The sequence below is a fragment of the Mirounga angustirostris genome, unplaced genomic scaffold (assembly GCF_029215605.1).
Source record: "Mirounga angustirostris isolate CCGP_5_RB_7025 unplaced genomic scaffold, mMirAng1.0.hap1 SCAF_6, whole genome shotgun sequence".
NCBI classification, from domain to species: domain Eukaryota; kingdom Metazoa; phylum Chordata; class Mammalia; order Carnivora; family Phocidae; genus Mirounga; species Mirounga angustirostris.
In genome coordinates this window covers 124769174-124884532 of record NW_026991714.1, presented here as the reverse complement: position 1 = coordinate 124884532, position 115359 = coordinate 124769174, and the positions used below count along the sequence as shown (strand labels likewise).

Below are 115359 nucleotides of genomic sequence, written 5' to 3'. Positions count from 1 at the left end.
AACAGACCCGCACCAGCCAGGACGCCCAGCGCAGCTGAATCAGGCCCAGCCAGCGGCAGGAGGCCTGGAGAGAGCTCACGCCTATGGGGCCACTGTGGAGTATGGGAACGCCCTGTGGGTAGGGCCCCGGGCCCAGCCCCAGCCCTAACCACACTTGCCCTCTCATCTGTTTTATCTGCCGCGTTCCCACAAGCCACATCATTTGAAAACAGGATCGCCTTACTTTAAAAACACCAATGGTGAAAAGCACTGATTTATGAGTGCTTCTCAACAGGGTCTCTCTCAGCCTTTGGGACAGGACAACTCTTGGTCATGCAGGGCTGAGCTGGACACTGCAGGAGTTAGGCATCCCCAGCCCCTGCCGATAAATGCCAGTATCAGCCCCAGTCTCTGTGATGACCAAACCCAGGCAGGGCGGGGCGGGCTATCTGTGCGCTGAGAAGTACTTCTAGCCCAATGCTCCCCAGCTTTATAGGTGAAACAATTGAGACCCGAGAAGTCAAGCAACCAGCCCAAGGCCACAGCGCAGCAGGCGAGTGGAGAACAGGAAAGCCACAAATAGTGGGTTGAGCCTCAGACCAACCTCACCAGGGCTTCGGTTTCCCAGATGTGGGCAGGAGGCAAGTAGGCGCCCCTTTTCAGAGAGTCTTGTACAAGCACCGACTCCCTGACCCGCCAGCTGGTAGAACAAGGACCAGGTAGCCCCTACCGGGACCTGAACCCTCAGCATTGAGCACAGAAGAGCCATTCTGAACCCAGGCAAAGAGGCTGGGACCACCTCCGAGGCCCTCAGGGCAAGTGCCCAGCAGTTCCCAGGCCCAGGCCCCAGCTCCCTCCCAGCGGAGGACAATCGCTCCATTGGCTATGGCAGGGGATTGGAGATTCACTGGCCCTGCTGGGCTCCTCCCCATCAGCACCCTCTCCTTAATAAGGCCATTGTTCGCCTAGGGTTCCCCAACAGCTGGCCCCCACCCCTACCACTCCTGCCCTGGGTTTCCCCTCTGCAGTCCTGCCCTCCAGCACCTCCTGGGGGCTTCCTGACTTCCTCCCCTAGACCCTGAGCACAAAGGCCCCTGGGGCCTCTCTGACCTACAGTTCCCCTTGCCAGGCCACTCACTTCCCTCGGCCAGCCTCTGTTTTTTAAATTAATCAAAGATGCAGGGACTGCCAATCTACTCCTATTCAGCATGAGAGGAGTTCCATCCTGAGAGCATGTAATTGCAGCCAAAAGCAAAGAAATCTGTTGTTTTATTTACAGGCAAATGAACCGTTCTGTGTTGATTTGGGGAAACATAGAGAATAGTTTATGAACCTTTACTGGTGCCTACACACACCAGTGTGTGGTCAGGAACCACCCAAACAGCAAATAGCTTTCAACAGAAACATCTTATAAATCTGGGGTCCTGAGGGCCCATATAGGCAGGGATAGCTGGGGCTGGGAGAGTGGAGGCCGTGCGCAGGCTGCCCCCCATGACTGCACAAAACTCTGAACACTTACGCTGCAGCGCTTTTAAGCATCTTCGGGTATTTCTCATTTAATGTTACCCACAAGTCTGCAGTAGAAAGTGCCTGTTTTGCACATGGGGAAACTAAAGTACAAGAAGCTATATCTGACCCGAGTTCCCACAGCCACAAGTGGCAGAGGCAAAGCCTAATACTAGGTGCCTCTGACTCTGTGTCCAGTACTCATTCTCCTTTCCACAAAGATGAGGCTTTGGGGCACCTCTCTACCTCCCAACCAGAAAGTCACTCTAGTGTCCGTGTATTTGTGCATTGCATAACTGCCCCTCTAGATCTTGAGCTCCCTAAGGGCAGTGGCCTGGCCAACCAGGGTCAAACCTGCTGGCAGCCTCAGTCACCTAAGTCCCACGGAAGTCTCTGGCCCTAGGGCCCTCCTCTTCTGCAGGACAGGTGGGGTCAGGGCTCAACAGGATGGAACCCCTAGCCACTTCTCACGTGCAGGCAGGAATCCACAAGCCACAGAAGGAAGTCCTGGCTTCAAGTTCTGGCTCTGGTTCCTGCCTGTGTGATTGTGGGTAAACTACTGAACCTCTCTGGGTCTCAGTTTTCTCATGTTAAATGGGGGTAATCATACCTACCGCACAGTGTTATTGGGATCATTCAAGGAAAGCACAGAGCATAATGCCAAGCACCTAGGATGCCCTAAATATGTGCTGGAGAGAGGAGAGGGAAAGAGGGAGGGAGGGAAGTCAACATGAGCACAGGGGGCTTGTCCATACCCCCAATCCCTCAGCAAGCACGAAACATTCTTCAGCTGGACTCCACTTGGTCCCCATCTCTCCTCACAGCACCCTAGAGCCCTCCTGATCTTCCTTGGGCCTCCCAAGAATTCCAACAGAGACGCAAAAAGGTTAGAGGAAGCTGGCTCCAGCCTGAGCCTGGCTGGATCCAAAGACTCCTTTCTTCTGACACTTCCTCCCACCAAGTAGTCGTCCGTCCACTCAGTCACTCATTCATACAATATTTATTTGAGCACCTACTATGTGCCTGGCAGTGTGCTAGGAGCAAGAAAAACGGAGCTCTTGCCCTTGTGGAACTCTCTGTCTACAGGGATGCCAGAAATTGAGACAATAAACCCAGCGCTATGATGACCAGTATGAGGAGGCCGTAAAGGGGAGTTCATGTTCTATGAGCAAGCCCAGCGAGGAGGCCTAGCCTTCCGGAGTCTTGGGAAGAACCTGAGGCTAAAAGCAATCAGAGCAACTGAGGGTCCCGAGCTGAAGGGAGAGGCTAGCAGGTCAGCAGTGTGAAGTGACCAGTTCCCTCCTGCAGAGTGGAAAACAAGGAGACCAGAGAGCAGCCCTGAGCAGTAAGGAAGGACAAGTGGGGAGGAGGGAGAGCACAGGTGGATTTAAGAGAAATTTAGGAGCAAGGAGCCACAGAATTTGGTGACAGTCTCTAAAGACCATTGTCAGGCCAGTGTTATTAACTAGCAACTGTATAGACAGCTCTTCCTGTCCGCACTGCTGTAAGCAATTGTTAAATGAACTCTAATCCTCTAAATAATCCCAAAAGGAATTATCGTTATTATCCTCATTTTACAGATAAGAAAGCTGAAGCACAGAGAGGTTCAATAACCTGCCCAAGGTCAAGTAGCATTGCTGAAATTAGAATTCAGTCTCACTTCAGAGCTCTTGGTCTTAGCCAAAATATTTGGCTGTCTCTCTGATGTGCTTCTAGCCAGGGTCACCTACCAGCCAGACCCTGGGGGCCCCCGGTGTGCTAGGGACCCAGGGCGAAAAGCCTTCTCTCCATCCCCAGCCCTGGCCAGAGAATACCAGCAGTGCCCACCCACACCCTTCCTGTTGCACTTGAGACAGGCATCCTTAGAGCTAGACATGCCCCAGTCCAAGACAAGCTTGGCCTCTGCTTTGGTTCCCGTGAGATCCAGGACAACCAGTGTGCCTGCCAGTGTCCAGGGTCATAGAAGGGAGGACTGCAACTTGCCTCCCTGGCCACTGGATTCAGTGACAGTGAGCCCAGCTCCAGCCCCTCTACGAGCAGGACCCCACAGCTACCAGGGCACCCAGAGATCCTAAGCAGGCCCCCCTGAACTGCTTCCCAGAGCACAGGCTGTGCAGCAGGAAGGCTCTGCAGAGCTGGGGACCTCCGGGACAGACGCTGACTTTACAATCAACAAAGCTAAATGATGGAAAGCGAAACAATGCTATAGGAGTGTCAGTAAGAGGACTGGACTGAGAGTCAGGAAGGCCAAGTTCAGTTTCCTCTCACAGATAATGTTTGGGGATGGAGGATGCTGGTGGACAACAGCAACGGGGCCTGTTAGCTCTAAGAGTTCTCTTAATTACACAGGCCACTCAGGCTGGGCTTTTTGCCGAGCACTCAGGAACCACTGCTATGAAGGCTGGTATCTCAGCGGGGAACACTGAGATCGTAAAAGGCAAATAATTCCCGAAGACTCTGAAATAAGGACAAGATTCTGTTTCATCACCTTGGGCACCCTAGCCCTCCTGGGAGGCAGGCAAGCCTGTGCTCGCAGACCTTGCTCACAGGCTGGGACAAACAAAGTCAGCCTCACCTCCATCATCATCTCAACCTCCTTCTTCTTCCTTATTTCATTTGATCCTCAAGATGGCCCCATGGAGAACATGAGGCAAAGGTGGTCCTCCCCATCTCACAGATGAGGAAACTGACACTCAGGGTGTGGGGGGGATTTGCTATTAAGTTGGAAACACACAACTGAGATCTTCTGAGTCCAAGCTTGGTACACTTGGTTCCTGCCATGCACTGCCTCTCCCAGGGGGCAGGGATGTGGGGGTCCTTGAGAGGAGGCATGAATGGGGCAGATCTCCCACTCATGGCTCCATTATAGTACTAATCATAGAGCTCCCATATGCCAGGCACTCTGCCAGGTGCTCCTCTCTTCCCTTGCCTCAGTAAGTCTTCACTAACACCCAGTAAATAAATGTTCTTCACCTCATTCTACACATGAAGAAATTAAGGTTCAAAGCTCAACAGACAGATGTCCAAGGACACACAGCTAGCAAGTGGCCAGAATTCACCACCAGTCAGTCTGACTCAAAGCTCAGACTCTTCCTGCCACACTACATTGCCTTTGTGTGTCCCTGTTCTCCCCAAGCACAGGAACTGAGACTGTTTCATGTGTATGCCTGGCCCACAGTAGGCTCTAGTTAAATGTTCGTTCATGGAATGATTATTCCCAAGGCCAAAGCACTAAAAGGAATGAAGAAGGCTATTTCATACAGATAGAAATTATAATCCAACCAGAACATATAATGGCCATGAACCTTTATGCTTATAACAACATAGCTTCAGAGTATATAAAGCAAAACTGATTCCAAAAAAAAAGGAAAAAAATACTAAACCCACAATCAAAGTAGATTTTATACACTCTATCATAAATGAATAGAATAGGGGCACCTGACTGGCTCAGTCGGTAGAGCATGCTACTCTTGATCGGGAGGTTGTGAGTTCCGGCCCCATGTTGGGTATATGGATTACTTTAAAAAAAAAAAAAAAAAGGAAAAGAAATGAACAGAATAAGTAAACCAGCAGTTCTTAAACTTTCTGGTCTCAGGAACCCCTTACACTCTTAAAAATGATTGAGGTTTTTAGATTAAAGACCTTCCATTTATGTGCTTTTACACCTACCAATATTTACCATGTTTAAAACTAAAACTGAGAGAAATTTTATTAATTCACTTAAAGTAACAAAAATAAACCCATTATATGTGAAGATAAATAACAAATTCTGTGAAAAATAATTATATTTCACAAAACAAAAAAAAATAGTGAAAGAGTGGCATTGTCTTAATTTTTGCAAATCTCTTTCACATCTGGCTTAATAGACTCAGATTTTCATGCCTCCTTCTGCACTCAATCTGTTGTTACATGTTGTTTTGGTCGCAGTATATGAAGAAAATTTGGCCTCACACAGAAATGTAGCTGCAAAAGAGAATATTTTAACAGCCTTTTCAGACACTGTAGATATTCTTCTTTGATACTACTAAAAAATTGCCATGTGGCCCGTTCCTTAAATGTTGGTTGTAATGCAGAACCTGAATCCGTACCCATAAACTTTTCTTACTCTGTTACCTTAAGATCCATTGATCTATCTTGTACTTAGAGTGAATCTTTGAATTGCATACAATTTTGACCTTGTAGACTCCCTGAAAAGGACTTGGGGACCCTCAGGAGAACGCTGACCACACTTAGAGAATCACTAAAGCAGGCAATAAAAAGGCAGAAAAATGTAGGATTTGATAACATAACTACCAAGGTTGATCTAAGAGGTATCTATACAGAACTTTGCTCACAACAAACCACAAATACACATTTTTTTCTTTTTTAACAAACGGTCCTTTCCATCAGCTGGGGGCAATGTGCACCTGGACAGACCGCAGAAGCTCCAGGAGGAACAAATGCCCAGCTTGCCAGGTGTTCCACACAGCTGCCTAGGTCCTGGAACAGCCTCATCAGGAAGAGGCAGCACATCAGTGCAGCCTCCTCCCTGCTCGCTCGGGCCACAGAGCCAAGGTCACCCACTGACCGGGCCGCAGCAGATCTTCCTGAATGACTGCCCCATGGCACAGACCCCACCTGGGCTGCATTCCTGTGAAGGCCTTCCCTCCTTAATCTCACCGTGTCAGGGAGCCTTAGGGGTCCCCAAGGCAAAGTTGTCAGGTATAGACGGCCTATCCTCTTCCAGATGGCTTCCAGCCTGGCGCCTCTGCCCTTTGCAGCCCCTGGAGCTGCCAGGTATGACTCACCTGGCTCTTCCCGTGTGTGGTTCTTACATAACCAGGAGCAGGAACAATGCCTCCTGCTGTCCGGGCCAGGCACTGGGCCGCCAAGACCAGCAGAGGCCACCAGCTGCGGAGGGAGCCAGCGCCTTGCACATCACCTGGGGAGCGCCAACGCCCCCTGCCAGTGCCCAAGACCACATGTCCCCCCGGGGGGTGCAGAAGCCCTGCCAAGCCTAAAGCAGGGATAAGGATCAGCTGGAGCACAGGGAACAGAATTACTGCTCAGGGTCCCAAACCAGAGCCAGGGCCAAGGTATCCAAGGGAGCCTGCAGAACACACATCACATTTTCACCCTGAAGGCATACATCCCTTAGAGATCTTCCATTCCTAGGTGCCTATTATGTGCTGGCACTGTGCAGGGGGCTTTCTTTCCATGAATTTTTTGGTTTGCCCCTCACAGTCACTGTTGAGAGTGTTCCACTTTACAAACAAGACAATGGATGGTTGGAATGGCTAAGTACTTGCCCAAGGTCACTCAGTAAGTATGCACTTGGACTTCAAACTGGCTCTTTTTGCCTGCAAAGTCTAGGCTCTTGCACCATTACTACACTCCGCTGCCTGGGCCGACAGGGAGGGGTCCTTTACCTTCTGGCGGGTCATCCACAGAACCTCTTTGTGCTCTTTCGCCTGAACCCACCCTGGGCTCTATCTGCTGAACATCCTTCTGTGCCCTCTGCCCTGCCTTTTGTCTTTTTCTCACACTAGATCAGATGAAGCAGGGACTATGTCTTCTGCATTTCTGGATCCCTACCTGTGGTGTGTATACCACACCCCACACCTTGTACACAGTAGGTGCTTCGTGTGTGTCTGCTGAATATTAAGAAGAGCGGCCCCTCTCCTCTCTCCACTACTACTGCAAGGACAGATCATGGGAAGACAGGAGCCTTGGAAATTTTCAGGAGGATAGGGGGTAGGAGAGGTAAGAGCAGAAGTGGAGGGGGTCAAGTGCAGATCCAGCCCCCAGAGTGCCCCAAGCCCTCCTGCAAGACACCTTCCCAGCGGACCTCCGCACCAAAGACTAGGGAGGTCAGGTCTCAGGTCAGGCTCTCAAGAAGTTCTCCCACCCTCAAGTATTTCTCCAAAGCTCCTCCCATAGGAAAGCCAATAGAAGGCAGGGCCCAGACAGAAGGAAAAGACCCCAAACATGGGGTTCCATCCCAAACCTGGATATCCTCAATTCCTTCCTCCTCCTGCATCCTTTCCTGGCCTGGGCTGGAATTTATCTTAGGGCAAAGTAGTTAAGCCCTGGCCTTTGGAGTCCAGACCTGGATTCAAATCCTGGCTCCCTCACCCATTAGTGTGTGACTGAGGGCCAGTTACTTCACCTGAAGGCCCCCAAAGCCAGCCAGCCTGCAGACTCAGAATCCAGACCTCCCGGTGTCACCCGGGTTCTGACTCTGGAACCAGACCTGGTCAAGTCCTGGCCCCTTATCCTCACTTAACTTCTCTTTGCCTGGGTACCTTTATCTGTAAAGTGAAGATAATAACAGTACCCACTCGCCTTATTACACCATTACTGTGAGAATTAAATGGGGTAACTTATGCAATGTGCTTAGAACAGACACAGTAAGTACCCAAGAAGTATTAGCTATCAATAGAAATAACCGGTGAGAAGGCCGTGAAGCGCTGCGCAGTGTCTACGGCACTTAGAGCTCACTGAATGGCAGTTATGATTACCTTCGCCCCAACTAGGCTACGGTGTCCCTGGAGGTGGGGGGTCCTGGGTCAGATCCATCTCTGATTCCCCCAGCAGCCAGCAGCACAATGCCGGGCACCAGGCAGGAGCTCAAACACATGCTTGAGGACGGACAGGTGAAGAACTGCCCTCCTGAGAGAGGGGGTGGGCAACCAGGAGCCTCCTGCCAGGAGAAGGGAGAACCAAGGTGTCAGGAAAGAGAAAGCAGAGCGGAGGGGGAAAGGCCGAGACGGGCAGATAAGCAAGTGAAGTGAGTGAGAAAAGGAACAGGAGAGGTTGTGGCGGAGGGAGATAAGGAGGAAGGATGGAGAAGGCGATCGGCGAGGAAATGCCCAGGGAGGTGAGGGAGCCCCTGGGAGAGGCTCAAGGCGAGCCCGGCGCTGAGGCAGGGCAGCTGGTGCGCGGGAGAGGGGCGCACGAGCCGGGGCAGGACGCGCGGGAAACAACGGGAGGGGCCGAGGGGGCCTCCACCTCGCCTCCCCGCCTGGGCCCGCGGGCGGGGGTGGGGGGGCGGGCGGCTGGAGATTGGCTGGGGCGCGCGGCGAGGCCGGGGCCGGAGCCCTGAGGTGGGAGGTGCCAGGATCACTCGGTGCGCCCGGGAGCGGAGCGAAGGCTGCCACCACTCGGGCCACCTCGGCGGTGGCGGCGGCGGCTGCAGGGGAGCGGCGGGGCGGCGGGCGCACTCCGGGCAGCTGGGGACGCCGCGCACCATGCAGGCGGCGGCGGGGGGCGCGCGGGCGGCCGCGCTGGCGCTGCTGCTGGGGGCGCTGCAAGGCGCGCCGGCGCGCGTCCAGGACTACGACTACTACGGCTGGCAGGCGGAGCCGCTGCACGGGCGCGCGTACTCCAAGCCGCCGCAGTGCCTCGACATCCCCGCCGACCTGCCGCTCTGCCACACCGTGGGCTACAAGCGCATGCGGCTGCCCAACCTGCTGGAGCACGAGAGCCTGGCCGAGGTGAAGCAGCAGGCGAGCAGCTGGCTGCCGCTGCTGGCCAAGCGCTGCCACTCGGACACGCAGGTCTTCCTCTGCTCTCTCTTCGCGCCCGTCTGCCTCGACCGGCCCATCTACCCATGCCGCTCGCTGTGCGAGGCCGTGCGCGCCGGCTGCGCGCCGCTCATGGAGGCCTACGGCTTCCCCTGGCCCGAGATGCTGCACTGCCACAAGTTCCCTCTGGACAACGACCTCTGCATCACTATGCAGTTCGGACACCTGCCTGCCACCGCACCTCCAGGTAGCTCCGCCGCCGCCCCCGTGCGCTCGGACGCCCCGGGTGCCAGCGAGGCCCCCGGAGGTGCCACCCCCTTACACACACGCGCGCGCGCACACACACACACACAGCCTTTGCTCAGCCCTGCATGCCCCGAGAATTGCAACTCCCCCCCCCACCCCAGCCTTCCAGCCTACCTATACACACACACCCCATTTTCTGTACCTAGGAACCCTAAATTCTCCCACTCGCTTCCCCAATCCGCCCAGATTGGGAGACCTTCGGGTAAAGCTCAGTGCAGAAGAAAGAGCAGACTGCCAGGCTCTGCCACTGAAAAGGAGCCCTTAGGAGTTGCTTAACTTTGAGCCTCAGTTTTTCCATAAGTAACATAGGAAGTGAGCTCAGGTTCCAGAAACCTGTGAGATCCTCAGTGCCACCTCCCACCCACCCCAAGACCCATTACCCCTAATTCCTCCTCGGTCTCAGCCTCCCTTCACTGTGCACCCCCCACCCCCAAATGCCAAACTCCTTGCAAACAGAGTAAGCCTGAGCTGGGCACCAGACAGGAGAATAAAAAGTGGCACTGAGAGGTTTTGTCTGGGCAGTTGATTCAAGAGTCTAAGGAGCCCCTGATGCTGGGACTCCCCCGAGGGGCAGCGCTGCTTTCCCATTTTCCCATCTGACCGGACCCCCAAAAAGCAACTGGACTCCACCACACGCTACCCACCCACCGACCCAGGTCTAACTTCATCCACACAGCCCTTGGTCCTACACCCCCATGTCCCTCCTGAGAGTCAGTTGGGTTGGGGTCCTGTGACTGGGGAGTGTTCTTGGGTTGGAAATGGGACCAGGAAGCAGGGGAGAGAGCCAGTTCAAGCAGAGACGGTCCCTAGCAGGGATCCCGGCATGGTTCCTTTCCTGGTTTTCTTGGAAGCCACATATTAACAGCCTGGAAGGCAAGAAGTCCTGGGCTCGGGCTCGGAATCCCACCAGGCCCTGCCCTCTCTGAAACCCGCTTTCCCCTGTGATGGGGGCGCCCACCCGGAGGCAGAGATACAGTACAGAGCGCAGGTGCTGTGTGGTGGCCTGAGAACCAGAGGCAGCCTGAAGTGTTTGTGTGGCTAACAATAAAACTGAGAATATTTCATATAAAAATTAAGAGTTTGGGCTTCCCTTGAAAAACCAAAAGTTCTGGCAATGTCAAGCTGCCCACCTTAGAGGCTGATGCTCTTCAGTTTACCACAGTCCCTACCCTGCCACCTGCCGGGACCCTGTGTGCCTAGGAAGACCCTGCAGATACCCCCATCCCAGCACTAGCCTGGGAGTCACAAATCCTGAGTTCTAAGCTCAGTTCACAATAGTACTGCAGACCTGGGTACCACTCTGGGCCTCAGTTTTCTTTTAATAATACCTACTTCATAGGCTGAGGACTAAATGAAACAAAGTTTAGAAGACGACAACGCACATCATGGTGGCAGTTGCCAGGGTCATGGAGCAATTGTGCCCACGGGGGCACTTTTGTCCCCGTGCAACCTTGTCTCTTTTGGAACCTCACAACTACTCAGTGAGCACCGTTACCATCATCCCATTTCCTGATGAGAGTGGAGGCTTGGCAGGGGGAGGTGGCTCCTCAGTGGGGTAAGCCCGTACTCTTGAGTGGCTTTTCGGACTCCGATGCCCTCATCAGCCTCCCCTCATCAGACCCCACCCCTGCTTCTCTCTTCAGTGACCAAGATCTGTGCCCAGTGTGAGATGGAGCACAGTGCCGACGGCCTCATGGAGCAGATGTGTTCCAGCGACTTCGGTGAGTGTGAAGCCCACGTGGCCACTGCCCCAATTCCTCTCCTCCTTGACACACACACACACACACACACACAACAAACACCCATGTCCACAACCATCATAGTGAATACTAACAGTTTTTGCATCATGGGTCCCTTTTAGAATCTGATCATGACCATGAACCATCTGGCCAAAGAAATGCACCTCATTTTGCAGGTCATCCCAGGGGCTTCAGAAGCCCCTCAAGGCCATGGTCCATGGGCCCCCAAACCAACCCCTGGCCAAGGCTCCTGCAGCCCTCCCTCGGCACCTGCCAAGAGAGGGGCCTCCAGGGCTGGATTCTCTTTGGGAGAAGCAAGCTAAGCCTGGAGATGGATGGGGGCGTCAGGGAAAGAGCTGGGCCCCAGGATGGAAGTGCAGCACCCTCGTCCCTGGGCACCTCTGCGTGGTACCCGATGCACCTCTGGCCAGGGGAGCTGCGGTCACTTGTCCCACGCCTTCATGCTGGAGCCTCTCCATTCCTGGGACAGTGAGCCAAGTCTAATCAGGACCACACGAGCCGGCATGTGGCCTTTGCCAAGCTGGCTGCTGTTTTGTCTTAGCCTCCCTGTTTGTAAAAAAGAGATCGCAATGAAATCCTTACTTTGGTCTTTTATGTCATTAGTCTGTTTGGAAAGAGAATACTCCTATTGCAAGGCGTGTGTGTGTGTGTGTGTGTGTGTGTAAAGAGAATACTCCTATTGCAAGGCATGTGTGTGTGTGTAAAGAGAATACTCCTATTGCAAGGCGTGTGTGTGTGTGTGTGTGTGTCCAAGAGAGAAAAAGAGAGTGGGTAAGGGGAGAAAGAGAGAGATTGAAAGAGATTTTACAACAATTTCCTTCCCTGGGTGAACAGAGTCATTCTCTGGTATCTCCCTGGTTGCTCACAGAGATGGGGATCCAGAGGCCTGAAGGGAGAGACTAGCCTTAGTGACCCCCCAAGTTCCAGACTCCCAATCCCCAACTGTACTAGGCTCTCTACAGCCACCTTGTGTGCCCTGGCTGGTCACCCCGACCCCACTCTGGCCTTCAAGCACCTCCCCCACCCCCACCCTCCAGACACACCACAGACATACTCTCCTACATGAACCACACAGCACCGAACAGCACACTCCCACCCATACTGTACAGTCTCACACAGATTACAGTGGTGTGTTCACACCAGCAAGAGCTGGTTGCGCGCATGCTGCTCAACCCAGCGCTCTGTGATGCGGTGGGCCATGGTGGGGGGGCATTCACCCCCACGGAAACCAGCACATGCCACAGAGCAGAACCCCTCCCCAGGGCCAGCTGTCAAACATTTACCAGCCCACCCTATCACTGCTACACACACACACACACACACACACACACACACAGCCAGAAATCCCATTTGGATCCCATGATCCCAGGGATCATGAAGTCTACCACCCCAAGGCCCAGGCACCAACTGGGGGCCCAAGAGCATCCTGAGCAAACCTGCCCGTTCTCACCCTGTCCCTCTGTCTCCCCCCTCGGCACACACACACAGTGGTTAAAATGCGCATCAAGGAGATCAAGATAGAGAATGGGGACCGGAAGCTGATTGGAGCCCAGAAAAAGAAGCAGCTACTCAAGCCAGGCCCCCTGAAGCGCAAGGACACCAAGAGGCTGGTGCTGCACATGAAGAGCGGTGCCAGCTGCCCCTGCCCACAGCTGGACAGCCTGACCGGCAGCTTCCTGCTCATGGGCCGCCAAGTGGACGGACAGCTGCTGCTTATGGCCGTCTACCGCTGGGACAAGAAGAATAAGGAGATGAAGTTCGCGGTGAAATTCATGTTCTCCTACCCCTGCTCCCTCTACTACCCCTTCTTCTATGGGGCCGCTGAACCCCACTGAAGGGCTCTCCTCCCTGCCCACTGCAGCCAGCTGTGCCTTGCCCTCTCCCCATCCCTGGGGCACTCTCTCTTCCTGCCCACTTGGCCTCACCCCTACTCCCAGGCTGACTCAGCCCCTGCCTAAGTGGTTTCATGCAGCGTCGTTACCAGCACAGGCCCTAAGAAATGGGCATGGAGCCTGAGGTGTCCATAACTGGGGGGTTCTGGGGTCCCTGGGGACTTCTCTTAGGAGCAAGGCTTTCTCATTTGGGAAGGAACCCAGGGTTTTGGAAAGTAGGTGGAGGAGAGAGCAAGGGAAGCGTGGAGGGGCTCTGAGCAGTCTGAGGAGGCAGATTCCCAAGCAGACCATGGTGTCAGCTCCCCTCTGTTGGTGGTGAGGCCTTGCCTTGAAGAGGAAAAGTCTCAGTATTAGGCTGAGCTATTTGGGGGACAGTTCCCTACCCCCACTGCCCACTCATGTCATCGTAGTCCCCCAGAGGAGAGGCATTAGGGTCACAGTGCCCTCCAGCCACAGTTCCCCACCTTCCCCATCTCTTACCCTTTCCCTTCCTGCTAGACTGGAGAGAAGCCCAGCCCAGACCCCCTCCCAGAGGCTGCTTTTTGGGGTTCGGCCCTCAGCCTCCACATGTCCCTGTTACCCTGATGATAAGTTATCACCACCACTGCAAGGCCACAGGTACTAGATCTGACGCAGACAAGGTTTGGTTTCTAATGTTTTTAAGTTTTTAATTAAATCAAAAAAACAACAGTTGGTTTCGACTAGGTTCTTTCTTTGTCAGCTGGTCCCCAAAGGTGGGCAGAGGGAGGTTCAGAAAGGACTTTTAGAAAGAGGCCCTTGTCCTAATCCACGGCCTGTCCACACAGACATACTTGCAATGCCCATGTTCTTGTAGGATCCCCTGAGAGCACAGGGTGAGGATCACCCTTCTCATCCCCATCACCCAGTGAGGAATGGAGACGACCGTCCCTTTGTTCCTGAAGAGGGAGAGAGACGCCGAGATCCCCAGCCTTCTCCCACAGTCAGAAGGCTCCCACAGTCCTGCAGCATGTCCCTGACACTGCATGCTCCTCGGATCCCAAGAAGCCTGGGCCACAGGGAACTACCCTGAAGAGCCAAGGGCCTAAACGTGTCAACTCCTACCCCTTTGGCACTCAGACCGCCCTGGGCACTGGTCCCAACCTGCAGGGAAGGATGGGGTCGACCTGTGCCACAGGGGCCAGAGGAGCAGCACCCCCAGGAGCCGGTCAGAAACACATACTAGGCCTACTGTATCAGAAACCGCATTTTAACACATAGAACTTCAAATCATCTACAGAGCTTTTCCAAAATAGGGACCCCACTCTACACCAAATAAATTGGAATCTCTGGAGGGGGCTCAGAAATCTGAATCTTCTAGATGTTCCCTGGGGTGGTATGCAGCCTGGGTTGAAAACCTCGATCTAGGGGCACCTGGGTGGCTCAGTCGGTTAAGCGGCTGCCTTCTGCTCGGGTCCTGATCCCAGGGTCCTGGGATCGAGCCCCACATCTGGCTCTCTGCTTGGTTTGGCAGGTAGTCTGCTTCTCTCTCTCCCTCTGCCTCCCCACCCCACCCTGGCTTGTGCTCTCACTCACTTTCTCCCAAATAAATAAATAAAATCTTAAAAAAAAAGGAAAGAAAACCTCGATCTACATAAGCCAACAGCTGAGGCAGGAGAAGGGTCAGGGGCTGAGATGACCTCAGGCTGGAAGGATCTTGGTCCTGCATACCAGGAAGGAAGCAGCTATTGTAACTGAGGGCTTCTTCAGCGAGTTCAGAGCAGATGGTGCTGCTACCTGGAGCTGAATGGGGCAGGGAGGGGAGAAGGCCTGAAATGGAGGCAACAGGCTCCTGCCACTCAAATGTCCAGCATTTGGAAGGGGTGGTGCCAGGAAGGAGACCCGGGGGTTTGTCAGCAGATGCTGAAGGACAGGGCAGATGTACCCAGAGCAGGGGTCTGGGGACACCCCCAGAGCAGCTTTCCTCACCAGCGAGGGTCCAGCTGCCAAGTCCAGTCAAGGCTTCCTGCTCCTCCAAGACAATGCAGCCGCATTCTCTTGTGAGGACTTGGCTTCCAGGGCTCTCCGAGAAGCACGCTGCCACAGAGAATCAAGAAAGGCCAAAGGGCCCAAATTCTGCTTTGGGGCCAGTGCGAGCTAACAGGTGGTCTGACAGCCTGCCCATAAATCACCTCCCTGGGCATGCAGGTGGCCTCACCACAGGTCAGGAGCAGCAGAGGCCTGCTTGTTTCTCCTCAACTCTGAGGGAGCCACCGCCGCCCACCCTCACCCAAAGCCTGCCCAGCCCACCTGTTCCCTGAATCTGCCCCTTGTCTCCCAGCCTCCTACTCCAACCAAATATTTATGGACACTTCTATGGTCAACCAGGACCAGGGATTATTTTTCCACTGAACACACAGGACTCCAGCTACTTCTGGCAGAAGCACAATACTGACCTCTGTCAGGTGCTGGCAGCCAGGGAGATGGAGCAGGCAGGAGAGAGACTCCCCTCGCGCATCCCGGGAAGCCCCAGTAAGACAGTCCTCAGCCACCCCCGACACAGGGGTCAAGCTCTGCTCTATATGTCGGCTCTGTCCCCAACATCTGCTGTCAGATCCCCGCAGCAGTCTCTTCCTAGGACCAAGAAGAATCCTCCCCAAAACAAGGGGAGCCCCCACAAGGCCTGAGACCACCTTTCATTTCCTTTGGTCACAACACGCTCCCTCCCTCCCAGCCAGTCTGGAGACAGACAGCTGGTGCTGCCCAGCGAGCATCTGGGGAACGATGCATCTGACAGAAACCCCAAGAAACAGTGGGGCTTCTCCACACCAGAGTCTGGAGACAGCCAGGCACGAGGTCCAAGTCCCAGACTCATTCTGTCTTCCAGCTCTACCAGGGGGTGGCTTCTGTTCTCATGGTTACAGTGCGCCCTCCTCCACACTTCTAACCACAGTCCAGGCAGCAGGGCAGGGAAGGAGAGCAAAAACAGCGTGTCAGCTGCCTCTGGCCCTTTTGATCAGGAAAACAGTAATTTCCCAACAAAGTCCCACCTGGTAGATTTCCACTTTTAGCTCACCGGCCAGAACGAAGTCACATGGCCACTCCTAGTTGCAAGGGAGCAGAGGAAGTCAGGTGTTTCAGTTGGGTACAAAATCAGAGTTCTGATAAAGAACAGAAAAGATCTGGGGTGGGCTGCTAAATACTCAAGATCAGGGGGTGCCTGGGTGGCTCAGTCAGTTAAGCATCTGACTTTTCATTTCGGCTCAGTTCATGATTTCATGGTCATGAGACTGAGCCCCGCATAGGGCTCCACGCCCAGCTGGGAGTCTGCTTCTCTCCCTCCGTCTCTGTCCCTCCCCCAATCTAAAAAATAAATAAATCTTAAAAAAAAAATACTCAGGATCAGGTGAAAAGAGGTAGTAGAGCCCAGTTTGAATTCCAATACTGTAACTTAGTGACCATGTGACACTGGGAACACTGCCCAACTATAAAATGGAGTAATAATGTCTATTTCACAGGGTGGCTGAGTGTTCAGTGGGGAAACATATGAAAAGTTCCTGGAACCAGTGCCCAGCATTTAGAAGATATTCATTAAATGGTAATGAGTATTTTTACTAACCTAAGGCCTTAACCTGGCTAGCATGGTGCCTTGCACATAACAGTACATTCCTAACTGATTTGTTAACTAAGAAACGCTACTGGCAGGAAGGTAGGGAAGAGACAGGAACATCTCACCTAAAACCCAGAGTTGTTACTTTCAAGATAGAACCTACATTTGGCATTTTACTTCAGAAAATACATCCCCAGAGGGTATGTAAGCTAACAGAGAGGAGAAGACATATAATACTAGAATAAATATCAAGCTCATGCTGGGTGGCAGGCACTACTCCAAGCACTCTGGCTGGTATTCTTATTTTTTTCTTTTTAAAGATTTTTATTTATTTTACTGGGGGGGGGGTAGAGAGTGAGCAAGCACACCCATATGAGAGGGGAGGGGCAGAGGGAGAGAGAATCCTCAAGCAGACCCTGTGCTGAGTGTAGAGCCCGATGTGGGGCTCAATCTCACGACCCTGAGATCATGACCTGAGCTGGATACTCAACCGAGCTACCCAGGCGCCCCTCACTCTGGTATTCTAATTTAAGCCTGCCAACAGCCCTTTTTAACGATGAGGAAGCTGAGGTTCAGAGAGGTTAATGAGCTTATTGAAGGACACACAGCTTGTACGTAAGAGTGGTACTAGAATTTGACCCCGGGCTCTTAACTACTATACTACTGCCTGCAGGGGACAAAGCCAAGGTGGCGGGGGGAGACAGACTATCTGCCACCCTGCCTCGCAGGAAGAATTCTGGGAGCCCTGCTCAGAGCCCACACCAAGGGCCCTGTCAGCAGCAGGGGAGCCAACCTCAGAATGCGGCTTTTCTCCTGCCCCAAAGCAGCCCACCCCTGACCCCCTCCTCCCCTCTCAGCTCCATCAGCATCCAGGCTCTTGAGCCCCACAAAGGAAGCTCACAACCCACAACTGTTTAGTTGGCTGTAATCCTGGCTAAAGTTCACTCCTTGGGAAATCCAACGTGGGGGGTGGTTGCTGCTGGAATGTATGTGGCTGGGACCCAGTACCCCAGCCCAGACAGCAGGCTCTGCTGGGGCCCTGAAGAAAGCAGGCAGCCTGGGGAATACGGAATCCCCAACCCCCAGCTGTGCCAAAGAATGGAATGTGCTGCTCTGGGGTGCTGAAACAGACCCAAACAAGGGAGGTGGTACTGGTGGGGGGAGCTCCTGCCACAAGGCTGCCTCTGTTCCTCTGGAGGCTGAACCCACTTTGCTAGGGCTCGGGATGGGCAGGCCCCTCCTATTAGCTCAGTGGCTCAGAAGATCCTGGAGCTAGTGGGGGCGAGGCAGAACAGAGGGGAGGGTGACAGCCAGGATTGTATGTTCACCCAAAGTTTCTCTGATAAGGCCTCTACAAGCACCCCTGGCACAATTCACAGCCTGCCTCCATGGCTTACTAGCTGCCTGACCTCAGGCATGTTACGTAACCTCTCCAGGCCTTCATTTTACTCATCAGTTAAATGGAGTTAATAACAGAACCTAGCTTTTGGGATTGTCATGAGGTTTAAATGACACGCTCAGCATGTTGCCTGGCACAGTGCTCAATAAATGTAGGTGTTGGGACGCCTGGGTGGCTCAGTGGCTCAGTCAATTAAGTGTCTGCCTTCGGCTCAGGTCATGATCCTGGGGTCCTGGGATGGAGTTCCGCATTGGGCTCCTTGCTGAGCATGGGGCCTGCTTCTCCCTCTGCCTGCAGCTCTCCCTGCTCATGCTCTTTCTCTCTCTGACAAAATCTTTAAAAAGTAATAAAATAAAATAACATCCAAGATATGAAATAAAATAAAACAAAAGTAGGTGTTATCATGGTCTTAGAGCCAGCCACCAGCTATAAGATAGACGCTGGAGCCATGGCCTCTCAAAAGGGGTACCTCGAAGGTTCCATGGAGACAGGGCATGAAAATGGAGCTTTGTTGGGCTTGAGCCCTGAGGGCCAGGAGATCAACGACTACAAATCCTGAAGACCCCAGAAACCAGGACCAGTGCAAAGTCTGCCAGGGCTCACCACAGATTGCTCCCCATCCCTACCAAACCTCAGAAAGATCAACAGAGCCCTCAACTCAAGCCAGGCTGTGGGAGCTGGCTGCCCGTCCCAAGTCTGCCCCAATGGGTACCAGAGCTGGAGCAAAACCTGGCTACTATTCCTCCCAATGGGTTCCTGAGAGCAAACTGGGGGCATCTTTTAAACCAGGCATCCAATTCTACTATGAAGAGTCTGTCCTCCAGGCCACCTCGCATTCAGTCCTCTCCACACTGTGGACCCCAGCCAGCTGCAAGACATAACCCAACCGCCGTGGCTTCATTTTCCCACTGCGACCTGCACTTGAAAGTTGTCCCTCCCCGGCCTGCTCTCACTGAGGCCCTCACACACAATGTAAAGGGACAAAGAGGTGGCCCCCTGGCTTCCCTTCGGTGGGAAGACCCAGCCAAGACCCGATGATAAAACCCAAGTTTCCCAAGCCCCAAAATCCCATGTTCCAAAGGCTATGCGTGGTACAGACTACTTCACCAACACTACGCATCGTTTTTGTTTTCCGAAAATAATACTGTCTCTGCTTTTTCAAACTACACTTTGGCCTCAGATGCTTTCCTGAGTAATAGTCTAAGATGAGTCTCTGGTTTAAAAAAACAACAAACAAAAAACAAACACTGTGCTAAGCCATCCAGGACAGAGCTGTCTTGTCCCTAAGAGTGCCAGGATGGCAGTAACAGGTTGGCCTTTGGGGAGCACTTCCTGTGCTCCAGGCACCGTGCTCCATGCCTCGAATGGATGGTCTCGCTTACTCCTCACGGCAGCCCTCTAAGGGAGACAGCGCTATTACGCCCATTTTACAGAGGAAAGCAGCACAGAAAGGCCTGGGGGCAATGCCCCTGTGGAAACTCGCTTCAGCGCGGCTACGCTGATGGGAGAGGTTGGCCAAGTGTGGGGCCGGCCACAGCACTGCCTATTTCTTACTGCCCACAGACTCTCGCTGGCTAACACAGGCCGCTCCTGCTGAGGAAGGCCCATCCTCTCACGCCGTGGGGAACACACCTCTTCAAACAGATGTGGTGTCCCCCCTGGAGTGAGGCACCGGCCGGGATGATCTCTGAGCAGCCTTCCAGCTGAGCTACCCATGACACACGCCACCCACGAAAGTGCAAGCGCAGCCCCGGCTGCCTCTGCCCTAGGCCTGTGCCATCACTGCTGTCCCCCTCCCCCGCCACCTTTACTGCTCCTCTGGACCCCGGCTGCTGAGGCCACTCTGCTACTTTTTAAAGTGAACACAGTCTTCTGTAAAAACTGCCAGGAAAAGGTCCTGGCTGCTCCCCTGCCTCTCGAGGCCCCTCGGAGCTGCTAGGGCTCCCCCTTACTAGGGGAAGTTCCCGAGCTAGGCAGAATCCCATCCTGGACCAGGCCACGGCCTCTGTGAGCTGCGCATGCATGGAGCCATGAGAACATGGCTGCAACCTAACCTCAGCTCTGACGCAGGGTCTCTCCTGCCGTCTTCACTGCCATGGGCCTCCATCTGGAAGACACGGCTCATAGCCAGCTCTGGTCTGCAAAGTGCCATGCCAAACTTTTCACTGCCGCTGGTCAACTTCCTTTGGCCTCAATGTCCTTACCTATAAAATGGGGAGAACAGTGCCTACCTCATAGGACCATCATAAGGATTACATAAAATGACGTGTGTAAAGCCCTCACCACTGTGCCTGGCACCCAGTATACACCCCACAAACCCTGCTTTCAGAGAACCGCTTATCTGTCCCATCTCACAGCCAATCCTCTTCCAGCTGCCTTCAGCCTCCCGAGGGCCAATCCTTTTTTGCTTTCTAAGAAGGATTAGCTAAAATCTTTCCGTTCTAAAGCCTGCATTGTTTAGTGTTTGACAAGTCCTGGTCCTAACCCCAACTGCTCACAATTCGGTCACAAGATGGGAGTCTCGAGTCAATCTGACAAACATGCGCTGAGCCCTACCCGCACGAGGCACAGCTTTCCTCCCTCCACCCCCCACCCTACCCCCCCACCCCCCCCACCCTGCCGACGACAGCAGCCTCCATGCCCCCTCCAGCCCTGTCCTGCAGACACAGCGCAGGCCTGCAAACTCAGCCAGCGCAGGATGACTCTGGCTCTCCAGCCTCACAGAGAGGGTTAGTGCAAGGACCAGGACGAAAAGGTCAGAAGCTTGAGGGCCTTTTTATTGACAATTCTCCATATACACAGAGATCCTTTTCATTCCTCTCCAGTGTAAATAAAGCACAGGGTACTTAACTCTCATCTCTTAACAAAGGAGCCCGAGGCCTGCCTGGTTCCCCAGGGACTTGCACCTCCCTGGCCTGTTGCGGGCCCCTGGCTGCCGAGCCCTAACTAGCCCCAGAAAGCTGGCCCAGGATGGCCTTGTCTCCCCAGCCTGCCTCCTCGGATCCTTGCTCAGCCTCCTATGGGTCCTGGGTCCCCGCCAGCCCATGACTCCAGGGAAGCATCCTGGAGCAGGAGAAGCCCCCCATTGTCTCCATCCCACTCCTTGTGCCACATGTTCCCAGGAACCATGCAATAAATAAATAAATACTTCAAAAAGGCAGGGTAGCTCCAGGGGAGAGAAAGGGTGCCTGAGCCCGCTCAAGGCTTAGGAAGAGACACTGGTGCCCTAAGAGTCCAGAGTGAACATACAATTATTGAAGAGAGGATGGGGACCTCCATGGCCTTAACCCTTAAGTTAGACTGTCCTGCTGAGGAAGAGCACCAGAATCTAGGACCCAGCCCGGAGAGATCCTACATTTCCCAGGCCCCCAAGGGTCAAGGGCTTCAGGAACTCTACTCTGCTCGCCTGTCTCACACTCCATGGGACAAGGGGCCAGGGAGGGGGAACACAGCTCTGGACCAGAGGAGGGGTGCCTGTGGCTCTGAACAGGAGGAGTAAGAGTGATCTGAATGCCTGGCATCTACCCAGGGAGGCTGTCACCAGGGTGATATGTGGGCTGAGATTCTGCAAGTCAAAGTTTCTGCAAGGTGAGCATGATGTCCTTTGAGCTGCTGGGGCTCCCTATGTTTTGCTCCATTTAATACTAAAGGACTCTGATAGGCCCTTCTAAACACGCCGTCCTCTGGGAGAACATGGAAACTTCAACCCTGATCTAGGACTTTTGGTCTTGTTAGCTCTGGCCACACCCTCTGGTGGAGAAACAATGAGATGCTGATGCCTGAAGCAGCAGAGCTGGGTCATGCCATGCCCAAGCCCTTCTGAAGGCTCTCAGAGGCCAAGGGGCTGGCCCAGGAACCAGCAAAGGAAGAATCTCTTCTCCCAGTCTCTGATCTGTGGTCTCCTAGAATTGTGAGGTGTGGAGAGACACCCTGATGCTCAGAGATCCCTACAGAGACCAGGCCTAGCTCACTACTGCCCTCTAGTTTATATTCCCTGCCCAGCTCTGAGTCCACTAATTTCAGCCCAGGGCAGAGGAGGGCAAACCTGCCAGACCCTCCAGGGGCTCCTCTTCCCTCTGGGTTTTGAGAACTGCCACTTACTAGCCACCTGCAAGAGAGGGGAGCAGCTCCAGAACCCCCCCAGCTGGAGACAGCAAGGATAGGAAGGGGAAGCCTACCGAGCGTTCAGGCCACATTTGCCCAGCACACACCACAAGGGGCTAGGGACAGGAAAGTGAGGCCTGCTGCTGGCCCCAAGGACCGACGCCCACTTTGGACCCCAGCCCCTCTTCTCACTTGCTCAAGGTCTGGTTACACGAGGCACACACAAATACAGTCTCTCTCTGGGCTTCGGGGGCTGAAAAGGAGGAAGAACTTGGTGAGACACTTCCTCATGCCCTTTGGTTCTTGGCCCCCAATACTACAACCATCTCCCCGACCCCCAAAGCCCCACACAAGCCACCCACCACCCAGCCCACATCCTCGCTAACCCAGCTCCCTAGCCTGCCCTCAGACTCCTCTTTCCGTGTGGACTGGGGACTTCGGGAGTGACCATACCAAGAGCAGGCCTCTCCCAGGTGCTCTGCATTAGAAATTATTTTGGCACCAACAAAACACCACTAAAAATTTTTTTTAGTAAAATACCAGAAGAAAACTTTCCAACATGTTTTAACAGCGGTTATCTCTAGGTAGTAAGATTACAGGATTACTTTTTTCTTCCTCCTTCTATATAATGATCTCCAAATCTTCTAGAATAAGCATATGCTACTTGCATGATGAGAAAAACAAAAAAAAAGCCTCAATTTCTGATTACAGCACATTATAGGCAGTGTGCAGAACATGCTCCCACTACTTGTAGAACGTGCATGTGCATACATATGTATCTTGCACATGGTGCCCTTCCTTTGTTTATCTGTATCTTTGGTTTTGTTTACAATGAGTATGTACAGGTTTTATAGAAGGAAAGAAATTTTTCATTTTGTTAAAAGCGTTACCAAGTTAATGAGAAAAAGAATAAAATTCAGAACAGTGGTTTCCTCTGGGGAAGGCAGGGTGGTGCTGGGAGCCTTGGGGTGCTGCTAATGCTCTGTTTTTTAACTTCAGTGAAGAAGCCACAGATATTCACTACTAAGCCTTATTATTCAGATATATTAAATATATTGTTTTGCATGCCTAAAATACTTCAGTGTTTTGTCTGTTAAAGGACAGTGGAGATGTTTCTCCAGGCCAGACAGGATCCCGAGTCCCCCTGCCTTCTCACTGACCCGTTGCTCCCTTCCCACGCTGCAGCAGCCCTTGGAGGAGGCAGGAACCAGCCAAGCCCTCCCAACGCCCTGACCCCGGGCTGCCTGCACCACTCACCTGTGGCCCCCATGGAGGACTTGGGCACCTTGAAGGAGCAGCACCGAGAGCAGAAGCTGTTTCCACAGTTACTGCAGCTCCGCTGTGAAGAGCCATGGTCAATATCAGATGCATCGCCCACAGCGGGAGCCCCCCACCTTCCCATCAGCTGATCTCACCCAAGGAACCTGGGACTACCTTGGGAACAGGGAGGTGCCCAAGTGGGGGCAGGACGGAGTAAACACAACATCCAATGGGAAGGCTAGTGAAGGCGTGGGCACAGGGACAGCAGATCCTCGCTCACCTGAGCAAACCTCGGACCCCAGGCCCAATGTGGCCCAGTGACTCCCCGCTACTGCCCTGCACCTCATCCCAAGTCCCCGCAAACACACCCTCAAGGAGACTTACCCTCTTCTTCAGCACTGAGAAGGTGGCCGAGCAGCCCGTACAGTTCCCTGACAAACAGAGGCAGCAGCTCAGCCTCGAGCTAGCCCAGGGCTCTGAACTCTCACCTGTTCCTGGCTCTTCTATGGGACCACTCAGGACGCCAGCCCAGCCCAGTCATGGCTGGGAGCAGTGAGCAAGGGAGCAAAGTCCAGGGCGCCTGGGGGGCTCAGTCGGTTAAGCATCTGCCTTCGGCTCAGCTCATGATCCCAGGGTCTTGGGATCGAGTCCCACATAGGGCTCCCTGATCAGTGGGGAGTCTGCTTCTCCCTCTACCCCTCCCCCCAGCTCGTGATCTCTCAGGCTTTCTCGCTCTCGCTCTCAAATAAAATCTTTGGGGGGAAAAAATGGGGGGAGCAAAGTCCAGATCCAGAGACAGAAGGGGACTCAAACTAATAAGGAAATTCCCAGGGCACCTAGGTGGCTCAGTCGGTTAAACATCTGCCTTAGGCTCAGGTCATGATCTCAGGGTCCTGGGATCGAGCCCCGCATCTGGCTCTCTGCTTAGTAGGGAGTCTGCTTCTCCCACTCCCTCTGTAATCTCTCTTGCTTTCACTCTCTCTCAGATAAATAAAATCTTTAAGGAAAAAAAAAAAACAAGGAAAATTCCCATGGTCCCTGAGAATCCATGTCTCCATACTATACACAGCTGCCAGTCTGTGTGCCCTCCCAGGACTAAGAGGCCCCACCTGCAGGTCCTGCCAAAACCGAAAAGCATCCAGCAGAATCTGCTCTCTGGAAATCACACCAAGCTAGGGGGGGACCTGATAACAGGCATCCTTCAGAGAAGGCAGCTCCAATGAGCTCAGATGAAACCTGCCTGCCACGACCCTTTCCTAAGTGCCTCCTTACAAATAGTCTGCCCACAGGTAATTCAGAAATGCCTAGAACCCCAGACTCCTGCTTCCTGTCATCTGAAGATTCCAGGAGAGGAGCTCAGAACCAGGCACCTTCCAAGAAGATATGCAGGGCAGGGGCAAAGACACTGAGTGGTGGGCAGGACGGAGCAGGGCAGAGCCGTGACAGACTCCACCTAAACCACCACACACGAGATGATCAAGTTTCCGGACCATGCTGGAGGAGTCAACAGCAGCTTAGCAAATGCAAGGGAGGAGGCGAGGGGTTGTAAGAAGAGATGAAGGACAGGGAGGGAGGGAACCGACGGTTCTTTCAGAAGCTACTATGCTCACCACCCACCCGTGCTCCCAGGAAAATTACAGACGGAAAAGGTGGACTGCAGCAAAGACAGTCTGCTGAAGGGGGCGCATGCAGGTGAATGAAGGGAACCAAAAGGCGGAGGCAAACTGAGGCCTGAGGAGGAGAGGAAAGGCCACTGTGCCTGATGGCTTCACCAAGCTCCAGGAACAAAAGCAAACCCTGAAGAGAACAAAGAAGGTTCCAAGGGCTATCCCCAGGAGGCAAAAATCTCCATGTAAACAGGGGGCACTGAGCCAGGGGAAAAAGCCCAGGGGACCACGGTGGGTATGAAGGTGCTCCCGAAAGGGGCTACAGAGCCCAGCCCAGGGCTACGGGCCCAGAAGGAAGCTAAGTTCGGTCCTGAAAACACTTGAGAGTGGATAATAAAGCTACTGGAGTAAGTGTCTACAACTTGGGGCCCAAAGGCCTCCTGGGATCTGGCCAGAGCAATTAGCAGCTTCAGGAAGCACTGTTGGGCCTCTTGAACCACCTATGTGGCCAGGTACGGAACCCCGGGCCTCACCTTCACACAAAGGCTCAGAGCTACATGTGGTCTCTTCCTCTGTTCCTCCAGAACCCCCTGCAGCCCTTGTTACAGGACACTCCCTGTGTTCAAGGAAAGACGGGCCTGCCCAAGATAGAGCAAGGAGAAGCCTGAGGCCAAGGTGCGTAAGGTGAATGCCATTGCTGCCAGGTAGCTCCTGGGGCCTGGCAGAGGAGAGGGAAAAGCATAGCAGGTACTGCCGCCTTGATGCCAAACCAGCAACCACGCTACTCCAAGACTTTGTCCCCCACACTAAGAATGTGGGCAAAGCAACCCACTTCGGGGCACCCGGGTGGCTCAGGCGGTTAAGCGTCCAACTCTTGGTTTAGGCTCGGATCATGATCTCATGGGTTGTGAGATCGAGCCTCTCTCTAAGAAGTAATCTTTTTTTTTCTTTTTTTAAGATTTTATTTATTTATTTGAGAGTGAGAGAACATGAGTGGGGGTGGGGTAGGCAGAGGGAGAGGGGGAAGCAGACTCCCCACCAAGCAGGGTGCCCGATGCAGGGCTCAATCCCAGGACCCTGAGATCATGACCTGAGCTGAAGGCAGACATTTAACCCACTGAGTCACCCAGGCGCCCCAATAAATAAATCTTTAAAAGAAAGAAGAAAAAAAAAGCAACCCACTTCTGCTTCTCCTTAACAAGGGGGACAAGGGGCATGGGGCAGGGGATTGGAGCCACTCAAAGACTGACACTCAGGCCCAAGTCCAGGATGGAATGTCAGGGCCAAGCATCCCAGGGCAGCCATGTGGTCTAGTGAAACCAACATGTACCCAAGCACAAGCCTGGGCCTGGGAGGGCTTAGGATGCTGACACCAGCTCAAGACAGGTATATGGAGGAGAGCAGCCCTGTTCCCTTCCAAAATCTTCTGACTCTCCCTGCCCCCATCCTTAGCAAAGGGCCTGACTCATCATGTGATGATGCCACAGGAGCAAGAAAGAGCCTAAGACTGCATGGGCCCTGCCAGGGTAACGGTCAAAGAGCCTCCGGGACAGAACGGGGCCACATAGAAGCCCCTGAGCAGCCTGTCCTCATTTGTCCCATGCATCCCCATCCTCCACGGGCAGCCGGAATGGAGTGGCCCCGAAATCTGCTCATCTCACCCTGGGAGCCAGACCCAGGAGCAGAGCTGCTGTACCTGCCCTCACAGCAAGGAGCTTGAGAACATCTCAGGGAGAAGACTGTGAGCAGTCTTAAAGAATGGGAATTAAGAGAGGCTTAGAAAAAAGCAGCATTTTCTGCCCTTGCCAGCCTCATGTGAACCTGAAAGGCCTTCACCATCCCGGCCGGGATTACCTGAACCAAAAACCAAATACTGAAATAAGACAGACATAAAGCCAGAGGACTTCAGACACTAAGGCAAAAAGGGAGCATGTTGAGTGAGAAAAAAACACAAGAACAGAGGAGCCAGACCAGATGGCTTGGACTTGAGTCACAGCTCAACCATGGCTGCAGACATGGGGCAAATCACTTTTCTCACCTGAGGTTACTCACCTGCAAATGAGAACATCTAAGGGCCTTTACTTAAAATTCATACTGACGAATGAATCACATGCTAGAGCAAGAATACTAATTCTTACATAGTGTCACTTGGGACTTCTGGAACCCAGCTGCTTCTAAGCCCCTAAGAACTGCCTGTCCCTATCACACCTACCATCTGGACTAGATGAGTCCGTGTACATGCAAGTGCACTGAACACAGTGCCCCAGAGAAGTCAGTGATCATCACAAATAAAAGGGAACTCGAAATGACTGGGGCATACTCACGGAGCAGAAAGAAACAGCATGTCCAGGACCTCGAATCCTGAAAAACAACTGCCCTGGGTGCTACAGGGGCAGGAAGGCAGGCCCCTGGATGCCCTGGGTCAAATGCCTCAAACGAACCAGGGCTTCTCCCAGGGTGCAGAGCCTAGAACTCACTCCCACCAGAACACACAGTGTAGCCACCTCCTCCTCCTGGTAGCTGACTCCAAGCAGAAACAAGGCTCTTCCTCAAAACCAGCATGACCCCCAAGTCACTTGCCCTCTTCAGCCAGAACTCTGTCTGGCTCAGCAACCGCTCTCCTGGTCTGAGACAGGTTTCCCACCGTGCCAACAGTCAAGTCTACCCTTCTCCAAAGCTGCCTTCCTTGATCCACCCCCACCCCACCCCCAGGAAAATAAGGACTAGCCAGTCCATGAACTTGGCTGAGGAGAAGGGACCTCAGGGTTCTATCATGTGCAAAGGAAGATACTTTTTGCTTCAACTTGTTTCAACCTGAGTAGGGAAGATCCAGACAAGCTGCTAGGCACCTGCAGGATGGACCAGGACCCCTCATGTTAACAGCACCCCTTATTCAGCACTTACTGTGACCCAGCCAGCACTGTGCTACCACTTAATAAACATCACCTCGTTAGAGACCTCTAAGAACCCTGTGAGGTAAGAACTGTTATTACTGCCCTTTTTTAGAAAGGGAAACTGAGGCACAGAGAGGTTACATCATTTGCTCAAGGACACCTTGAGCAAAGTTGGGATCTACACCAGGCAGTCAGACGCTACATTCTGTTCTCAGCCATCATGCCACACTGCCTTCTGAGCCTCTGCCTCAGGATTACATCTCTCTATAGTCCTGAAGTGGCGTTTCTGGAACAGAGTGCCTCAACTTCCCGCAAGTTAACGTTCAAGAAGGAACCCACACTCACTCCCTTGGCAGTCCCATTGTGTGTCCACTACCTTCCCCGGGGCCCGTAGACGTAGCTTTACTCCTTGCTCTCATCACAAACCAGGAGCCACAATTCCGAAACTCTGGCCCCGTGGTGCCCACACCGCCCCCATTCCTCAGCCCTGGCCGTACCAAAGTTGTTGGTAGGGTAGCGTTTGCGGAGCCGCTCTGTGAGCCGTGACACCTTGCTACGCAGCACCTCATTCTTGCTCAGGAACCCGTTGTCCTGCAGAACCAGTTCATCTTCTGCTGGGCACGGGGCACCTTCATCATCCTCCTGTGGGAACAGCTCCTTCCAATCCCGCCCACCTCGTAGCAGGGCTCCAGGAGCCACGTGCAGAGGCCCCCAGCACGGCCGACCCCACGAGGCACGGGGACAGCCAGCTCAGTCACCCTCCCCCTGCCCGGCCCCTGCCTGCCTCCCCAAGGCTCCTACTTACCAGCACCACCAAGTGTGTCTCCTGCCTCCCAAGGTGTGCGGGAGAAGGAGAGAAGAGAAAACAGAGAGAGATAGCAAGAAGGACGCCGCTGAGAGGAAGAGCCCCAGGCAAAAGGAAACACGGAAGCGCCACTCTGAGTTCTGCCTGAGCACGCCACAGAGGGTGACGTTCACAGAGGGCCCCAGAAAAGGAGCCCAGCGTCAAATCGGCTTGAGAGAAGCTGGGTACTACGGTTTCTCAAACTGGGTGAAATAATGCATTAAAAGTTGCTCATTACTTCATTAGAAGAGAACAGAAAATATCCCTTAGAATGTATTTTCAGAAAACTTTTGCTTCATTTAAGTTTTACACATTTTACCGACGTTAAGTGTGAACTAGGCCAAGATGTACAATGTGGTCACTACTGTGGGTTAGGAACTGAAGAGCCCGAAAGCCCGGGTGTGTACGTTCCCTACACTACCAGCACCAAGATGCACAGCCTGCAGTCGTATATCCGAGTCTGGGAGAAATCTTTAAGCAGTTGAAAATGTAAATGCTGACATAGATGAGGCTGAGGTGAGAGTGAAATGGGCTAGGGTAAATCACAGGCAATGCACAAGGCCCTTTTCTTATACCTCAATGTCCCCCTTTACAAAGAGACGGAGAAATGACTTCCTGCCATATGGAAATGCAACAGCACAGCTGTGACAAGAGCAACCACACTAGGACTCAGTGACCAGGGGCAAGGAGGGTGGAGGCAGGGGTGGGGACTAGGTGACTTTTCTAAAGGGGACAGTCACTCCTCAGCTACACTGACCACCGCACACTTGGGGCTACCAGAGCTGCTTTTTCAGAGAAACTGAAAATCCAGGCTTGTCACTGAAATCTCTCCATTTGTAAATGTTCTTAAGTCTTGGATGCCAGATAAAATGCTTCTGTAAACTACCAGTTTGAATCACTGTCTTAAAATCAGGAGGACTCTTTGACCTAGTCTTTGGCCTACAACCACTTTCTCTAGCTTCCCCTCCCTGCCCCCCAAAGAGACATCTTTCAAACCTCATTCTGCGTAAGAGCAGCGAGAGACCCGGAACAGTGCCCTCCCCCAAATCTGCCTGCCCCACATCCAAGGCACCAAGCCTAGAGTCTCCAGCCTAGGAGGTAAATGATCCACCCCCCAACACAGGGTGCTTCCCAGAGGCTTCCAGAGCCATCCCACCCCTGAGCATGCATGACAGATGAGGTCAAGCACAGAATGGGCAGAAGTTCAGAGGCACCCTTTCATCCAGTGAGCTCTAGCTCACAAGTTCTGACTGCTCATTTGGATAAAGAGGACTGAAAAACCTAGACTTGGGATGTGAGAAGCCACCCAGCTCCCGGACCAGGCTTCTAGCCTGATCGGTAGAGGGTGGTGGGGAAGGGCCACCCACCTCAATCGCATCTTTAAACTCCTCATCGGGCTCAGCCTCCTCGGCCTCCTCCACACTGCCAGGCGTGAGGTCCTGGGAAGAGAGATTATTACAGAGGGAGAGGTGAGGGCAGCCCTGCCCTCTAAGGTAGAGGCCACCAGCTTCCTGGAGCAAACGTCCAGGTTGCCTAAAACAGCCATTCCTGCCCCAGTGGAGATGGCACACCTGCAAGAAAGAAGTCACGGGAAGGAGGGCACCTCTGACCTAGCAGAGACAGGGAAACGGGCCCAAGGGCACAGAGGGCCCTGTGGTGGCTGCCCAGCCAGGTGCCCGAACCACAGGGCCTGCTCTGGGTCCCGGCCCCCCCACGCTGGCACAAGAACTCTGTGCCTCAGCCTTCTCCTCTGTAGAAGAGAACCCTCTCACTCTCAGAAGCAACCTACACCCCACAGGGTTGATATCTGTAAAGTACTTAGAACAGCGGAGTCAGCATTCCACAAAGCACACAGTAGCTGTTATCATTACAATTATTATTATGAAACGTTTCAGAAAAGAGGCGGCCAGGGAAGCAGCAGGAATGTACAGAGGCCAGGAGCTGTGTGGCATGAACAAGCTGGGAACCAGAAGGCCCCCCAACCTGCCCGCAGGAGGCTCTGCCCTGACGGTGCGGGGCACTCACCTCTGTGGGCGTGGGTGCGGGCGTGCAGTCCGGCAGAGCAGACGTCCCCGCAGCCTCCAGCGGTGGTGCGCTCTCAAAGACGCTGTCTTTCTGCTTGGGCTGCAGCCGCTGCTGCAGACATACCCTGTACTCAGACACCACTACCCAGGGCAAGAACAGAGTGGGAGGCAGAAACAGGATGGAATGAGTGGTGCTCTGCGGGTACCCCCTTCTACAGGTGGCTGGCCTCTTCCACCAGCAGCCCACTCTCTGCTGCAAGAAAGTCACCCTCCTAACTCTGAACAGATCACCTAACCTAAGCCTCATAAGCAAAACAGAGATCCTACCCCCCAACCCATGGGATTGTTATAGAGGGATTAAATGTAGTAAGTGCTCGATGAATTACAGCTTCTGTAACTAATTATCCAACTACAGGGAAGAAAACAAATATAGCAATCACCCAAACATATGTAGAAGCCCAGGTTTCTGTGGCTCAGGGCCTCTCCAGATTGCCTCACGGCTTTAGAAGCTAGATGGCAGATGAGAACTCCGGGATTACACAGAGAAGTAACAGCTACTCCAGGTGGCTGCGTCCCAGGAGGCGGGTGGCAGCACTGGGAAAACATCCCTCCCTCATCTCCCAGAAGCCACCACATCACATAAGCAGGGATTCACCTGCCTCGGGAAGGGAAAGGGACCCCGACAGTAGCAGCCTTCCCTGGATGCCCCCTGCCGTCAGATGCAGAGCCCAGGAGCCCTCCCAGAAACTACCCTGGTGTGGTGCTGCCCCCTTGTGGAAGGCACAGCAAACGGATGATTAGCTGCAGAGACAGACAATTGGGGGAGCCTCGGCCCCATCTCTGCTGAGCTGTCCACGGCTTACCTCGGAAGAACTCCACATTCCCCAGAAAGAGCGTGCTGTTTAAAAGGGCAAGGACCCAGCACAGGGGCAGCAGATACAGCACGCAAACCGTGCCCAGAAGAGCCCCATAGAACCTGCATCGACAGAGAGGAATCGCAGCATCAGAAATTCCTGCGATTAGAAGGAAATCACTCTGGAGCATAGCCACATGGCAACGGGCACACTTAATAAACATGACATCTGCTAATCAAACAAGTGGGTGAGAGATTACATGGTGAGTTATGTTTCTACTATTAAAATATTGTTGCTACACCTAAAAGGTGTCTAAACAAAAGCCATACACCCCAGCCCACAAGTTCACGTGCAGGTCTGCACACAAGAGCCTCAGAGGCTCTCCTCCCCTGAGCAAAGCCCTGCAGGGCAGCGGTGGGGAGACCAGGGGCCACTCACTGCGAGGATGTGGCGGGGTTCTCCCAACGCAGCACGCGGTAGACAGCTTCACAGGTGCGGCACAGGCAGCTCAGGAAGGCCTCCAGCTGGATCAGGCTGTGGGCATGGTGGGGGGCCTTCCGTGAGCCGCACACCCACAGGCCTGCCAGAGCTTGGGGCCACAGAGCCTAGGACTTCATGGGCACAGCTAGCCAGGGACAGCTGGTCTCTTCGAACCCATGGCAGGGGCCGGAGAGCTCAGGAGAACCTGCATACATGTCAGTCCCCCTTTCAGAACCCCTACAGAGATGCACATAGGACAAATGTTCCCACCTGGGTCTCTTCCTAGCTGTTGATGTCGGGCCAGCTGCTTAACTTTCCCAGGGCCGAGGTAAAATGAGGAGCAGGGTAGCCCCCCTCACAGACACACTACAGCCGTAGGATAAATGGCAGGATAGAGATCACTGTGTCTTCACCTGGGTATAAGGCAGACTCACTTGGAGAGTATTTTTTAATAGATGCACCCCCGGAAGCAATGAATGCATACTGCACCCAGATCTTGGTTTCTGAAAGGCTCCATGGAGAAATGGCTGATTCCAGAGCAGGAACCGTGCAAGCATAAGATGAATCTGAATATCATATGCACTCAGAAATGATGGGCGGCTCAGTCAGTTGAGCATCCAACTCTTGATTTTGGCTCAGGTCATGATCTCGGGGTTGTGGGATCAAGCCCCACATCAGGCTCCGTGCTCAGTGGGAAGTCTGCTTAAGACTCTCTCTCTCCCTCTGCCCCTCCACCCCCACCCTCCCACCCCCATGCGCATGCACTCACACACTAATAAATAAAGAAATCTTAAAAAAAAATAATGGGGACATATCAAAAGAACACAGGAGCCAGTTCAAAAGAGCTCCTACTGCCAAACCTAGGACAATGAGATCAAAATAATGACAGTAATGGATTACAACCCATTAAATAAAATTAAGAATCTTGAGTTCATACTGATAAGATGGAAGAGCTCTTTCTTAGAGCAGATGCTAGCTAACAATGCCAATTAAAAATCACCTTCACAACTATCACAGTAATAAAGTGATAAAGATAAGACCCAGCAATGGTCATTTTATAGTAGAGAAACCTTAACCAAACGATCAAAGTTAGAATCTCCCCTAATCGGACAGACTGACATGATGTACCTCCTGATATGATATACTGACAACACATTGCTTGTCATATTCCTGGAAAAATGCAATCTAATCATAAGGAGCCAAACAACCCCAAATTGAGGGAAATTCTACAAATAGTAAGTTCATCTTATTTAAAAGTGTCAAGGTCATGAGAAACAAAGACTAAGGAAGTATTCCAGGTTACAGGAGACTAAGAAGACATAAAAAACTAAATGTAACGTATGACTCGGGACTGGATTCTGGAGGAGGGGAAATTTATATAAAGACCTTATTAATACCACTGATAAAATTTGATTATGAACTATATATTAGATAACTTCAGAAATGCTAATGTTAGCCATGTAAAATTTTCTAATTTTGATTATACGATTATGAATATATAAGAGAACGTCCTTGTTCTTAGGAAAGAAGTATTTGGGGTAAAAATGCATGATGCTTGCAACTTACTTTCAAGTGGTTCAGGAAGAAAAAAAGTAACATGCAAGTGAAGAGCAACAGATGAAGCCAATGTGGCAAATGTTAATAATTGTTCTAGCTGGGTAAAGGGCCTATGGGAGCTCCTCTGTATTATTCTTGCAACTCCCATTTGAGTTTAAAGTCATTTAAAAAAGGTGGGGGATACCTAGACCCCACTCCAGAAAACTGACTCAGACAGGGGCCAGGCCCAGGCCTCCGTTTGTAACTTTTTTTTGAAGCTTTGCAGATGCTATGGTTAATGTTATTCAACGGTCTTAATATGGCTCTTCGGAAGTACCAGCTCTGTCACACTTAGGAAGCTTCTCGATAGTGTAGCGATGGTGACTAACCTTTACTGAACACTTCCTGGGTACGAGACACTCATTCAGTCTTCACAACCACCTATGAGGTAAGTCTACTATTATGCCATTTAACAGGTGAGGAACCTGAGGCACAGGGAGACTGAGCAACCCACCCAATGCCACAGAGCAAGTAAATGGAGGGCTGGGATTTGAACCCTGGCTGTGGCTCACGTGTGCAAGCGCTCAGTCAAGACCCTAAACTGTCTCTCTAGTGGAAAGAACACAAGTTGTGAAACCAGCTAGATCTGGATTCTTATCCCAGGTTGGTCACCTTTTCCTTGTGTAAGCCTTTATCTTCATCCATAAATGGAGAATAATAACAGTAGCTACCTCCCAGAGCTGTTCAAAAGATCAAAGGAAAGAATATCTGTGGTTTCCCTTATACAACGCCTCACCCAAAGCAAGCACTCAGTGTGGTGGCCACTATTACTGTGACCATGTCCCGTCTCCCCAGCCCCTTCCATACTCACAAGCTCTTCACCTCAGCCACAGCCTCGGGGCGAGACAGGTGAACTTTCTGGAGGTCCTCCTGCCTCACGCTGTGATACTTCCTCCGCATCAACTCAGACTCAGGCAGCCGTGGCCGGCAAACCTCCTGAAGGTAGCCCAGAAGGGCAGGCACTGAAATCATCAGGGCACCCACCGAGTACCATGCACCTATGGGATCAATAACACGGCAGGTAAATGAGGTGCAAGGACCAGGAGCCTCTGCCCACCAGATGCCCACATGCTCGTTCCCTCACCTCCTCCAGGGCTCTGTCCAAAAGGCCTTCCCTGATCACCTCGGGTGAAAGAGTATCTGCCCTGCTCACTCTCCAACCCTTTAACTCAGCTTTATTTTCTCCTCACAGAATTTATCACCACATGACTGATTACAGGCATAGTTGTTGTCTCCTCTACAAACATAGGCTCTTGGGGCGCCTGGGTGGCTCAGTTGGTTAAGCGACTGCCTTCGGCTCAGGTCATGATCCTGGAGTCCTGAGATCGAGTCCCGCATCGGGCTCCCTGCTCGGCAGGGAGTCTGCTTCTCCCTCTGACCCTCCTCCCTCTCATGCTCTCTGTCTCTCATTCTCTCTGTCTCAAATAAATAAATACAATCTTAAAAAAAAAAAAAAAAATTTTTTAAAAAAACAAAAACAAAAACATAGGCTCTCGAAGGCTGGGACTTTATCCGTTTGGTCACTACTATAGCCCCAGACCCATTTTTTTTTAATATTAACAAACCTATGCTGGCACACAGTAGGTGGCTCGTGCCTGGAGTCTGGCCACTAGGAGTGACTGACACTCTGACCTCTGGGCCACCGGAGCAGACTGGAAGCCTTTCCTTTGGCTTTCAGAATACCACAGACAGACCACTGTGAACCCAAAAATGGGGAGGCTGAGAGAAAAATCCAAAGGATCTTCTTCCAGGTAGCAGGGTACCCCCAGAGCAAGCTAACAGAGCACTGGGCACAGAGTAAATGCTAGTTAAATATCTGTCGTAAGAGAAACAGAAAATGAGGTCTTATGTGAAAACCGGGTTTATTTTCAACCCACTGAATCCATATCTGTGTAGGAAATAAAGGAGACACTTGAGAAATGCAAGTTTGATAGAAGAATGAATACATGAATAAAGGACCCCGCTCCTCAGAACATTCTGTCTCAGGCCTTTCACTCATCTCCCCCCAGGGGTTCAGCTTTTTCTGTAGCCACCTGTCAGTTCAAACAGGAAAAGGGCTGGGTCCTGGTATATCTTGTCACAAAAGGTCCCCAGGAGACATCACTACCCAAGATCTCTAGAGCCACCCACCTGTCCACACATCTACCTCAAAGGCTTCATGCCACAGACCCCTCACAGCTGGTGACTGCCCAGCAGCTCCCTCCAGGCTCACCTGCTGAGCCAGAGAAAATCAACGTATGTGGCAAAAATCTCTTAACCATTCACCTTCCTGGCACCTTCACCCCATGTCATGCCCCCACTGACCCCAGAATCAGCTTGGAAATCAAAATGGAAAAAGGTCACACCACCAGTATTCAGTCAAGAAGGAAACAATAATCCCTGCTCGGCAGGGAGTCTGCTTCTCCCTCTGGCCCTCCCCCCTCTCATGTGCACTCTCTCTCATTCTCTCAAATAAATAAATAAAATCTTTAAAAAAAAAAAAGAAGGAAACAATAATAATAGCTACAATACATTGGCTGCTTACTCTATGTCAGGCACCGTGCTAAAATTTATATACAGGCTACCTTGTTCCTCACAACTACTCTCTGAGGAGAGCACTATTATTATCCTCCCTTTAGAGATGAGGAAAATTAGGCCTTAACAAACAGGTTAAAGAACCTGCCACCTCAACAACCCAGCCAGGATTCTAGCCCAGAGTGTCTCTCTCCAGAGCCGGTTTTCTGACATCAAGCAGACATGGAGGCCAACTCCATGGCAAGACAAGTGGCCACTTCTGGGAATTCCTTCCCACATCCATTCACAAAAACCCCCTGCCCCTGGAATCAGTTCTTACCCTCATTCAAAGTGAGGAACAAGATGTTGAGGCCCAGGCAGGTCAGCAAGGAACACAAAGGCATCTGCCACCTACAACACAAGAAAGTCCTGGTCACTAAAGATGGCCACTCCTCCAGTTGGGGTGGGGAGAGGAGACAACCATCACAGGTGGGTCATCAAAACCAGGAGCAGGAGGAGGGGGCCTGGAGCTCAGAGTGTCAAAGAGAAATGAAAAGTGGGCCTCTCACGTAGACAGGCAACTGGGAGAGGAGTTAAGGTCACACATTAGGCCCCGGGATAAGGAAAGGTATCCTCTCAGAACTAGACCTGTGGAACTTCCTCCCAGAAGGAGAAGAATTTATAAAATATCTGTTAAGAAACCCAGTTAATACTGTTTAACCGTGTTTTGTAAGGTTCTGGTCTCTTTAAGAGGTGACAATGACGAACTTTCTTCTTTAAAATTTTCCCTTATTCTTTTTTTACAATTTCACAGGAACATATACTCACTGTGCAAGATTCATCTAATACAAAAATCAAGAGAACAAAACGTGAAGGATTTCTGTGACCGCATTTGTGACTTTCTCTGATTTCTGAAATTTTGAGATTTTAATATACATTAATCCAAAAGGAGAAAAAATAATGAAGATTTTGTGTGGTGGTTTTTTTTTTTTTCAAGATTTTATTTATTTGAGAGAGAGAGAATGAGAGACAGAGAGCATGAGAGAGAGGAGGGTCAGAGGGAGAAGCAGACTCCCTGCTGAGCAGGGAGCCCGATGTGGGACTCGATCCCGGGACTCCAGGATCATGACCTGAGCCGAAGGCAGTCGCTTAACCAACTGAGCCACCCAGGCGCCCCGATTTTGTTTTAATATATCAAAAAAGAAATTGAAACTGGAGTATAGCGTTCTTTCATAAGACATGCCCTAAGTGAACTTGAACAGCCGGAAGCACATGAAGACCCAACCCCCACCAACACCACCAAATAGCAGCGCAGAGGCCCCAAAGAGGAAAGAAGACCAGAGACTTGAGTTGCTGAGGACAATCAAATTCTGCTGGCTTCATCCCTGATAAAGGATATTTAATAGGGGAAAAGGAGCACAGATGTAACAACAAAGGCATGGACGCCTATAGTCTAAACAGCAGTGTAGGGGCGCCTAGGTGGCTCAGTCGTTAAGCGTCTACTTTCAGCTCAGGTCATGAACCCAGGGTCCTGGGATCGAGCCCCGCGTCGGGCTCCCTGCTCAGCAGGAAGTCTGCTTCTCCCTCTCCCACTCCCCCTGCTTGTGTTCCCTCTCTTGCTGTCTCTCGCTCTGTCAAATAAATAAAATCTTTAAAAATAAATAAATAAATAAAAATAAACAGCAGTATAGCATCTATAAGGTCAGCCAACTGAGGAAGAGTCAAAGAGGAAAACAGGTAAGCTGCTGGCAAGCAATGTATTCAGAACTTCAATGTATTTTTTTTTAAGATTTTATTTTATTATTTATTTGATAGAGAGAGAGACAGCAAGAGGGAACACGAGCAGGGGGAGCGGGAGAGGGAGAAGCAGGCTTCCCGCTGAGCAGGGAGCCCGATGTGGGGCTCAATCCCAGGACCCCGGAATCATGACCTGAGCCAAAGGCAGATGCCCAACGACTGAGCCACCCAGGCACCCCCCAATGTATTTTCTTTTGCTGTGATTGAGGTCTTTCAGTTGCTAAATGAGGTTCACTAAATTATGTGCTTTTATTTTTTTGTGGGGGAAGAGGGGGGGCAGTGGAAGGGCAGAGGGAGAGGGAAAGGGAGAATCTCAAGCAGATGCCCCGCTGAGCACGGAGATGACACAGGGCTTGATCTCACAACTCTGAGATCATGACCTGAGCCGAAATCAAGAGTCAGACACTTAACTGACTGAGCCATCCAGGTGCCCCTGCTTCTATTTTTTTGTGAAAGTTATGAGTAAGGGAATGAAATGACCTCTGTCTGCCTTTCTCTGAAAACCCAGCATCCCCCACTGTGCCACCCTAATTAGGCCTCAGAACCAGCTAATGGCAGCTACAAGCGTAAGAGCAAATTAAAAGTCTGGTCTAAGGGGGCGCCTGGGTGGCTCAGTCGTTGAGCGTCTGCCTTCGGCTCAGGTCGTGATCCCAGAGTCCTGGGATCGAGCCCCGCATCAGGCTTCCTGCTCGGCAGGAAGCCTGTTTCTCCCTCTCCCACTCCCCCTGCTTGTGTTCCCTCTCTCGCTGTGTCTCTCTGTGAAATAAATAAATTAAATCTTTAAAAAAAAAAAAAAGTCTGGTCTCAGGACAATCCCATTTCAGAAATAAAAACATCATAGAGCCACTGAAGTCACTTTCACTGTAAAACCTCCCCATTCTTTCTCATATCTTTACTGACACTTTGGTCATAGAGATCCACCTACTAGAGTAGCTGATCCCAGAAGAGAGGTGTCTTTTAAAAATCTAATGCAGCTCTAGGCTTCAGACCTAACAGACAAAGCTCAAGATTAGGTCCCTCTTGAAAGTCAAATCCTCTTTACTAAGAAAAGAACAATCAAAAGGACAAACTAATCGGACAGCCATTTTCACAGACCAGTGCTCTGTCTCCCAGTGGCACAGAACCACAAGCTCCTGGAGGCTCTTTAGGCCAAATGCTGCTGCCCCTCCATCCAGTTTTAATCAATCCCACCACATCCTCAGATTTCTAATTTCATAAAATGGAAAAATCCTAACATATGAGTGCCAAGAAACACTAAGAGACCAGCGGTGGAAAAGGTGAAAGGCAGGCTATATTTAACTTTTGTGCTTTGCCACAGAAGGGTAAAACACACAAACATACTCACACACCTGCATGTGTGCACAGCAGAAAACCCAAAGACTAAAATTCATTTCAGCTGGATGGTCACGCTGGGATTATAAAACAAGCCCCTCATACCATCATCTCCCCTATCCCTTGCACCAAGGGGACAGTGATCTAATGGTAGAGAACACTACTATGGAATACAAACTCGCTCACTTCTAGGGCTGATGCCATAAATTAAAGGGGTTCTGAGGTGAACAAGAAAAATTTAAGGCCTTGTTCAGGGAGTAAATAATAAACCTCCCACTATTTCCAGACTGAGGTAAGAATGAATATTCAATAGCACTCTTAACACAAGGTTAACCCAGGTTAACCCAACTCCTGCCTCCTGCCTCTCTCAGAGGACTGGAAAGTTTTATGAGAATCTGATGAAAACTAGAAGCTTCTCCCTTAGAAATACACATGCGTGTACATACAAAGTTTTACGTGTAGTCTCAGGAGGTTCAGTGAGCCCTCAAGCCCCACTCACAAGCTCCAGGTTATGAATGTCTGCTCTGTAGGACAACCAGGTTTTATGTGGTTCCCAATATTAGGAACACATGACCTTTGTGGGGGAGGGAGTTTCACTTGAATATGATCCAACCTTTAAATCTAACTTCCAATTTGCACCATGAGGAAGCAACCAGGCAAATCTAAGTAGGAAATTCTCCAGGACCGTCAGCTCTGTCTCCAGCAAGTCAGTATCATGAAAAAGAAACTATTTTAGATTGAGAAGACTCAAGGGACATTATAACCACATAGAATGCACAGTCCTGGATTGCAATCTGATTTGACCAAAACATGACATTCTTGGGACAACTGAGGAAATCTGAATATGAACTGGGTATAAGATGATATCAAGAAATTATTGTTAACTTTGTTAGGTGTGATGTTGCTTTTTCTCATTAAAAAAAAGTCCTTATTATTTAGAAATAAACTGAAGTATTTAGGGAGTGGAATAGCATATATCTGTCCTTAAAATTCTTTAAGAAATAAAGTGAGCTGAAAAGGGAAAAAAGAAATTATATGGAGGATGAAAATCAAAGCAAAATAAGAACAAAAAATTTTGAGCTCCGTAATCCTAAAAGATTAGTGAAAAGGGTACCTGCTTATTCACAGGTACTTGTATTTAACTTATGTTCAACTTTACATCCTAATTTTAATATTAATTATGCTAATACTGATAGAAAAGGAAAAAAAAAACCTTTAAGATTTAGAAGGCCCGATGTTCAAGGCTAATTAGCAGTCCTGAGGTATGTATGAGCTTATTGAATGACAAAGAAGAAACTCTGGTGAAAGACCATCTGGTTCCCAGGGCCTGCCTCTCCTGGGGTAGGTCTGGAATAAGCCCAGGGAACCAATGGACCTCCCAGAACCACTCCTCATGAGGGCAGAAAGGACAGCCCAGCAACTGCCTAAGTGGCCAGCACAACTATGGAGCAGAAAAGCAGAAGGTCTAGCTGGTCAGAGCAACTCTACAGTCTGTTACCTGAGCAAGTACCGGACACCGTCACCTGCATCCTTCAGGGGTTCCAGGTAGATCTCCAGCCTCTTGTAGGACAGAACCAAGTTGAAAAGATCAAATGCCGGGGACTTGGTAGGGGCAGGTGGAGACTCCAGGGGAACCTCAGGCATCACGCTGGGGCTCACCTCTGGCCCACTCCCCTCACGCTCTGATGTCTGCATCCTGCAACCATAATAATTCCTGACATTTGCATTGCACTTCCAATCCCCATTACACTTCTCCTTACATTAGTCTATGTGGTGCCTATAATAAACCTGTGAGGTAGGAAGGGTTACAGGTGGAATACCCATTTCACAGAGAGGAAAAACGTTCAGCAGGGTGAAGTGAATTGCCCAGATATAAATCCTGCTCTTCTGACTCTCCAACTAATGTTATTTTCCCCACAGACCCATCAAGAGTATAAACCATAAAGACCAAGCGCACATGGCTGCTGGGAAGAGGCAGCCTGATGTCTAAAGAGAAATGATGACCTGGAATATTTTTCACCCACTCCTGACCTGGTTAATTCCTACTCATCCTTCAGGTAACGGCTGAAACATTGTTCCCTTGATCTGAGAGGTCTTTGCCAATGCCCCCAGTCTGGAATGGGAGACCCTCCCCAATAATCCCAATGGATCATGTACTTGCCCTAACAGCATTTATCACACCAAAGTAAAACTCCCTGCTTTCTTGCGGGTCTGTGCTTCTTAACTTGGGAGCTCCACCAGATCAAAAACTATGTCTTCCATTTACCACTGCTTCTGCACTCAGTGGAAGGTTAATTAATGCTCAGTGAATGAGTGAACGAACTGTCCATCCTCTAGGACTCCCATGCTTTCTCCCTCCCCGCCACATCTTCTAACGCTTCCTTCTCCTTTCTGTTCCCAACAACTTCCTGGACCATTCCTGCCCATTACCCTCCCTTTTCCCTTGAACCCCACGGGGCAGTCACCTCCTTCCATAAGGCCCTGTTCCCATCTCCCCTCTCCGATGGGGAGACCCCTCACCCTCTTCCCTAATTTCAAAGTCCTACCCCAAACCCTAAAAAGAAAAGGAGGGGACAGAAAGGGCGGAATCTTGACGCACAGCAACATAAGCCAGTCCCTCGCAATGGACTGCGACCTGACCTGGGATTGGGGGTGTGGGTGGGGATGTGACCAAGGCGCCACTGGGAGCCCGAAATACCCGCAGGTGGAGCTCGGACTAAAGGATCCAAAAAAGCCCTGGAGGGGGTGAAGCTGGTCAGCGCCGGCAGAGGCCTGGACCACCACCCCTCTGCAGCCCACGGAGCCCCTTCGGGCCCTGCGGCCCAGACCAGGGAAGGCCACGCCCAAAGTCGCTGGGCCAGCAAGTGGCGGCCCCCGCTGCGTCCAGGCGCCCAACTCCACACAGTCGGCAGAGACCCGGAGGTGGGGGGGGTGGTGACACCTCACCTACCCGGTCGCTGGGTTGGTGGGGGAGGGGCGGGGACGGCCAGGGAGCCCTGGAAGGGCCACTAGACCCCGGAGCGTTTCCTCAGGGCCGCCCCACCCCGAGGACGCGCCTCTTTCAAAGGCCTCTCTGAAGTCGCAAACCGGAGAGCCTCCTCCGCCTCCCCCGCTGTCGCCGCTTCCGGGACGCGAATTGCTCTGCGGCGGCGTGTCCATGACGTCATCACGCCCACCCCGCCTTCCGCTCCAGCGTTTAGCTCCGCCCGCCCTAGCACAGGTGAGCGCCCTCGTCAGCACTGCGCCTGCGCATCTTTCCTCGCTTAGCCCCGCCCAGATTCAAGTGGGTCACTGAGTGACCGCGGTTCACGAAATATTGCGGAGCCTCGGGAGCACGAGGTTTACGGCCGTGCATCTCGCCGCTTTGGTCCAAATTCAACCCATTCGTCTAAGCAGGAGTCAATGTTTGTACCTCTTCTCTGATTCTCCCAGCTGGAAGGTATCATTTACCCCTCCAAACAGCTGGAACCTAGACAGATCCAAATCCCCACACCGACCACTAAGCTATATTCAGAAATCCTCGTACTTCGCAGAGGAATGGGCCTGGCTTTGTGGCTGGGCCAGGCTTGTCTGCTGGACTCTGCCTCTCCTCCTTTAGGATGAGTCTAGAAGTATAGAAAAACATTTTTTTTTTCTTTAATATCTTAGCTACCTGAAGTTTCCCAGGTAGTTAAGTAAATCAGTAATTTACTCCAAAGGTAAATTTTGGTTTCTTTGCAATTCCTTGTTGGGTGGGCCTGGACCACTGGCCTCACACTGGCTGTGGCCAGTAGTATTATTGGTTCTCTCTTCTGGCAGCTCTGCAATTGAGAGATATTATTCAAGAACTAGACATTATTCGGAGGGAACACTGGAGGACATAAGAAGGCTCTAAAGACCAGAAAGGGACAACAGTCACGACCAGTATCAATGAACAAAGGCTTCCCCCGGTAACTAGACACTGGTCAACTAGACTCCGCTTTTGGGAATCTAACTCAATTTTGTATAATGAAGTTCTCCCAGTTCCTTCTTTCCCTTCTCCAGCATTCTGAGTCTTCATTCTTTGCCTCAAATCCTAGTGTCACTGGTAAGTGAAAGAGACTGAAGGAAAAATAAAATAGTAAAAGAGGATAACTAGGGGCACCTGGGTGGCTCAGTCATTAAGCGTCTGCCTTAGGCTCAGGTCATGATCCCAGGGTCCTGGGATCAAGCCCCGCATCGGGCTCCCTGCTCTGCGGAAAGCCTGCTTCTCCCTCTCCCACTCCCCCTGCTTGTGTTCCCTCTCTCGCTGTGTCTCTCTCTATCAAGTAAATAAATATTTTTTAAAAAAGGATAACTAATAACTTGACATTTTCCAGAGGTTAGTCTTTGCATCTCTAAGCGAGGGTGTGTATGGCCCACGTGACTGACTCATAAACCTCACTGTGGCCCTTGGAGAAATACTAGTGGGAAATGCTGGGTAGAAGAAGCTGGAAAATAGGAGTGGGAAGAGGAAAGAATGTCCGAGAACACCTACTTCCACCAGATGGCTCCCTCACCCACTCTTACACAAACCTTGGGAGAGCCACCTTTCAACTTGGAGTTTCTTGTCTTGTGGTCTCTCCTGACACCATTTCCGCCACATACCAGATTTGTCATGCTTCGAGGTGTATTCATTATTTCTTTCTGTGTAACAAATTATTTCAAAACTTACTGGATTAAAACAATAATAAATTTATATTTTCTCACACTGGTTTTTGACTTTTGGGTGGTTTCGGACAGGAAATGGAGAGCAGCTTTGGGGGCGGTTTTGGCTCCAACTTTCATGAGATTGCAGTCAGCTATTGGCCACGGCTGCCATCATCTGAAGGTTTAATGGGGCTGGAGGATTGGCTTCCACAGTGGCTTCCTCACACAGCAGACAAATCGGATGCTGGTATTCTTGTGCTGATAGGCTGGAAGGAGGTTTCCGTTCCTCACTTGGCACTCACCAGAAGACACTTTGAGTGTCCTCCTGACATGGTGTCTGACTTCCTACAGAGCAAGAAATCCAAGAGGGAGGCACAAGATCTTCTACGATATAGCCTCAGAAGTCACACACCATCATTTTCACAATATCCTATTGTCTTTACAGGTCAGAACTATTAAATGTCCCAAAGCATAGTGGGAAGCTTATACAAGAGCATGACTACCAGGGGGTAATCATTGGGGCCAACCTGGAGGCCATCTTGGAGGCTAGCTACTAAGTGCTGCTCTGTGGGCTTAGAATACCCTTCCTCCTCCACCTGATCTCTTCCCACACACCTTTCAACATCCAGCTTGAATGTCAAGTCCTTTGTGAAGCTTTCCCCAAATAATTCCTCATTTCTTCCTCTGCGTTTACACAAAACTCTGATCCTATTAAGCATCTATTACCTTGCATTTCAACCTATCTCTAGAATCTCCCTTTGTTCCTGAGAGCAGGAGACTACAACTTAACAATCTTGGCAGAGCCCCAGTTTCTGCCAAGTATAGAGCTTTGGCATAGTAAATATTCAATGAATGTTTATTTTAAAACAAATGAATAAGTTTATAGCAGCAATGTCCACAATAGCCAAACTATGGAAAGAGCCAAGATGTCCATCAACAGACGAATGGATAAAGAAGATGTGGTATATACATACAATGGAATATTATGCAGCCATCAAAAAAATGAAATCTTGCATTTGCAATGACGTGGATGGAACTAGAGGGTATTATGCTAAGTGAAATAAGTCAATCAGAGAAAGACATGTATCATATGATCTCACTGATACGAGGAATTCTTTTTTTTTTTTAAGATTTTATTTATTTGACAGAGACACAGCGAGAGAGGGAACACAAGCAGGGGGAGTGGGAGAAGGAGAAGCAGGCTTCCCACCAAGCAGGGAGCCCGATGCGGGGCTCGATCCCAGGACCCTGGGATCATGACCTGAGCCGAAGGCAGACGCTTAACGACTGAGCCACCCAGGCACCCCGATATGAGGAATTCTTAATCTCAGGAAACAAACTCAGGGTTGCTGGAGTGCTGGGGGGTGGGAGGGATGGGGTGGCTCGGTGATAGACACTGGGGAGGGTATGTGCTATGGTGAGTGCTGTGAATTGTGTAAGACTGATGAATCACAGACCTGTACCTCTGAAACAAATAATACATTATATGTTTAAAAAAAAAATGGGGCACCTGGGTGGCTCAGTCATTAAGCGTCTGCCTTCGGCTCAGGTCATGATCCTAGGGTCCTGGGATCGAGTCCCGCATCGGGCTCCCTGCTCCTTGGGAGCCTGCTTCTCTCTCTCTCTCTCTCTGTCTCTCATGAATAAATAAATAAAATCTTAAAAAAAAAAAAAAAGAAATAATCAGCCATAAAAAGGAATGAAGTACTCACACATGCTACAACATGGATAAACTCTGAAAACAATATGCCACGTGAAAGAAATTAACACAAAAGGCCACATGTCATATGAATCTATTTATATGAAATGTCCAGAATTAGAGACAGAAAGTAGATCAGTGGTTGCCAGGCACTGGGGGCCGGGGGTTGGGGGGAAGGGCAGGAATTGGGAGTGACTTCTAACAAGTACAGGGTTTCTTTTTGGAATGATGGAAATATTCTGGAATTGGATAGTGGCGATGATTGCACAACTTTATGAATATACTAAAAGCACTGAATTGTACACTTTAAAACTGAGACTTTTTGGGCGCCTGGGTGGCTCAGTTGGTTAAGCGACTGCCTTCGGCTCAGGCCATGATCCTGGAGTCCCAGGATCGAGTCCCGCATCGGGCTCCCTGCTCGGCAGGGAGTCTGCTTCTCCCTCTGCCCCTCCCCCCTCTCATGTGCTCTCTCTCATTCTCTCTCTCTGAAATAAATAAATAAAAAAAAATCTTAAAAAAAAAACTGAGACTTTTTATGTTACATTGTGTTAAAATTTATGTGATGTGAATTATGTTTCCATCAAAAAGTGAATGAATAAATAAAATACATATTTGACCGGTAAGTGTTTTTAGATTGTCTTTAATATTCGCATTTTCTCTAGTATTTACACTTAATATTTGAATATAGTTTTTGATTAATAGCTCACCACCATTGCTCTGAAAAGAGTTCAATAAATACATCTTTATGTTCTTGTACCTGGGAAAGAAGTACCCTTGAGTAATGAGTTTCCCAGCTGTGAGGCAGTGAGTTGTCAGACAAACACAGCAAGGAAATGGATGTCTGCAGTTACATTCTGACTCAAGAGCTCTTGGCAGCCATGAAAACAACTATTCATCAAACACAGGCACCAAAAAAGCCTCACAGAGCAAAGCAGTGAAAACCTCAGCAATAAAACCTTGTGGCCTCCTGTGAAAGAGACAGTTCACTGTCCACCAAAAAGTCTCATCCACTGGTATAGAGTCGCAGCTGGGCAGCAAATGCCCAGCCAGGAACTACATTCCCAGCCTCTTGCATATAGATTGGGTCATGTGACTCACCAAAGGAAGTGAGTGGAAGCGATGAGTATCACTTCTAGACCAAGGCATTTAAAAATCAGAACCCTCCTCCTTTCTCTCTTCTCCCAAATGCCAGCTCAATGCAGAGGGGATGGCCAGGCCACAAGGTGGAAGGAGACTGAGTCCCTGAATCATCACAGTGGAAAGGCTCCCACTGACCTGGGATATCCACAAGGGACAGTTATATAAGGAAGAAATAGGTTTGTATGTGAATAACAAAGAGATTTTTATTAAATTAGACTACCGAATTGTTGGAGAGTGTTTGTTACAGCAGCTAAAGATCAATATTCATTCATTCCACTGAACAACTATTTACCATGTACCTTTCAGGGGAATACAGAAATGGATAGCCCAGAATTCTTTCCTCAAAAGGTTCTAATTCTAGGAGCATCAGCTGGCTCAGTCAGTAAAGCATGCAACCCTGGATCTCAGGTTTATGAGATTGAGCATCACGTTGGGCATAGATGTTACTTAAAAAAAAAAAAAAACTCTAATTCTAAATTGGAGAATTAGATGGCAGACTACTTGAATAAATATGCCACCAGTGGACTTCTTGTAGGTGACCCACCAAAAAACCTGAATAGACTAATTACCATTAAAGAAATTGAAAGAATTCACAAACCTCCTCAATGGCATCAGGCCCAGATTCTTTTGCAGTCAATTTTTATCAAACCCATCAATAAAATGATTTGTTAAATTATTCCAAACAAAACAAGATGTCAAACTTCCCAATTTATTCTGTGAGTCCAGAATTACCATCACTGGTACAAATGCCAGGGAATAGCACACACACATACACACACACGCCAAATATCATCTGGAATATAGCCAATTTAAAAATAATGATACACCCACCACACAACTGCACCCTTCTATTGCTAGCTAAATATGCAAGAGAAATGAAAGCATATGTCCACACAAAGATTTGTACCTGAATGTTCACAGCAGAAACTTGAAGCAATACAAATGTCCATCAAAAGGTGAATGGATAAACAAATTACAATGGGATAATACTCAGTGATAGTAATGAACAAATAGTATTACCAAAGTAGCACAAATGAATCTCAAAATAATAAAAGAAGCCAAATACCTCCCCTCACCCCAGAAAAAAAAAAAGCACATACCATACATATATATTATAATTATAAACTAATATGTAGTCATAGAAAGCAGATCAATGGTTGCTTGGGGGTGGGGGAGATAAGAAGGAATTACCAAGGGGCACGAGGGAGCTTTTGGGCATTATGGATATGTTTACTGTCTTAATTGTGGTGATGGCTTCACGAGTGTATACATATGTCAAAACTTATCAAAGTGTACGTTTAAATTATATGCAGTTTAAGTACACTAAGTATAACCTAATACATCTGCTTAAAAAAAGAAATATCTAGGGGCACCTGGGTGGCTCAGTCAGTTAAGCGTCTGACTCTTAATTTCAGTTCAGGTCATGATCTCAGGGTCATGAGATGGAGCCCCACATTGGGCTCCACGCTGGGCAATGAGCCTGCTTAAGATTCTCTCTCTGCCCCTCTCCCCCACCTTGTGAGTACGCGGACTCTCTCTCTCTCACTCTCTCTAAAACAAAAAAACACCTAGGCAAACACTTCTCCCTTCTGAGCATCATCTACAAAATGCAGTTATTATCTGAACTGTTTACCAGTTCATATAAGGATGGAATTAAGGAGATGTAAAAATATTTCACAAACTGTGAATACAAGAATACAGGGACATTGTGTAATCTTTATTACTATTAATGCCATTATCAACAATATTATTATCATCACTATCATGGTCACTGCAAAAAGACTCCATCTACCTATGTTAAGATCATTGAGGTTAAAAAAAAATCACTGAGGTAGTTCATCTTTTTTTTTAAGATTTTTATTTTTAAGTAACCTCTACACCCAACATGGAGCTTGAACTTACAACCCCAAGATCAAGAGTCACATGCTCTACCAACTGAGCCGGCCAGGCACCCTGGTAGTTCATCATTTTAACTTAAAAAACAAATCCTGCAAGTTCACTAGTCCCTAGGGATGACTGGGAGGAGAAGGTGACAAGCTGACACTTTTAACACTTCTGTGCTATCTTTCGGGGCGCCTGGGTGGTTCAGTCATCAAGCGTCTGCCTTCGGCTCGGGTCATGGTCCCAGGGTCCTGGCATCGAGCCCCTGCTCCGCCAGAGGCCTGCTTCTCCCTCTCCCTCTCCCCCTGCTTGTGTTCCCTCTCTCGCTGTGTCTCTCTGTCAAATAAATAAATAAAAATTAAAAAAAAAAAAAACACTTCCGTGCTATCTTTCAAGAAAGCTCAACTCAGACCACAGGAAAGAACAGTGGAGGGATCAATTCGTGGCCGGTGAGATTGTCATTTCTCAGGTGGGAAGAGAGCCAGCGTGGAGTCGGGGAGAAGGAAAGTAACAGTGATGAGCACGTACTGTGGCTCAGGTCTGCACTTTACAAACATCACCTGAGGTCCCCCCAACAACACTACACAGCTGAGAGCTGACCTGCACTGACTAGTTGCCGGGCGCTCTGCTCTGTGTGCCTCGTCTCAGTAAGGCCTTCCCACGGACCAGGGAGGCAGCTACTAGCATGAACCCCGTTTAGGGAGCGATGAAACAGATGAAGGGCTTTAGTAAACTGCCTAAGAAGAGACAACTAATAAGAGACTGGCCTTGCTTTGGACGTCACAGGCGGAGCTCAGCTCAAAATCAGAGCCAGTCATATTAACAGCTCGTATTAACTAGGGGACACAGAAGGAGCCAGCACAGAGTACAGAACAAGATTTCGAAAGGCAGGGGCGCCTGGGTGGCTCAGTTGGTTAAGCAACTGCCTTCGGCTCAGGTCATGATAACAGGGTCCTGGGATGGAGTCCCACATCGGGCTACCGGCTCAGCGGGGAGCCTGCTTCTTCCTCTGACCCTTGCCCCTCTCATGCTGTTTCTCTCTCGCTCTCTAAAAAATAAATAAAATCTAAAAAAAAAAAAAAGAAAAGAAAAAGAAAACCCAGCGTAGCTCTCGGTGGGGTCTTTGGCTGGGAAGTCCCCTGAAACTGCAAGGCATGGGAGCACACACTTGAGTTTGAAACTTGTTTCCGTCACGTAAGTGACCTGGGGAAATCAGTTTACCCTCCTGACCTGTCTCCACGTCTAGCAAATGGGGGTATTTAATAACTCATGGGCTTGTGAGGATGACAAGTGATGTTATATAACATCCAACTTGTTCTTGACTCACCCCAGACACTTCATAAAGTTAGTTCCCTCTCTCCCCTCTTGCCAAACCGGACTCAGAAATGCTTTACAACTGGGGCATCAGAGCGCCCCCTTCAGGACCCCTGGAGATGGCAGCAAGGAGAACCTGCTTTCCATCTCTGGGAGATGGAGAGGAATCTGCAGAGGCACTGCCTCTGGGAGCTTGCCCTCACCTCAGTGTTGAGGAAAGAATGTCCCAGCCCTGGTGCCAGCAAGCTCCCAAATAGCCATCCAGTTCCAAAGGAATGGGGTCATGGAACAGGGAGGGCGAAAGGGCTTTCTGATTAGGAGCCTGACTGGGATTTCCACAGCTTGAGGTTGCTGTGGGTGGTCGGCACCCTCCTGCTGGCTATGTCAGGTGCTCTCCTTTGGGTTCTGGCCACCTCAGCGTACCTCTCCCTTGCCTTACAGCACCCAGAGAGCCTCAGGCCCTCCTCACTTCTTTTCAGCTGCCCCCACTGGCCCCGGGCGTTCCTCTCCCCCAAGACTGGCTATGAGGTGGAATACGGCCACCCCAGTGCTCCCTCCGCTCCCTGCTACTCTTGGCACAGGCTTGGAGAGTCACTTCACTTCCCCTCCTAAGCCTCTATTTACTCATCTGCAAAAAAGAACCCACCCCCTTTTATGGGTTTTACTAAGATTTCTACAGGAAGCAGCCAAGGGAGTGACAAAGTTAACCAATGTGGGAAAGTTATAAACGTTCCAGAAAGTACACAAAATTCTTGTAGTCCCCGACTATTTATATGGACATTTAGAAAGGGTTAGAACTATATTATCATTAATTTTAAACAGCAAGTTGTAAAAGAGTCAAATGTATGTATGTGTGTGTGCGTGTGTGTGTGCGCACGTGCACACACACATATCCATGTATGTTTGATTAGTTATAAAAATTAGAGGAGATTTAAGGTGCACCTGGGTGGCTCAGTTGGTTAAGCGTCTGCCTTCAGCTCAGGTCATGATCTCCAGGTCCTGGGACGGAGCCCCACATCTGGCTCCCTGCTCAGCGGGTAGTCTGCTTCTTCCTCTGCCTCTCCCCCCTGTTCATGCTCTCTCTCTCTCTCAAATGAATAAATAAAACCCTTAAAAAAAAAAAAGGGACAGTTAACAATGGTTTATCTCTAGCGTTTGAGATTAGGATGATTGAATGGCTTCTCTTTGTAGTTTGTACCTTCTGTACAGTTTAATTTTTCATTTATTTATTTATTTTATTAAAGATTTTATTTATTTATTTTTTTAGAGAGCGAGCGAGAGAGAAACAGCATGAGAGGGGAGAGGGTCAGAGGGAGAAGCAGGCTCCCCGCCGAGCCAGGAGCCCGATGTGGGACTCGATCCCAGGACCCTGTTATCATGACCTGAGCCGAAGGCAGACGCTTAACCATCTGAGCCACCCAGGCGCCCTGTACAGTTTAATTTTTAATGGGTATATATTGTTATTATATTTTAATGGATATATATAGGTATTTTATTTAACAAATAACTACTGTAACAAACGAAACAATACAAACATGAATAAAAAGCGCTAACCAGACCTTTCTCTCTCACATCCCTCTTTCCTTTTATCCCTGCAAAAATGTAGGTTTATCAGCTTTCCTTTCTCACCACTGACAACCCCACCCCCATCCTTAGAAAAGCAGGAAAAAAAATAAACATAAATGAGCAAATCCCTCAGATTCCCCAGACTCAATTATGTCCCTGAAGAGCCGTGTCTTATTTCAAAGTGCCCTCAGCATTAAACAGGAAATGTCAGATTAGACCAGTCCTGAACACCTGATCTGCAGGAATGAAAACCAAACTCCACCTAAACCTCAGAGCCTGCCAGAGGACCACAAGGACTTACCAGCTGCCGAGGGGAGTGAGAGAACATCTGCCTTCCAGTCCCAGTCCTGCCACTAGCCAACTGTGTGACCATGACAAGGCCCTTCTCCTGAGGCTCTATTTCCCCTATTAAATGGGGGTGACAATGCCAACTATTAAGACTGTTAACTGGATCAAAAAAGGTCACGCAAGTAGGAACATATTTTCAATTGCAAAATTCTCCACAGAGCTACAACAGCAGGGGGCTTACCAGCCTTTGCATAAAGGGAGGCCACTTTTTATTTTGCGCAAAATTCATGAATAGACACAGAGGGGGAATAAGGCAGGGTCCTTGGCATTTTCCTCCACCCCGGAAATCCAAACCATGAAGAAGAGGGTGTGTGTGTGTGTTTATTGTGCCGGGGAGGGTGCTTTGGAAGATAGTGGGTGTGCAACACACCCAGCATCCGATCCCTGCCTGGAGCTGTTCTAAGTGAGTTCTGAGATCTGCCCGTAGAATTCTATGTTCTGGCTGCAGAGTTGAGGTTTGGGGCACAGGAGGGAGGAACTGGCAAGGAAGCCTGCTAACTCTGCTTTCCTGCTCTTTCCAAAGCACCTATTCATCAGGCTGTAGCTGGAATCCGGGGAAACCAGGTGGGGTGTGTCCAGGAGGCAATACCAGAGCAGGTGCTATGGTCTGCATCGGAGCCTGAACCCCAGGAGACCCCACTCAACCCCCTCTCAGCTCTGTAACACCAGGCAAGGCACCACACCTCCCTGGGGCTCATTTCCCTTTCTGCAAAGTAAGGGAGTCAGACGAGATCAGGACCCTTTGGCTCCATAACCATAGTCATTCTGTGCCTGCCCATCAGGGAGTGGAGCTTCCAAAAACAGAGGGGTCATTGAGAGCTGGGCTGGGAGCCTCTGCAATTCCCACCAGCTTTTGTCAGGGGCAGACACAGGCAGTTTTCTTCCCTCTGCTTCCTGTGTCCTGCCCTAATGCACTGAAAACCTGTGAACTCATTTTTTTTCCCCTCCCAGAAGGAAATCGGAAGAGGATGGAGAGAGGCTGGGAGACCCAGTACATAGGCTTACTGCAGGGGGCCAGGAAAGAAGACATATACACCAACATCAGACAAACCAAACTTTATTCCGAAAAGCAAATTAGTAACCACCACTAAACTATTAAATGAGGCACATCGGTCCCCTCTCGCTACTGGCCCACACCCCTCCCACTCCCACCCTCTCTTTTGGCCTTTGTAGAACACTAGAAAAATCCTCTCTTGGATCCGCAAGTGGTCCTAGACTTTTGGACTGGTAGGAGTCCACAGTGGTCTCAAGCTGGACTGAGTCCTGGAGTCTAATGAGGAAGGCCAAGGAGGCTGTCTCCAGTATTCAAAAATTCTGGGCCAGGCCAGGTGGCCATTCCTATGGTACAGGGTCGCAGGGGGAGGAGGGAATGGGTGTGGGGGCTGTTTTACATGTCCTTCTCATATCTGGAGAAACAGCCGGAGGCCAAGCAGGAAGGCACATTTAGAAGAGCCAGTGAGCTCTGGAATGATTCAGGCACATCTGAATGAATAGGTACCATGAAGGCCAAGGAGACATCTACTCTTGAGTAAGGTCACCTGACCACAGACAGAGCACCATGAGCTAGGGGGGCTAAGAAGAGATCCTCAGGGGGCTGGTTCTGAGCTGAGGATGCAACTTCAATGGTGATCTGAAAAAAGAGAAAAGGAACAAAAGCTGGAGTTAAAACGCACTGTTTAAGGCATGGAGGTGCATAGCTCAGTTCCATGTGTCTGGAATCTTGGGCCCAAGTCACAGCACAAGGAGAATCAGAATTTCTCTTGTGTGACGGTAAAATGAATCTTCACGCATCTTGGATCTTCCATTGGACAATGTTGAAGGGAAGCTGCCGGGTCTGGAATCTTGGGCCCAAGTCACAGCACAAGGAGAGTCAGAATTTCTCTTGTGTGACGGTAAAATGAATCTTCACGCGTCTTGGATCTTCCACTGGACAATGTTGAAGGGAAGCTGCCGGGCAGAGGTCGTCCACTCTCCCCACTCAGCAGCCCTCTGCTGGCCCAGCCCAGAATGCTGTCCCCTGCCAAGGGAAGCGAGCCCTGGGAGAGGTCGGCATGACCGCTACGGGAATCTCCGTGGCCTCAGCAAAGTGGAAACCTGCAACAGAAGAACCAAAGTCATAGCCCACCCGAGGCACCTCCAAGTATCCCAGCAAAAGCCAGCCACACGCTCTGGCCGGCACGAGTGGTGGGGGCTGAGAGAACAGGTGTCCCGCCTGGAGGAAGGCGGCCGGACTCCAGCCTAAATGAGACAGTGAAGGGCTCAGTGTTCTAGGATTTCCCGAAGGAGAGAAAATAACAGTAGCGACAACAAAAAAAATAACCACCGTTGTCACGGATACAGAGTTTCAGTCTTGCAAGATGAAAAACGTTCTGGAGCTGGATAGTGGTGACAGCTGCACAACAGTGTGACCCTACTTCAGGCCACCAAACCGTACATTTTAAAATGGTCGCATGGTCAATTTTATGCTATGTATGTTTCACCACGGTTGTTTTTAAAGTAGCCACATGAACAGTCTCTAACATGTATTGACCCCCTACTCTAGAGTACAGCCCGTCCTGAGGAGGCCGAACTGCCAGAGTCCAGATCCTAGCTCCACCCATCACACCGTCTGGGAGGCTCTGGACAAGGTACTTAATACTTAACCTCTCTGTCACTCCTCTGCCTCCTAGGGAGCAAGAACACAACTCACCTAGTAGGGCCGAAAGAATGAAAGAAATACGTCTAAGTACTCCAAGCAGTGCCCCGCATACATGCCTCCATGCTCCGCACTGTGCAGCTCCCAGATCTTCATAGCTACAACAGAAAAGCCTCACCCTCTCTACCTAAGCTTTAAAAACACGCTCCCCAAAGCACATTCTGGCCTCCTCTTATTCTAGTTTCTAATCCAGACAGGGCTGAGCTTTTTCCAAGAGCAGACCTTTTCAGGATATAGAAAAAAGGCTGAACTGGGACAAGCCTTTGGGCATTGTGGTGGTTACCCCCCCACTTGCTCCCTGAATAAAAACCCCTTATCTTTCAGCAAAGGGGGCTCTGTGCTTTTTATTCAAAGGCCTATGACCCCTCCAGAAAGTCAAGAAGCACCTTACCTAACAGAGGCTGGGCCAGCTGTTCACCCCAACTTTGGAGTTTTCTTCTCTCTTCACTGAGTGAGACCCACTCCTGCCAGTTGCTCACGGTCAATGCCAGCATCTCTTATAGGCAATGTTCCTTTTGACTGGGAAGCCATCTGGATAATCTTGACTTCATTTTTCAAACAATGTAGAGGAATGTTCAGGTCCACCAATTCCCAGGTCTCTTGCGGGCCTGGCAGGGACAGCTATCTTCTCCCCCACTGAGGCCAGCCCTCCCCCTGCTAGAGAAATTCCCTGGGAAAGAGAAGGAGCACTCCAGATCTTCAATCATACCATAGCCAATGAGTTGGATCCCTTAGGAATGAATGACAGCCAAGCCAGCACAGGGATGCTTGGAAGTCTTAGGTGGCAAAATCTAATTGGTCCAGGTCCAGAGGCAGGTAACACTGTAAACTAAATTACTTGGGCTTCTTTTATAGTGGGACTTCTCAAAGTCTTTGATATGCTAATGAGCATCGTGAATCTCCAAGAAGGCGAGATAGCACCTTGACAAACCCGTTTGGCATTGAAACCCTCTTTTAGAGCGTAGCTCCAGAGCTAGGGCTCCCGGGAACACCCACTGCTTTAATGTAAACAGTGCTGGACTGGGAGTCTGGAAAGGTGGTTCTAATGGGAATCCGGAAATGGGGATCTAATCTTATTCTGGCTTTCCCAAGAGCAAGGGGTGAGGCTCACCTTGACATTCCTTCAGGGTCCTGTGGGATCCCTAAGGCAAAAAGATATTGGGAGGTGAGGGTGGTGGAGGAGAAGCCCGTGAGAGGAAGTCTGGGAAAGTGAGACCAGAGAAACTAGTGTGCGTTTGGGCCTGGCCTCCAAGAACCCCGAGGACAAAGGCGGAGCAGGCAGAGGCGAGAGAAGACTCCAAACGTGCAAAGGTGCAGCCCGCGGGCCTTTCCAATCCATCCTCACCTTTGCAGACGGGCCCCACCCAACATCAGAGAGCGGACTGCGCGCAGGATGCCCTCACAACCCCGAGCTGAAATGAAACTCTTCGCTCATCCTGAGACCAGTGGAGGCCTGTCCTCAGCTCTCCCCGCGGCTGCGAGCCTGCCCTTCACAGCGCTCGAGGCTGAAAGAGGGGCCGGGGCCAGGGGCGCTCTTCCGACATCGGGGCGGGAGAGGGCAGTGGCGCAGCCAGAAGGCTGGTTCCAATTGGGAGCCTCCCCCGGATCTACGCGGCGCCTGTCCACGTCTCGCTCTCGGCACGGAAGGGGGCGAGGAAGCGCGAGGTTTCTCCTCGGACAGCCAGGGTGTGTGGGGGCCCGCTCCTCGGAGGCGGCCCTGCCCGGGTGCCAGGAACCGGCGCGGGCGGCGCGGCGGGCCGGACTCTAGGCGGCGGCTCTGCAGTCGGACGGGAACTGCGGGCCAGGGCGCCGGGGCGCGGGCGGGAGCGCAGGGCAACGGGTGGGTGCCGGGGCGCACGGGCGCGGGGCGGCGGCGGCAGGAAGGACGGGGGCGCCGGTCTCGGGAGGGTCCCCGCCCCGCGGCGCGGCGGCTCACGCCACCTCCTGCTCCCCCTGGTAGCGGCGGCAGCAGCCGTAGAGGGCCGAGAGCAGGTAGAGGCCGAGGCAGAGGCCTCCGCAGACGGCGGCCGCCAGGAAGGCGTGGTAGGCGCAGGCCATCTGGTAATCCTTGAGGTTGCAGTAGCTGTGGCTCTGGGTCTGCGAGATCATGATGCCCGTCGCGGCGCCGTAGAGCGCGGCCGCCAGCAGGTCGTGCGCCACGTTGACCACGAGCCAGCGCGAACCCAGCACGGGCACCAGCTCGTGCTTGCCCAGCAGCGTGAGGAAGTAGAGGCCCAGGGTCAGCAGCCAGAAGAGCACGGACACGAAGAGCGCGAAGTGCACGGGGCCCTGGTACCTGCTCGTGGCGATGGTGATCCAGAAAGCGGCGCCAGCCAGCAGCTGCAGCAGCCGCAGCACGCCCAGCGGGCCGCGCAGGAAGGCCCTGTGCAGGCGCACCGCCCCGCGGACCGCGCGCGCCTGGGGCGGCGGCTGGCGCGGGGGCGGCGGGAGCATGGCCCCCGGGCGCGGTGGCGGCGGCGGCGGCGCCCCGAGTAGCGGAATGGCGGCGCCCGGCTCGCGGGGGTGGCCCGGCCGACGTGCCCGCTGCGCCGGCGGCGGCCTCCTCGCGTCCCTCCGAGGCCTCCTCGCGCTTCCTCTCCGCTTCTCCCCACCCTTCCTCCCCTCTCTCCTCCCTCCAGCCCTCCTCTCTTTCTCTCCCCGTCTCCACCACTCCTACCCGCCCTTTGGCTTCCCCTCCCCGTCTCCACCCCCACTCGCTTCTCCCGGCCTTCTGCCATCTCTTTTGGGCCTCGCTCACCACGCCGGCCCCCCTTTCCTGCCGGCGCCAGACTCCCAGCTCGGATTCCTTCCTCCCCGGGGCGCGGCAGAGGGCACGCCCCCGCCAGCCCCCTCCGGGCCGACCGCGGGCCTTCCGCTCTGGCCGCCCGGGCCAAGTTTGGCACATCTGGGGCCATCCTGCCTGCCCTGCCTCCCTGGCTCCCGTCCAGCCTCGGAGGGGAAAGCTGTCTTCTGGAGCGTTCTCTCGGCCTCTCGCTGGGCCCCTTTCTTTCTACTTTCTCCTGCCCTAGGGTCCACCCGGGGCCTCCTGGCCTTTTCCTGGCCCTGGAGGAGAGCAGCGCTGGTCTTAAGCTGACATCCATTCTCACCTGAACATCTGGACTATGTCCACCTCACACTTCTCTGGTCCAAAGGCTCTCAGACATCAGAGAAAGGGGCTGTCCCCCACCAGAGACCCCAATGCCCCTCGCACACACCACAAGGCCAAGTCCTATTAGTCCATCCTCATTTCTCCAACGTCCTTGCCATCCAGTGTTGCCTAGATTAAAAATGTGCTACCCAGCATGGCCCGAGCACCAAGCCCGGGGTAAGAGACAGCAAAGACCATGCCCTTAACTACTAGACAAAACAGCCTCTAATGAAACCTAATGACGCTTTACACTGTCCTTTACATGTATGCCCACTTAAGCCTCAAAACAGCCTCAGAGATAGAATTATTTCCCTCCTTTTTTTTTTTTTTAAAGATTTTATTTATTTATTTGAGACAGAAAGAATGAGAGAGAGAGAGCGCACATGAGAGGGGGGAGGGCCAGAGGGAGAAGCAGACTCCCCGCCGAGCAGGGAGCCCGATGCGGGACTCGATCCCGGGACTCCGGGATCATGACCTGAGCCGAAGGCAGTCGCTTAACCGACTGAGCCACCCAGGCACCCCAGAATTGATATATATATATATATATATATATTTTAAAGATTTTATTTATTTATTTGAGAGAGAAAATGAGAGACAGAGAGCATGAGAGGGAGGAGGGTCAGAGGGAGAAGCAGACTCCCTGCCGAGCAGGGAGCCCGATGCGGGACTCGATCCCAGGACTCCGGGATCATGACCTGAGCCGAAGGCAGTCGCTTAACCGACTGAGCCACCCAGGCACCCTATTTCCCTCCTTTTACTGAGGAGGAGAAATGAGGTCTAGAGAGGTTAAGCCCATGAAGCTGGTAACTGCAGCTGGTGTCTCTTGCCTCTCCATCCCATTCAACCTTCGTTCACTGTGACATCTTTCTAAAACACAGACCTGGTGTTGCGCTGCTTCCTTCACTGACCACAGGACAGAGCTCTCTCTCTTCTACGGGCATATTTCACAAAGCGGCTCCAACTGACTTTTACTTTTCCTGTTTTCCACTTCCTTTCCTTACCCATGCTCCTACCCCACATGCCAACCCCACCAAAACTCTCAAATTCCCCAAATAAGCTCAGAATGCCCTTCATTCCCAGACCCCACTTGGCTGGCCATCTCCTACTTATCCTTCAATGCCCAGTTTATACGCTCCTCCCTTGGGTCCAGACTCCTAAGCTGTTGATTGCTGGCTCGTTAGGCCCTCTCTGGGAGCACCCAGGAGTTCTGCGGTACTTCTGAGTCCAGTACATTGCAAGTGCTGGCTGTCACCTTTATCTCTGCCTGGCACAGGGGAGACTCAATAGGTGTCCACAGAGTGGATGACCGAGTGGCTGTGGGAACAGCAACGAAAATGAGAGGGCCCTCATACCTAGGGACCATGCATGCTTCAGTCCGCCAGCCAACCCTACCTGCAGAACTAGCCCCTCATCTCCTGGTCATGTGATGTGTCCATTGGCCCCCTGGCCTGGCTGAGCAGGTCCCTCTTCCAGCAGCCTGCCCCACCCCCGCCTGTAGGAGAAAGTATATGTGGGTCTCAGGGGACTAATGCCTCTCACTGCACAACCCCACCTGCAGGGACCTGAGAAAGGTTGAACGCTTATTTTAAATGAATAAAAGGTGGGACGCCTGGGTGGCTCAGTCGGTTAAGCGTCTGCCTTGGGCTCAGGTCATGATCCCAGAGTCCTGGGATCGAGTCCCACATCGGGCTCCTTGCTGAGCAAGGAGCCTGCTTCTCCCTCTGCCTGCCTCTGTCTCTCTCTCTCTGATAAATAAATAAAATCTTAAATAAATAAATAAGTAAATGAATAAAAGGTGATGTATAACATCCATATCTGTGTAAGATAGCATGGTATTGAGACTCAGGGTGCAAACCGTGGAGGCAGACTGCCTGGCTATGCATCACAGCTTCACCACTCCCTCGTGCTGGGACCTGGGGTGTGTGTGCGCACGCGCACATAACCACTTTGTGCCCCAGTTTCCTCATCTGTGAAAGCCTTTCATTCAGCAAATGGGTATTAAGCAACTGTCAGGCACTGGGCACTATTTTAGGGTCTAGGGATACATAATACATATGTGATCATTATTAATTAAATGCTTACTATGCTCTAGGCACTGTTTTTTATTGTTGTTTTTTTTAAGTAAGCTCTATGCCCAAGGTGGGGCTTGAACTCACCCCAAGATCAAGGGTTACATGCTCTACCGACTGAGCCAGCCAGGCGCCCCTATATTCTAGGCAATGTTATCTCTGATTTGCTGGTGGGGAAACCAGGGCTCAGAGGGTTAAGGAAGGTGACCATGTTCACAGAGCTGATGGGTGACAGTTTAAACAGGAGCCCAGGTGTGGCTGGCTCTAGGTGATATTCAAAGTGCTTATATATACTTTCTCATATTTTATTCTCAGCCACTGTTACAGGGACCCAGAAAGGTTACATAACTTGCCCAAAGAAACAGAACTGGCAAAAGTCAGTGTAGAGACTCAAACCTAGGTCTTCTGATCCCAATTCTGGGGCCTTTCTAAACTCAGCATCCCTTAGCAATCAATCCCTGGCGGGACATTCCCCATGTCCTCAGGGTGCCAATCTTGAGAAGGGCTGGAGCTAGGACAGGCACCTGAGGGCTGAATCTGGGTGCTGGGCTGATGACGGGGTTATACTACACAAACTACCTCTGTGAGTAGGGGACCTAACCAAATAAACATTGAGAGGGAGAAAAGAGAGTCCTTCTGTCGCCTAAAAAAGGCATCTGGAGACGTAAGGGTAGAGCGCCACCTAGTGGGTACAAACCTTCAACCGCACAGCTAAGTCCAGCTCCTTACAAGGAAGCCAATGGGGTGGCTTTGGGGAGATATTTTTAGCCTCTGGAATCCCGAAGACATTCCAAGCGGCAGTCCCAGGAGACTCTGCAAAAGCATAAGCATGCAAGAAGATCTTGATTCCTCCAACTCAACAAATAAGACCTAAGCACCTGCGGGATGCAAACAATCGGGGTGTGGAATGTAGGAATAAGGAGCACGAGCTCCCGCCCTCAGTGTTCACGCTTTTTCTGGTAGTGGAGGGACAGCTGTGGGCACAAAAGAAAGAGGTGGATGCAAGGAAATCCAAAAGGGAAAGTATGTGTGATGGGAGGGCTGGGAAAGCTTTCAGATTGAAGTGTCTCTGGAGAGTGGATAGAACTGTGACAAGCAGAGATCCGGGCTAGGCGTTGTTGGGCAAGGCAGTCCACCATGGGGCCTGAGCAGCTCTGGCTCTAACCACTGAGTGTGCTAAGAATGCAGAGCCCTGGTCGCCCATTCGCCTTCCCACCACTGCTCACCGTTGTGTTCTGCAGGCAGCAACGTTGTGGGATAAGGGAACATCTCCCAGACAAAGAGCAGGCTTGCTTGCTGCTTACTATAAAAGTGGTGGGGGCAGGAAGGGACAGGGGTGGGTGCTCCAAGCTCAGGACTCCGTAGCTGCGACATAAAGCTCCTGCGTGGGTAACCCATCTACCTGGGCCCCTCTGCTTTGCCCCCCATGAAACTAGGGAACAAGGGAAAGAGACATAAGGATAATGCTCATGCTGCTTGCTGTGCCAAGAATGATAAATCCTTTGAGTCCGACTCAGGAAACCGTGTCTTCTGCCCACATTCATGAAACAACAGCAGGCTAGCTTATTAGCTTGTAAGCAGGGTAAATCACAGCCCTGACAGGTGCTATAGGCAGAGGGAACCGTGTGAGCAAAAGCAGGGCCTGTGTTGCTCAGGGAACAAGAAGTAGTGAAGTAGTGATGCTTGCTGGGTACTCTAAACCCCAAAGCAATGACTTTCACATGCCCAGAAGGGAAGACAGCTTATAACAAGGAGGAATGCGTGGCCACCCTGAGATCCCACAACCCACCCCTGATGTTCAGTCAGTTCTGTCTTCAGTCTCTGGGCTACTGTAAATTACTGCATATATGGACTCAACTCACATTGGTTTAATACCTATTATGTGCCAGGCCCTGAGCCAGCACTTGACATAAATTAGCTAACAGCAGAAGCAAAACTCACAGTGAGGAAGTAGATGGGTGTTGGGACCTGCAGAATCTTGCCTTGAATCTTAGAGTTAAATTACTAAATAAACATTTCCTGAACACCTACTATGTACGTACCTGGCATTATGCTACTCCTATACCTGAGTTGGAAGAGGCCTTAAAGATCATTTGCTCCAGGCTTCTGCTTTTATGAAGGGGTAACTAAAGCCTGGAGAAGGTAAGTGACTTGCCCCAGGTCACACAGCTGGTTGATGATGTGAGTGCCGAGTTTAGAACTTAGGTCTCCTGACTCACAATCCAGTGTTCACTCGGGGCAGAGGGCTCTGCACATGAACTCTCGTTTGTCAGCCAAGTGGCTCACTTGTCCAGGCCTGTTCCCAAGGCTGTGGGAACAGGGACCTCTGGAATGGTGGGTGGGGTTCCCTCTAGGTTGGAGTTGGGTAGGAACCTGGATGGCTCTTCAGTTTGTTACTCCAGCCTCCAAGGAGTACCTAGCCTTCACTGGAGCTATGAAGTGGCCTGGATTCTGGGCCCCTTGGGCAGACAGAGGCAAGGGGCCACAGGCTGGGCATGAAGTGGTAAAGGTGTTTGACTCTGACAAAGCTCAGACCTCACTCCCCAGGAGAAGCTGGCCAGGACCAGACCTGAAGCCACAGGTACCCTGTGAGGCTTATCTGGGTGTGAAGCCACCCAGAACACTGGCTGGGAAGGCCGGGTCCCTAACGCTAAGTAACCATGGGTGACCAAGGTAGATGCCCATGAGACTTCACCATTAATTGGCTGCCCATGAGGTGCTGAAGATGACCTCCTACTGGGACTATGATGGGGATGTGCAGACACCAGCAGACCGTATTCCTGGGAAAGGAGGGGCCTCACCTATAAAGATGGACACTCTGAGCCAGGATGGACGGAATCAAACACCACCACTCTGCCAGTCAGCCTCAGATAAAAGTGGAAGTGGCTCAATAGTAGTAACCAACGTTTGCAAAGCATTCACCACGTGCCAGGCACCATGCCAGGTGCTTTCCACTCTTGTCTCACTTAGTTCCCGCAACAGCTCTGTGAGGTGGGGCCATTAAAACCACCTCCACTCTAAAAGGAGGAAACTGAGGCACAGAGAGCTTATGTGACTTATCTAATGTCAATCTAATGGAGAATGAAATTCAAATATTTGATCTCCAAATCCAGGCCTTTAAGCAGTGCATATATCTCAGACTTCAGCCTTGATCTTGGAGGTCACAAGACATCAGAGGATTGCCCCTGAGCAGTGACAAAGAAAATGATCCCCATGCTGCAGAGATGGTCAGCATGTAGGGGGCCAGGCATGGGGCCATGAGAGTGGCTGTGGCTGTCACAGGCCCCAAGATCTGCACTTGGGGGAGGCTGACTGTGTATGCTGTTTCTATTTCTGACCCTGCTATGTGAAGGGTCTCCAGGAAAGGGGGATTTGTCCCCTGAACTCTCTAGCCTACCCACGGCTGGAGCTTTAAAGCAAGAGGAGTAAGGTCCAAGGCTTGGCCTAGAGCCGAGAGTCTCCATCAGATGATGTTTTGTGCTGAGTGTTCACCTGCATCTCCTCCTTGGCCTTTGCAACAACCTTGGCAGATAGGTAATTCATTGTCTCCACTTGACAGTTGAGGAAAATAAGATTCAGAAAGATTAAGCTAGGAACTAAATTTAGATTTCTGGACCACTGGAAACACTACAACTGTCTGAGATTCCCTGAGTCTACTTTAACCATGAACTTGCCCCTTAGGTCTAGTCTCACCGGACTCTTTATAAGACATTATTCACTGAAACCACAGAGCAAAAGCAAATGTGGTCTCCCCTCCTCTACCACTTGGTCTCCAGCTCCCATTACTCCTGGGGCCTCCTACAGATGTGGCAAATTATGAAGATTTTCTCCAACTCTGGTTTCCCCGGCTCCCCCACCAACCAAGACAGAGTGGGACATGACTGCCATGACTGAAAGAGATCAAAGATCACAGAAACCACTAGAGACCAAGAAGAACCTTGTCCTGACCCATCAGGAAGATGCCAAAATAGCAAACATCGGGGCACCTGGGTGGCTCAGTTGTTAAGCGTCTGCCTTCGGATCAGGTCATGATCTCAGGGTCCTGGGATCGAGCCCCACATTGGGCTCCCCACTCAGTGGGAAGCCTGCTTCTCCCTCTCCCACTCCCCCTGCTTGTGTTCCCTCTCTCACTGTGTCTCTCTCTGTCAAATAAATAAAATCTTAAAAAAAAAATAGCGAACATCATGGCATTCAAGGATCAAGAGAAGCAGCAAGAATATTCAGGGCTTTGGGAGGCTGCCTGCCTCTCCTATGGCAGCCCTCTCCCCATACCCACAGCCCCTGTTGGAGTGGTGGCTCTAGATATAGATGGTATATTTATACTATAAAGCTCTGCCCCTACTTTCCCATCTCCTCTTCTGACCCAAACTGGGCCTATCAGATTCCTTCTTTTGGAATTTGGCCAAATGGTCGTTCCTAAATGGAGTTAGTGGTGGAGTAACCAAAGCCAGTGCATGAGGCAAATTTAGGAGTAGAAAGCCTGAGCTGGCAGAGGAAGTTGATCTGCAGATAAAAGGGCAGTGTGTTAGGGTTGTCTAAAGAAACAGGATGGATAGATATATACATATAGATTTACTATAAGAAAATGTAATCATGGAGGCTGTTAAGTCCCAAGATGTGCAGTTGGCAAGGTGGAGACCTAGGAGAGCCATGGCATAGTTTAGTCTAAAGGCTGAAGGCTCAAGACCCAGGAAGAGCCAGTGTTTCAGTTAGAGTCTGAAGAAGGAGGTGGGGGTGATCAATGTCTCAGGGCACCTGGGTGGCTCAGTCGGTTAAGCTTCTGACTCTTGATTTCGGCTCAGGTCATGATCTCAGGGTTGTGAGATCGAGCCCCACGTCAGGCTCTGCGCTGAGCATGGAGCCTGCTTAAGACTCTCCCCCACACTTGCCCCCATCCCCACTTGCATGCATGCACACATGCTCTCTCTAAAACACACACACAATACAACAATGTCTCCACTCAAATAGTCAGCAAAAGGAGGTCCTTCTTACTCGTGGGAGGGTCAGCCTTTTTGTACTATATAGGCCTTTAACTGATTAGACAAGGCCCACCTACATTAGGGAGGGCAATCTGTTTTACTTGGTCTACCAATTCAGAGGTTAATCTAATCCAAAAACACCCTCACAGACACACCCAGAATAATATCTGAACAAATCTCTGGGCACTCTGTGGCCCAGTCAAACTGACACATAAAATTAACCATCACAGGCAGCTAGCTAAACAGGGACAAAAGATGGTGAGAGAGGACAGCTGCCTGTGACTTGCTTCCGGTTGTTCTGCTACACTTCATTTCTGTGAACTCACCGTTGCTTTCCAGTAACAACACCCCCCGTACTTCTTCACCTGAGCTATCTTAAACAGATTTGTTTCTTATCAGCACTGGAATGCTTGCATCTATGTCCCCTTCCCCTGAATCTGGGTAAGCTTGTGACTCAGTTATAACAAACAGGATGGCAGGAACCACACTGTATGACTTCTAAGTTCTGTCCAAAAGACAAAGCCACTCTTGCCTTGGTCACTAGAACTCACACTTGCAGCCCTGAGCCACCATGGAAGAAGTCTCTGTTCCGGGTCACGTTGAGAAACCACCGAAGCACTCCAGTCAGCAGCCTTGGCCTTCAAGTTCTCCCAGCCTAGGCACCGGACATAGGAAATGAGCTTTCAAATGATTCCAACCCCCAGCTGTCAAAGCAACCTGTGCGTTCAAGACTTCCAGCCGGAGTTCTGACATCAAAGGGCAGAGACAAGCCACTCCCACTGTGCACTCTCTCAATTCCTGTGTATCATTCATGCTTTCTATTTTCTGTTGTTTTGTGTTGTTTTGACATCTTGGGACCTTGCAGATCCAGGGAGGGACTGCCCCTCCCAGATTTAGCTAATTCCTAAAGGTAGCAAAGAATGTGACTGAGAGTATGCCTTTGACATGCAAACCAACCAATCCTGAGCCCAACTCCAAACCACCTCCTTTATTTGGGCTCTTACACTCCAGGAGGCAATATTCCCCTGCCCTAATCATCCCAGGGAAAGGTATCAGACAACTGGAGACAGTCCCTATGCCCCAGAGCCTGCTGGAATTATTCAAACTAGCCAATCCTAAACTTGCCTAGCTGCATACTTTGTTTCACCCATTTCTTCCCACAAAAACTATAATAAAAGCTCATGTCCATGCTTTTGCCCCTTCTGCCTCCTGACTGACCCTGGTGCTTGCCAGTGTGGCCATGTGTGGTATGGCATGTCCCTTCCTCTGGGGAACTGTGAGTAACATCTTTTCTTTTCTTTTCTTTTTTAAAGATTTTATTTTATTTATTTGAGAGAGAGAGTGAGAGAGAGAGAGCACAAGAGGGCGGAGGGTCAGAGGGAGAAGCAGACTCCCTGCTGAGCAGGGAGCCCGATGTGGGACTCGATCCCAGGACTCCAGGATCATGACCTGAGCCGAAGGCAGATGCTTAACTGACTGAGCCCCCCAGGCGCCCCCAAGTTATCTTTTCAATGGCAGCCATCATCTGATCTGTTGGCCTCACAGTTCCTAAATAAAACCAAAATCCTGACATTTTAAAACATCCTGACCTGGGGTACCTGGGTGGTTCAGTCAGTTAAGCCTCCGACTCTTAATTTCAGCTCAGGTCATGATCTCAGGGTCGTGAGACCTGAGGTCCCACGTCCAGCTCTGTGCTCAATGTGGAGTCTACTTTAGAGTCCCTCTCCCTCTGCCCCTCCTCTGCCAAATAGATAAAATCTCTTAAAAAATAAATAAAACATCCTGACCCACAGAATCCATGAGCATAATAAAATGGTCATTTATGCCACTAAGTTTTGGGGTGATTTGTTATGCAGCAGCTGTAGCTGGAAGACGTTGATATCGTGCAAGTCTCTAACCTCAGCTTCTTCATTGGCATAATGAGATGAACAGCAATGGTTCAGTATCACTGCGCTGTTGTGGGGATTCAATGAGATGCAAAGTGCCTAGAGCTCATATGTGTTAGCTTTATTATCAATACTGTCTTCTGAAAGAGCTTGGACACCCAGCTCACTGGTTTCAGGGTATCACTGGATTGCAAGACAAAAGCCTGCTCTCACGTGAGTTTTGCTCACTTGAGGTTCTTTATCCTCACCACATTACCAGTCTCGCTATCCTCCACTGGATCAGCCAGAGTCCAATCTCGAGACAGAAACCACACAGTAATTTGCATAGGGAAACCTCAATATAAGGAATTATTATTTACTCTAATGGAGTGCTGAGGCATTAGCTAACAAGAAGTTAAAGAGAACTCTAAAGAATATAGGAAAAGAAGACCTAAGCAACAGCCACTACTCCTAGGGCTGAGATAGGCCCTTAAGAAGAGCTCTCCGCCCCTCTCCCTCCTACCAGGGCCAAGATTCAGATCTCCTTAGAGAGGAGACATAGCTGTGGCTCAGTAAATGGGGAAGAAGTCAGTGAGGTGCTGTCCCTGTAGAACTTGCCGGAAATCAGCCATCTGGGGTGCTACTGCATGGACATCAAAAGTTATAGCAAAATGGAGCGCCTGGGTGGCTCAGTCGGTTAAATGTCCAACTCGGTTTCGGCTCAGGTCATGATCTCATGGGTCATGGGATCCCCTGCCCCAGGTGGGGCTCCGAGCTCAGCAGGGAGTCTGCTTGAAGATTCACTCCCTCTGCCCCTCCCCCCCACTCATGCTCACTCTCTCTCAAATAAATAATCTTTTAAAATCTTTAAAAAAAAAAAAAAGATTACTGCAAAGCCACCCAAGGGGCCGAGGGAAGCTACCAGCCCGTGTGTGTTACTGGCCGCCCAGCACTGGAGGACCCAGGCGCTGAACAAGCCGCCCACACCGCGGGAGCCTACACAGGGCGGGGGGGGGGGGGGGGGGGGGGGGCGGGGGGTGCGGTGCGCGGTGGACCTGGTGCCTGAGAAGTCACCTGAGCTCCAGGAGCAGGCCCTGGAGAAGCCTGGCAAGCTGCGGGAGCCTGGTGAGAGGACACACCAGAACCAAGGAGAGAAACCCTTCTTCCCACGGCGGCTTGCCGGCTCCCTCCACTGACAAGGCTGAGCATTGTGCCTGCTGGAAAAGGAGAAATATTTGCAGGACTCGGCTCCGTGATCACAGAGATAACTGGTACAGTCTACTTCTTTGGAGACTCAACTTCCATATGCAACCCTCTATATACATTTGGACTTCCATACGACAATGAAACAACTCAATATTACCACCTAATGAGCTACAGCTCTCCTTCTGGGACATGACATTCTCATTCCCTCTCTCCAAAATAAGAAGATACACAGTCCCAACGGTCTGCATTAAATACTGCTCAGAAAGAAAAACAAACAAACAAAAAAACACAAAAAACTTCTCAGATTTTTTCAGAGTCCCTCGGAATACACTGTTAACTAAACACTAAACTTGTGACATTAACTTCCAACAACTTACATATAAACTTACATATGAAATGAAAACATGAAGAGAGAAAAAGAAAAAGGTTAGTATGTACAAAAACACCCTGTATATACAACAAACAGAAAAAATAAGCAAAGCTACTACAAGCCTTGTTTTTATAATTGGCCACAGGGCTGTTTTAGTAGCCATTAATGATTTTCTAGCTGCTTCATTCCGTCTACACTTATTGGTTGGTATGCTACTGTAAGAAAGGCCTTTTTCTTCTCCTCTGTTTACCTATTTATTCACTTATTTATATTGTTATGGACTTAGGTATTATTTCACCCACTGGGTTATAATCTGTTACTGTTATGATTTATTTTGATGCTTTGCACTTGCTAATGGGAGCCCTTATAAATGGACTCCTAGTCCTTTTGATGTGTTTCCATCATTCTTTGAGTACTTCCTTACTTTCCAGGACAAGATGTTCTAGAATCATCCTGAACTTTCTCAACCATTTCTCCAAGAAGCCATGGTTCCTTTTGTGGAGAATGATATTGAGAACTCGGTATATGGATTGTAAATGTGCTTATTCCTATTGGGGTATCATCACTTCTAGGCCCTCTCAGAAGACACAGCTGGAGAACGTGTGTGTTTGCATGTGTTTGTGTGGATATATACACATGTATATACGTACACATACACATTTAAACATATGCATACATTTACAACTTATCTATTTCTATATCTACTTATCTGTATGTTAAAAACCATGAGTTCATACTTGCTATGGACTGAATTGTGTCCCCCAAAATTCACATGTTGAAGCTCTACCCTCCAATATAACTGTATTTGGAGTAAGGAAGTCATTAAGGTTAAGTGAGAGGTCCATAAGAGTGCAGCACCGATCTGATAGGATTAGTGCCCTTATAAGAAGAGACACCAGAAAGCTCCCTCTCTTTCTTCACCATATAAGGACACGGTGAGCAGGTGGCCGTCCGCAACCAGGGAAGAGAGCTCTCACCAGAAACCAGATGCGCTGGCACCTTGATCTTGGACTTCTCGCCTGCACAGCTGTGAGAGCACAAATTTCTCTTGTTAAGCCACCCAGCCTGTGCTATTTTGTTATGGCAACCTGAGCAGATTAATACAAAATTGACGTTTAATTCTAATGTACACGAGTCAGATTAGGTGTGGGTTTTTTTGTTTTGCATTGTTTTGTTTTGTAGTGTTTCTATAATGTACCGTTTGCCTGTAGGGCTTTGCTCTCTTCTCAGTTGCTAAGTCCAGAGAAGAGGGCTGTAGTAAGTTGTCTTGTGTAATGTCCTAAGCAGAAGGGTGCTTTTTAAAAAGTTTAGAATTACCAAGAGCATTTATCAAGAAAAACAGAGCTGACTCAAGAGTCACACTATTGCTTGTCAGCTGAGTGTGAAAGTTCTCTCTGCTCTCCCCAGAACAGGACAGAGAGCAACAACAAACCCACTGGAACAAACCTCAAGTCCACCGGGGAACCATTTACAAGAGCTGCTTGAGCAATTCCTGCAGGACAGAGAGCGAAGGAGTCAAATGCTGATTTGGTGTCTACAGCAAGGTTTCTATTGAGCACTATGCCTATTGCACCTCACAATAGGTATGATTATGATTATTTCCACTTTATAGATGAGAAACTAGGAAAGCGAGAGGTTAGATTATTTGCCTAAGGTTGAACAGCTGGAACCCCTTTCCTAGACTTTACTCCCCTAGAAATTAGCACTCTGCTGAGCCATCCTGGCGCCCAAGGCAAAAGGAAATAGGTGCACTCCTCTACACACCTATCAAAATATTCTCTGAATTAAATGGAAAAAGTAGACGAAAGGCCCACAATCAAAAAACATGACCATACATAAAGCTTTGTGTTGCCCAATCGATTCACACACTATTTTCAGTCATCATAAAGCTAATTGGCAGGGAGCATAATGGCGACCTATGTGGGAACCATGGGCTGATAGGAAATGACTATTCCTGTTGCAAAATGACACGAGGTCATAAAACAAACAACAAGCTGTCTTTATTTTAAGTGTTGATATTTTGTTCACCGTGGATGTTTTACATTAATTTTGGTTTTTAAAAAATATTACATTAAAATATTTATCTTGATTACTGGGTTTTTGTTTTTGTTTTTGCTTTTGTTTTGGTGTCCCTTTAAGTATTGCACCCAAGGAGTATTCCTCACTCACCTCACCATAATGTGATCCCTGGTAAAACCAAGTCTTGGCCTGAATTACAGCAGGGCTCCATTCCTCAGAGTTGACCTTCTCTTCCAAACAGGGTCCTTCCTGTTGGGGGGTTGATCCCAAATCCTCCACTCCTGCATGATGGAAGTACCCTGTCTTCTCATCAGACATACGGAATCATAAAGCTGTAACAACAGAAACGTTTCCATTGTGTGGTAAGCACATGGTCACACGCCTGCAAAAATGTGGGAAGACACCAGATGTTCTCCACCCAGCCTTAGTCACATCTGACCCAGAAACCACAGGTTCCCAATTCCCACCCTGGTATGCTCATCTGAGCTCCTGGCATCAGAAGTCCTAGGCTCTCCAAGCACTGATATGCCAAGAGTTTGGCCTTCCTATTTGTGAGACCGGGGAACAAGGCGTCCCTGGTTCAAGCCCAGCCTCCCTGTTTAGAACTCCACACACTCCTCTTTTGAGCCAAGCAGTTGGCTGAAAGGCTTTGCAGCAATGAGTGCCTTCTATTGGAGACGCACACTGATGACTTCTTTATTCTTTTTGCTATTTCCCTGGGTCTTCAGGAAAAGCAAAAAGAAACCATTGTTAAAACCCTTTAAAACAGCAAAGCACTTGCTGATGATGTTTTTGTGCTGGACGGAAAGAGGAACTAGAGACCACAGGATGAGGAAGAACAGCTCCCAAACATTCCTTCCACTTTGCAGAAAGGGACCCACAAATCCTTATATGCTGGCTTTTACTCTTTCCCCTCGGAACTTTTACAGAGGAGAGATCACACTTAAATGACCATGAAGGTCGGCTCTGAAGTGAAATAGAAGTCGGGAGACCTAGCTGCCTATTCCCAGGCACCTTCCTGACCATTTTTGAACCAGTGTGCAAACAACTCCTCATCTTCCAAAAAACTAACCAAGCATTTATCAAGAACCTATTGGGGGCACCTGGGTAGCTCAGTCGGTTAAGCATCCGACTACTGATTTTGGCTCAGGTCGTGATCTCAGGGTCATGGGATGGAGCCCAGCGTTGGCTCTGCACTCAGCGGGGAGTCTGCTTGAGATTCTCTCTCTCCCTCTCCTTCTGCCCACTCCCCCCCTCATAAATAAATAAACCTAAAAACAAAAAAGAAGAAGAACCCTTTGGCCACTGCATCCACTCCCAAACCCTCTAATACAAGTTCCAAGCTGCGACCAAAGTGACCTTCTAAAAACACAAATTTTTCATGAGGATGGAATGAGCTAATATTTGTAAAGTGCTGACTGGCATTACGGGCACATGGTAAGTGCTATAAAATATCTGTTAAACGATATATATAATGCTATTCCCCTCAGAGAGTCCAATGGAAACTTTTTCACCGTCCGCCTCTGCCTTCTGCTTTCTCACCACTCTACCCCTTGCTAGCCTTGCTCCAGGTCTCATATCAAGTCCTCCTGAGTCAAGCTACCTCCTAGACTCCGCACATGCCGTTCTCTCCTCCTTAAACACTCTTCCCAGACCCACTCCTCTTCATTTGACCAACTTCAACTTCTTCCTTTCTTAGCTTAAATGTTTCTTCTTCTACCTCCCAGGACCTCCTACAGGGAGTTGTTTCCTCCTGTTTGACCCTTTTATAATGTTTATCACAATTGTAACCACTACCGAATGTTTTCAGCTCTTTAACGTCTGCCTTCCTTACTAGGCTGTAAATTCCCCCAGGGCACAGGCTTATAGAAGTCTCCAGTTCACTGCCTGTTAAGGAACTTGGACAGGGTGGGTCCCTAATGGACCACTGTCCAGTGAATGTATAAAACCTTCCTAATACTGCTCATTTAGGTAACTGGCCCAAGGTTGCACAGACGGTTTAAGATTTGAACCCACGGCACTCTAGCTTTAAAGCCCAAGATCTCACCATCCCTTCCTTTCCCTCAGAGCTGGAGCCAGAAGACAAGTGGTCCGTCTGGGAAGTGAAGTTAAGGGAACTGCTGATTTGCAGAGGGCCACACGTTGCAGGGTGCGCGGCGCGATGCGCGCCGGCCTAGGGCGCAGGAGAGGGGGCACGCGTCACGTGTATCCGCCTGCCGCCGACGCACCCCGAGGCTGGAATGCGGCCCCGCCCCGCTCCCGCGCCAGCAAAACCGCGCTCTCCCAGGCCACTGACGTCAATGAAGGGGGCGCCTCCCGGCGCCGTGCTAGGGTGGCCCAGGGCGGAGGGAAGGGGCCCCGGCGGACACGCCCCTCGCCGCTGCTCCGCTGCTGATTGGACCCGAGGAATCTTCGCACTCGGGTTTCGAAGCCGGCGGAGGGAAGGGGGCGGAGCCTCGGCACGCCCCTCGCCCCTCTGTTGCTGATGATTGGCTCACAGAGTCTCCGCGTTCGATTTTGGAAGGCTCTCGCCGGAGCTCTCACCGAGGCTCGGCGGTGGATTGGCTCTTTCCCGGCTGGGGAGCGCATTCTCCCGGGAGTCGCGGCAGTGACCTAGGTGGCCCGCCGTGAGCAGCCAGGTACGTAGATCGGGAGGCCCGGTTCGCGCTGCGGTGGGAGCGGGCGGGTGGGCGAGCCGTCAGAGCCAGGGTGCCGCTGGGACCCGAGCCCGCAGGTCCACTTAGGGCCTGGCGTTGTGCGAAGCTTCGGCCACGTCTGAGCCCCGGGGGCTGACCTGTGCTGGGGATGTCGCCCTGCGACCTGGGCCAGGATATCCCCTCCCAAGCTCTCGTCCTGTGGGTGAACACCGCCTGGTCCTGGTGAGCACCTTCGCAGCAGGAAGAGCAGAGCTACGCCCGCCCTTTCGAAAGGCCGTGAAGGGGTTAGGGTGGGCACATCTTAGCCTGCCCCATCCCGATTTGAGGTCTGTGGGCGCTGCCCTTCAGCGTGGTGAGTAATTGCTCTAACTCCCCGCGGGGCCGTGGAGTGCTGAGCGCGCCGAGGCTGGCTTGGGAGACCTGACTTGCAATCCCTGCGCCTTCCGAAACCCGCAGAAGCGGATAGCAGGCTCCGAGAGGTTTCAGAGCCTCCTGGGTCGTTCCTTCCCCTGAAGACCTCGTCAGCCATCTGGCAGAACAAAAATAACAGTGGCTGAGAGGCTGGGCGCTGGGGTCACACTACCCGGGTGTATCCAGCCTCACCACCTACCTCCTGTTTGACTTTGGGCAAGTTACTTAACCTTTTTGAGCTCAGCTTTCTCATCTGTAAAATGGGTATAACCTGTAACTGTAGTGCCTCTTCATGGGGTGAGGATTAAAAAGATCACCTATTTGAAAGTGACGTTCTGTGCTTGACATGGAGCAAGCTGCCTTGGTGGCAGCTGTGGCTTAAAAATCCGCAGATGAACCCATCTCCCTTTAAACCTCTTTTTCCAAGAGTGAAAGCCCCTTCTGAGGGAGTTTCATGCAAATGACAATGATTCTATACTGCCTAGTTGTTAAACAGCCTTTTCCTTACATCACTCATTCATGCTGCAATGTACTGGGATGGATGCTTTAATATACTTTTATCTCCCTTATCCCCTTACGGGTTATTTACTCTCACTATTCTCACTATTTTGATGATGAGCAAAATGAGGCAGGGGAAAACAGGAACGTCACCCAGTTTTCAGAGGCACAGCCAGAATTCAGGGTTCTTGAACTCTTTAAAAGAGTTATTCCTACATCTAGAGTTTATTTTCCAGACGTATGTGAGAATTGGTCTGGGGGGAGGGCCCAGTTCCTTTCTCCGCTTCCACATTAGCTTTGGAGACTAACGTGTATGCAGTTCTCTCAGGCACTCCTGGTGGAGGTTAGGCCCTGAAGGCCTGGGGGGGGCTCACACGGCCAAGTGGACTGGGCCTCCCAGTGGAGGAGCCACAGATTTGGGCTGCTGTCCAGGGGCAGGGAAGCAGGCCAGGGCCACAAGTGTTGATTTGGGCCTTGGGCCAGAGCCTCCAGTTCTTTATCCAAGAGGCCCTTTGCCTCCGATTACAGATTATTGCCATCAGCAGGGTTATCTGAAGTAGGGGAGCTGAGTGTGAAAGTGGCCCAGCTCATGCAGATGTGTTCTGCCTCTCGTGGTTATGTGTGCCTCCCTGAGACCACAGTCGGAATAGCTGTGTCTAAACAGAGCTTCATACACTACAAAGGATGCGCAGTTGTGCACTGTATTTCTGTATTACAAGTTCATTGCATGGTGAGTCACTTTTTAAATATACTTCTTTGTTAGAGTTCTCTAGTTCATTTATTGCCTATTTCAAAACAAGTTGAACTTTGTCATTTTCCACATTTGGTATTTACTTTGGGGGTTCATTTTAAGCTAGTTTGTGTCAAACTGAAGTTTTTTGCAATGAGTTTTTACTCATTTGCTCACAGACCCATGTTTATATTCTTTCATGTCAGCTCTGGAATGAAAGATCCATTTGTAATCTTTTAATATCCCTGTGGTGTCATTTTCCGGTTTAAAAAAGTACCATTGTTCAAGTATACACTGACTTTCTTGGATTCAGGTCTTGTTCAAGAAATTAGGGGGAAAATAACACATTGAAAAAGATAAGAGACGTTTCTTCTGGGGAGCCTGGCTGGCTCAGTCGGTGGAGCATGCTACTCTTGATCTCTGGTTGTAAGTTCAAGCTCCTTATTGGGTGTAGAGATTACTTAAAAATAAAATCTTAAAAAAAAAAGTTTCTTCTGATAATTAAAGTGTTCTGATTCATTTTCTCAAAGTTTACATGTAATCCTCTGTGAAATCCACTGATTTTTATTCCCAGTCTTAGTGCTGGCTGAATCCCAGGGTGGCAAGCAGAGCCAAGAGTGAGGATCCTCAAAATCTGGAGGTGCCAAGGCCCCCCGCCCCAAGGTGCACGCAGGGTATGTTTGAAGCTGGAGGCTTAGACTCCCCCAGATGGTTTGTTGGTGTGTTTTAACGCAGACGCTAGAGGCTGGAGGTGGGGCCTTGTAGGGCCTTGTAGCCACACACAGGTGCCTGGGAGGATCTGGGAAGTCGGGCTCCAAGCCATCCCTTAGACAGCTGCTGCTACTTAATCCAGTTGCTGTTCTCTCCGAAGGGAGGGTAAGATTGCCTGAGTCTGAGAGAAACGATACCGCCTCTTCTCCCACCACCCAGACCAGCCTAGGAGTGTGCCCCAGGCTTGGCCGTAGCCAGCCCAGGTCACTGGAGTGCTTTAGAGCAGTGAGTTCTCGGTCTTCCCCCAGACCTTAAGCCCCACATCCTACCAGCAAAACAGTGCCTTGTCTCCAGGGAAGATTGAGGAGGGCGGAGAAGAACTACTGGTTGGGGAATTTCCTGGCACCTAATTAGCCAGACCTGACCACACGTGTTGCATCTAGGCCTCGGCAGCCCAGCAAACCCAGTCACCGCTTCCGTACAGACCTAGCCTCTTCAGAGAATCACTGACTCTGCACACGCCCTCAGAGACCATAAGCATCAACCTGTTCTTCTTACAGATAGAAGCGGGAAACAGAGGCCCACGGATGTGAAGTGCCGGAGGCCCCTCAGCCAGTGAGTGGCATGCCTAGGGCTCTGACTCATAAGCCAGTACTGTGTGCACTGGGTTGGGCTGCAGTTCCAGCTTTGTTTTGTGGAAGCTGGGGGATCTTCCTCGTCAGAGTGCCGCAGGTTCAAGGCTAGAACAGCGGGTCACGCAGTAAACAGCTTTGACGCTAATGAAAAAACTAAAATAAATTCTACAACCCCGCCCCCGCCTTGTGTGTGGGCTAGTCACGGTTCTTCCTTTTGCACCGGCAGGTTTCCCCCTTGGTGACTTAGGTGAGAATAGTGAAATATCCCCACCGAAATGACGGGCAGCAGCATTTGAGCTGCTCGGCTGTAAAGGCAGCCGAGGTTTTCAGACACAGCTGCAGCCCCTCACACCAGGTCCTGGCCTTGGCTGAGCCTCTGGCATTGAATCTGTCTCAGCTTCCTTTGCTCCTCTGAGCTGGGAGGAGGGTAACCGCACCTGATTCCTAGAATTGTGTTGATGAAATAGCATGCATACTGTCTTATCACCTGATGCAGAGTAAATGACCCAGAGTCAGCTTTTATATCAGCCTGCAAAGTGTTCCCTGCTGACTATTGTTTTCTGGTCACAGTATGTTTTTATCATCCAGCTCAGGGGAGTTAATTACCACACATACTAGGTTTTTAACTGGATTCCGTAATAGTGCCTAAGGAGAGAGAGACTTTAAATTCCCATTTCCAGATGATAAGCACAATTTTTATGGAGTTAGTTTATCTGAAAGTCTTCTACAGGTTTATTTATTAAACCTTTTGAAGAGAGTGGGGTTCTTATGAGAGGAGGCCTAGACACTGGGACAGGGTGAGTGTGGAAATTACTGGAGGGCGCCTGGGTGGCTCAGTTGGTTAAGCGACTGCCTTCGGCTCAGGTCATGATCCTGGAGTCCCGGGATCGAGTCCCACATCGGGCTCCCTGCTCAGCACGGAGTCTGCTTCTCCCTCTGACCCTCCTCCCTCATGCTCTCTGTCTCTCATTCTCTCTCTCTCAAATAAATAAAACCTTAAAAAAATAAAAATAAAAATAAATTACTGGAATAAGGAGGGTGGCTATTGAGTTGAGGAGGAGGGAGGGCCAGTTACATTTGCAGAGTCTAAATGGGTTGGAGAGAGGTCTCAAACTCTCAGAACAAAGGCAGGTGAGAGTAAGGGCCGCGAAGCTGGGAATGCTTTATGTGATTTCCATTTTGTTGGTTACAATGAGCATGGACATTTTGTATTGAACTGTATTTTAATTTTTATTCCCTTTTTAAGCTAGTTTCTGGGTGACCAGTATCTCCGTAGCTCACTGGAATGAGGTGAGGTCTGGTGTAGCAGCCTGGCCTTTGCCATCAGGCCTGGGGCTGAGGGGCGGAAGGAGCACAGGCAAGTCCTCCAGCTGGCTCATGCCAGAACAGAGGAACAGAGATCCTATCACACCCCTGATCCAAGTACAAAAGTCAAGGAGGCCAGGGCGCCTGGGTGGCTCAGTTGTTAAGCATCTGCCTTCAGCTCAGGTCATGATCCCAGGGTCCTGGGATCGAGCCCCGCATCGGGCTCCCTGCTCTGTGGGAGGCCTGTTTCTCCCTCTCCCACTCCCTCTGCTTGTGTTCCCTCTTTCGCTGTGTCTCTGTCAAATAAATAAATAAAATCTTTGAAAAAAAAAAGTCGAGGCCAAAAGGGGTGGGGGGGGTGCAAATTTACATTTATTTGGCTCTTACCTGGTACCTGATACCATACCACCCTAGACTCACTCAATCCTTACAGCAATCCTGAGAAGTGGTTATGAGCCCCACTTCACAGCTAAGCAGAGAGGCTCAGAGAGGTTGAGGAACTTGCCTAGGGTCACCACTAGGAAGGTGGCAGGGCTGGGACTTGAGTCCAGTTCTGTGTAATGCCAAGGTCCTTGGTCTTCCTTGTCTCTACTCTGCTTTCCAATGTCATAGCGTTTTCAGGCTATACTGGAGACAAGGATAGGGTGAGTGAGCCTCCTTTTATTATTCTTCATTATTCAAATTGAACTCTCTAGAACTGAGGAAGATCGTTTAATTTTCATTTCCTATTGGGGGGGAGCATTGACATGAGCCTTCCTTTTATTGAACTTTCTTATAGATTTCAGCCTCTGCCCATGGTCGTATATTCTAACCCTGTAGCTTCGCCCGTGTTGCTCTCCATGGCCTTTTGGACTGCAGTTAGATCTATTTCATACTGTGTTTGCTAAACTATGTGGATTTGGTCTGTTTCCAGGGTCTTGAAAATAGGTGGGATGACTGTTCTCAGTGTTACAGGTGGGAAAGCAGAATAGAACATCGAGCTCACTGCGACTCTGTGAAGTAGGAATTGGTACAGGGGGCAGCTGAGCTAGGCAGTGGTGGAGTTGACTAGAAGTGGGATTCCAGCCTAGGTAGCCGCCCCATAACCTCCCCTCACTTAGCATCAGAGAGATCTGGATTCTGTTCTTCAGTGTCTTCACCTGTGAAATGAGGATTCACGACCCCCCCACAGGGCTGCCTCGCAGTTACGTGACTGCAAGTCTTAGAGCCATGCCTGATACATTTAAATGCACCACACAGTGCGGTGGGTGCTGCCAGCACTGTCCTTGGGACCTAGGTATCCTGGGGTCTGCCTGGGCTCTACAGCCGGATGGACCTGGCTTCTACTCCCGCCTCTGCACTTACGCAAGGCTTTGTGACTGCCAACGGTCATTTCACGGAGTTGCACTTCTTCACCTGTATGGTGCGGATAAGCCATGCTTACGTCACAGGTTGCTGTGACTCTCCAGGGAGATACTACATGTGTTGCATACATAAGCACTTTATAATCAAGTTTGACTGTCATCATTCATATTATTTCCCCCAGGTGCCCTGGAAGTTAGAGTGACTTTAAGTCAAGACTTAACTGCACATTGGCTCCTGGAGAATAGAAACATCGGAAGCCTTGCATTGGTCGGGACCCCAGGTTTGGGAAGGGCCTGCTAAGCTGATGTCTCTCCATGCTTTCCTTCCCCAGAGCACCCAGGATGGGCACCCCAGCCTCTGTGGTGAGTGAGCCGCCCCCTTGGCAGGCCCCGGCTGAGGCCCGGAGCCGCAAGCAGGCCTCGGCCAACATCTTCCAGGACGCCGAGCTGCTGCAGATCCAGGGCCTGTTTCAGCGCAGTGGGGACCAACTGGCCGAGGAGCGGGCACAGATCATCTGGGAGTGTGCAGGAGACCACCGTGTGGCAGAGGCCTTGAGGAGGCTGCGCAGGAAGAGGCCCCCCCGGCCGCAAGCCCTGGGCCACTCACTGCACCACTGCAGCCGGCTCAGGTGGGTCCCTGGAACCGGAGGGCTGAGGGCAGGTGAGCACTAACGGTGCCCCCGCCACCATTTCCCGGCGCGGGGACCTGGTGCCACTGTAAAGTACGTGCAACGAGGGTGGTCAGGTCTGTGCAGTGCCTACGATTGCTGTTACTACTGGAGTCATACTGGACCCTGTGAACTTTTGTGGGAAGGAGTGCTGCGTCCTAATTTTGCAGTGATTCTCAGCCAGGTGGGAGGGACTGTTGTTTGGGAGGAAGAAAATTTGTTTCCCCATTGTAGAACAGGTAAGAATCACAAGTAAGCCTGGTTAAAATCTCGCCTGTGGGATTATAGAGACTATAGCGTAGGAAGGTTCGGTAGAGGTATTGAGGTTTGGAAATTGTTGAGGAACTTGAAACTTTCCCTAGTCATCCCCCTGTGCCTAGGTCACTGACAGCCTGGGAACAGCGAGCCCCATGACGTCAAGCTGAACCATATGGCCTAGCCAATCACTGTGGGTTATGCTCTGGGCTCTATTCCCGCTGCCTTCTCGAGGCCCCCAGTCAGAGCATTAGACCTGAACAGGTCTCCCGAGTCATCAGGTCCAGGGGAAGCAAATCAGGCCCTTGCTCAGATTAACTCCAGTTGACTTGCGGTCCCTGTTTAAAGCACCTTGCTAAGGAGGATAGTCCGTTCCTCGAGTCTCGTATCACAGCGGACTAATGATGACTGCCATGAGGACAGCATGAGGAAGCTGGAGAAAGGCAGAGTATCACACACCCTGATCTAGTCCAGCTCTCTTTACAGAGAAGAAATCTGAAAGCTTTGCCTAGTCTTTAGCTCTCAGAGGGCAGATGAGACCGAGCCCTGGTCTCGTTTTACCCCAAACAGTGTGTTTTAATACTTCATCATGACCACAATCTCTTTAGCCCCCATTCTGCTCTTCCTATTGACGTGGGCCTACCACACACTTGTTCTCTGCAGAATCCCCGAGCCCTGCGCTCCACTGGCCGACCCACAGAGTGGTGCCACGGAGACGGCTTCTGGCGATCAGTATCTGAACTCCAGGAGGACAAGTGCCAGGATCCGCCGGAACTGGAAGAAGCCAGGCCCCACAAGCTACCTCCATCAGATCAGACACTGATCCAGGGAAGGGGCAGTATCTTCCCCAGGAATCATAGGGACTTTTGCCAAAGGGCCCAGGAGGTGAAGAAGGAAGAGAGACTTGAGGCAGACAGCCCCACAGGGGTAAATGAAAGACCACTGCCACTGGCCTGCTCCATTCAGAACAGGACTGGAAACGTCCCCTGAGCTCTAGGTTATGTGGGACCCATTCCTCACCAGAATGTGGAGAAACAGCGCCTCAGCTCTTCCCATCTAACAGTACACCTGGGCTGCATGATATTCCCCCGAGAGTCAAGTGATGGGCACTCAGATTGAGCATCTCACCACTCCTGCTCCTAACCCTCCTGCTGCTCCTGTAACCCGTGGCCCGGCGGCCTGCCCACACCCCTGCCCCTGTCAGGCTAGCACAAGGAAACCGTGGTTTAAGGGGCAAAATAAAAACATTCACATCAACAACAGTGTGTCTGTCGCAGAAAGGGAGGGTCCCCAAATGGACACTCTGGAGCCAGGGGATGAAGGCTTGCGCTTACTCCAGGAAGGAGAAAATAGGACAGGCCTCCTTTTCCCTGTGAGCACCCTCAGTCCCCTAGTTCCCTGTGCCCAAGCCTCCTTTTCCAGAGACTGTCCGATTAGGAGATGGAAGCATCTCTTTAGGGCAGTCCTGATCCACAGGGGAGAGAGGGCTCCTGGACTCTGGCCAGTTCTAGAAGGGGAAAGGCTCTTCCAGTCGGCCTTGCACAGTGAGCAGTGAGCCTGCAGTCAACGTACTGGCTGCCAACCCTGCAGCTGGTTTCTTTATCCCCATGGGCCAACCATCCTGAGGTGGGTCAACAGCTGGACCAATCATTCTTAAGCCTCTGGCATGACCTGAGGTTTCCTAGCCTAAAAACCTTTAAGGTGAGGATTTTTGATTACTCTGCTGGCTTCACCTCAATAGCATATTATGTGCTCATTAGCATTCAGCTCCACTCCCCAGGAACCCTATCTGCCCGATCACCCCCCACTTAAAGGACCCAGGGTTCAAAGTGCTTCAGGCAGGCTACCGTGTGCACACATAAAGGGTTGCCCTCTTGTAGCCAAAAAGAGACGCTGAGTCCACATTCCTCATCCCAAACCCTTTGGGCTAGGTGACTTTGTTATTCAGAATTTTTTCAGCTTTTAGGAAGTAGTCAGTGCAAATACTGCATAATCCCTACTGGGGAAGTATCTCATAACAAAACATTAATATTTCTGCAACAAATATACACACTAAGAGGAAAACATGATGGTTACAAATAGCTTCAATTCATAACAGTGTAGGTTCAGGTCACGTTTTGGTGTCAACTGAGTTAATGAAGATATTAAGCACTGGGACTTTGGAAGTGAGGACCTGTATAACTCAGGAGCCCTATCTCAGCAACTCCATGGAAACACATAGTCCTCTGTCCTTAAAATTGCATTCTACCTTGTCTTCCTTTCACCCAAGATCACTAGACAAAAAAGATCAGAATTGGACTTGTTATTCATACATTTGCATTGATTTAAATACATTACATACAAGTTCTACAGTGCGTTGGAAGAACAACACAGGCAGCAGCACTCTCCCAGCCGGGCCTCACCTCCCTGACACGGGGACAGGGCCTGGGGCTGGCAGAGGGCTGGGCTGTCCCGTGAGTGCTGCCCAGAAGCCTGCCTTGGCAATTTGGGCCCCCAGCTCTCCCCAAGTCCACATTCAAGGCAACCTGAGTACAGACTTCAAGGAGAATGGAGACATGCCAAGAAAGGATGCCCCACATTCTTGCCTGCCAGGACTGGGACCAGCCCCCTTGTACGCTGGACCCAATTTCCTTCTCATGAGAGAGCTGGTCTGGATGAGGGCAATGTGCAGATCTAGTTGGCTGGGGGAAGCAAACAGCTTCCTCTAAGACTGCTTGGGCTCTCTCAACACCCAGGTGGGAAGCTTTACCAACAGGTCTGTGTAGAGAGGTCTTTGGAGAGCTAGACACACCTGGGTCCCCTCTGGCCTCTGGGAGCCCTGCTGCTCCTGCAGTCTGGGTGCAGGCACTGTCGAAAACATGGTCCCCCAGGGCAGATTCCAGGGTGGCCGAATGAGATTGTCAGGGCTAAGAGCTGTGTCTTTGTCCACAGGGCATGCATATCCAGCTCCCAGAGACTCTTCCTGTCAGCTGGAGGGAACCCCAGCACACACTGGCTCCCGGGGCCTGGAATGCAAAGGGACCAGCTTGGCCCAGCTGACAAGAGAACTGCACAGCTCTGCTCTTCCTCCTGGGCAGCAGGAGCTGGGCAAGCGGAGGGCACGCAGCCATAGTCCTCGCTCCCTTTCTTTGGTTGTTTTTCAAACCTTCAAGATAGTTTCTTTCCAAGGCTGATTGACCAATCGCAGGGTGCCAGAATCTTGAAGTGTCCAGTAGCGCAGAACTGCCCTTAGCCACAGATGGCACCCTCTTCCCTCCCTCCTGAGGCCATTCTTTGCTTTGGTGTAGAAAGGGCTCGGACACCTGGCAAGGGGGACAGCTGAGGGGAAAGACACATGGAAGCAGGAAGATGCACACTGAGCTGGGCAGGCACTGGGGGACAGTTTAAAGGCCTTTCTCCTCTGGGCCCTGCCCTTCTCAAGAAGCCAGGGAAAAACTGGCCTGGAACAAGAGGTCAGGGAGCAAAGGGAAGCTGCCAACTAGGAAGAGAACACGAGTCCCGTTACCTCCACCAAGCAGCAGGTGGTGGCACACAGAGAAGTCCAGGGACCTAATATCCTGTCCTCTCATGAGCTGAGATGCACCTCACTGAGACCCACTCCAGAACCCAGAACTGAACCCCTAAGTCAAAAGTGTTGAGAAAAAAAATAGCTAACAACAGAACAAATCAGAGGACCAGGGGGAGTTTATCACCAGGACTCAGGAAGCAAGGCTGGGATAAGTTTACCCACAAACAAATTACAGCTCCCAGCATGCACTTCGGCCAGATGGATTGCTTCTGCATGCTGGGGAGGCCACTTCCTCCCTCTTGCTTTTGCCTGAATGGCAGGTAAACTGCAAGCCTGGACTAGGGAGCCTGCATCCTTAGCAGGGCAGAGAGCAGAGCCAATCTCTATGATCATATGCAGAACCACTGAGAGTTCCGGAGCAAAAGTGTCCCGACCATGAGAACTGGGTTGGGAGGCTTTTAGTCAGCCTATTGTACTGGTGGGAGAAGTGGAAGAAAACTGGGCAAAAACCCAAAAGAAAGGTGTGGCTTCTGTCTGTCCCAACTGGTGAGTCACCCAGTGGCTCTCTGAATCACCCAGCCGCATTGGTCCACGGGAGTAAGGAACTGTGAGGCACCTGAGTGTCTGGGTCCATGCAAATTTAGGTCTGGATCAGAGGTTTCTGACCTGAGAGGATCTGGGATTCTGCCTGGGTTTTGCTACTAATATTTAAATTCATATTTGTATGTTCGTTTTCTGATGCAGAATATAATGAGGAATTGCCACAGAGCAGGGTGTCAGGGAGGGAAGGGGATTTCCCAGCCTGCCCCACGGGATGCTGGGAAATGCTCCTTCCAGGGCTTCTGGACTACTCACTCGCATGGAGGCTCCAGCCCTCCCTAGCACTTTGAAGTGCCCAACAGCACATACTGTCCCTCCGATTGTGCTTCTCCCTGTGCTTGGGAAAGCGCTGAGGGGGTGGCAAGCAGAGAAGAAGGGCTCTTAAGGGCACTGCTCTCCACCGGCTTCTCTGGCTTTTCCTGCAACCCACTCCCCAGGCTTCCTCCCAGCCCAAGTCTCAAACAACATGTCTTTGTCTGCCTCTTGGGCTACCACCACGAAAAGAAGGGCTTCCGACTCTGAAAGCTCTGTGTGTAGGACTCGCTAGAAGACCGCTGGTGGGAACGGGCCGTCTCGACAATCACGGGTGGCATCTGGACAAGGTGCAGGGGACTCTTGTTGTCTTTCAGAGCCTGGGTCAGATTTAGGATCTGCGGCAGGAAAAATAAGATCAGTGAGGGAAAGACCAAGGCATCCTGATCTGCCTCTGAAGGGAGACCTGCTGATATGGTACTCCCATAAATCAATACAAAAATAAATAACACATTAATGGAAAATTATACAAATAGGGTATTTCCAAAAGTAGGAATGTAAGGGGGCAAAATACAGAAAATGGAAATCTCTCTGGTCATTTAAAAAATGCAAATTAAAACCAAAACCTCCCATTTTTTGCCCTTCCCGTTAGTAAGGATACAGAAGAAGAAGAAGAAGATGCCTCAGATTTGAGGAAAGTTCAGAGCCAGGCTATGGGGCTGGATCTTGGGCCAGTTTTTCAGAAAGGCTTAAAAGTGAACAGGCCCTCTGACTGAGCAATTCCATTTGTAGGAACTAAAGAAACAACCATGAATATGCACAAAACACTTAGTTTCAACTAATACACTGCAATGTTGTTTGTAACAGTGAAAATGGTATAAATGCCCAAGAGCATGGGATCAGTTAATAATCTAAGGGATAAGAAATAGCAATTAAAAGATCTATTTTATTGGCATGGAAAGCTAATCCTGATGTCAACAGACAGAAAAGGACAGAGACAGGAGCCAGTATTATAATGTGACTTCACCTTTATTTTCTGAAATTCTATCTTCTTATCTACCTATCTGCAGAGAAAAAAAATTCTGGAAGTTGGCAGTAATTATCTCTGGGTCAAGAAATTATAGGGGATTGGGGCGCCTGGGTGGCTCAGTCGTTAAGCGTCTGCCTTCGGCTCAGGTCACGATCCCAGGGTCCTGGGATCGAGCCCCACATCGGGCTCCCTGCTTGGCGGGAAGCCTGCTTCTCCCTCTCCCACTCCCCCGGCTTGTGTTCCTGCTCTCGCTGTGTCTCTCTCTGTCAAATAAATAAATAAAATCTTTAAAAAAAAAAAAGAAAGAAATTATAGGGGATTTTTATTTGTTCATTGTTGTTTACCCTTATTTTCTGATTTTCCTACAAAGACCATGTATTTTGAAAAAAGCCAACATTTCACTTGGCTTCTCTCTCAAATGCTATCGCTGTTTTTTAGACTTATGGAAAAGTTACAAAGATCGTGCAGAAAGTTACTCAGTTTCTCCTAATCTTAAATTCTTACATAACTACAGTACATTTACCAAAACTAAGAAATTAACGCTGGAACATTACTATAAACCAAACTCCAGACTTAACTCGGATTTCATTAGATTTTCCAGTACCGTTCTTTTTCTCTTTCAGGATCCCATTAGGGATACCACATTGCATTTAGCTCTTTATCAACGTTTGTCCATATTTTACAGATATTTCAGAAATGTGTTCATGGGAGGGGCGCCTGGGTGGTTCAGTCAGTTAAGCATCTGCCTTCGGCTCAGGTCATGATCCCAGGATCCTGGGATCAAGTCCCACATTGGGCTCCCTGCTCAGCAGGGTGTCTGCTTCTCCCTCTCCCCCACTTGTGCTCTCTCATACTCTCTCTCTCAAATAAATAAGTAAATAAAATCTTAAAAAAAAAAGAGAAACGTGTTCATGGGAACATGTTTGTCAAAATTAGAATCACCACCATTTATCTTCTCTGATAGGACAGTACAAAAATCGAAGTTGTCCTATGATAGCCTGCTTGCTTGCTTTTTAAAAGTTTCTTTTTTTTTTTTAAGATTTTATTTTTAGGGGCACCTGGATGGCTCAGTCGTTAAGTATCTGCCTTCAGCTCAGGTCATGGTCCCAGGGTCCTGGGATCGAGCCCCGCATCAGGCTCCCTACTCAGCAGAAGCCTGCTTCTCCCTCCCCCACTCCCCCTGCTTGTGTTTCCTCTCTCGCTGTGTCTCTCTCTCTGTCAAATAAATAAATAAATAATAAAATCTTTAAAACAAAAAAAAGATTTTTTTTTTTTTAAAGATTTTATTTATTCATTCATGAGAGACAGAGAGGGAGAGAGAGGCAGAGGGAGAAGCAGGCTCCCAAGGAGCAGGGAGCCCGATGTGGGACTCGATCCCAGGACCCTGGGATCATGACCTGAGCCGAAGGCAGACGCTTAACCATCTGAGCCACCCAGGCGCCCAAGATTTTATTTTTAAGTAATCTCTACACCCAACGTGAGGCTCAAACTCACAACCCCAAGATCAAGAGTCACATGCTCTACCAACTGAGCCAGCCAGGCACCTTCTTTAAATCGCCTGATACTGAAGATTTTTATGGCCAGGCCACAGACACAGGGGAGGATAAGCAGGGCTGCACCCTCAAATCACACAGACACATAGTCCTCAAGCCACAAATATCTTGGGTCTGCAAATGCTGCCCATAAAGAGGCAGAGATACACCTGAAACAGAGGGGGAAGTCAGAAGTGGATCCTGCCAGTAATTATATTTTTTACTTAATTGTTTTGGTATCTGTCAGCATCCTCCACTGCTTCAAAGACCCTTGAACACAAAACCCAGGGTAGAGAATGAAAAGGAGTTTCAAATGGAATTGGAGTGAATTGTACAGGAGACTACCCAACTTAAGAGAAAGGACTTTAAACCTGCCCTGGCTGGTTCTTCCTGTGCTTCCTTTGGTTCTTTGGGCTAGAAGCTGCCTCTCATGCATGCTGAAGTATCTGGAGTAAAATGTCAAATTATCTACAACTTACTTTCAAAAGATCTGGCCAAAAAGAAAATATATCAATCTATCTACCGAGGGAGAGACAAATTTCACAGGTACATTAAAGAGAGAAATTACATGGATATATAGAGATAGATATTATTCCGATAGATAATCTACAGAGATACAAGCAAATAGATATAGAGATAAAGCAAGTGTGGCTAAGTGTAATAATTGGTGAATCTAGGAAAAGATCCTCTTTACTGAGGTTTGAAATTTTTCAAATTAAAAAGTTGACGAAAAAGTGATAGCAGGCACATAATGCTAAAGAATGAACATTGTCTTTGAATATGCCATTTAAAGAGGCTTTACCTCCGACCCTGCACTCTAACACCTGGTGTGACGTCTTTACAGTGAGTAACAACTTCTGTCACCCAACTCCGTCTCTCTGGGAGTTCTTGACTCTTTCTCCTGGCTTAGGGCCCTCATACAGGCACTCTGTGACTAGGCTCAGGTAGGTAAAGGGTTGTGACCTCCTTTCCCTGTGGTAGGTCAGACTTCTGGAAGGCAAAGGCTCATTTTGCCCTGACTGGTAAGCTAATAAGGATGTAACTGGTATTGGCCACCTACCTGCTGAAAGGAGCCGGATGCTCATGAAACCTTACGGTGTTTCAAAGGTAGGCACTCTAGGTTGTAAGAGGCCAAAAGGCCCTCAAAAGACATTAAGGGCACAAAACGGAGAGAAAGATAAAATTACGCTCTCCCTCCCCCCCCTTTTTGCCACTCTAGATAACATCCCTAACTGGATATGAGAGGAGGGTTGCTATGGTTTTGGCAAGGGACTGAGCTGGGAAGGGATCAGGGCAGACAGGACAACAGAGACCGAGGCGCAGCCTACATAAACTTGAGAAGTTGTTCATTCCTTTATGCTGAGTGCCGTAATACCACAGTACATCACATGGTTTTTAAGGCTTCCAAAAATTTTGCCAGATTGACAGGGCCCTTACACGGCTTGAGAAATGTAGGAAGACCGCGTTACTGGTATGCAGGCAGCTATAACTACCGCAGCTCTTAAAACCTCTGCACGTCCCATTTCCAAGGAAACATGGACTCGGTAAGCCCAAGAGTTGCTCTCACCAGAAGCCTTTACCAAAACGGTAGGAAGAGGTAAATGCCTAATTACAGCTAGAAAGACCTTCCTAGCCTTTAAAGATGTGAAAAGCTGGGGCGCCTGGGTGGCTCAGTCATTAAGTGTCTGCCTTCAGCTCAGGTCATGATCCCAGGGTCCTGGGATCGAGCCCCACATCGGGCTCCCTGCTCGACGGGGAGTCTGCTTCTCCCTCTCCCTCTGCCACTCCCCCTGCTTGTGCGCTCTCACTCTCTCTGTCAATAAACAAAATCTTTAAAAAATAAATAAATAAAGATGTGAAAGCTGCTTTTTCTATATACAAAATCATAAAACAGCTAATGCATATTGAGCACTTCAATCCATCAAGCACTACTCCAAATCATTTATTTCATAATAACCCTATGACGTAGGTGCTGTTATTAATCCCATGTTACAAATGGAGAAACTAAAGTAAGGAGAGATTAAGCAACTTCTCCAAGAACTCACAGCCAATAAATGACAGAACCAGGATTCAAACACAGGCACCATGACCAGTGTGTGCCCCTTAACCACTATGCCATTCCAGATCTCTTTAAAGTGATAAGAAATGTCAGTGCCCTACAGAGTTTTACTACAATTTTTCAGGTTAGTCTTTACTATACTTTGGAAGATCAACAATTCCCTAGGGGTTTCCTTAGCTCTCTTTGAAGATGAAGTGGAGAGAGAAGAAATAATACGACTTGTAACCATAATAACAAAAATTATAACCATAGCCAATTTATGAGTACTAACCATGTGCTAGGTAATTGTCTTTACTAAATATTTGATATGCATTATCTTATGTAATCCTTTGGCCAACTGTGCAAGGTGTTATTATTGTCACATTTTATAAACAAGGAAGCAGAGGCTCTTGCCTAAGGCCTCAGAGCTTGTAGTCTGACTCCAGAGGCTAGCTCATAAGCACCAAAGCATATGGCCTGCCTTGAGCAACTTGAGGACAGGGGCCCCTGGGTAAATTTACCAATGAACTACCCAGCAACTGGCACAGAACTGAGCACATAGTGCCTCACCGAGCACTGGATACCATGGAAGAGGTGGGAGATTTGAAAGGGCTCCCTTTCTTCTCCCATGTGCTAAGACAGAGTCATAAATAAGTATGGCATAGACTCAAAGGGTATAAAACACAAGCTTTATGCATTTACTCAACATGAGCATATGACCCGCCCAGAGAGATCCCAGGGATGACACCAGGAGGAAGTCCCAGGCTTACCTGTCCCCGCATGACAGCAATCTGCTTATGGAACTGGCCCCTGTCGAAACCAGGATCTTTCTGCAAAAGGGCAGGAGATGGAACCTGCATGAATCCCTCAGAAGAACCCATTTTCTTCCCCCAAATAGAAACTTTCTAATAAAGAAAACTTACATGAGGCTTATGAGGCTTAGTGAAGCTAACTACCACCCTAAGAACTGTTTCACAGATGGGGAAAGAGAGAACAAGTAAATATCTTGTCCTGAGTCTCTTTATTAACTCTAAAGAACTCCAGGCCCTAGTGCTCCATTTGCAAAGGAGGGCTCTGTAGACACACTGCAGCCCCATGACATGCAGGATTAACCCACACTGATTCATCACAGCTGCCAATGTTTTTTTCCAAACTGCCCCAAACTAGGTCTTGCTGTCCACATGTGGGAATCTTGCTCGCTCCTCATTGGCTAACACAAGTCAGAAGAGTGTTAGCCATTCTCTCTTGGCTTGTATCAGAAGCCATTTGAAAGCCATTAGAAATTCCTTCTTCTATATAGTTATAAGGTTGAGGCTCCCAGGGCTAACCTTGAAGAGTTCATATAGGTCCTCCTCCAAGTCCTTGACGAAGTTAGGGTCCGATATCTTTGGAAGAATCAGATCTTTGATCTCCTGAGAGAACGGGACTTTTGCCTGAGGCAACCAGGCCCAGTAAAAGGGATCTGAAAAGAAGAAAAGCACAAAGCAAAGCTGCCCATCCATGTCCTCCACCTATCAGAGCACAGCAAAAGGCAGAACGCCCCTCTCACATGATATACAACAGGAAAGAAAATTACAAGGGATGTTAATCCTAAAGGCTACAGAGTAAGTGGAGGAATTAGGATTCAAACCCAGGACTGCAGAATCCCAGAGCTGGTGCTCTTTCCCAGACATCACATGACCTTCCAGTGACTTGCCACTGAGATATTCAGATGCTCCTTCTGAGAAGACAGACTGGTACTGCACAGGGGCTAGTGACCCCCTCCTTGTATCTCTCTCTCTTTCCAAGAGTTTCTCAGAACAGGAGCTGACTTCCAGGATGTCAACAAGGAAGACAGAACACTGACAATAGCTTATATTTAGAAACACAAATGGAATAAATCAGATAGTCCTCAGAAAGAACGAGAAAAAATGCAAACACAGATGAGAAAACTCAACTGTGTGCTTTTAATAGGAATAATGTAAAGGTAAAAATGATGATAACAGCTTGTGTTCTGCATACTTGCCACGTGCCCACTACTGTGCTAAATGCATGAGCTGCATTATTCCATGAAGTCTTAGAATAATCCTGTCGTAGAGGCATTATTATCTTCATTGCATAGATGAGAAACTGAGACTGAGCAAGAAAAGAGCCAGACCACAGTGGTCTTAGACTTACATGCCCTCCAGGAGTCAGGATGTTTCAGGGGGAAAGCCAGCCCATTGTCTATGGCAGCCACCTTGATAACAGGCTCCTTCACCACCACCCAGTCTGCGTCCTGAAGAGCAAGGAAAGACTCAATACTTAGGGTCCCAACCGTCTCATGCCCTTCAAAGTAGTAGCAAAGCACCCCACCTCAGCCCCCTCAGGCACCAATCCTTAGTCAAACTCTGAACTGGTTTCCACAGTTCCTAAACTTAGTACATTTATGGCACCTCTGACTTGGCCTCTTCAAAGTTCTCAGAGTCCCTTATCTTAGAAAAGGTGCACTTCCCCAGGAGTTGCCACAGCCCTTGGTAAGAAGGAAACCAACAATAACAAAGGTAACTCCAAGCCTTTCCTCCTAGGGAAAGGCAGTGAGAGTCCTGAGAGTATGAGAAGGAAAAAGGAAAAGCAAGTATCAGCCAGCCAAGGTTCTTCTGTGTAGACCTTGACCAGGTGCTACTTCACTGGTGACCACATTTTCCCGTGACACAACAGAACCATGGAGGTACCAGCTGGCTGCTCTTGCACAAGAGTCTCTTGTCATTGCAGTGATAAGGGAAAAGGACAAGGCCGACTGCAAAGAGTGGGGCAGGCTACCTGTGATAGCCTGTCAGACACTCTCATGACTGTTTGGCTCCATACTTCAGGTTCACAGGTGCCATCACAGAAACAGGGTATGTAGGTTGAGGATACCTGCATCGGAATCCCCTAGGAGGTCTTATTAAAAGTACGGGATCCTGGGGCACCTGGGTGGCTCAATCAGTTAAGCGCTGCCTTCAGCTCAAGTCATGATCCCCGGGTCCTGGGATCGAGTCCTGCATCAGCCTCCCTGCTCAGCGGGAAGCTTGCTTCTCCATCTCCCTCTGCCCCTCCCCCTGCTTGTGCTTATGCGCTCTCTCTGTCAAATAAATAAAAATAAAACCTTTAAAAAAAAAGGTATGGAATCCTGAGTTTTACCCCAGACCTAATGGAGGAAAGGCCTGAAGAATCTATTTTTAATAAGCTCTTCATGTACCAAATATGAGAACCACAATTAGAGAAGGAAGTAAAAACACTATGAGAATGTGTTAACTAACCTTATTGTGGTAAACATTTGGCAAAATATACATGCATTAAATCACCACGTTGCACATCTTAAATCTGCACAGTGTTATACGTCAATTCTATTTAAATAAACCTGGACAAAGAAAAACTTATTATAAGGAATAAAAGTCAACCTTACTCTCCTATTCTAGGTAGCATTCCTACTAATTTTTTTAAATGTGCAGACTGAGCAGGAATAGAAAAGCATGGTAGAGGATGAAAGCAATGAGAAAGTAAGGAAAGTTGCAGGAAGCAGCTTTTTCTAAACTGATGTTCTATGGAATGGTCTATTATGAGGAAAGTATTCTAAAAAAGTTTAGAAATCACTGGGCCAAACAAAATTAAATAGGTTCATTTAATGGACTACTTCTCAAACCTTTACTGTGCTACTATGCAATGTGAATCTCCAAGAAAGGCATAAAGCATATAATATGTTCCAAACATATTTGAACCTTTCTTCATTCTATCTCTATGAACATCATTCAATAAGATACCACTTAAAAATCAGATTGAGAAGAACTCTATCAAATATTAACCTATCAATTTTAAACACATGTGAATCCTGATTCTTCTGAATCTATGTGACCTAATCTCTGATTATTATGTGTTTCTATATTATGCATACACACTACCTCATCTTCTTCTTTAATACACAGATCAGTCTCTTACCCGGGAGCTAGAACTATCCATTGGACAGTCATATTTAATCAGCCAGTTGTCATTGCCTCGATCTGTGAACAGAAACATGAAGTTAGAAAAAACTGGGGTGACTTTCACTTTCAGTCATGATGGACTACATATTTTGGGCACTTGGTCCAATCATTCTACTGAGAACACCTATAAAAAATTGATAAAATATTTTCAGATCTCTTGAAGGTACTGGAGATTTTAACAAGACCATTAAGAGTTAAAGTGTTGAGACCTGGGAGAGAAAGGAAATTCAGACAGGGAGTCCATCATTTGTGGCGTATTTTCTCCTAGAGCACCTGCTGGTTATAGAGCTGGGTGTAAGTTTTTTTAAACTTAAAAATAAATAAATAAATAAAATAAAGAGAGAATAGCTGAGAATCTTCCAAAACTGACAAAAGTTATCAAACTATTGATTCAAGGGAAACTGAATCCCTAACAGGATAATGCAAAGAAAACTATACCAAGCATATTGCAGTAAAGTTCTGAAAACTGACTACAGGGAAAATCTCAAAGGAGCCAGAGAAAAAGAGAGATTACCTTCAAAGAAACAACAATAATACAGGAACAACTGACTTCACAGAAATCATGGGAACAGAAGACAATGGAATGGGTTTTTTTTAACTACTGAAAGAAAATAACTACCAATCCCAAATTCTACGCCCAGCAAACATAGCCTTCAAAAATGAAGGTGAGGGGGCGCCTGGGTGGCTCAGTTGGTTAAGCGACTGCCTTCGGCTCAGGTCATGATCCTGGAGTCCCGGGATCGAGTCCCGCATCGGGCTCCCTGCTCGGCAGGGAGTCTGCTTCTCCCTCTGACCCTCCTCCCTCTCATTCTCTCTGTCTCAAATAAATAAATAAAATCTTAAAAAAAAAAAAAAAATGAAAGTGAGGGGGTTGCTTGGGTGGCTCGGTCGGTTAAGCGGCTGCCTTCGGCTCGGGTCATGATCCCAGGGTCCTGGGATCGAGTCCTGTATCGGGCTCCCCGCAGAGGGAGAGGGAGAAGCAAAGCAGGCTCCCCGCTTCTCCCTCTCCCTCTGCCTACTTGTGTTCTCTCTCTATCTCTCTGTCAAATAAATAAATAAAATCTTAAAAAAAAAATGAAGGTGAGGGGCACCTGGGTGGCTCAGTTGTTAAGCGTCTGCCTTCGGCTCAGGTCATGATCCCAGGGTCCTGGCATCAAGCCCCGCATCTGGCTCCCTGCTCGGCGGGAAGCCTGCTTCTCCCTCTCCCACTCCCCCTGCTTGTGTTCCCTCTCTCGCTGTGTCTCTCTCTGTCAAATAAATAAATAAAATCTTTAAAAACAAAAAACAAAAAACAAAAATGAAGGTGAAATAAAGACATTTTCAAACCAACAAAACCAAAATTCATCATCAGCAGACTAGTATTAAAATATTCTCTAAGTCAGGGTGCCTGAGTGGCTCAGTAGATTAAGCGTCTGACTTTGACTCAGGTCATGATCCCAGGATCCTGGGATCAGGCCCTGCCTCAGGCTCCCCACTCAGTGAGGAGTCGGCTTGTCCCTCTCCCTCTGCCCTTTCCCCTGCTTGTGCTCTCTTTCTCTCTCTCAAATAAATAAATAAAATCTTTAAAAAAAAGTGTATCTATATTCTCTAAGTCAAAGGAAAATTATCCCAAACAGAAGCTTGGAGATACAGGAAAATTGAAAGAGCAATAAAATGGGTAAATATATTAGTAAATCTAGATAAATATTAGCTTTTTGCAGTATGATAGTGTTTTTTTTTAAAGAGTTATCTTTTAGAGACACATACTGAAATAATTATGAATAAAATTACATCTGTAATTTGCTTTAAAATAATAAAAGAAGATAACTAAATGGAAGTGTGAATGGGATAGGATTAGTCATGGACTGATGGTTGTTAAGGCTGGAATGACCAGGGCGCCTGGGTGGCTCAGTCGGTTGGGCGACTGCCTTCGGCTCAGGTCATGATCCTGGAGTCCCGGGATCGAGTCCCGCATCGGGCTCCCTGCTCGGCGGGGAGTCTGCTTCGTCCTCTGACCCTATCCCCTCTCATGTGTTCTCTCTCTCTCATTCCCTCTCTCTCAAATAAATAAAAATAAAAATAAATCTTTAAAAAAAAAAAAAAGGCTGGAATGACCAGTGCATGGAGGTTCACTATTCTGCTTATTTATATATGCTCAAACGTCTCCATAATTATTATTAATAACAGTAATAATAATAACAATATCATCTTGTGGTTTTACAGAAAAGTGGTTTTACATAAAAGTGGTTTTACATATGCACATACACATATACATATATACATGTATACATAATTAAAATGTATGACACTAATAGTATAAAAGTCTAAAGATAGGAAATCAAAGATTCACATGGTAATCTTTAGAGTAACCATCAAGGGAAAAGACAAAGCGTATAAACTTCTGAGCTAAAAGAGGGGAGAAATGAAATACTTACAAAATAATTTAAGATCTTATTTAGAGAGAGAGAGAGCACGTGTGAGCAGAGGGAGGGGCAGAGGGAGAGGGAGAAAGAATCTCAAGCATACTCTGTGCTGAGCACGGAGTCTGACGTTGGGCTCAATCTCATGACCCTGAGATCATGACCTGAGCCGAAATCAAGAGTCAGACGCTTAACCGAATGAGCCACCCAGGCGCCCCTAATTACAAAATAATTTTAAAGGAAAGCAAGAAAGAAAAGAGATCATAGGAAGAAGTGTAGGAAAAAAAAAGACAAGCACACAAAATAGAAAGGAAATAAGATGGTGGATGAAAATCCAAATATATCTGTATGTACATTATAGATAAATAAACTAAATGCTCTAAAACTAAAATATAACAGTTGTCTCACTGGATGAATAAAATTGATAACCATTTAAATATTTAGTTTAAGAAAAAATGAAGTGGGGGAAATCGGAGGGGTAGACGAACCATGAGAGACGATGGACTCTGAAAAACAAACTGAGGGTTCTAGAGGGGAGGGGGGTGGGAGGATGGGTTAGCCCGGTGATGGGTATTAAAGAGGGCACGTTCTGCATGGAGCACTGGGTGTTATGCACAATGAATCATGGAACACTACATCTAAAACTAATGATGTAATGTATGGGGATTAACATAAGAATACAAAAAAAAAAAAAGAAAAAAGAGAAGATTGAAATTGCTAAAATCAGAAATGAAAGTAGGGACATTACTACCAATTTTACCAAAATAAAAATAAAAAGGATTATAAGAGAGTACTACAGGCAATTGTATACCCAGACACTGGATAGCCTAGATGAAATGGCCAAATTCCTAGAAACACAAAATCTAAAGACTAGACCATGCAGGGGCGCCTGGGTGGCTCAGTTGGTTAAGCATCCAACTCTTGATTTCAGCTCAAGTCATGATCTCAGGGTCATGAGATCAAGCCCCATGTCAACATAATAAAAGTCATACATGAAAAACCACAACAAACATCATCCTCAATGGTGAAAGACCAAAAGCTTTTCTCTAAGATCTAGAACAAGGCAAAGGTGCCCGCTTTCAACATTTCTATTCAACTTGGTACTGGAAGAACAGAGCAATTACGCATGAGAAAGAAATAAAAGGCATCTAAATTTGAAAGAAAGAGGTAAAATTATCTGTTTATAGATGATATGATTTTATATGTAGAAAACCCTAAAGATGCCACACAAAAAAAATCAGAACTAATAAATAAACTCAGCAAAGTATCAGAGTACAAAGTCAACACATAAAAATCACTTGTGTTTCTACTTACTAACAACAAACAATCCAAAAAGCAAATTAAGAAAACAATTCCATTTAGCATCAAAAAGCATAAAATACTCAGGAATTAATTTAACCAAGGAGGTGAAAGATTTGTATAATAAAAACTATAAAACATGGCTGAAAGAAATTAAAGAAGACATAAGTAAATGGAAAGACACTCCACACTCACAGATTGGAAGGCTCAATATGGTTAAGACGTCAATACTACTTTGAAACTATTTAGAGATTTAATGCAATTCCTATCAAAATCCCAATGATGTTTTTTGCAGAAACAGAAAAACCCATCCTAAAATTTATATGCAATCTCAAGGGATACCAAATAGACAGAACAATCCAGAAAGAAAAGAACAAAGCTGGGGACTCATACTTCCTCCGAATTTCCAAACTTACTATAAAACTATACTTACTATAGGGGCGCCTGAGTGGCTCAGTCTGTTGGGTGTCCAACTCTTAGTTTCAGCTCAGGTTGTAATCTTGGGGTTGTAAGATCAAGCCCTGTGTCAGGCTCTGCACTGGGCATGGAGCCTGCTTAGGATTCTCTCTCTACCTCTGCCCCTCCTCCCCCACTTGTGTGCACATGTGCGTGTACTCTCTCAAACAAACAAAACAAAACTATGCTTATTACAAAACTTAATACAAAGCTATATAAATCAAAATAGTGTGGTATTGGCATAAAAACGGACACATAGACAAATGAAATACCATACAGTCTAGACATAAACCTTTGCATGTATGATCAAATGGTTTTCGACGAGGGTGACAAGACCATTCAATGATGAAAAGATAAGTCTTTTCAACAGATGGTGCTGGGAAAACTGGATATCCACATACAGAAAATGAAGTTAGATCCTTACCTCAGACCATATACAAAAATTAACTCAAAGTGGATCCATGACCTAAATCTAAGACCAAAAATTATAAAACTCTTAAGACAAAAACATAGGGCAAAAGCTTCATGGCATTAGATTTGGCAAGAATTTCTTGCATATGACCCCAAAGGCACAGACAATAAACAAAAAAATAGACAAACTGGACTTTGTGAAAATTTAAAAATTAATTGCATCAAAAGATACTATCAACAGAATAAAAAGGCACCCCATGGAATGGTAGGAAATATTTGCAAATCATGTATTTGAAAAGGAATTAATATCCAGAATATATTTAAAAAACTCCTACAACTCAACAACAAAAAAACGTGATTAGATACAAATGGCCAAAAAGTACATGAAAAGATGTTCAGAACATCACTAATCATTAGGGAAATGCAAAACTACAAGGAGAGACCACATTATACCTACCAGGATGGCTACAAATGAAAAACAAAACAAAACAAAACCCAGAAAATAACAAGTGGTGATGAAAAGGTGGAGAAACTGGAACCCCTGTGCACCATTGGTGGGAATGTAAAAATGGTGCAGCCACTGTGGAAAACAAAACGGCAGCTCCTCAAAAAATTAAACATAGGTCAACCAGACTTCAATTAAAAAAAAATTAAACAGAACCGCCATATTACCCAGCAATTTCACTTCTGGGTATATACTCAAAAGAAATGAAAGTAGTGTCTCAAAGCTATTTTACACCCATGTTCATAACAACATTATTCACAAGAGCTAAAACATGGAAGCAACCCAAGTGTCCACTGACGGATAGATAAGCAAAATACAGTATATACATACAATGTATGTCCAGCCTGAAATAGGAAATTCTGATATATGCTGAACATGAATAAAGCTTAGCGGCATATACTAAGTGAAATAAGCCAGTCACAAAGTGACAAATACTGTATGAGTCCACTAATACGAGGTACTTAAAGACAAAACTGTCCTGTGATAGCTCTTGCTACTATGAGTAAATAGGGATCAAGGGCAAAAGTATCCCTGATGTTGCTTTGAAGAGCCAGCGTGTCTTCCGTCTGGGACCAGGAAAGAGGTTAAGATAAAACATTAGTAACTACTGGCTCCAGGATTCACTACCTCTGATAACCACACATGATGTGCCTGAACAAAGCTTGTCTTGGAAAATTATTTTCAAGGCCCTTCTGACTTAGGAAACCTTCGTCCCAAGAAGGCACTCTGGTATGGAGTACCTCGCAGTGGTCTAGCACAGGCCCCGGGCTGCCCACAGCTGCTCACCAGTGTTGCGGATGATGTAGTCCAGCACCACCAGCCGCTCAAACTGCAGCAGTAGCTGCCGGTTAGTGTTCTCCGGGAGAGGTTCTGCTTCAAAACGCCGTAGCCAGTAGTCTGCATCTTTGTAGCCTTCAACAAAGAGCTGGAATGAACCAACCTGCAGCCAAAGAGCAGGAATAAAGGTATTTCCCTCCGGCTCAAGTCCAGAGAGCCCAGGAGTGAGCCGGGTGGCCCATAATGCCCTATGGCGTTTATGTCAGAAAAAGGTCATGAGAGTGACTGCCCGTCCAAATTCAAGAAGCGCATCTAAATGGGCCAGAGGAGTAAAGTGAGAAAGGTAGGGGCTCTGTTCTCTGGAGAATTATTCCGCAAACCTTAGACCCTCAGAAATGAGGAAGACGGGCGCCTCAGGGCAGGCTATTCACATGTCTATATGCAAGTCTCCAGGTGCCTTGTTTCAGCACTTGGATGGTCATGCCACCACACATCATCACCTTTACTAAGCCACACAGGTGCAGTGTATACCTTTGGCGGTAGCCCGATGCGATTAAACCGCTGCCCAACTTTTGGCACTTTCTCTAGCGCAAGCCGCTTGCCCCTGGACTTCACTCGGTCAATGGCACTATAGTTGAAGGTATCACTGGCCAGGTATACTACCTACAGTGGAAAGAGAACAGATACCTAGGTTACAGTTGAGTATAAGGAAATATATCACTATGGCAGGGAATACCTGGATGCTCACCAATACTGTTCCTCTTCCAGGGGATGCAGAAAGAATGCACTTCTCAGCCTTTCTAATATGAGCAGTTCAGGCCAACGGAATGTTGACAAAGTGATGTCTGTATATCACTTCCGGGCCTGGCCCCTTAAATCTCCCATGATCCTTAGTTCACACTCCCCAACCTGTGCAGCTGGAAATGAAGGGCTCGGAGATGGCAAAACCACATCATGGAAGGATCTTAGATCTCTTGTCACTACACGGAGTGACAAGGGATCTGGGAGAGCTGCCTAAATGGCATGAGTCTACAATGTGAGCAAGATCCATTCAACCACTGAGATTCAGGAGTTGTTATAGCAGCTAGCAAGAATTCCCCTGTCTAAGACAGCCGTCTCCTGGGTTAGAAGAGGGCCCAGGGCCTATTTTTCTCTCCAGATAAAAACAAATTGCGATTCACTCTATACCCTTTTATTTCTTTTGAATTCTGTACTATGTGCAATTTATTCACATTTTAAAAATAAACATTAGGGGAGCCTGGGTGGCTCAGTCGGTTAAGCATCTGCCTTCAGCTCAGGTCACGATCCCAGGGTCCTGGGACTGGGCCCCGCATCAGGCTCTCTGCTCAGTGGGGAGTCTGCTTCTCCCTCTCCCTCCATCTACTGCTCTGCCTACTTGTGCTCTCTCTGTCAAATAAATAAAACCTTAAAAAAAATTAAAAAATAAACATTAAAATGGGTTTTAATCTTTAGTGAATTGCTATATAACATGCATATCTATGTAGACTATATCTGGAATATTACACAAGAAACTAGTACCAGAAGCTGCCCCTGAGAAAGGAAACGGAGTGGCTGGAAGGCAAAAGTGGGAGAGAGGCTGAACTGCTCTTCTCTGTTTACCCTACTGTGCCTTCTGATTTCTACACTAGATGCCCGCATTGCCTATTCAAAAAAAACATTTTTTTAAAGACTGTATTTATTTCTTTGAGAGAGAGAGAGAAAGAGAGAGAGAGCATGAGAGGGGTGGAGGGGCAGAGGGAGAAGCAGAAGCAGGAAACAGGCTCCCAGCTCTCTGCCCAGGACCCCAGGATCATGACCTGAGCTAAAGGCAGATGTTTAACCGACTGAGCCACCCATGAACCCTTCAAAAAAACATGTTTTAATGGGCCATCAATATTACACTTCATTGGGGCACCTGAGTGGCTCAGTTGGTTAAGCGTCCAACTCTTGATTTCAGCTCAGGTCATGATGGAGTCCCACGTCAGTCTCCGCACTGGGCGTGGAGCCTGCTTAAGATTCTCTCTCTTCCTCTCCCTCTGTCCCACCCCCCCCCCCAAAATATTACACTTGACTGTCAAATTGTGGTAATATCACTGTAATCCGTATATATGTCAATTATCACCCTTATCACACCATCTTGTGATTATCCATTTATACATCTAACCTCTCTCTTAAGACTCGAGATTTGGGGGGAAAAGAGAACATCTTATTTTATTCATATTAGCATCTTCAGCACCTAACACAGTGGCTGGCACATGCTCATTAAATATTTATTAAGGGGGGCGCCTGGGTGGCTCAGTTGGTTAAGCGACTGCCTTCGGCTCAGGTCATGATCCTGGAGTCCCTGGATCAAGTCTCGCATCGGGCTCCCTGCTCGGCAGGGAGTCTGCTTCGTCCTCTGACCCTATCCCCTCTCATGTGTTCTCTCTCTCTCAAATAAATAAATAAAATCTTAAAATATATATATATTTATTAAGTGAATGCATGAATGAGTTACAAGCTTCTTTCAGAGATAGCAACAAGTGAGTCTCAGCATATAAATAACTAAAATCAAATTTAAAATTTTCTTTTCTAAGCCTTGCAAAATTCATTACAAATAATTATTGTGCCTATGAATCTTAGAGAGGGACAAAATCATTCCCTCCCTCCTAGCCATTCATCTGTCCATCCAAAGTTAACAGGAATATCTAGAATGGATGTGCAAGGTACAGTAGGTTGGCAATCTCTGCCCAGGAAGCACAAGCACAGAAGTTAAGGAGAAAAAAGGCTTTCCTAAGAATACCTTGCCAGTTTCCACAGTGAAAACCCTCACTCTCTCAAGCAATAAACCACCCTTTCCCCCCAATCAGATTTTTTTCTTTTTTTTTTTTTTAAAGATTTTATTTATTTATTTGACAGAGAGAGACACAGCGAGAGAGGGAACACAAGCAGGGGGAGTGGGAGAGGGAGAAGCAGGCTTCCCACCAAGCAGGGAGCCCGATGCGGGGCTCGATCCCAGGACCCTGGGATCATGACCTGAGCTGAAGGTAGACACTTAACGACTCAGCCACCCAGGCGCCCCTCAGATTTATTTTCGATCGCTCTCTGTAACAACCCACTTTTTTCTCTATGACTAATGAAACTATCATAACCCGAAACCTTACAGTAACAGAGAGCAGAAACAAGCTATCAAGTGAGCCCTGGAGCCTTACTATTTGAAGCTCCATCATAACATGAGCCCTGTTCCCATAGTGACAGATGCTCTCATTAACTGGATAGAATCCTGTCACAACGGTGGGGAGGGTGGGAGAGGAGACACCTCCTCTCACTATTCTCCAGCAGCTGTAGGTTAAACTTGCAAAGTTCTGTCTCATTTCAGTCTCATGGAAGACTAATATTTTGTTGTTGCTGACTTTTTGATGCAAAACATCAAACAGGGAAACATCTAACAGGGAAAGAGGAAGACCAGAGATGGGGTAGAACAGGATCATGGCAGGTGACATTCTATTATGATTAGAATTGTCATAAAAGTACCACAGGCTAAGACATATGGAGTATTTACATTGTGCCAAGGCACTGGGCTCCGTGTTTTACATGGATTATCCTGTGTAATCTTAATAGCCGCCCCATAAAGTAGGAACTACTTATATCCTTATTTTTATAGTGAGGAAACTGAGCACGCAAAGCATGTGGGGGTGTCTTAAGTGACTTGCCAAGGGTCACCCAATCAAGAGCTGCAGAGCCAGAACTGTGACTCAAGCCCTGATTCTTAGGCACTACTCTCCAGAAACACAGGCAGAACACGCACAGGGCCAGGTGCAGACTGCTATTTACCTAGTAAAGAAAGGGAATTACAGTGATGAGCAAGGAGTATTTAAAAGAATGTTTAGAGTCTAGGAGGGGCCTAGTAGGAGGAATTCAGGTTAGGCAGGAGATCTTTGGAGCATTAATTATCATACAAGATGTTCAAAGTGTGCTATTTAACTCTGTGTACAGACAGAACTAAAGCATAAAGGGAAGTAATGAGCTGTACAAGGCCAGGCAATGAATCAGATGTCAGTGGGAGCTATAAGCAAACACTATCCCCATAGATCTGAGTTGGGGGATCTCTAGGATTGTCCCTCATGTTTTGATATTCACTCACTGATTCAGCTGGCACTTACCGAATACTTACCATAAAAACAGTACTTTGCTTGGGGCACCTGGGTGGTTCAGTCGGTTAAGTGTCTGACTCTTGATTTTGGCTCAGATCACTATCTCAGGGTCATGAGATTGCGCTGAGCATGGAGCCTGCTTGAGATTCTCCCTATCCCTCTGCTCCCCCCACGCCCCGCCCTCCAGCTCACGTGCACACTCTCTCTCAAAGCAAAAACAAAAACAAACAAAAAAAACCCACAGTACTTTGCTAGGTGCTGAGAATAAGAGGAAATTTCAAGAAATGGTCCCTGACTTCTACAAACTTACAAACCAGTTGGCTGATTGTTTGGAGTTTGGCAATAAAGGAGCAGTTAAACAACCACAACAATCACAATTTCTTCTAAAACACCCTGGGAAAACAGAAAAAATAGGTTTGAAGGGAAGCTCCTGTCTGCTGATCAGTCTCTTTGCCCACAGAGTCTACTATCTAAACCTGCAAAGAAAACCTCAAGTAGGGGTCTTTAGTCTATTGGCATGGTCCTTACAAGGTCAATGAATGGACTCCCAACTGGTCCATGAACCATCCCCATGAAATTATATGCAAAACAACAATTGCAAATATATGTATTTTTTCTGGGAATGACATCTCTAGCTTTCATCAGATTCTCAGAGGATTAAGGCCCATAGCTACAAAGATGCCCCTGCAGCCTTAGGGCATCATATCAGAGTTCCAACTTAAGTTGTTACTAAACCTCAGGTAGCCACACATACTAAATGGGTGAGGATGTGTCCTTGAATGTTCATATGCTGACCAGCAGGCATTCCTTCCCCTCACAACCCTTGGAAAGTTTCCTGGACACCTGTAGTACAGGGGCTTTTCACCTGGCATCAGTAAAATGTATGCAATCAATTCTGTATTTCAGCATACTGAAGGGGTGGCAGGGCTCAGAACCTAAGCTAAGTCTATCACACATATAAGGTGTGTGCAAATTCATTCTAAGTGTGGATTTGCCTGGATCTGGGACCTGATTTTGTTATGTTCAGATAAGTACCAGTTTCCCATAGCATAAAGATGGATGAGAATTCCATGTCAGTTCCCCGTACAGGTTCAAGCCAGACCTTTACTCTAACCCTCAGCCCATCCTAGACTCCTCCTTGCCAGAGTGACTAGCTAACATCAGTTAGTCCATTTTAGAACATATCTAAATCATGGAATAGCTCGGAAATCTAAGAGAATGAGCTACAAAAGTAGCTAGGTTTCTAACCAGTTGCAGTTACCTGGGATCGAAAGACCCGGGAAACCCATAAATGTGCATCAGAGGGTCAGTGAATTTCCTGAAATTGTATGCAAAAATTTTATGTGTATCCTTCTCAGGATAGCTTCCATCAGATGATCAAATCATGAGCCTACATCTACCACCTTCCCCCCAAAAAGGCTGAGAGCTCTAGATTCAGGGCATACATAGCCCTCCTTGGACCTAATGGCTCCATTAACAGGTAGCAGGCCCAGGAAAACTCTGGATAGGCAGTAAGGCTCCCTGGAGACAGGTCACTGACCTTTGTACGGGGTACAATGTTGAGTTCCAGTTTTTGGTCCACCAGACTGGCCCCTGCCTCTGAGAGATAGCCCTGGTTGAGGACAAGGCAGTCACGGCCAAAGCAGCAGGGACAGCATAGCTTCTGCAGCCACTTGGTCCACTTAGGATTAAGGTGCCCATATGGCTCTTCGTTCTTGGGTTTGAAGACAGCAGTGATCTTCTACACAGAGAAAAGAAAAATAGGATGTTAAAGGCAAATTGATTAAAGTGGGTCACAGACCAGGTCAGCAGGACTCTAGAAAGAAACGAGAAGGCACAGGCAGACAATCCCTAAAGACAGACACTGGCTTCTCCCCAGCTTGTAAGTGGAAGACACAGCTCATGTGTGCAGCTAAGAGACCCACTGCCAGAAAGGGCTGTGGCCAAAGAAGATGCCACATCTAGTATACATGGTAAAACAGATTTTCACACCATCAAACCCCAACTTCCAAGGTAAATTCATACAAACTGTTGTTCTGCATCAATTAGGTAAAAGCTCAAAAAAGTACCAACTGAAAGGAAATGAATAAGGTATTATGCTATAAGGTTAAAAAAACTCCAGCAGTGCTTGATTTCCTCTATCAGTCTTATTATCTCACTCCCTGGGTGTTAACAAAACCTTAAAATAAAAAGTTTAGGAACAACAAACTAAGAAAGCAATGGAAGGAAAAACTGACAGCGTGAAAAAGAATCTGCCATCTGATTACAATAGGGTTCTTTTAAGTAACTCTGATAGGCAAGAGATTAGGACATGAGAGCCCACAAAGATTAAAATCCATCTTCTCTTGCAGGTGAGAACTTAATCCTCAGAGGTCCTTAGAAATATGGGATGCTGCTGCAACCCCAAAACAATGGGCCTCCCTTCTGGAGTCTTCCTCCCTAGGCCAGGCAGCCCTCCACGGTTATTTCACATTTGTCTCATTCCCTCTAGTCCCCAAACTGGTACTTTCAAAGGAAGAAAAGTAAATATGCTCTCCAAGTGATTCATCTTTGTATCATATGACTCTCCCTCTCTCTCACCCCACAGCCAACTCAAGCTAGTCTGGGTCATAAGACATTTTCCTCTGAGTGTCACTTCCTGACAGGCAGGTCACAGCAGAAAACATACGCCCATCTGCCTGCATTAAGTATGTACTCATATTAGGAACTGGCCAGATACATGTCTCCAACAATAATTGGTCCATCTTGAGGCTAGTTCTTTCAAGAAGCCTTGCAAGAATTTGAGAGGACAAGAAAAATACAGAACTCTCCTCCCTCCAAAGGAATCAATTTATTCTTAAACACAAACAACCTTACTGATTCACTGGGGAAAGTCAAATGCATAAATTCATATCCTAGGCCTTCAGATTTACCTTTTTATCCAAAATGGCTAGCAAAAGGCCTAAGTTAGCAATATTCCTGGCTCTGTACCCCCAGAACCCTGGGCTCCAAACCACACAGCAGCAGAAACAAGGGACTCCTATCACTCAGAGAATGACCGATGAGTCCATGGTAACTCTCTGGAACTAGACAATAAAACCACAGGACAGCTTGAGGCACATCCCCCACAACTTAACAGTCAGTTCAACTGAGGTACAATGTGGAGTTCGGCAGGCTGCTTCCCAGCGGAAGGAAGACCAAGACAATCTTATTAGCGGGGCTGAAAAATACCAGGACTGAGGCCTAAATTCCTCCATTAAAGAAAGCAGAAACTGAAGGCCAAGATCGCAGCCAAAGCGCCATTTACAGACTCACCTCTCAAACTTCTCCATTTCCTTCCAACAGGAGAATCGGAAAGCATCTTGAGGACTGTGGAAGCATTAGTGACCATCACTACCTCGGTATCACACAGGGTTCATTAAATAATAACGTTTGGACTGGACAAATGGAGGGACAGTAGGGTGAGAAGGATGGATGAACAGAAAGATATTAGGCAGGAAGGGAGACAAGTGCCCTTCAGGACTAAGCATGGCCTCAGTTCATTTCAGTTCTGCTAACATGTGCTCAGTCCTTCATTTGTGTAAGACAGTGTGTGAGCGCCGCAGGTTTGCTGGATGATACATGACACAGCCTCAGGCCTAATTTCCAAAGCTGACGTGAACTTCACATTTTCAGCTGTATTCCTGAATACTCAAGAATACTCAAGAACTACTCAAATCAGAAAGGCACCCACCACTGTTTGGTTGAGAAAGAAAATGTCTACTGCCTAATTTTTCTCATTCTCCTCTCTCTTCTTTACTATACTTTCAATTCCTTTCTTACATTTAGTTAGGAGTAAGCTTCGGTTTGATGCCAATTTTTTTTTTTTTTAAAGATTTTATTTATCTGACAGAGAGAGACACAGCGAGAGAGGGAACACAAACAGGGGGAGTGGGAGAGGGAGAAGCAGGCTTCCCGCGGAGCAGGGAGCCTGATGCGGGGCTCGATCCCAGGACCCTGGGACCATGACCTCAGCCAAAGGCAGACGCTTAACGACTGAGCCACCCAGGTGCCCCGCCAATATTTTTCAAATGCCTTTCCTTACCACCCACTGACTAACCCTCCTTTAATGAAAGGGCTGAGGTACAGGGAGCTTAAGCAGCAGCAGCAATGGAACTGGGGATCCAAAGAGAACTGCACAGGAATCAGGAGGCCACTCACTGGCTGGTGTCAGAACCCGAACCAAATACTGGGACCTGGAACGCAAAGAGTTTTCTCTATCTATCCAGCAGCCCCAAGGAGGAGGTATTATGTGACACTAAAATTTAAGGTAGTTCAAGCACATCACTCATATTGTACAGTGAAATACACAGAAATAACTTCTTATAAAAGTCGGGTTTTTTTTTTTTAATTTGGTAAACGTGAAGCTGATGATTCTCCAACATTTTGGTCTGAAGATCCCTTTAAACTCTTAATTATTAAAGACCCCCAAAACTTTTGTTTATGTGGGTAAACCCTACATTTGCTGTATTACAAATTAAAACTGAAATGTTAAGACTGTTAATTCATTTAATAAAAATAAACCTATTACATGTTAATATGGGTGCTATGTTTTTGTGAAAAATAACTATTTTCAAAAACAATTTTTAGTGAAAAGGCAGGCACTGTTTCACATTTTTGCAATCTCTCTAGTGTCTGGCTTAATAAAAGGCAACTGTATTTTCAACATCTTAATATTCAATCTGTTTCGATATCACACACCATGTAGCCCCTGAGAATCTCCACTGTGCACTCACAAGGAAGTAAGAATGAAAATGGCAAATAGTCTTAAAATTGTTATAAAAATAATTTTGACCTGGGCACTCCTAAAAGGATTCCTACAGGTCCTTCAGCCTCAGACAACTGCTGTATACTGTATTGGGAGTCGGATAGAAACAGCACTCCTATTTAGGCAGAGAAGCCTTATTTACATGTTAACTCTCAGAAAAGAGAGGGATGGGCTACTCCAAATATATGAGACCCTGAAAGAAGACGGGATCCAAACAGAATGCCAACAGAAGAGATTTAGACTGTATTTATTTTCCTATCCACTGCCATTGACCCAACCTGTCTCATCCGTTACAACTGGTGGCCTGGGACAGGTCCCTACAATAGATGGTAATGATGCTTAAAAACCTCAAGAACTACATCTAAATATGACATACAAACTTGACTACCTCTTGACATTTTAGGGAAAAAAAAAAGTTATTCTGGGGGTGCCTGGGTGGCTCAGTCCATTAAGCATCTGCCTTCGGCTCAGGTCGTGATCTCAGGGTCCTGGTATCGAGCCCCAAGTCCAGCTCTCTGCTCAGTGGGGAGTCTGCTTCTCCCTCTCCCTCTGTGCTTGCACACACTCTCTCTCTCACTCTCGCTCTCAAATAAATAAGAATTTAAAGAATTATTCTGTTTGAGATCTTTATTCTTTGTTGGGCTATCAGTGTTGCTCTCAACCACGTATAAGGACATCAGAATTTCTTGGGAGGGCACAGGTAGTTGGAAGAAGCACACTCAGGACTATAACATAATTTTATATTTGAAAAATGAAAAAAAAAATCTGTACCATTTTCATGACAAGCTCCTGATGGATAAGTATTTTTAAAAGACTGCAAATTACGATATAAGGCCTAGTTCCTAGAACATGTGAGCAGTATCCATAAAATTTTGAAGCAAATACCAATTAACATTATCTAATAAATTACTATTCTCAGTGGTCATAAAATCATCATCTCAAAATTATACTACTTTTGCTTTATTCAATGCCATGTATCCAAGAAACCCTAATCCAGAGGTCAGTGGGCATTAACTTAACAAAAGGCAAAACACTTGGGAGTTCCTGCTACGTACCAGGAACTATGCCAAAGGCTTTCATGTGTGATATCGCATTTAATCTTCTTAATAAACTAATGAATCACATGCTATTCTATGATTCTTGGCAATATGAACATATAATATTACTAGCCTCACAAAACAGAAAATGCTCAAAAAATATTTTCATAGGTGACTGAGCATAAGACCAGAAAGCAGAAGAATGCAAGTGAGGAGGGTAATATGAGCACTCTCTACCATGCCTTCTAATCTAGCATTTTCCATCTTACTGTTCTCTAGGTCTCCACTTGCTTGCCCTGAGGGAGAAACCATCCTAAATTGGGAAATGAAATCAGGGCTATTATCTTCAGGAACCTTCTAGCCTCTCTAGCTCCAAAAGCAGGTCTGGCAGAAACTGCTGGTTCCCCCAATCTCTGTTCCCTCTTCTTCCTTGGACACGGGACTCCACGTGTGGGGCAAAATAAAGACTACAGTCCCCAACCACTACTGCAGTTAAGTTCTGAACAACGGAATATAAAAAGAGTCTGGTGCAACTTCTATGAAATATCTTAAAGGAAGAGGGCATACTCTCCCTCTCCTTTCCTTCTTCCAACTGGTTGAAAAACAGACAAGATGGGGCGCCTGGGTGGCTCAGTTGGTTAAGCGACTGCCTTCAGCTCAGGTCATGATCCCAGGGTCCTGGGATCGAGTCCCGCATCAGGCACCCTGCTCTGCGGGGAGCCTGCTTCTCCCTCTCCCACTCCCCCTGCTTGTGTTCCCTCTCTCGCTGTGTCTCTCTCTGTCAAATAAATAAAGAAAATCTTTAAAAAAAAAAAAAAAAGAAAAACAGACAAGATGTCTGCAGTCTGAGTAGCCATCTTGGATCATGAAGTGGAAGCCACATGCTAGGGATGGCTCATCAGCTGGATGGAAGGATGCACATTGTTCATATTGCCATGCCAGCCCTGGGCAGCCTAGAGATTTCTTCTGTGAGAGTTAATGTATTTTTATTCAAGTCATTATTATTTTAAATTTTCTGCCACACATAGCCAAATGTAATCCTAACCAATATGGTAGATGAAAAGAGGAAGCAGAAATTCAGATGACTAACTTTGATGCAGCACTGCATAGTTTTTAGGAGCATGAATTCTGGAGCCGGTTGGCCTGGGTCTGAATCCTGCCTCCTACTTACTAGCTGTTAAGACCCTAAGCAAATTAGTTATACTGTGTGCCTTGATGTCATCATCTGTGGGGATAATAATAGTACCTACTTCCAAGGGTGTTATAAGTGCTAAGTGAATTATTATTCGTGAAGCACTTAAAACAGTACCTAGCATATAGTAAGTGCTATCTACGTTATTTGTTAAATAAAATAAACAAACACATTTGGAGCAGGGCCAAAGATGACACGACCAACTACAGTGAGCCTGTGGTTCATTGTAACCCACCACAGCATTTAGGAAGCGGTCCTCTGCTCTGAACCACATTTTCCTCAGTGGGAGCAAGATGGTTATCTTAATAAGTTTTGTCAGGGCATATGTGTTTTGACTTCCTCTCGAAGAAAGGACAGTGGCCAGGATTTAGACCCTGGGATCCTGCAAATCACCAAGGAACATACCCGCAGTCTGTCATTCTCTGTAGCCTATGCACAGAGGTGGTAGTAAATTTACCTGCCAGGTAGAAGTGAAAGATCTTATTACTCCCACCTGTCAGAGCACCAGATCACTTCTCAACTGACCTGACACACTTCCAACAAAGCTGTAAAGTGTCATGAAAGAAAAATAAAAACCTTCCTCCTGTTCCTATACCTATCAAAGATAATTAGTCCCTTCTTACATCAGCCAACAAGCTAAAAAAAAAAAAGTAAAATAAAATAAAAAATAAAAACCACTTACATAAAAAATTAAAGTATCTTGCTAATAACATTTAGACCTCAGGACACCCACTGTTCTTATATTCTAGAAGTAATGGTTCCCCTTTGAGCTTTCAATTTAACTCAGTGCTCCCTTACTTGAGGGACTTGGAAAGACCTATTATTCCCAAAGTTTTCCCCAACTCCCCCAACTCAGTTTATGTTAATTGCACTGATGGCAGAATTGCTTTCTGGTTCTTGATAATTCAGGGACAACAACATCTGGGAGAATGACCAGATCATTCAATGAACCTAACCAAGGGCTACAAGTCAGAGTCGATCCTGGCCACTCGGCACTCCTCTAAGAACAGCATACCACCCATCTAAAGAGTTCACCCAGGAGAGACACAGCAAAAATTTGCAGGAGATTTGACAACCATTATTTTAATAAGTATAACAATAGTAATTTTTCCAATAAACCATTCTGGCCCATCTGAGAACTCTGACAGGGAAAAGTTAATATGTTTTGACCCACTGATATTCCAATGATACCTCTGGTTTGATATGAATGCCTTAAATTCTTCTGCAGCTATCAAAAGAATAAAGTCACCTCTCAGCTGCCCTGGTCACCCCATGTCCCATCCCAACCCATCTCATCCCCATCCCCCTTTATACATATGCAAGGGACAAAAAATAAAGGTCAGCAAACACTTTGCCTGAGCTAAAAAGTAAACTGCTGATAGTCCTAGGAGGGAAATGAAAGTAAAAGGTAGCAGGCAGTCCTGTGTTTCTAAAACTCCGCATTCTTTACTGAAGAACCATAAAAAAGAATTTGAACAATCTCCCAGAAGTGAGCAATAACCAGGACAGACGAAACTGGTTTAAGTCCACCCACTCCATCACTGACGTCTGCCAGCAAGAGACCTGGGACGGTGGTAGACATCCCCACAACACAGAAGGCTGGAACTGAACCCTCAGAGCCCTTGATGGATCACCCGTCCTCCTCAGTGAACAGCGACAACGCTGGTTCGGTCCAAAAAGAGGAAATGGGCCCAAAGCTCAAATCTGTAGGACAATGGCCGAATAGCAGTCTCCGTAGTTTAAAGCTAAGGAATCTACTAGAAAGTAGCATCTCCCCGCGCGTCTCCGTCGACAGGCCGATTGCCCCACCACACCGCCGGGCCCCTGGCCTGTATCTGGTCAATTTCCTCTTTTCATTCTCCGCTCACTCCTCCCCCACCAAATAGGTTCTGATTTACTTCTTCAGTCCGCAGAGCTTCTCCATCTCCAGTCCTCAGGGGCATTCCAAAATCTTGCCAAGCGGCTCTGCACTGTGAAGTTTCTCCCTTTTGCAGCCTTTCAACCCCCCTTCTCCCTCTGGCTGTGCGAAGCTGCTAACTCCCCCGGACAGGCTCACCCTCCCCAAAGGCGGCGGCGGCCCCCACCCCGCTCTCACCCCCTGAGGGTCCTTGACGAAGTAGCTTCCGCTGGAGCCCTGGTAGATGCGCTCGGGGAAGATGCAGCGCTCGATGGCCACCTCGGCCTGCCGCACCACCGCCTCGAACTCGGGGTCCTCCGGGAACTCGTTCCGCTCGCGGTGGGCCTGCGCGGCGTGCGCCGCCGCCGCCGCCTGGGCGGCCAGGGCTTGGGCCTGCGCCGCCACGGTTTGGGTCTGGCCTTGGGCCGCCGCGCCCCGAGCCCGATCTAGCAGTGGCTGCCGCTCCCGGTCGTGGCCTGGCGAGCCCGGCGGAGAGGGGGCCGGGCCAGCCGCCGCCGCCACTCGGACCGCGCCCCCCGGCACCTGCGGAAAGTGAGCGCCCGAGCCGGACGGGAAGGTGTAGTCCGGGGGTTGGGCCCGTTCGGGGGACACCAGTGGGCTCGTTTCGTCCATCCCTCAGGCCGCCGGCTCCGGGTCCCGGTACGCTCCACAGCTGAGCTCGGGCCCGGGACCAATCCGCGAAACCCCCAACCCCCGACTGGCCAACCAGGTCGCGGCGCCTCGCTGGCCCCGCCCCTACCCAGCCTGTTTACTTGGCGACGAGTCGGCACGACCCCTCGCGCGCGAACGATAACCAATCAGAACCAGCGTGTACGTAATCGCGCCCTCCGCATTTTTCGCCCGTCACCGTCTGTGAAGACTGCGCATGTTCCAAGAGCCAAACCTGGGTCAGACACGCCCCCTGCTCTTACCAGCCCAGCCCCTCCCGTAGCTTCCAATTGCTGACCTGTCTGTGGGAGCTTTCAGTAAAGTAGCCTACCTAATCAGTCAGTCATTTGTTGAGTGCCTATTATGAACCAACCAGCTATGAAACTGGAGAAATCTAATCTTTGTATCTACATTCATGCAATCATGCACTCATTCATAAAATATTTATTGAGCACCTACTATGTTCTAAGCGCTAGAGAGACAAAAATGAAGCAAAGAAACAAAATCCCTATCTACCTAAATAAAAAGGGTTTTAAAAAATCACAGGCCCAGTGCAATTTAGAGAGTCTGGCCTGGATGCTCTATGCTTCTTTGTTAATTGAAGAAAGATATGGTCTTATGTGGGGCACCTGGGTGGCTCAGTCATTAAATGTCTGCCTTTGGCTCAGGTCATGATCTCAGGGTCCTGGGATCGAGCCCCACATCGGGTTCCTTGCTCAGCGGGAAGCCTGCTTCTCCCTCTCCCACTCCCCCTGCTTGTGTTCCTGCCCTCACTGTGTCTCTCTCTGTCAAATAAATAAATAAAATCTTTAAAAAAGATATGGTCTTATAAGACTAGAAAGTTCCATGAGGTAAGAGTACAGGACTGTTTTATTCACCACTGTAAAACCCTGGTGTCTAGACATGATAGGGACTCTGTATATTTTTTATTAGTGGAAAAGAGAAGGAAGAACTGTCCTTGCCCTCAAGAGGAAGACATATAGCTCTCTGAGGCGGCAGGAGAAAAGGAGCCATCAATGAAAACTGAAAACTCAGAATTTCAGCAATTTGGGGGTAGGCTAGAAAGTCAGCAAAGGCCTTAAAGGGGGCATGTGCTATGAGCTAAGTCTTAAAGAAAGAATGTAATTAGATTACTGGGGGGGAAAGGGAGAAAAGAGGGAATCAGAATCATTTGAGTTTGAACCCCATCTCTACACTTTAGCCTCTGTTTTCTCACCTGTAAAATGGGAATTATCATCCCTTCTTCAATTAAATAAGAATTAAGATAATGTCTGTAGAACACTGACATAGTGCTTGGTACATAATTATCCCTCCCTTAAATAAGAATCAAGATAATGTATGTAAAACAGCACAATGGTTAGTACACTCAACAAATGGTACCACCTTTTTTTATCGTTAATGTTGTTTTTGTTTTTGTGCTTAAAATCACCAAGATTAGAGCCCTGGGTTTTCACAAGAGATAATCAGCCATATTGTAACCAATATTTCATAATCATTCTTTCTTGAATCAAATTATTGTCACAGTACTAGAAGTACTAGAAATACTGAACTGAACTGAATTGAACTGAAACAACTATTGTTGGGGCGCCTGGGTGGCTCAGTCGTTAAGCGCCTGCCTTCGGCTCAGGTCATGATCCCAGGCTCCTGGGATCAAGCCCCACATCAGGCTCCCTGCTCAGTGGGAAGCCTGCTTCTCGCTCTCCCACTCCCCCTGCTTGTGGCGAGCCCTCTCTCACTGTGTCTCTGTCAAATAAATAAATAAAATCTTTAAAAAAAAAAAAAAAGAAAGAAACAACTATTGTTTAATTGTATGTGTGAGAATGTCTTAAACATTTTTTGCCACATAAACCATCTTAGGCAAAGATCCATACAGTTTCCTCTTTCAGTTAGAAGACATGTATTTCCCTTTCTTATCCAGACATCGAATAATTCAGTAATACTTGCCTCTTGCATCCCAGGGATCACATCTACAGAGATGATCTCTTGGAATTATTCGTCTCATTTAGCCCATAAGCTTCAAATTTTTGTGGAAAATTCTCAAAATTTATTTTTGATTCTACCCCTTAGAACTTGATTTTCCTTCTACTGAAAAAAAAGTGTCAATACATTCCCTATTACCTATGAAGAGCTAGCACTCACCAAATAACTAAGCACGTGCCAGACATTGTTTCATGTAAAGTACATGGATATAACTGGATTACATGTAAATGGCATTACAGCTCTTATGATGTTGGAAACTGAGTAAAGTAACTTGCCTATGGTCATGCAGCTGGTAAGTGGCAGAGCTGGATCCAAATCCAGGGAGACCAGCTCAATGCTTTTAACACTATATTGCCTCTTATTAAATATCTCTATGAGATGTGTTTTATATGTGATGTGGGAAGCAAAGGCAAAAGAAAAATTAAATTTCCTTACTACTTACAGCCCACTGACAAGTCCTTAAAACAGGCAGAGTGGCATTCCTCTAGGAACTCAGCTATCCTGACGTTAATATTTTGCTAAGGGCAAAAGGCTTAGCTTAACATTATCCCAACAATGCCTCCTGCCCCCCCGCCATCCTATAAGTCTACTTTAACATATAAACATTCCTTTAGAAACTTCCTTTATATCTACCCCCCAAGATATCAGTTGGCAATCATCCCCCAAGCATATGACCTACCAATATACATCTGAAGGGTCTCATGACTAAGATTTTATTAGACAGTAATAAATGACCTTTTCCTAACAATAGCTAACCCCCTCGAAGTCTTGGAAACCTTGCTTCCATAATTCCTTAGAGACTTACGCTATCCCTAGCCCCCTCCCAACTTGAAAGTATATAACCAGCCATTCCTCATGACCCCGGTGCAGCTCTTTCTGCCCACAGGTCCTGTCCCTGTGCTCTGTCCCCGTGCTTTAATAAAACCACCTTTTTGCACTGAGTATATCTCAGAAATTCTTTCTTGGCCATTGCCTCTGAACCCCAACATCTTTCCTAAATCAGCATGTACCCCCTTTCTTTCCATTTTTACTGATGCCATTTACTTTTGAGACTCTCAATATATCTTAGCTACGTTATTAAAATAGCTTGTGAGGGTGCCTGGGTGGCTCAGTTGGTTGAGCGACTGCCTTCGGCTCAGGTCATGATCCTGGAGTCCCGGGGATGGAGTCCCGCATCAGGCTCCCTGCTCCGCAGGGAGCCTGCTTCTCCCTCTGACCCTCCCCCCTCTCATGTGCTCTCTGTCTCTCTCATTCTCTCTGTCTCAGACAAATAAATAAAATCTTAAAAAATAAATAAATAAAATAGCTTGTGAGTTTGTTTCTCTGCTTCCAATCTCTCTGGTTATCTCTGAGCATCACTACCAGATTAATTTTCTTAAAACACTGGTTTCCTGGTGTCACTGCTCTGATTAAGAAACTACATTTTTTATTGCAGTAAAATATGCATATTTATAATTTTAACCATTCCCAAGTGTACAGGTCAGTAACATTAAATACATTCACAATGTTGCATAACCAT

General features: G+C 48.5%; 5 protein-coding genes and 1 long non-coding RNA gene across 16 annotated transcripts; 2 read left to right on the top strand and 4 right to left on the bottom strand.

Annotated features, from left to right (window-relative positions):
• The first annotated feature begins 8641 nt into the window (after positions 1–8641).
• Positions 8642–14526, top strand: SFRP5 (secreted frizzled related protein 5). Its single transcript, XM_045878575.3, has 3 exons — positions 8642–9237; positions 10940–11017; positions 12545–14526. Exons 1-3 carry the CDS (start codon positions 8715–8717, stop codon positions 12889–12891), a joined length of 948 nt encoding a protein of 315 aa, XP_045734531.2. The 5' UTR covers positions 8642–8714; the 3' UTR covers positions 12892–14526.
• ZFYVE27 (zinc finger FYVE-type containing 27) lies at positions 11117–42356 on the bottom strand. Of its 7 annotated transcripts, none has more exons than XM_064595125.1 (12): positions 42151–42355; positions 40699–40896; positions 36412–36482; positions 34390–34576; positions 31941–32036; positions 31512–31624; positions 30650–30789; positions 29992–30063; positions 28278–28422; positions 23664–23710; positions 23277–23358; positions 11117–11602 (listed from the first exon to the last, which is right to left on the bottom strand). In XM_064595125.1, exons 2-12 carry the CDS (start codon positions 40893–40895, stop codon positions 11478–11480), a joined length of 1275 nt encoding a protein of 424 aa, XP_064451195.1. In that variant the 5' UTR covers position 40896; positions 42151–42355; the 3' UTR covers positions 11117–11477. The 7 variants fall into 7 exon arrangements, 5 of the variants coding, with proteins under 5 accessions (XP_064451195.1, XP_064451198.1, XP_064451196.1 ...); XM_064595128.1 differs by having other exon boundaries at positions 42147–42284; XM_045878572.3 differs by lacking the exon at positions 11117–11602 and adding an exon at positions 20672–22272.
• A 10480-nt stretch (positions 42357–52836) lies between these two features.
• On the bottom strand, positions 52837–57119 carry MARVELD1 (MARVEL domain containing 1). 2 transcript variants are annotated; one of them, XM_045878569.3, is made up of 2 exons: positions 54882–57119; positions 52837–53889 (listed from the first exon to the last, which is right to left on the bottom strand). In XM_045878569.3, the coding sequence occupies exon 1, from the start codon at positions 56942–56944 to the stop codon at positions 56423–56425; it is 522 nt and encodes a 173-aa protein (XP_045734525.1). In that variant the 5' UTR covers positions 56945–57119; the 3' UTR covers positions 52837–53889; positions 54882–56422. The 2 variants fall into 2 exon arrangements, with proteins under 2 accessions (XP_045734525.1, XP_045734527.1); XM_045878571.3 differs by having other exon boundaries at positions 52837–53425; positions 55836–57119.
• A 3407-nt stretch (positions 57120–60526) lies between these two features.
• On the bottom strand, positions 60527–72408 carry LOC123846736 (uncharacterized). 2 transcript variants are annotated; one of them, XR_010412535.1, is made up of 3 exons: positions 72194–72407; positions 70297–70478; positions 60527–67768 (listed from the first exon to the last, which is right to left on the bottom strand). It is a non-coding gene; the product is annotated as an uncharacterized LOC123846736 (long non-coding RNA). The 2 variants fall into 2 exon arrangements; XR_010412536.1 differs by lacking the exon at positions 60527–67768 and adding an exon at positions 67776–69619 and having other exon boundaries at positions 72194–72408.
• Positions 72409–72639: 231 nt separating this feature from the next.
• Positions 72640–80619, top strand: AVPI1 (arginine vasopressin induced 1). 3 transcript variants are annotated; one of them, XM_045878567.3, is made up of 3 exons: positions 72640–72785; positions 78769–79065; positions 80023–80619. In XM_045878567.3, exons 2-3 carry the CDS (start codon positions 78779–78781, stop codon positions 80180–80182), a joined length of 447 nt encoding a protein of 148 aa, XP_045734523.1. In that variant the 5' UTR covers positions 72640–72785; positions 78769–78778; the 3' UTR covers positions 80183–80619. The 3 variants fall into 3 exon arrangements, with proteins under 3 accessions (XP_045734523.1, XP_045734524.1, XP_064451194.1); XM_045878568.3 differs by having other exon boundaries at positions 72642–73155; XM_064595124.1 differs by lacking the exon at positions 72640–72785 and adding an exon at positions 73459–74442.
• Positions 80620–80784: 165 nt separating this feature from the next.
• On the bottom strand, positions 80785–111948 carry PI4K2A (phosphatidylinositol 4-kinase type 2 alpha). The gene is made up of 9 exons (XM_045878566.3): positions 111390–111948; positions 103820–104020; positions 98678–98809; positions 98156–98309; positions 92256–92317; positions 90477–90576; positions 89648–89781; positions 89090–89149; positions 80785–84117 (listed from the first exon to the last, which is right to left on the bottom strand). Exons 1-9 carry the CDS (start codon positions 111822–111824, stop codon positions 83956–83958), a joined length of 1440 nt encoding a protein of 479 aa, XP_045734522.1. The 5' UTR covers positions 111825–111948; the 3' UTR covers positions 80785–83955.
• Positions 111949–115359: the final 3411 nt, after the last annotated feature.

What these genes read in the sequence shown, in the direction of transcription:
- PI4K2A (XM_045878566.3), bottom strand. Translation starts at nt 111,824, where the DNA reads ATGGACGAAACGAGCCCACTGGTGTCCCCCGAACGGGCCCAACCCCCG. An exon ending in CTACATCATCCGCAACACTG is followed by an intron (nt 92,318 to 98,155) that starts GTGAGCAGCTGT and finishes TTCTGTTCACAG; the next exon opens with ATCGAGGCAATGACAACTGG. An exon ending in ACCTATATGAACTCTTCAAG is followed by an intron (nt 89,150 to 89,647) that starts GTTAGCCCTGGG and finishes GCCCTTTTGCAG; the next exon opens with AAAGATCCTGGTTTCGACAG.
- SFRP5 (XM_045878575.3), top strand. Translation starts at nt 8,715, where the DNA reads ATGCAGGCGGCGGCGGGGGGCGCGCGGGCGGCCGCGCTGGCGCTGCTG. An exon ending in GCCTGCCACCGCACCTCCAG is followed by an intron (nt 9,238 to 10,939) that starts GTAGCTCCGCCG and finishes TTCTCTCTTCAG; the next exon opens with TGACCAAGATCTGTGCCCAG. An exon ending in GATGTGTTCCAGCGACTTCG is followed by an intron (nt 11,018 to 12,544) that starts GTGAGTGTGAAG and finishes ACACACACACAG; the next exon opens with TGGTTAAAATGCGCATCAAG.
- MARVELD1 (XM_045878569.3), bottom strand. Translation starts at nt 56,944, where the DNA reads ATGCTCCCGCCGCCCCCGCGCCAGCCGCCGCCCCAGGCGCGCGCGGTC.
- AVPI1 (XM_045878567.3), top strand. Translation starts at nt 78,779, where the DNA reads ATGGGCACCCCAGCCTCTGTGGTGAGTGAGCCGCCCCCTTGGCAGGCC. An exon ending in CACCACTGCAGCCGGCTCAG is followed by an intron (nt 79,066 to 80,022) that starts GTGGGTCCCTGG and finishes TGTTCTCTGCAG; the next exon opens with AATCCCCGAGCCCTGCGCTC.
- ZFYVE27 (XM_064595125.1), bottom strand. Translation starts at nt 40,895, where the DNA reads ATGCAGACATCAGAGCGTGAGGGGAGTGGGCCAGAGGTGAGCCCCAGC. An exon ending in AGTTTAAAGATGCGATTGAG is followed by an intron (nt 28,423 to 29,991) that starts GTGGGTGGCCCT and finishes CTGTTCCCACAG; the next exon opens with GAGGATGATGAAGGTGCCCC. An exon ending in CTACCCTACCAACAACTTTG is followed by an intron (nt 23,711 to 28,277) that starts GTACGGCCAGGG and finishes TCTGTTTGTCAG; the next exon opens with GGAACTGTACGGGCTGCTCG.